This window comes from Astyanax mexicanus, chromosome 7 (genome assembly GCF_023375975.1).
Source record: "Astyanax mexicanus isolate ESR-SI-001 chromosome 7, AstMex3_surface, whole genome shotgun sequence".
NCBI lineage: Eukaryota > Metazoa > Chordata > Actinopteri > Characiformes > Acestrorhamphidae > Astyanax > Astyanax mexicanus.
This window is the reverse complement of record NC_064414.1, coordinates 12,079,673-12,201,568: the sequence shown is the minus strand read 5'-3', so window position 1 is coordinate 12,201,568 and position 121,896 is coordinate 12,079,673. Positions and strand designations below refer to the sequence as shown.

The 121,896-nt window shown below is 37.0% G+C and overlaps 1 protein-coding gene and 1 long non-coding RNA gene across 8 annotated transcripts; both read right to left on the bottom strand.

Moving 5' to 3' along the window:
• Positions 1 to 970: 970 nt before the first annotated feature.
• On the bottom strand, positions 971 to 64,809 carry tmem63ba (transmembrane protein 63Ba). 4 transcript variants are annotated; one of them, XM_049481749.1, is made up of 25 exons: positions 64,425 to 64,809; positions 43,942 to 44,177; positions 42,997 to 43,076; positions 39,442 to 39,480; positions 39,092 to 39,157; positions 36,830 to 36,920; positions 34,791 to 34,828; positions 34,452 to 34,594; positions 33,114 to 33,165; positions 32,057 to 32,165; positions 31,841 to 31,911; positions 28,661 to 28,741; positions 28,396 to 28,519; positions 23,190 to 23,323; positions 21,980 to 22,117; positions 20,814 to 20,967; positions 19,352 to 19,458; positions 16,957 to 17,043; positions 16,194 to 16,259; positions 15,030 to 15,192; positions 10,758 to 10,863; positions 8,720 to 8,887; positions 7,202 to 7,317; positions 7,022 to 7,093; positions 971 to 5,561 (listed from the first exon to the last, which is right to left on the bottom strand). In XM_049481749.1, exons 2-25 carry the CDS (start codon positions 44,128 to 44,130, stop codon positions 5,382 to 5,384), a joined length of 2,574 nt encoding a protein of 857 aa, XP_049337706.1. In that variant the 5' UTR covers positions 44,131 to 44,177; positions 64,425 to 64,809; the 3' UTR covers positions 971 to 5,381. The 4 variants fall into 4 exon arrangements, with proteins under 4 accessions (XP_049337706.1, XP_007228818.1, XP_049337707.1 ...); XM_007228756.4 differs by lacking the exon at positions 39,092 to 39,157; XM_049481750.1 differs by lacking the exon at positions 39,442 to 39,480.
• A 36,561-nt stretch (positions 64,810 to 101,370) lies between these two features.
• On the bottom strand, positions 101,371 to 104,907 carry LOC111188879 (uncharacterized). 4 transcript variants are annotated; one of them, XR_007440091.1, is made up of 6 exons: positions 104,607 to 104,907; positions 103,457 to 103,607; positions 102,919 to 102,985; positions 102,302 to 102,422; positions 102,081 to 102,191; positions 101,371 to 101,950 (listed from the first exon to the last, which is right to left on the bottom strand). It is a non-coding gene; the product is annotated as an uncharacterized LOC111188879 (long non-coding RNA). The 4 variants fall into 4 exon arrangements; XR_007440092.1 differs by lacking the exon at positions 104,607 to 104,907 and having other exon boundaries at positions 102,911 to 102,985; positions 103,457 to 103,907; XR_007440090.1 differs by lacking the exon at positions 104,607 to 104,907 and having other exon boundaries at positions 102,302 to 102,441; positions 103,457 to 103,905.
• Between the last annotated feature and the right edge of the window lie 16,989 nt (positions 104,908 to 121,896).

Sequence of the window (121,896 nt, the reverse complement as noted above, 5' to 3'; positions counted from 1 at the left end):
AACCTGTCTGACAACAAGAAGCAGCTAAAAGATTTCAAAAAGTAAGTCACTGATCATCTGTCAGTCTGGAAAAGGTTACAAAATTATTTCTAAGGCTTTGGGACTCCAGCGGACCACAGTGAGAACTGTTATTCACTAATGGAGAAAACATGGAACACTGGTGAACCTTCTAGGAGTGACCGTCTGACCAAAATGATTCCAAAAGGGCATGGACGGTGGGGATATGCAGCAACTGGGTTGAGAAACAGTCCTAACCTGACTTCTGTTCATTTGTAGTTCACAGTAAGACCACAGTAAGACCACATGTCCTGACGTCTAAAGTTTATATTAATTTTGCCAAAAATCTCTAAAAAAAGTAAAGTTACAATCTTTTTCATAAAAGGACACTAATTCCAAGAATTTCCCCCCGGGGATCAATAAAGTATCTATCTATCTATCTATCTATCTCTCTATCTATCTCTCTATCTATCTATCTATCTATCTATCTATCTATCTATCTATCTATCTCTCTATCTATCTATCTATCTATCTATCTATCTATCTATCTATCTATCTATCTATCTATCTATCTATCTATCTATCTATCTACTATCATAAGTGCTCTCAGTAGAAAAAAATACAAACTTATTTGTGTGCTTTGGATAATTGTCCTGCTGCAGAACCCAAGTACATCTAAGCTTGAGGTCACGAAGAGAGAAGTGAAAGACTAACTGGCAGTTATCAGTAAAACTTGATTGCAGTTGTTGCCGCAAAGGGTGTCACAACCAAGTTATTAGGTTTAGGGGCAAACACTGTTAGTATGATAAAAAAAAAGCAAAAAGACAAAAAATCTCTAGGGGTAAAATACTTTTTACAGGACTGTATATATATTATACCATTTATTTTAGTTTTCATGCAAATATAGGTTAAATAAAGTGTGACTGTACCTTTTACGCCCCTATACAAAGAATCCCAACAACGAACTCCAGCGTTTAGCAGTGAAGGCTAATTTTATTGTTCAAAGACATTGAAGATTCTGAGCATGACATTTTTACAAAAAGGTCTTTTTCAGAGGCGGGATGGACCGAGATACAAAACGCTCAACACAAAGTAGCACTGTTATCATTCCAGAGCTGTAAGAGAGAGACGGACAGAGAAGCTTAGTGCTGGAGAAAAAAGAGGAAAAAAAAAAAAAAAAAAAAAACTAAACAAAAAAACATACATCTTGGTGGACTGTACAGGTCATTTACTGTTTCAGCTTACATTTACTTAAATACCACAGTTTAGTGTTCATGAGAGCAGTGCAATGAGTCTATTTACACAAATATTAAACGCCTCCAACAGCTCCTTTCATAGGCAAAGGATTTCAGTGTGAGCAGCATCACCCCCATCCCATGAGAAAGTGTAGACAAATGAAATAAATAAAGACAGTAGAGAGTTTGTCCGAAACAATAAAAACGAGAGTACTGAGATGAGCTTTGAAAGCACTGCCTTCACATCATTACGTGTAAAATTACGCGTCTGTGCACTGATTTACAAAGCATTCCTACATTCAGCACATTACAGTGTCTAACTCACTTCACAGGTACAGTGATGCGGAAGTCCTACAGGGAAATGTGGGGGTAAGTGTTGTACACCATCCGAGAACTGAAACGTGATCATCAGCGCCATGACTGTTCACAAACGAGTAAAATTACAGTGTGTCGTTGCAGAAAGCTTTCAAACGCGATGCCTCCTATATTCTAATCATAGGCTCACACACACACACTACTGTCTACAGACCACTGCTTCAGGACTTTAGTGGCAGAAAGTAGCAGTCCAGACATTGCACTGGAATTACTGTAAACAATTAGAATTAAATCACAACTACAAAAAAATTAAAAATAAAAATAACACACTTCATTTCGTTTTGTCAGCAGGGATTACCAACCAGTTTCCTGGAAGCACCTTAGTGTTAAGATCATCTATCTCACTTAATAAAGTGAGTGTGTCTGTAAGTGTGTGTGTGTGCTGGAGTTGAAGATTGTTATTGTGTTTATGTGCTTTCAGGAAACCATCATTAAGAAAGCGAGTACAATCCTAGTATCTGTTATCAGAATTCTTACGATACATAGTGTTTTAATAAAGGTCGGTCATTAGACCTTTATTTATATCGGGTCAGTGTAACGTTTGTCAGTTCAATTTTCTTCGAGTTTTTGTCATCAGTCGTCACAGGTGTTATTCAGGTATTTGTTGGTCTTTCCTCTGTGTGCCTCAACAGAAATGAAAATTCATCAGTGTTGAACTGACCAGTGTTTGTGAGCTTGTGTGTAATGCAGCCTCAGCTTTCTGAGGAACCTGACATGATCTTTTACTGTTGAAGCCCATTTGCTTCAAGATTCAACAGGTTGTGCACTCTGAGGAATAATTATTGTAATAAATATAGGCTGGATGATGCAAAAATGGGGGGAAAAAATCTGATGAACCAAGAAAAGATCATTTTTTCATGTATTCCTAATTTTCCTGAAATTCTGTTCAAAAGGAAAAAATGAAACAAAAAATAAAATAAAACAAAAAATCAAATTTATCCTTAAACAGTCAGAAAACTGAACTGATAGGCGTTATTTACACTGATCCTGCAGCCCTTCTGCTGTTTTTCATTATTGCTCTCTCAGAGGTGTAACTGTTCTTCTGATAAATATAACTGTGTCTGGCTGCTTTGCCTCGGGCACAGTGTGTTCACAGCACACAGGGACGGCTGTGTCTTGCTCAGTGTCCTCTAACCGCCCTTAGTTCTGTAAGCTCGGGTGACTTTTTTTTTTTTTTTTTTTCAATTTTTCAGTTTCAGAAACTGACGCACAGCCAGACAGACATCTGGTGAATGTTCAGTAAATTGGGTTGATTCCAGCAGCGCTCTAAATGGGAATTCCATGCAGGTTTCAGCTTTTCTGCATAATTTAATGGGTGAAAATTTTCCACTGTAGTGGTTGTAACAAATACACTGAAAGTCTAAAAATTAAGCTGCATTTCAGCGCTATTTTCTCTAATCTCAGCCTTATTCTCCAAATCTTCAGATTTTTTTTCTTTGTTATTAACCCTTTCAGACCTTGCGTCCATTACAACAGACATCATGTATTTTCTTTTCTGTTTTAAATGATTTGTTTAGGAACGCACAACGTACAATCATATCAGCATTATATCGATGATGGCAACATTTTAAAAAGATATCTGATGTCAAATTTATTTTATGCCGGAAAAGTAACTACAGCCAACAATGGCGGTGCAACTTCAAAAATGATTAGTTTTAAAGTTATAGAGTTATAAAGTATTCTATCTTGTCTCTCTGCAAGTTATAAATGTGTATATTGGCATATACAGTGTATACATGTGTAATATCGGATATTGGAATTGGCCCAGAATGATGTGCAAACCGTGTGCAAAACTAGTGCAAAACTGTGCCAGTGTGCAAAACTAGGGTGCATCCCTAGGTTTTTTGCACATAACACTAATAGAGACCAGTCATCAATCATAATAGACTATAGACCAGCCAATAAACAACTCACAAGCTAAAGTAACAGTAGCTTAGCTTTGCCCACTGCACAGGAAACAAACTGCAAATCGTACATTAGGGGAAGGCAGCCCTATAGAGCCAAATAAAGCAAAATAATAACTACTGTTTACTAACTTACTGTGGTTAAGAACTCGTATTATCATGTTTAGGGAGGTTTGTGAAACAAAAAGCTCATATTACATCACTGGAACATGATTCAGGTCTGAAATAATTAAGAATTATTTTTTGAGCAGCTTTTATATTATGAATCACACCATCCTTCAAATCAGAATAAATCCCAAATTAGAAAATCTTTAGCACATTCAGAATCGATGTAAAATTGCATTTTAATGCTTGGTAAATGAGGCCCCATTGTCTCAAACAAAAAGTACTGAATATCAGTATTTAATGCAACAGTTTCTTCTTCTGATTACAGCAAGATTTCAGAACCTTTATAACCTTTTTTACCCTAAATATGGTTCCTTTCGCTACAACGGCTACAGAATGATGCTTTTTACAACTGAATGATTTAATTACGCAGAAATAACTCTGTGGAATTCTCCTTTAGCTTCATGGCAGAGCGGACATCAAATAGGCCTTGTGACCCCAGAACTTCATCAAGAATTTCATCATGATAAAACGATTTGACTTCTTTAACAGGACAGTGACACAAAGCAATAGTAACTAATTAAAAACAACTGAAAATACATTTTTTAAAAAGATTCCGATACCCGGCTCTCATGCTCGAACGTGCAAGCCACTTACAAACACACAGTCTGTCTTTAAGAACATCCACCAAATTCGAGAGATTAACACATACCATGTTACAATCAAGTATTAAAAGTACGCGAGGTGAGAAAACCCCACAGTGTGATGTACACTGTACGCAGTCCTTTCAGTAACGCATGATATATTGAGTATTCCTGTTGCAATAGTGTGTGACTCTGCAGCACTAGCCTTCTGTAAAATACAGAGATCAGCCTCCTGATTCACTGATTTATTGCTGAATGTGGTTCTGTACATTCCTTCAACCAATCCTCAGTGAAAGTGGTGAGTGGAGGAGAGCTGTGAGTGGTTTAGTCCATGTTCAGAAAGTACTTGATATCTGCTCATTAACGTTAGTGTTCAGTTACAACTGAAGCCAAACAGAACTGGGGCAACCGATTTCAGAAATAATACCAGTTTGCTGCGACTCACACACACACGTGTGCCCTGTGGAGACAGCGTTTGGTGGAGTGTTTCAGAGCGAACACTTTTTAGTGTTTGGCGTTAGTGTTAAAAGGGAAAACTCGAAGAAGAGGAGATATTTGTTTTTAGAGCCCATTATACTATAGTAACTGTTGATTAAAACGCCTCTGACAGGAGAACATTATTGAGTAGGACTAATGCATAACAGTTCAATGAATAAATATCACAATCAAAAAGGATTGCATAATTTCTTTGCCCCAAAGCAAAAAAAAAAAAAAATTAACCACGGTGTGTGCGTGTGTTAGTGATGCTGAACTGATGAACGTTTAACTCCATCATCCTGATGAGATGCACCGTGGTCTCTATCAGGGTAATTAGTGATCAGGGTGATCGTGACCCTGTAGAGCGGGATGTCAGTGGGCTGTCAAGCAGCAGCGTAGTTCCCTAGCGAAGGTTAGTCTCGTGTTTCTGAGTTAGTTCAAGTTAAATAGGAAAGGAAAGGGTCAGGGTCTGTTAGTGTTTTCTCGACGCTCCCGAGGCCCAGTGGAAGGAACGTATCCAGGTGTGAGAGGATAGTAAAAGGGTCATGGAGCAGAGATTCCTCCCAGCTTAGTAGGTATGGTCTGTTTGGTTTGCTATTTAGTCTCTCTAGCTTCATTCACGACGCGGCGTGCTCATCGAGGGGTCAATGGTGCACCTCGTTGTCGATGAGGCTGTCCTCCCCCGACTGAAAATCTGCCTCGTTGACCACCGAGCCGGTGCCGAGAATCTCCTCGTCCTGCGAGGACCCCTGACCGTCGTCGCCGTTCCCCGAGGCCGTCTCCTCCGAGGTCTGCTCCTGAAGGACTTGAGCAATGTACTTTTGCTAAAGATAAAGAAAAGTTATGTTATTAAAGTTTTTTTTATTGAAATGTGTGTTTTAATTATATATCAGCTATTTCAAATACACCTGCTTCTCTGAAATTACACACCAGCTCTCACACACATACACACACTAATATACAGTACCAGTCTGCATTGTCAATTAGTACTTAAGTCTTCAACTATGAATTATTTAATTAACAATATTAAACAGATTCTGGTTTGTTTAACACTTTTTGTGTTTACTTAATTCTTCAAAGTAGCACCTCGTGTTTAGATGACAGTTTTGGCATCTTGACTGGATTTTCTCAGTCAGCTTTATGAGTTAGAATCACCTGGAATTCAGGCTTTCAGTTAACAGCTGTGCCTTCTTTTTGCCCTCTTAATGTGTATGAGGGTTTAAGAGTTGGGTTGTGAAGAGGTAGAGTTTGTATACAGTGAATATTTGAGTAAGATTTAAATCCATATTATGTCAAGAACTACTCAACTAAGTAAAGAAAAAGATATTTTAAGAAATTAAGGTTAGTCAATCCAAAACATTTCAAAAACTTTAAAGGTATCCTCAAGTGCATTCGCAAAGACTATCAAAAACGTTATGATGAAACTGGCTCTCATCAGGACCGTCCCAGGAAAGGAAGTCCAAGACCAGCATCAGAACTCACCCACCTAAACGCTTCACAGAGTACTTTGGTTTGTTTAACACTTTCTTTTAAGTTACTACATGATTTTCTATGTGTTCCTTCATAGTTTGGATGATTGAAAAACATTAAATAAGAAGGTGTGTTCAAATTTTGGACTGGTACTGTATATTAATGCTGTCTTCAAACAAAACATCTGGCACAGAATACAAAAGCTTGTGTGAGCAACATGCTGACTAAAGAAAACATGGTGAGTTTATGTAGCCGATTTTGCTTCCTAATCTGTTCACATATCATATATATATCTTCTTTTACTAAAGATCTCTTGTGTGGAGGAGAGAAATTAAAAACAGCAGAAAGAGAGAGAGAGCACACAATGAGCCGAGAAACAGGAAGAGTGGACACTTATGAGATGAGATATATGGAGTTTCTAGCCCTGTTTACAAAGCACAGAAAGCAAAACATGTCAGAATCAGTGCGAAGGTTTCACTATTTTAAAATGTGTGTACTTTAGCATAACCTCAAACCATCATCAAGATAGTTGCAAAGTAATGCTGAGAGTGGAATAGATAAAGAAGACTAACACTAAACATTAACTGTCAAATTAATGTATAAAATATATGTTCAGGTAAAGTTCACAAAACCAAACTATATTTGAATAGAAGCTTGATGATGGTGTGCTGCGTGTGTAATTAAGATAGTATATGTATAACTCTGTATTATGTGGTGAAGTATTATGACAAATAAGGCAGTGCTTGATGGTGTGAAGAATATTTTTTACATAAATAAAAGGATGTACCCCTTTAACAACAGGATATAAACTTACTGCAGACTTAGCAGGTGGGGAGGTGCCTGGCGGCTGACCGTTCTCTACACCGTCCACTTCTTGCGTGTCGATCTATGAAACACAGAGTGAAGCGCAGGTTCTCACAGAGGAACAGGAAAACAACCAACATCATTTATTCAAGCCAAACAAAACACAACTATAGTCAGACTGTGGTCTTACCTTGTAATTGTGTGCACTTAAGTACTTAAAATGGCCAAACACAACATGAGAGAGGCAGATTATGATCGTGATGATCAGAATTACAAATGTGAACATTGAGGTGGCTGTATCAAATCCTGGGGAGAGAAAAGAACAAGAAAAATACAATAACAAAGGCAGAGTTTTCTTTCATTATATTGATACTTAATTCTAGGCCTGGGCGATGATGTAAATTCAGGCTAACGATTATAGTCATGTGTCTATTTTTATCGTCATATTTCTGTCTATTTTTTAAGGGCCCATCTCAAAATTTGGTCAGTCAACAAGGATTTTATCTCCCAGTGTTATTATTTGATTATCTAATAATCAGTAAATACATTTCCATTCTGATTTCCTCCTGATTAAGAAAGTAAGTGAAGTCACAGTAACATATTTTAGAGCATTTAAAAATCGGCAATTTATTTACCAACACATCATCGTATTTAATTACACCTATAATGTTTTTCAAGCACTTTTCTATTCCTCGCTGCACAACAGTACGCAGAATGTTTCAGTATCAAACTAAATTAAAACCAAACCACAAAAATCTATAATATCTATAATGACCCGTGACTTAAAAACAGCATGAAATGTCAGAAATCCAGTTTTTAAGAAAATGTTTCACTGGGAGTAGGTGTTTCACATTACATTGCAGAACAACAAAAATATTATTATATTTTGACCTGCAGTGACCTAATACTTATCGTGGTAGATTGTGGTTAATTAGGAAATAAGAATTTCTTAGCCATTTTAGACACTGTGTCCATCGTGTAGTTTCTTTTTTTATATTTTATTGTACCATTTTATAGAACACTGGCACTTATTTAAAAGCTTTGTTTTGCAATTCAAGCCCAATGGGGAAAAGTCTTACTTAACAGCATATTAAATTGTACTTGTTTTCTATTTTGTAAGTTTTATCAAAAAGGGCACCATTTTATTTCTTTCTAGTTGTTTTTTGAGAGTGGGTTTATTTATATATATATTTTTTATTTGAGGGTGCATTGTGTCAGTACCTAAACTATGTTGGAGAAAGCTTTCTAAAAGTTACTAGATGATCTCACTGTTTACAATTGTTTTTTGCTTGTTTCTGGTTGCACTTCAACCACTAAGGGGACATTTAAGTGAAAATTAAATAAATAAAAACTAGTTTTTAACCATTTATTTATCATCTTTAATTTGATTTTTAGTAGGGGAAAAAAATCGATTTACATCGAAAATCAGATTTTTTTTTTTTTTTTTATCGAATATTTTTTTTGGGCCATATCGCCCAGCTCTACATACTAGATCAATAACCAGCCAACAAAACAGTAGCTTAGCACTAGGGCCAACGAGTAACTAATTTAATGCGATTTAGAAGATTTTTTTTTATCATGATTAGGGATGTTATATTAAAGTCTTCTTTTGTGTGCACTACAGACAGATACTGCATTGTTAAATTCTTTATAATAAGGTTAACTAGGATGATTAATTAAGTGTAGTATTTGATGAAAGGCAGCTCACCTGTGCGAACAGTGGAGAAGAAAAGCAGCCAGAAGAGGCACAGGATGGGTGCTGCCACCACCTGGTTTACAGCCCCAGAGTGGATCTTTTTGTCCAGTTTAGATGGCAGGTAGGCATAGTACATGTTATATCTGTCCACCAAGTGCTTCAGCAACATGTACATCAGACCTAAATGATAAAGACAGCAGTTATGAGATAAATGGATATAATGCTGTGTTGGCTTTAAACAGCTCCTTAATAAACCCTTTTAAAAGAGTCCACTCCTTTAATCTATTTATGCCTGCCTCACAACTACAGGATCTTCAGGCCGATTAGCTCTTTCAGACAATCTCTAAAACTCTCCTTGATGATAAAGGATTATATTCTCAGATGATCCTGTAGAGGGCAGAATCAAGTTTGCCATTTGGGAGCTTGTCAGTAACAAGTGGTCAATAAACTGAAGCAGATAGTTAATATTGTAAACTGCTTACACTTCTGTTATTGCTTCAACACTAAAACACTTGCAGGTTGTTATTAGCTAACTAATAAAATCACTAGCAATACATGAAAAAACGTAAAAGTCTAGTATGATTAATGGTTCTAACGGAATAAAAACATCACATAACTAATGTGTAATGTTATTCGCTTCATTCTCTTGAAGTAGGGCAAAATAAACCTCCTGTTTTTTATTATAATAGAGCAAAAGTATAAACAAAAGGATTTTCCTAATGGTGTCCATTTCTGCCTGACCAATAAAAACACTCGAATGCATCTCAAGTCGTAATTACAACCTCCAACCTCGTAAGTAGAAATTTCAGAGGAGGACCTAAAGGCAACCTGAGCAGTCAATCATGAATCATAATTATGAAAAATAATAATAATAATAATTGGGGGGGGGGTTGGGGTGGAGCAGATTCTTTGACCTTGTGAGAGCAATTGAGATCAATAAGAGCGGAATTGCTATTCAAGGTGTATATTGCATAAATTTTAATTGTGTTCATGGTTACTATTTGTATATAGGCTCTGTTGACTCTTCTTTTCTGCCATGCTCTCATTAATATCACTTTATTTTTCTTGTAATTTCTTCTGAGCAAAAAGCTTAAGAACTTGCATAGCAACTGTTTTACTGTAACTTTCTGATTGTTCACATCCAGTTTGTGAAGTTTTGAGGATGAGATGTGTGAGTTTGTTTATTTGCCTTATTGAGAGTTTCCTCTCTGTTTGGTTGTTTTTTACACAGGCAAAAACCTAAACGTGCCCCAACAAACCACATAAGCATGTTGTCTCCTCTGACTGGTCAGAGCTGTCTGGTGTGGGATCAAGAAAGTAAATACAGCAAGAAGATTCCTTTCCAGTCCAGCGTGTATATCAGTGCAGTTTAACACTGCTTTAACACTGAAAGCAGAACATTTGAGCCGCACTTTCAAACTGCGTTTTTAACTGAATGTGCAGTATCCATGCAGTAGTGTCTGTAAGCAGAGTTGAGTGGACATGAGCGTGAAAAAAACAGCATAATATGGATAAGTAATCGGATTAAACTGCACCTGAACAGGTGTTTAGTACAAACATGAGGAGTATGTTTGATAGTTGAGTTGGATTTGAGTTCAGATCACGTTCTCACCACAAACTAACTGCTCGATTCTTTGGGACTGGACCAAAACCACGTTCTCTCGCGGGTCTTGGTGTGGTTGTTTTGATCCGCTCATGAGTGCCATTACTGATTTTGCGCAAATGAACCGCACCAAGGGTGCAATGAACCAGAGTCTGTTTTAACAGAACCAGTGCTGGTGTGAAAACACCCTTATTCAGGGTGTAGTGTTGTAGTGTGTTGTGTGGGAAGGGGGATGATAATTAACAACGATTAAAGACAGAAAAATCAGTGTGTGGGGTCTCCAACATTGTCAACATCACTTATGATTTTAAGAATCCTGTAGTGTGAGCCAGGCATTAGCTAAAACTCTGACTGTAGGAGAACCATTTTCTCTCAGAGGCAGCCAACAATATCAAACAAATCTCAGAGCATGCAGATGTAACATACTTATGAAATCAAGGAGCTTACCGAAAGGAACGATAATGGGGCAGGTGATGCTGTAGGTCATGACAACCGTGAAGACGTTCATCAACCAGGCGTACGCTGCTCCAAACTGGAACTCGTATGCTTGATGCTGCAGATCAGAACATCACATCCAACGATAACACATTACTATAAAGGTCACAAATAACAGAACTTAAGACAGTAGTTGAATAGTTTTGTAATAATTAATAATGTCTTTACTAGTGTCAAGTGTTAATGATTAGTTGAGACATACTGTAATAAATAATGTTAAATAAAGTACCCTTACTATAGTGTTACCAATCCAACTCTTACATCTTTACATCTGCATTATTGTAAGCTGATCTAGTTAAAGATTCTAGCCAAAAACGCCTTGACAAAAAACTCCTGTAGACTAGTGAGGCTATATTAAATACAAAAGTGTTTTAGAATCAGCCTAAATTGCTAAAAAAAACAAAGATTATTCACAACAGAATTTACTTTTTCTTCTCCTGAAGACTACACTTTTAATAATCAGTATTTAAATGTAAATAAAATAATTGGTGTTAGACTGGCAAAATTAAATAAAAATTATTTTAATGGTGTCAATTACGTATTAATTACAACGATATTCTGTGATTTATTTCTGATTAAAATCATAATTTTAATATTTTAAATGCTGGTATTTCCCTGTATTAGCGCATTTATATAGAGTAAAGGGTTGGACACTTCTTATTTTTTTATTTATGTTTTACATTGTAGATTAATATTAAAGACCTGAAAACAATTAAGAAACACATTCAGAATTATGTAGTAAACAGCAATAAAAGTGTTAGTCCTCCACATTAATTCCCTGATCTAAACCTGATGAACTGAGACGGTGATTTGAGGTGGTTTAGGATGAGCTGGAGCTTCACAGCGTGAAGAAAAATCAGCAACTATTATTCAGCACCTCCAGAAACTCCTTCAAGACGCTGAGAAAACTATTCCAGGTGACTCTCTCTCATGAAGACACTGAGATTAAAATACCAAGAGTGTGCAGATCTGTCCTCAAACATAAATGTGCTACTTAGAAGAATCAAAAGTTTTTCTAAAGTTTTTCTTTATGAAATAATTTAGCATGTGTTCCTGTATAGCTTTAATATCTTTGATATTATATTTACAATGTAAAAAAATAAAAAATAAAAAGAAAGAAAACAAATTGAATAAGAAAGGGTGTGTTTGGTACTGTATATATCACTTTTTTCTATATGTTTGAATGCATTGCTTCAGAATTGAAGATAATTTAATATCACGAATGTACCACAGGTACCTGCTGAACAGATTTGTAAGTTATATCTGTCTAGACTTGATTAAGTGGTTGGCTCCTTTTTATTTAAGGACAGGAAAGAGGGGGTGATCAAGTTTACAACAACAAAAGGCCATGTTAATAATATGGGTGTAACAAAATATTTATTTTATAATTATATAGTTTTCTTTTGCGATACATTGTCGATAAGTGGGGTCAAACACAGATATATTTTAAAATATAGCCGCAAGCGGCGATTTACGGGGTTCGAGCGTTACAGGCAAAGAGACCCCTGGAGGCCAGTTAGGCTTAAAACATGTTGCCGGTTGACCGGCATCGCCAAACTGGATGAGGATGACCAGCATGACCGTGAAGACCAAGCTAGATTACCAGCATGACTAATCTGGATGACAAACTTGTTGACCATATTGACCAAGCTGGATGACTAGCATGGCAAAGGTGGTTGGCCAGTATGACCAAGCTGGAAGACCACCATTACTATGAGGACAAAGCTGAATGACCAGCAGGACCATAATGACCAATGTGAATGGCCAGCATGACCAAGCTGGAGTTTTGACCTGATTAACATTCCGCCTGTTAAAAGCTTGCTGGAATGTGATTGGCTAATAGTGACCACAAAAGTGTCCATATCAAATTTTCATTTGGTGTACCATTAGTGCATGGGCCATAGATGATAATTGGCTAGGATGACCTTGATAGCTTGTATGGTTCTAGAGAAACAGCTATCGAGCATTGGCCCCGCCCCCTGGGGGTGTATGTCTACTTAAACTGACAGGGTATCTGAGAATCATGTAATGATCAAAGGACTGAAGTGGTATTAGTGTCAGGTTAAGCATTCAAAAGTTATAAGTGTTAAAGACATTTTACTGCACCATGGTAGAACTCATTTGCATATGGCGGCCATATTGTTCATAAGTGTAAAGATTTTTTTAATAATTATTGAGGAGTAAGCTCTGCTGAACTGTTTGACACCAAACATGTCATGATTGGTCAAGGATCCAAGGACAAGATCTCAAAAGTAGGTTTTGCATATTATGCAAATTATAAAAAAAATTAAGTGGGTGGAGCATAAACAAGAATGACCCAGGCGGCTGACCAGCATGAACAAGAAGGATAAATATGTTCAATTAAGCAAGACAAGCAAGAGTGAATAAGTTCAGCAGAGCTTTAATTTAGAATAATTCACCTGTAGCTGTTTCACCAAATGACCACCAGAGCGCAGCAAGAGACCACATATAACCTGCTGGATATCTATCACTCTATCAGAAAGACAGAACATTCCCTATCAGTGTGTTTCTATTTATTAAAAAGAGAAGAAAAGTCCGATTGGGCTCCAAATTGGTACTCATGATCAAGTGGTCTGTATATACATGTATGTAAATTTGTGTGTTGATCGGGTCAAAGGTTCCTGACTTCTGACCATTTAGGTTTTAAAAAAGTGATAATACAGGCTTATGGCCTACAAAATGGCTGTTGCTCTTTGGCCATATTAGAGGCAAAAAATATCTGATTTGGCTCAAAATTTGCAATCAGGATCACAATATCAGTCTATATATGTTTGTCAATTTCTGTGTCAATAGGGTCAAAGGTTCCTGACTTCTGTCCATTTAGATTTGAAAAAAGCGATAATACAGGCTTGAGGCCTACAAAATCGCTGTAGTTTTCCAGCCGTTGTAGAGGCAAAACATGTCCGATTTGGCTGAAAATTAGCAATTAAGATCAGATTATCAGTCTATATATGTGTATAAATTTGTGTGTTGATAGGGTGAAAGGTTCCTGTCTTCTGTCCATTTAGGTTGGAAAATAGCGATAAACAGAATAAATTGAAAATAGTTATTTTTTCACTGTAGAGCCTACTGAAGACTTATTTGGCTCATACTTGGCAAATGTACTTCAAATGTCATTGTTAATTAGTAGCTTCAACAGTTTTGGCATGTTTTAAACTTTGACAGAGTTTTGGCCAAATAACTCTGAAAAGGCTTTCACGTACATGTTTGATCAAGGTTTCTGGGCCTCAAATAGTTAAAATGTCAAGATTTTTTTGATAATTATTTACCTACAGGGTCTCAAGATTGCATCAAGACCAAATTTGTTTTGATTGATTAAGGACTTAAAGACAAGTTCGAAAAGAGCAATTTTTACTCTTTTGGCCACTGATGAAAATCTTTGCATTTTTGGTAAACATATGTAATTACAAAGTTGTAAAGGCTACAGCAAAGTATACAACTAAAAAAGAATAACAAGCCTAGGCCACTTATACCTTTAGATATAACTGATTTTCTGCTATAGCGCCCCCTTGAGGCCAATCAACGCCATATTTTAATGGATGATAGAAGGCCCTGAGATACATGTAGGGTATAAGTATCGTCCTGATTGGTCATTGTTTAGCCTGTCAAAAGCTTGCTGGAATCTGATTGGCTAATAACGATTGCAAAAATTTGCATATCAAATTTTCCTTCTGTAAAACATTAGGACATAGGCCATAGATGATACATGCCAAAGGTTTCTTCTGCCCAATCACTTCTATGGCAGAAAAAGAATAAGAACTATAATAATAATCAGAACAATTACAATAGGGTTTCTAGCACTACGTGCTCGAACCCCTAAGAAAACATAGGCTCACCCCCAATTAAACTTATTAAAATTACTTCTTCATTACTCCACATGGTGGCACTAATCAGATGAATAGAATAAACCTGTGGTGAAAAATACTGATTGTGAAATTCTGGGACACCAACAAAACCCATGATTTCTGGTATTTACTTATATAGGAGTATATTATTCTCTTCAGTAACACAGAGGCTGTAAAATTTTGTACAGAATTTTCTTGCTATAATATAATGTAATATAATAGCTCCCATCCCTATTCAGTTACTATATCTACAGCTATATACTGTACCTTGTAAGTGTAGGTAACCACATATACAGATGCAGCTCAGAGTGAATGTAAAAACAATTGGGAGTAAGTGGTCGTGAATTTAATCCTGTACCTTCTTTACGTTGCGTCTCTCAGCTGCAGAGCGGGCCAGCAGGAGGCGGATCATGTACATCAGCAGGCCTGGAATGCGTAACAGGTCCATGGCGTTACCGATGAAGGCTGAGGCGATGACGTAGTTAACAAAGAAAGCTCCATTGTCTGGGAGAAATACACATCTAAAAAAGAGAAGAAAACAATCATACAGACTGACACACACACTGTATACACACTGTATACACACACTACACAGCCATATTACATTCAGATTTATTGTTTTAAATAATAATTTGGTATAATATTAGAAACTGTTAAGTCTCTGTTAAGTTAATATGCAGATACTAAACGTATAGAGCCTTTTCACACTTCCATGTTCGTTAATACAGTTAAGTGATTTCCGGTTGTGTTGTAATCATGTAATTTTCAATGACAGACTACTGCATACTTCTAAATATACCATTTTAATTCAGTTAAATACATTCAGAGTAAACTGTTAAACTGATCAACTCCAGCCTATAAAAACCCATCATGTGTGAAATTGAAACCAATGTTCAGAAGGATTTTTTTTACCACTCTCTTTCAGTCTGAGCTTATTTGCGATGTTGTAAAAATGTGCTTTGACAAATTAAGATTATTTTCTTTGTGAAAGCATATATGTTGCCCTATTTTTGGGGCCCTGTTGACCAGTTCAGATGAGACTTTAAGGGGGAAAGAAGGGGCTGAGGGGGAGGGGGAAAAAAAAAAAAAAAAAGAGTGGTTGACGTGGTAAAGCAGGTCTAAGTTCTACTTTTTTGGATATATGAGCTCTTTTCCATCAAAGTGGATTAATGGAGGCTGGGCAGACTGCTGCATTCGTTTCGCAGCATTGAGAAGGGTTTGGTGAGAGGAAAGGGTTGGGTCTTTATTTTTTTATATGCTCCCTCGCTCTCTCTTCCTCGCTCCTGTCATCCTGTGCTGTGGATCTCTGGAATTGAATTTGTATGTATGGTTCTGGCAAAGTTTTTCAAAGGGGTTTCATAAATACATTAAAATGTGTGTCAATCAGATGTGGAGTAGGTATAGTAAGTCTTAATTTGAGGGATTGATCTCTGGAAAAGGTCTATTGGCATGTCTAAGATGGTACAATGAAATTATGTATATAGCTAATGAGTACTATCAAATGTTCAATATTGTAACTTACTCAAATCTCACTTTAGCCTGATCCAGGAACGTCTTGTCAAAAAGCCAGCGGAAGAACAAATCCAAACTGCAGTGAGAAAGAACAAAGACCGAATACATAACTGAAGTTACTAAAACATTCCATCATAGTTAAAATACCTCCATTCCTAAAAGAGAGACAAGTCCTGTAAACATGCATTCAAGCAATGCACTGATGTCACTTACAAATATTTCAGCCACACAACTCGCACTATTCTCAATTCCATGATATATCTACCATGATATAATGTATGTATACTATCACAATAAGTTGATGAACTATTGACTTTCTATTGAATCTAGCTGCTCCACCTTGTAGGTAAAGTAAAAGTCAGAGACAGAAGCTCTGAATCTGTTGTTGCATAGTTCGTGTTGGTCATTCTCTAGTCCATCTGGGCACAGGATGCTCTTGGTGGACTACTCTCTGTTCAGCAGTGACACTGACATGTTTAAAAACTCCAGCAGCACTGCTGTATCTGATCCATTCGTACCAGCACAACACACAATAACACAGCCGCTCTGTAATGGTCTCTCCTGTGGGGTCCTCAACATTAAAGAACAGGTTAAAAGGAGGATAATAACATATATACAGATAATACAGTATACAGAGAAACAGATACAGGACTACAATCTGTAATTCTAGATCTACATAGTGCCCTATTTGATGGATAATGTGTGTACCTCAGTGCTTTATTTTATCCCAGCAAAAAAGACAAACCATCTGGATCTGTATGAATCAGTCATACCTGCTGAGTCCCAGTGATGGCAGCAGCAGGACCATGAAGATGAGGAAAGTGTAGCACTTGTGCATGGTGGTTCTGTTCTCCCCAGAACTGTGTTCAAAGCAAGTTCAAAAGACAGTAGAGTAAGATGACAGTAGATTAGCAGTAATTCAAATTTAGACAAATACAAACTGACATTTCTTAAGTTTTTTAAAAATGGCAATGAAAAATGACAATTATAGCTCTTTTAATGCAGTTGTCCTCAACCTTTTTTTAGAAACATGGAATCATCTCCCACACCTGTGGCACTTCAGGTAAAAGAGAGAGGGGTGTGTGTACATACGCATGCAAAAAGTGTACAACCCCCCTCCCCCCTCCCCAGCATTGAGCTGTGGAGCAGTGAGCATATTCCCTGTAATGATGTAGAGTAGCTCTATTTGGAGGATATTTTATTGTTTGTGATCATTTGTTCTGCATATTGTGGAGATCAAAGCTTAAATAATGCTGACCAACTGCATGTTTCATTATAAAGAATGTAACTAGTCCTGATTAACTGGATAAATTATTGCATTTGCAATAATTTCTGCACCATGTGTTTTACATATTGGACATTACTGACACTATTTTGTGTCAAAATAACTTAAGTCACATGAATCATAAAAATAATGATAATACAATACTTTTCCCATATTCCCCACCCTTATTTTGCATATAACTATAAAGAGTAGCCCAGCTGATGACTTCACAAAACCTGCTCAGATCATTTTTATTTTATTTTTACTGTTTTTACTTAAGATAGCTAAAACTACTTTTAATTACTGTACATCAATCAGCTGGAACTAATTCAACATTTTATTTCGTAAATGAATTTAGTTCTGCTTGCAAGTGTTTTTTCTATACTTTATTTTTTTTTTATGCAACTTTTTTCATCATTTCTTTTAAATAGTATATCATCTGTTTTAATTTTGTAAACTATTTTATTGGTATTTTCCTTTTTATTACATTTAGACTCAGAGTGGCAAACATGGGCATAACTAGTACTATTCAGTGATGCACAACTTCAGTGGTCTATCTATAATGCCGCTTTATAATTTTTTCACAGCCATGTCCCAACATTTAGAGTAAAGCCTTTCTAAACCAACGATCAAACTCCTTATTACACTCCTTACCCACAGTAGATTTCAGAAGAAATGGTGAATATACAGTATCAGTCAAAAATTTGGCCACACCTCTTGCTCTTCCTTTCCTGGGGCGGTCCTGATGAGAGCCAATTTTATCAGAACATTTTTGATGGTCTTACAACTGCACTTGTGGATACTTTCAAAGTTGTGAAAAATGTTTCAGACTGACTGAATTATTTATATATTTATATTTTTAAAGTATTTTTTTACTTAGTTGAGTAGTTCTAGCCTAAAATGGATAAGAACATTCCTCAAATATAGTTGTTCACTGGACACCAACTCTACCCCCAGGTGAAATGCCAAGATGTGCAAAGCAAAACATGTTCTGGTTTGTTAAACACTTTTTTGTTTATTAAATAATTCAATTAATTCAAAGCTTAAATGATTTTAGTATTGATCTACAACCCAGAAACAAAAATAAAAAGGTGTCTCCAAACTTTTGTCTGGTATTGTACAATTGTGTGCAAACAGTGGACAAATGTAACAAAACATCCATGTAACGGCAACACTGGCTTAGTTCACAATGGCATCAACGCAGATTCTGATTTTCAGTTGTTTGTGAATATTTGTATTAATCTATATGATAAAACTCTAATTAGGCACCTGTTTTACTTTTTACTTGGTAGCTTTTATTACATAAAAGTACAATGTTAAGATTTTTTTGTACACTAGTTTACAGAGCCTGGTTTTTATTCTAAAATTTGGTTTAAATAAGGCACTAAACTGACAGGGCTAAACCACACTATACTTTTATTACTGTCTTCCTCCCAAAAACACAGGGATGAATACCAGCATATTTTTTATCATGATTAATTCCAGAAAATTGTAGTGATTAATACAAATATTTTTACAGACACCACTAATATCAATATAATTCCATTGTGCAAAACTTACATTCATTCTTCTAACTATATTTAAATATCCAAAAACTACCGCTTAAGTCTTAAGCAAAAGATCAATCGCAACCGATGGCGATTAATTACAGATTATTGTAATTAATCTGTGATTTATTAATAAGAAGACAAGAACTTTAAGCATGGCAATATAATACAAATGTAACTCATATGATAAATGCCAAAATTACTTTGTGTAAACCTTTTATGTTAAAAATGACTGTCTCTACTTAAAGTCCCTGAAGTTTCTAACTCATGACTTGGCCAAAAGGTTGAGGACCACTGCTGTAGTGTGTCTAAATCTGGTGTGTGTTAGTGAGAGAGAAGGTGGGGATGAGTGTGTACCGTGTCCAGTGGGCCTCGAAGAAAGCAGAGTAGTACACGATGGTGGGCAGCAGGGCCGAGAAACACCACAAGAGCAGGGTGGGGAAGAACTGGGTGATTATGGGATTCTGGAGGTCCACACCCAAGCAGGACGGTGGAGGGAAAGGGGACACAGTGAGGACAGGAGTGATAAGGGTCATCAGGACTATGAGCATATTTGGATCAATTCTGTTCATCACGTCTTATTTCATAATGAACATCTTTTACTAATACATGATCTCAACCAACCAATGAACACACTTTAGTACTCAAAGGTCTGGATCAGAGCTATTCAAACTGTGGGGCGATGGAATTGCAGGGGGCGCAGTTGAGAGGGGTGAAAGAAATATACATAATATACATACATATAAACACAATATATAATTTCGTTACTTAATAATTTAATTCCTTCCCAATCGAAATAAGCGAAGTTGCTTTATTTTATTTCATAATGATTGATGGTCAGAATTATTGTCTTGTGAGTAATTTAACATCATGTGTAATCAACTTGGGAGGAATTAAAACTTGGGTGCTTGTACACGAGCGCCATTTTACACCATCCAGGTGGATGAGGCTACAGACAAAAAGAGAGATAGAGTGTGTAAGAAAGTGTGTGTGTGTGTGTGAGAGAATGTGAGAGAATGTGTGAAAGAAAGTAAGAGTGTGTGTCTATATGAGAAAGCAAGAGAGTGTGTAAGAAAGTGTGTGTGTGTGGGGGAGAGAGAAGGATAGAGAGAATGTGTGTGTGTGAGAGAGAGAGAGAGAGAAAGAGAGAGTAAGTGTGTGTGAGAAGGGGAGAGAAAGAGAGCGCATGTGATAGTTTGAGTGAGTGTGTGTGTGTGTGTGTGTGAGAGAGAGAATGTGTGAAAGAAAGTGTGTGTGTGTATGTGAGAGAGAGAGAGAGAGAGAGAGAGAGTAAGAAAGTGTGTGTGTGAGTGAGTGAGAGAGAGAGAGAGAGAGAGAGAGAGAGAGAGTGTGTGTGTGTTTGTGAGAGTGTGTGTGTGTGTATGTATATATTGCTTTTCATTTCGTTTTATTAGCAGATAAAAGAAAAGTTCTGGACAAAAAGAATGACTGATATTTTAATACTACGCTGCAGTAGTTTTAGTTGAGGGGGCCTCAGGATGAAGCAGTTTGAATAGCTCTGGTCTAGGTAATGGGTGTTAAACTCAGTTCCCGGAGGAAACCCTGCAGAGATCCATGTTTTCTCTCCTCTAGTACAACCGTGAAGGTTTTGGTCAATGCTGCTGAGCTGAATTTAATCTGCTCACTGATGTAGAACTGAAACTCTCTGCAGTGCGGTCCCCCAGGACCAGAGTCCAACACTCCTCTTCTAGTTGGTTCTTAGACAGCCAACAAAGTTTAAAATCCGCATTCACAAGATACAGCATGCGTGCACTGAGGGTGGTGAGACTAATCCTGGTGTCCCTGCTGTCGTACTTACATTCAGGTACTCCACAGGCTTTGTGACGTTGAATTTGTCCATGGTGGAGATGATGATGGCAGGCGTAGTGAGGAAGAAGAGCAGGATGAAGAGAAAGCAGTTGATGATGAGGCAGCGAAGCCACCAGGTCAAGCCCCCCACAGACAAGTGCTCCCTGCAGAAGAATGTGTAGAGTGTTTGGATGAATAACACACTATATAACTTCTGAAATCTATCCAAGGTATGAGCATAATTTAAAAAATTGCTAATTGAACTGATTTTTTTAAATTTGGACTTTTTAATAAAACTCAGACAAAATTACAACCATTTTTGCAATAAATAAATTGGCAAAACACAAAGTACTAATGATATTCATAACCTTAATAAATCAGCAGTCTGGCCTATTCTTCATACACAGTGCAAAATTGAGTAGATCCAATTGGTTTTCAGTACATTTACATTTCCACACCTACAATCCTTTCCACAGTTAACAAATGAAGTTAAGACTTTTAACTCAAATGGCAGCCTTTTTTTTAGCTAAATTCATTTATTAAAGACCTTTTAAAACTTTTTTATGGATTCATGCACACCTGTCTATCATCTGATTCATCTGATATTACTGTGTTTAGACTGCAGGTATGTTGGATTTGTTTCTCAAATCACAACTGTTGAAATGACAGCGACTGCAACGTTATTTGCAAGTGATCAGATTGGATTTGTGTGTAGTTTGTAGTAAAAGGAATATTCACATTGTTCTCAGATCGTGTCTGTCCAGTATCATTTATTTGATATAACTCCTGAATATATGAAGTGCATTATTAGTACTGGTATTTAATGTTGGATCCTTGACTTGACTGTTATAATCTGATTAAATCACAATCAGAAATGTGCCATATCATATTATATGCAACATCATCAGCAAATAAAATGTAATATTAATTTTGTTGCAGTAGTGTATTTTTTCAATTATTTCTTTTAAATGTTATTTTTAAATTCACTTGCCTAAAATATTGTTATTGCAAAAATACCCAGAAATACTGTGATATTAATAGACTGTTAAAAATAAATCTGGATACAATCAGGTCTAGCAGTCTGAACATAGTGTAAGAATCCTGTATTCAGTAGGACTCTGAATGTATTGACTTTTGTTGAGAAGGGTTGGAAAATTCAGAAAAGCAGACGCTTACCAGTAGACATTTTGTGGGTCAGGAGCGTAGCTGACTGTCCAGTTGTACGTTTGGAGGATGCTGCTAAACGGTGAGGATTTGGGCTCCCGTCGACAGTGACAGCCGTGACACTGACACGCATTAAAGTCCTTCAGAATACTGAAGACACAGAGGAAATAGCAAATATTAAACAAAACAAATAAATAAATAAATAGTTTGTTACAATTTCAAAATAACACATAACATCTATGTGCACAAGGGCTAAGATTATTTTGATAGTGGACTAATCTGACAATTAATTTATTGGTCAATGACTATTTCTGTCATGCCCTCCATCTTTGCTTCCTGTGGGTGTGGCTCCTGTTCCAATGCATGTTTTACCTCTACTGCTCAAGTCTGCACTCACAGGTGTTCCCATAGCAAATGAAATAATGACACACGAAATGTAAATATAAGACAAAGGGCTCTATTCTAGCGATCTTTAGGCAAGTCATCAACCGTGATCCATGCATCTTGATTCATTGCGCGTCAGTGTTTTCGCTATCGTTACGTCAGGAAAAGTACTCATTCTTATAATTAATTATGAGTGTGTTTTGGAAGTAACATATCACCAATTAGCATGTCACTTGCTATTACCTTTAAGAGGCAGGTGTGCTCTGACTTTGGTGAATTGCTATTTCAATGGTGCAGCTAGCTGGATGTGTCCAACGCTTCCGTAACAAGCAGGAGTGTACTCACGTTGGTGTTGCGCACCTGTGTTGACAATTCACTGCCAAGATAGCCATGAATGTCTGACTGTTGGTGTCTGTCTAGGTTGTTTTCAGTCAGTGGAGCACCTGTGTTTTCCATTGCTAAGATAGCAATATGCCAGACATTTAACTAAACACACCTCACAGGGAGAAGGAGTGAAAATAGACTGTTGGCAGTGTGTAAGATAAGCAATAAGCATTGCGTCGTGGCTTGCACAGGGTGTAAGATGGGTACCATTAGGCTTAATAGATAAATTAAATGTTTATGTGTGAACACAGTCAGTGAGCAGCCCTTGCCCTTCTTCCCCATTGCATTTCTGTCCCCAGTACATTGCATAGAGTGGTGCAGTTACAAATTAACCATTAACTGACATTGAAATTATAGGCATTGTCTATTATATCAACTAATCATTGCAGGCATAATAAACACGCAATGTGAAACTAAAACAGCAGCATCAGTGGTTTTGTACTTTCAAACCTACAGTGCAGTCATGGCTTCATTTTGGAAGGTGACGAAGGCCATGTCCAGAGGTTTAGTGTTGACCTTCTCTCTCTCCTTCTTGTACTCCTCCCTCAGCTTGGCCTCCAGATTAGTGTAGTAGTTCACTGCATCCTCCTGCACAACACAATGATGGAACAGTTGACATTATACTATCCTTCACCCCTATTACTTATAGATACACAAACAAAACATATACAGCTTCAGGATTGTGAAAAAAATGACACTTTTCAGAGTTTCTTTTCCAGTATTTTTGCGTATTAATCACATTTGTGTTAATTTGTGATAACAATGTTTCAACAAATCCAATTTATTATATTTAATAAGATCAACACAAAACATGTTAATGCACCATGCAGCTTTTAAATAACCAATTTAATTCAATAAAGGTGTAGAATTTGAATACCGTAAACTTTTATCACCTATGTAAAAAAGCAAATTGCCCCTAAACCTAATACCTTCCAAGGTTTAGGTCTTTGTGTAATTCTTTCCCAGCAAGCCACCAACATAAATAGACATTAATTTCATGTTGAATGTTGGTCAAGGCGTCAGATGACCAAACTTTTACGTCAGGATTCGTCTAATACTGTTATGTTTACACTCAAATTACCAATAATCAACAACCAACACACATTAGTTAGAAACTCAGGTAACATCCTGCTGTGCCTACTCTGACTGGACATGTGATGCTGGTTGTCATGGTAACATGATATTCTACACAGCTTGTTATGTTGGATCAGATTACTTACAGTGCATGAGATTTTCACCAGACTGATGAGTAGTTTTCCATAAAATTTTTATTGTTATGTGCACAGCAGAAACAAGATGTACAATGAAACTCTTACTTTCCAGTTCCTCTTAATTAAATAGCCTTAATTAAATAACAACATAAGTAAAGAAATATAAAAATGGGTATTATAATAAAAAAATATCTGTAAGATTGAATGAATTAATTTGGATGTGAGAACATTTCTGCATGTAAAGAAAGCCAATGTGATTCACTGGCATCCTTTGCAGTAAGTCAAGTCAAGTCAAGTCAAGTAGTTTTATTGTCAATACTGCATATGTACAGGACATACAGAGAATTGAAATTACGTTACTCTCCTTCCCAATTTTACAGCAAGTACAGATAGACACAATAAACATACGTAGGTGCATTTCAGGACGTGAACGCACGACAAAGACGTACAAAAACACTGCGACTTACGAGACAAAAAACACGAAAACGTTGTTTCCTCGGGGGGGAGAGAAGCCGCAGCGTGTGCACGCGCCGCCATCTTGGTAAACAAGTCCTTTTCAGACTGGTAGATTTAAATAACACAGTTTCATATTTGTACCTAAACTGCGCCACACATGCTGCTTCTCATTGCCAGACAGGTTCTACTGAAGTGATGTTTAGATTCAACAGGTCTGTCAGTAATCAGGGCTGGGTGTGGCTTGTGAGACTGAACCTGGCTGTCCACAAACTATACCTGTTTATATGTGTATACTGCGTCTTTATTTGCATTGTCTTTTATTAAATTAGTTGGATGACCTAAAACATGTACATGTGACAAAGATTAACTGTCAAAAGTTTTATAACACCCCAATTTTTAAACCCTTTTTTTTTGCTATTTATCCTATTCAGCTCCTGTAAATAACTTAAAATGATACATAAACGTAAAACATTTTGCAGTTAACTGCCAGGGCTTTTAAGGGAAGAAAAAGAAAAAAGAAAAGAAAAAAGAAAAGAAAAAAAAAACAATTAGTATTGTAAAATAATAAAAAATAGTATATTGTAAAAGTCTATTGTAAAAAAGAAACTGAAAAAAAACAATCATTGTTTAAAAAAGAGGGAGTGATTTATAATACCTTGGTTTTTTAGCATACAGCTGGTAAGTAGTAGTGGAAATAAACTCAGCTTTGGAAATGGATTTTAAAAAGTGTCAGCTTACAAAGTCTTTTTTTTTGTTGTTGTTGTAAAGCAGTGCTGGAACAGATTGTGTTACTACAGTGTCTACTGCAGCATTTCCACACTTACACAGAGCACATTCACACTTTCATCACAATAACTAGAAAAAGACAGAACACAGAGGACTCTGTAACTCTTAAAAGTAAGAGTCTTGTCTTTAGAGAAATTATAGTTGAATCCAGAGAGCAGTGAGTACTGTTTCCTACACCTTCAAAAGACTGAGAAAAACTGGAGAAAACTGGTACAGGAAAAGTCAGGTCTGGCTGACCCACATGGCAACCATTTAGCTCTGCTTAACATTGGACTAAGGGTGTACTCACACTAGAAATGGTTTGGTTGAATGGTGCTGGAGCACGGTTCTGCCCCCTCCTCACTCCCCCGCTGGCCTGCACTTACACTGTGCTTAAACGATCCATGCCCGAGCATGCTCACATCACTCTCTGCTTAGGGGGCTAGTCGGTGTTGTGCCGAACTCAGCACCCCCACCATGAAAAACACCCTCTCTATCATCCTGTTCTGTGCTCGAGCATGGGTCTCGCTCACACTGCATGCGTACCATGCCCAAGTCTAAGTGAACCGTGCCCTTGCCCAACTCAGTGCAGTGCAGTTCAGTGTACCGTGTCTGGGCATGGTTTGGAGCGATCACACCAGGGGTGTGCCATATCGTAACGTCCGCAATAATATCGCCAACATTTTATCATAAACGACATTATACCCTAAAATATAGTACCACATCACCCACCTCTAATTATCACATCAGGGTACTACTTTTCTGCTGTTTTTAGCAAAAGAAAAAAATCACACTGTTCTGATTTTCCATTATATATCTACTAGAAACTATAAAGATAATATCTTTCAAGTATTACCCTTTATTTTACTTTAATCCTGGACATATGGAGATATTTGGAGTAAATTATTAGTATTACTAGTATCATGACATTCTGGATCATTGACTTCTGTTACAAATCTGATAAAATTCTTGCAATTTTCAATATCCCAGTTAGAGATGTGCTGCATCATATTGTATGCAATAATAAAAAATATATATTTTCATTTTGTTGCAGAAGTTTTCCTTTTTTTTTTTATTCAGTGTTTTGTCATGTCGCCAAGAGTATCGTTATCATGAAAATACCATAAAATATTGTGATCTTATTTTAGGGTCATATCGCCCACCCCTAGATCACACTAGTCAATTGGGCCGTGCTTTGGAAGGCAACAGATTTCATAGTGTGAGTACACCCTCAGTTTCAGCAGTGAAGAGAAGACTTCGAGGTCTGACGGGTGCAGTAATAGTCAGAGCCATTCAGCACTCCTACTGGGATACTAAACAACACAGATGTTTTAAAACTTTTTAACTGTAGTGTATATGCAAAAATATAACACTAAGAAGGGGGCAATTCTTTTCCACAGTACTTCAACATCATCACACATGATGTTAATCTGGGCTATTTAAAGTTAGATTTTCTTACAGGAATTAATCATTTTATTTTCTGCTCATACAGGCCTAATGTCATATATCAACTACAAACACTGATATGCCATCTCTAAATTTAAAACTACCAACATTTGCAGATCTAGAAGTGATCCAGAACCCTCAATAACAAAAATACATCCACTTTAATTTGCATGTTAGCATTCCGAAGCTACTCAAAGCAAATACAACTCTGTTAGAGTTAATGTGAATTTATCTCCACTGAGAGCTTCCACTCTATAACAATAGCACCATGTAAATTAACTATTCATCTCTAATTATTATCCAAGGTACACAACAGTTCACACACACACTCAGATACAAGCAACTGTTCAGCAGGGATGTGTGTCAAAGAGTGTGGAGCTAATGAGGTCACCAGGGAGCCTGCTGACTGAAGCGCTTTGCACTCTTTAACACAGTTGCAGCAGCTGAGAACATATCCTCCTCCAGCAAGACAAATAAATTCAGCAGAGCCTGTCCACCAGCAGTGCTGCACGAAGCACAAAACACTGACTGACAGTGTGCTGTTTCAGAGAGTGAAGGAGGAGGTGCTGTTTACAACTGTTTACAGCAACTGCAAAAATGTAGGGATACTGTGTAAAATCAAAATAAATTATTATTATTTTTTTTTACCGTTTTAAACTCTATTACAAAATAAAATACATTTTTTATGGGATGAGTAGCAGCATTTAAAAGAGAAAATAACAGGCTTTCCAGTGGATTTAAGATTTATTACCAAGAAGCATTGATACAACAAGGAAACTGTTTACCAAACACAAACTTCCACCACTAAACCACTAAGACCTGTCAAGCTAGGCTAAGCTAAGTAAACAAAACTGTAATTCTTAAAAATAAAACATTTTCTTTCAAAGTCGAATGAATGCTGGATGTTAATCTACACAGATTTCTCTCCTGTAAACTGTTTATTTGGGTGAGTAAAGTGCTTCCATTTATTTACAGTAAACTTAAGATTTCCAGATTTCTACTAAGGTTGGGTGCAGCAGCATTAGCATTAGCGGCTAATCACTAGCTCTAGCCATGGTTGGCACTAGTAAACAGCCCTATACTGAGGATGGTATAGGCGCACTGATGATTTTTGGGGAATTTAAAGGATTTTAAGTGCACCTTATGGTCCGTCAATAAAGGATTGTTATATTTATTGTCCGTCAATAAAGGTGTTATATTTTTCAAAATTAACTTTTATTTATATTAGTGATATCAATCATTTAAAATGATTGTATTAGTCAAATAAATATTTTGTAATTAATCATAATTAAATTCATGACTATTTTTTTTTATGTTGTTGCTTCCCCTTTTTCCATGTTTGGGGAGGAATAGCAATAATAGTGCAGTGCAGTTTAGGCCTGGCTGTATTAATGTATCTCAGGAATGTTTCAATGTTTTTATTTGTTTAATGTGCTGAGATACTGAGTTTAACTGATAGCTTTAAGGGAGGAAATAAACTCTAGTGTTTAGCTCCATATTTCACACTTAACAACCTGAAAAAAGGAAAGGTGTCAGCAGTGTGTGTGTGTGTGTGTGTGTGCAAGTAAAAGAGAAAATGAGAGAGCCGATACTTCAGTATAAATATATTGTAACACTGTTTACTCAGATAATGATAAATGGATGTAACTGAAAATTATATATAGAAAAGATACAACCAGTAATATTCTTCTGAGGCCCCCAGCGCTCCAATGCAGCCCCCAGTTTGCTAAACACTGGTGTAGATGTAAATTAATCATACCTGTGGCTCAAAGCTAGTCTTACCTGCTCACAGCCCTTTATTATGCAGCAGCAGAGATGGCCGCAGGGTTTGGGGTTGATCATAGTGGACACATGCTCCTTGGCCATCAGGTCAGTGTAAAACTTCTTGCTGCGCTCAGTCTTCCTCCTGCAGACCACAGCACAGCACATGACTTTCTGGTCAATAGTCCATGAAACTAACCTTGTTGGCGTTAGACCTTTGTTTAAAGGAAAATGCTTCACTTCACTGCTTTTGAAAAATAGAGGCTTTACACAGACCAGTGTTTACCTTTCAGACTCCAAGTACATCAGTTTGGCCACGTCAAAACAGATGCGAGCCTCCAACACAACACAGTTCTCATATGCTTGCCTGTGTGTGAAGAGAAGACAATAATACAAATCAAAACAACCCAGAAATCAGCGAAGGACTCTCTGACCACCGATAGAGTTTGAGAAACTGATATTAAAGGTCATGTTTACAAGTTAACTTTTACAGAGGGAAAGTGATTCTAATAATAAACACTGCTCACATGACGTCTTGCTCTATCTGTAACCTACACTATATGTGCAGCATTTCACAAGCCTGGCTAAGAGTCATCCTTCCTGCACACAGATGTAGATTAGGGGTGAGCGAAAGGATGATAATGTTCTCCTGATGGCATGCAAAAGTTTAGATACCGTGCATAGTCAGTACTTTAGGAACTAAACTTATAATTTAAAGCAAATATCACCGATTTAAATAATGTCATTTCCTGGAGCCAAATTTCTTGTTTTTTGTAATTTTGGTATCCACCTTAAAGACAGTTTATAATTTACGAGCCTGTGCCATAGCCTACGCATGTCCAGCGAGAGTGCGGTACGCAGCGGAGCGCGTTTATACTTCTGCGTGCGCGTATAAGCAGCTTTGTAAAAATTCAATCAGTTAGTTAGAGGGTGTCAAATTAATAAGGGGAAACAAACAAGAATTTTCAAGAGACTTTTGCTGAAGTGCTCCATATAACTCACACCTACTGCCTTCCACAGGAAGGGTAGCTGTGACTGTGATTGAAGGAGCTAAATTTAAAGCATCCACACAAACGTCTGATCTTACTAGGGGTGTGACGAGATCTTGTGGCACGAGATCACGCGAGATTAAAACGTGACTATATTTCTCGTCAAGCTTTAACCTGTCTCGCGGGGGAAAAAAAATAGTTTAGTGTGGACTTTTCAAGCGGGGGGGAGGGGGTGGAGGAGATACGTTCTGTCATTACTAGCCCACCGCGCTCCGCAAAACCAGCAAGCTGATTGGATGTTTCTCCTGAAAGAACATTTATTCGGGGCTTTCATTTGGCATCCCCTGTAGTGTAGCGCCCCTATGCACTTCAAGCATAGTCTTAATATGGCTGGTTATGGTTATGCATAGTTAAATTACGAGAGATTTAGGAGAAAAACACAAACCATAGGCCTAATATGTGGTTTGAACTTATTGTTTACACTATATAAGACCTAGAAAAGTTTTATTTTATTTTTTTATTTTTATTCTTATTTCTTTTTCTTATGTGATTGACAAAATGTGAGAGAAACCAGTCTGTTAAGTTTGTGTTTTATGATTTTGTCAAATAAAACTCTAGTTTTCAAGCCATTTTTCATTTTTGAAGTTTTCTTTAAAATTTTATTTTCAAATCTCGTCTCGCCTCGTTCTCGTGAACCCAGTATCGTGTCTCGTCTCGTCTCGTGATATTAGTGTCTCGTCACACCCCTAGCTCTTACTATTGTAAATCTTATCTGATCTATATACAGTTGGGCAGATGTTTTAAATTAAAGACAGATGCAGCTTGTTTTCTTTGTAAGGCAGTGGAAGTTAACCTAGCTAGCTATATGCTGTAAATAACATAAATTAGTCTGTTGAAATGTTGAGTTAGCATAGCTAGCTACTTCTGACTGCATTTACTTTAAACATGAAACTACCAAGTTTTAACACAAATGCGGATGTGTACCATTGTTTGGTAATCTACAGTGATAAGCAGATGCTTTAAAAAGGGCTTAATTATGCTGCTTTTGGGGACAAGGTGTGAGAACATTTATTAAGCATTGATTGATTGTGAAAATCATACTCCTTACAAGTAGGGGTGGGCAATATAATATTTCGTATACAATATATCGTGACACAGAAATATCATGATATTAAAAATCCATATCGTGATAATAGGGATGGTTTGTCTTAAAAGTCTATTATTTACTTTGAAGCTTTAAGTGCATTTATTGTATAATTGTTTTAGTTTATAGTTTTTGTTTGCAGTTTATATGCATGAAAATATTCTGCAATATTTTTTGCTATATTATTTATTTTGCCACACTATGATTATACTGTTATACTCTTATACTATATTCCTGAAATTATTGAATTATTTTTCTGTTTTCCTATATTTCCAAGTATATCGTTATTGCAAAAATACCCTAAAATATTGTGATATTATTTTAGAGCCATATCGCCCACCCATACTTACAAGTAAATTATTTTGTTTTTGTTATTTCAATGTTAATGTTAATGTTATTATAAAAATTAAGACATAATTAGGAAATAAAAATATATATTTTAACAACAACCTGTTCTAATACACCTAAAGAAGCACTAAACTCCCTAATGTTTGCTAACTCGAACCTCAGCTCAAATAAAAAAAGGGCTAAAAATGAGAGGGGTCATTTGGGAGGGGCACTGAGTGATGTATGTGTTTAGAGGCGGGGCAGGAGAGAAAGCTGATTGGCTAAGCTGCAGCAGTGTGCCTCTGATAACAGTAAGACACAGATTGTTGGACGTCAGCAGGGGGAGTTGCTATTGATTGACTGACCGGCATATTGCTGAGGCGGAAATTACAATTACATTAAAAGCTCTTTTTAAAGGTTGGAAAAGGTTTATACAAATTTGTAATCAGGACTGGTAAGTTTCATTACATCAGAGAAACACTTTTCAACTACTAATGGAAAAATATTTTTTAGGGTTTAGTTGCTCTTTAAACCAGATTAAACATGAAAAACATAAATAAATAAAATAGAACTGATTAATATAATATTTCTACTCAAAGATGTTTAGTATTTTAGTTGTTTAAATGTGGCACTGCTGGTGCATTTTGTCTAATTCTAACAGCACTTTTTTGATTAATGTAAAACACAAGCATTTTTGGTGACTGCAAGCTAATGCCCCTCCAGAAAAGCAAATTACACTAAATGCTATTAAGCAGCATCCACCACCATGTGTCTATAGACACATGACCTCTACCTTCCAGCTAATCTGGATCCCATCACAGCCAATTTCAGTAGATAAGAACATTCTTATATGTAACTAAAGAGCTTCTCAAGCCTTCTGAGTACACTCTGCGTGAAACAGTGTGTAAAAGAGGAAGGATCTCATCCATTAGTGTTTCATTTACTTCACTGCACTCAACAATAAGGCATTCTTAGATTAAAAACTGTAAAGGGAAAGGTAACTTACTCAAAATGCTGTTTTATCTGGCTTTCTTCAGCATATTTGTTGATACCATGAATAAATAAAGTGCGTTTTACCTGTTGAGGAAAAAAAATAATTTAACAAATAGCAGGCATTTTCAGCATTTGATCTTTCTGAAACAGCATATAAAAGAATAAAAGCTACGGCACTGAAATCTATTACTAAGTGTAAGAATGACTGTATAAGTATCAGGCCTCTCACCAAATCATCTTCCTTGTAATGCATCTTGGAGGTGTGGCGCCTCATGCTGTAGACGGTCAGTAACAGGTAAAGAAAAGCGAATGTAGTGTGCAGCCACAGCAGATTAGTCCTGTACAAAAGCAGAAGCAAAATTTTTATTTATAACAATGACAGTACGCACCATATCACTGCTAATATCTACCTGCTGCTAGTACAATACTAAATACTGTAAGGCGCACTATCAATGAATGTTTATTTTCTGGTCTATTTTCATACATAAGTCGCACCGGATGATAAGATGCATTTTAAGTGACAATAGTAAGGAACAAGGGTCGCACAGTAATCTACACAGATTTCTCTCATCAAATTTGTTTATTATGCGAGTTAAGCGCTTCCGTATATTTACAGTAAACTTAGATTTCCAAAATTTTTAACAGCGCGGTTAGCAGCACAATCACGGCTAGTGCTACACTGCCTGACAGACCAAAAGCGCTGCACTGAGGAACCCTGAGTGTTCCAGTAAGCCAGGGTGCTTTCAGCTAGCTTGTTTTAACACCATAAATTTGCAGAATACAGTCTGATAATACTCAGCTCTGAACGGTGAAAGAGCTAGCGCTGCAGTTAGCTTCTAAAGCTAATACTGCTTCAGCCTCGGTGCTGGAGAAACTTCACTAAAACTCCTGTTTAACGCTGCACTTTAGCGGAATGAGTTTACTGCTCCTTACAACCTGACTGATAAAATTCATACATAAGGTGCACTGGATTGTAAGGTGCACTGACGATTTTTTTTTGAAAATTAAAGGATTTTAAGTGTGCCTTACATAGAGAAAAATATAGTTTCTATATTATATATTACAAAAAATAATTTAACCGGTGCTAAATCTGGGAAAGGATTACAAAAATACATAACATGTATTTCTGTTGGGTTACACATAGAATGAAATTTCAGTTTAAAATATTGTCCAATGGCATGCTTGTAAATTAAACAGCTATCTTACAATATACATTTCATTCTACATAACCCTGTGCTATTCTTTAAAATAATGCATGCAATAAAGATGTGGGAATGAGACTTTACCCAGCCTTCAAGTTGGCTATTGTTGTTCGCCCAAAACTGTAGGCATTATTATCTGTAGAAAGAACAGAAATAGTAAACAGTTAGACTTGACAAAATCAATGCTCACATTAAAATAACTGAATTAAATTAAGAGCAAACTTAAATTCATATGGCTGCTTCAAAACATGATATATTAATGCAGTGTAGGCACAGGAACAGAGAGAGAGTTTCAGCTCAAGAAACATTAGCTTTTCCAGCAGTATGTCAAAAAACAACTTTTCCCCTTATTTAGTAAACAAATACTGTAGCCATTCAGGCTATGAAGGAACACATAAGGAATCATGTGGTAACTTAGTTTATTTTTAATGTTTTTATAGGACATTATATTAGGTTACAGTGCAAATAATAACAAAAACAATGTTAACATCCGTTTTTAGTAACTTAAGTGTTACAGTATTATTTTCTTTATTTAGTTGAGTAGTTCTTGCCATAATCTGAATCAATTCACAACACAGCTGATGCTCCCAAACACATTAAAAGAGGGTGATAGGTGACTACATCATGCTGAGATGTAAATGTCAATTAAGCAAGAGTTTTTTTCTTTACTAAATGATTCCATATGTTTTCTTCATGTTTCGGATGACTTCAGTTATAATATACAACGCAAAACATTTTAAAATAATGAAATAACACTCATTTTAAGGTGTGTCAAAACTTTTGACTGGTACTGTATGTAAATTTTTTTATATAAAGTTCTTCTACTCTCTTTAAAAAATAATAGTGCTGCAATGTGTTATTTGTGTGATGCAGAGCTGGTCTGGACTTCTCTGGGGCCATAAGCCTGATTCTGATAAGGGGGCTTCCTACCTGACCTCTGTAAAACATTCTTTAAGCTGATTAGAAGTTAAAATGTATTTAGAATTATTTGATGGGGGTGTACCGTAATTACCCATCACATTCAGATACCCTCTTTATACTGCTCCTCACAGCTTTTAAAGCACCAGAGTGTCATTTCCTGTTTGAGAATCTCGCAAATATGAACACATTTAAACTAGCAGGTATAGAATTTAGGGTGGAATAACTATAACGGAAATAAAAAAGTGGTAGCACTTATTCATTATTTAAAGTAGAGCAGTAAAAACACTTAAGCAGCTGGGCGAAGAGTAATAATAGCTGTAGCACTTAAGGTCTTAAGATCTAAGTGTGAATGTGTGAATAGTGGCAGAATTTAAGATGAAACCAACATGATTTAAGGTGGAATGAAGAATCGAAAGTAGCTAACTACTTCCTTCTTTTTTTTTTATCTCATCAGAATTAATTAAAATTTGCCATGCGACAGAGGTGTGGATCTGCACTCACCTAATAGGTCTCCTGAGAAGTTGACGGGCAGAATGATGCCCACAGAGAGCACGCCCACCACCACCAGCAGACCGATGATGTGCCGCTGGAAGGAGAGGTAGTGCACTGCGTCCTCGCCACATTTCTCCCTGATCTCGTCATCTCTGAGGAGTAAAAGAGAGATGTAGGTTTACAGCAGATCAGTACACACCTCACACACACACACTCAGACACGAACTGCATGTTAAAAAGCCCTGGAACACAACGCACTTAGCTCACACCCGAGCCTACATTCACAAACGCTTCATCAGCGGCCTTATAACATGCTTTATGAGCTCAGTAAAAGCACAGAGGACTCACTTTATCCTGAAGATGGCCGTCAGCCAGGAACAGAAACCCTGCAAGAGAGAAACAGTTCACACTAATGTCCATCTGCCAATCACGTACAAGCAATATCGACTTTAAAAAAGGATATTTAGCTCTTAATGCACTTTTATGAGTTTCTTTTTTTAGGCTGCAAACCTATGCTCTAGATTACAAGAGCGGCTTACATAACACGGCCTGCTCTCTGTGGACAGAGGGGAAAGAAAGTCAAACTGCTAAATTGCTGCTGTCAGAGACGCTGACTGACCCATTACAAAATGAGCAGGTGTGTTTGTTTGTGTTTAAGGCCAATCCAATGACTGACATGCTGATGTAAGCCTGACACTATGTTATTTTGTTTGGATGAGATCACAAGGCATATCATGATACGATATTCTAACAACACATTGTCCATGATAAGGATGATACCACAATACTGTGATTCTGCAGTACTCAATATATCACAATACAATTCTCTGTGATACTTCACGGCATCTGTGTTACTGAAGAGAATAAAATACTTTAGTCAAATGGGGGAAGGGGGGGCTGCATGGGGAGCAAGTCTTAAGGAGTTTGTTTATGCCTTCCATTTCTGCTTCCTGTGGCCGTGGCTCTGAGCACTGGTCCAGGTTTTGTGCTCTTTACCAGGGTTTGGTGGGCCGCCACTGTTGGGCCCTTGAGCAAGAACCTTAACCATCACTGCTCCCCAGGCACCACAACAGTGGCTGCACACTGCACCGGGTATATGTTCTCACAAAATCACTGTGTGTGTCTTCTGAGCGTACTCACTAGTGTGTGTCTGTGTTCACTGTCTTGATTAAAGCGAAATATGGGACTGCAATATATTAGAACATATATGTTACATGTTTAAGTCCTAAATAAATAAAGCATAAAATAAAACCCTTTTTTTATGTAGATATATGCTTATTGTGGTTTATGGTCTCTTCTTTCTTAGGTAAAACAATAGGCAGCACTGAGATCAGTTATATTTATGTACTGTTTGATAAATTGATTAATGTAATTATTGTGACAGGCCTACAAAGATTTAAAGGTCTCCTTCTACTAAAATCCACTTTTTCTTGTTTCTTGTCTGTCTGAAGGGGGGGGGGGGGGGTGGGGTGGCTGAAGAGGCTCTGCTACGCTGCTCTCAGCATTGCTCGGCCATGGGGCCCCTTACCACGTGGTGCGATATCTTTACAACTGAGGATGTATCTCTAAAAACATTTCGTTCTTTTGAGTTTTACAGCTTTAAAATTGACTGGATGTGAAAGGCAGGTAGCATTCTGTGCTGACCAATTAGAGGTGATATATTTTTGCATGTTTGAATATTCACGAGCAAGAGCCAAATCCTGTCTTTTTTCAGAGACCTCTAATTCAAATTCAACTAAAATAGGGCTAAATAGAAAGCATTTTTTTTCCAAAAAGGCCCACATGCCATTCATTCATACTAGAGACCACAGTTAGACATTTTAAAATGAATAAAAAATGCTGGAATGAGACCTTTAAAGCCTAAGAAACAGATGAATATCAGCTTTGGCTTCTGCAGCAGTAAGTAAGGTGGTTTTGTACATTTTATATTTTATTATATATTCTCAAAAATCTAAAAGAAAAACAATTTTTGCTGTACGTGGTTCATACACAACTTCCTAAAAAGTACCCTAAAATTAAAGATGCTTTAAAAGTTTATTTTTGTAATGCTAAAAAAGAACCACTTTTGTCTTTGTTTGTTAGAGAAGTGAGAATGTTAAGTGCGAGGATTAATAATTATCTGCTGCTAGTATAATACTAAGTATTGATAAAGTATAGAAATAGTAATATCAGTATAATTCTGGAAAAAGATAACATAAATACATACGATTCATTTCTGTAAGGAAATGCATGCAATAGTGAGTTTGAGGATTTTGTTTTTTTAATTATTATTTTTAATAAATATTCTTCCCAATTTCGGTAAAAAGTTTTACGCAAATTCATCACATTATTAACTGGACTACGTAAATCATTCTCTCCTAACCAGAAGCGCCGCACCAAGTACTCACGCTGTCTCTTTGGTCAAAGTCAACCGAGCTGCACACCGAGGTCAGGCGCTCGTAGCGGGCATCCACCGGCGTCTGCATGGCTGAGGCCACACTGTTATCAAATATACACATACACAGTTATTAAACTGCAATTATTTTGCTATTTTTTGCAGACTGGTGTGATTGGTGCATCTAGTGTGGACCAATAAGCCAAAACATTATGACCAATGAAGCCTAACACAATGTAGAAGCATGTCAGCAGCAAACCTCTTTAGTCCTGTAATTAGTTTTAGTCCATTCCAAAGTAGCAGTACCCTGGTCCCCTTCAGAATATTGAAGAAAACACATAAAACTAGACTTACAGTTTTGTTACTAAGTAGCTACTCGCTTCCACTAATAAGCCTTAACATTTCAGAAATCCAGCCGTTTGGTCATAATGAATTGGCCTGTACATCATCAGCTTGCATGATGCTAAATTATGTCATACGCATCTTTTGGACTTGAAGTAGCCTGTAGTGCAAAAGTAGCAATGCAAAGTTTCAACAACAAATTTGTCTTGGCATGTAATAACATTAGTCAAAAAAACTTGTGACGATTTTACTAAATGACACACAAACACACACTTAGGGTCCACATTACAGAGGAAATATTTGAGTCTTCTCTAAGCCTAGACAGAAAAGGAACATGCAACAAAGAGAGGAATACGAAGATTTAAAGATTAGAGTCAGACTGAGGGAACAGAAACTACTGTCCAGAAGACATGGAGTCCAACTGCAGCTTCACCAGAGCAATGCTGTGCTGGACAGTGAGGAGTCTATGTTGATAAAGTACTGAGAAACCACAGGGAATACAGTAAGCACATTTCCACACACTCACACTTTCCCCTGCATTCTCAGCACAGTGAGGCCTAAACCAATCACAGAAATAAATGCACCACTACAGCCAAGCTCAAATACAACTGTATGCAAAAGTTTGAGGAAAAAACAACAAAAACAAAAACAGCTTAAATTTCAATTTTATAGCGCAGTTGAACTGAACATGGCCTAAGTAAGTACAAAAAATCCATACAGTACCAGTCAAAAGTCTGGACACACCTTCTCATACATTATAAATGAATACTGAGGTCATCCAGACTAGGAAGGAACACACAGGGAATCATGTAGTGACTTAACAGTGTTAAACAAACCAAAACACACCGTGAAGCATTTAGGTGGATCTTATCTGGGGTGCTACTACCTGTGCTTTCTGAAGTTATCCTGGGGCAGTCCTGATGAGAGCCAGTTTCATCATAATGTTTTCGATGTTCTTAGCGAGTGCACTCGAGAATTCTTAAAATTCATGATATTTTTCGGATTGATTAACCTTCATTTCTTAAAGTTTTCTTTGCTTTACTTAGTTGAGTAGTTATTGCCATAACATGGATTAGAACATTACTAAAATAGAGCTAAACCTTTTTCAGAAAAATGTTTAAACCCTGTACTAGCTCAGCTAAGAATGATCCACCACTCATGTTATACATAGAGTTTAGATTCTATGTCATATTCAGTACTAGGGCTGGACAATATGGTCGGTAAATATGATACAATTCCATTATTATCCAGTATTATAAAATATTATATTACTATATTTAAAGAAATTTTCACAATACATAGTATTTATCATATTTTGACAGGCAGACAAAATGAGAAAATGAAAAAATCACAATAGCACAAAATCTAGCACAAACGTATTGTCCAGCTCTATTCAGCACAATAAATGTGATTAACTTCTATACATGTCCAAACTCCTTTTATATCTTTTTAACACATTATTTCATGCCTAGAATTACCATAACTGTGCAAAACAAATGGTGGTACCAGCTGGAAAACTTGTACATTAGATTCCTAAATGGTTTATCTGGAAGAGAAAAACTGTGCAGAAATGTGTTCTCTGCAGAACAGATTAAGTTTAATGCTCAAGTTTTTGCATACAGCTGTATTTGATGGCCTGTTGTATAAACTACTTAGAATCTCTAAGGTTTGTCCAAACCTATCAGAAGGTTTCTTTAATTGCATAAACAATATAAATAAATAAAATCTCTCCATTCACACAAAATACAAAAGTGAAGAGTAGAATTTTAAAAGAACATTACAAGCATGTGATTTGAACAAAATTTGGATGGCAAAACCTTGTTCTGGCAGTTTGTCGCAAACTATTACATATTAAGTGTGAATGAAAGAAGAATTATGTATATCCATCTACTATCTACATGTGGACAGGGTCTTCACCAACACAGATTGTTACCTCTCCCTGTAATCATCCTGCCTCTGAGAGGCACATGGTGCTGGAGCCAAGGCCAGAAAACGCATGCTAGGCAATCAAGTGAACACACTGGTTAAAAAAAGACATGCTGAAGAGATCAGTCTAGAACTACAAGACATATTAAAGGCAGAGAAGAAACCCTTCACCAACTGCAACAGGAGACGTGTGATTAGGAGATGTATACGCAGACAGGGAAAGGTTAAAACGATTCACACCATCCCAGAAAAAGGAGTGAGAGAGAGAGAGAGAGAGAGAGAGAGAGAAAAGAGAGGGTTAATTTAAAAAGGTGGAAATGGAGCAAGAATTCCAACAAAATCGACGACAAGACATACTATTCCCGCTCATCCAGACGCCGGTATCGCTGATCCTGCCTTTAAATAGAAAGAGAAAAAAAAACAACAAAGAAAAAAAATAAAAAAGAGAAAAGCGAGGGGTCATGATGAGATCACTGTCCAGTTTCAGTTGAAACTCCTGAGGTCAGGAGAAAACCCTACAGGTCAGAATTCATGACTGGAAACAGGTTCAGCTATTTCTTTACTTGATTTCTTAAGCAATATATTTTGAATGACTAATGTTCAATGTTTTCAACAGCACTGCAATTTGGTTGACTCATACCTGCTCTCTGTTTTGGGGACTGTGCTTTAAGTTTTTTCTTTTTTTTTTTTTCTTTTCTTAATTTTATATTTTTCTCTGCACCCACTCCTTAGTTGGCGTCCCATCACTAGTAATGCTCCAGACACCAGGAGGGTGAAGATCAGCACACACTGAGCACACTGACTAGAACTGCTAACAGCTAAATCAGCATTACCGGGTAGCCAGCACACTCAGAGACCTGCAAAAACTGATATCTTAGCAAGAGAAATCCTCTTAAATGTGGCTTATTTATCATTTTGAGATTATTAAAATAATATTATAAGAATCAACAACTTATTTCTAACTTCATTGTATTTGTTTTAAGCAATTTAATCTACTAAATCAGATGGATATTTTTGCTCCATTCAGGAAATGTATTTTTTGTTCAGAAATAATGCATAAACCAAGCAAAAAAAAAAAAACTTCAATAGATAAAATTACTTAAAAATTTGGCCGATATTTCAAACAGATACTTGCAGACATATTTATTGAATGCTAAAAAGCTTTTTTTATTGTTTGTACTCAATTAGTTGAAAGCTAAAATGTAAGGTGTATAAATGTTACATTGTTTGTTACACCGGGGTGTTTAGTCTCTGTAAGTTATAAATGTGTATATTTATAATTATATATTGGCAGGTATATACATGTGTAATATTGGATATTTGCATTGGCCCACATAGGTGAATAGAAATATGTTTAATATTCTTATAACAGAAAATATCACATATGTAATCTAGACTTAAGAGGATTACACTTGCTAAGATTTACATTTTTGCAGGAGTGAGGAAAGTGCCGGATCTCCAGCTCTAATATATCAGAACAGGTGCCTGTGCTGACCAACATTACACTAGGAGTGATGAGGGGAGACAGTGCCATCTACCCACCCAGAGAGAGCATTGCCAAATGTGCTCTGTGTCTCTCTTTCTGACTTCGGCTGCTGATGGCGAGCAAGCATGATCTGTTATTCAAACCAGCGATCCTCAGAAGAAACAATGACTATAGAAATACAGTACTAATATTGAAACTTTAGTTATTTCCCCCTAAATAAGTTTATTATCTAAATTGCATTTAAAATACTAGATTTGTTTGTTTTTAAATCATCACCACTCTCGTTGAACCTTGGGGATCACAGTGGACCGCGTAGAAGCTTCAGTTAAAACATTATCAATGCACCTGTTTGCTATTAAGGCAGTTTCTAAAGCTATGTTCACATTACCAGGCTGAAGTGACTTAAATCAGATTTTTTGCTCAATGTTGAAATCAGATTTTTTCATGGCTGTGTGAATGTGCCAAATCAGATTTGAGTCACTTTCATATGTAGTCCTAAATCGGATGCATGTCCGATCTCTGGACATGTGACATGAATGTGAACGGTCAAATCTGAATTAAAGTCTTTTTGCTTTTACGCATGAGATACAAGCTATCTTCTCGTACCCACACATCTCTTGGTGCAGCTGTGCAGCTATAGCAGCAAAAACAGCAAAAGCAAACAGCCTGGCCTTTTTTCACCTCCTCGACCTGAGCATGAACAGCAGACCAGCTGTTTACTGTTTCTCCACTTCAGGAAAAGCTGCTCCACATATGAGCTGCTAACGCATTCATTTCACCTTTATAAAGCTACGAGTCGTCTCTCTCAGTTTTTTTTGTTGTTGGTGAAGAAGGCGACATTTATACACGTATCAATGTGAGCATGTGAGGTGTTTCAGGGACAGATTTACATTACACACAGATACAGCTTACTTACATTTGTGAATGTAAAATGTCAAGATTTGCCAAATCCGATCTGAGCAAAAAAAAACAAATTTGAGCAATGTGGCTTGTAATGTGAACGTAGCCTTTATGTGCTGTGGGGAGTGTTGAATCTGCTAAAATTCATATATCTATCTTATCATATATCATATTTTTTGTGAAATTTACAAAATCACATTTTCCTCAAGGCATAAATTATTTATACATGAAATGGAGCATTACAGATACATAACATATTGTAAATATTCGCATAGATTGTATTTATGGGTACACTGTCTTGCACTAGGCATCAGACAATAGATGCCTTAGTGCAGGGGTGTCCAAACTAAGCCCCGCGGGCCATTTGCGGCCGTTTCCTTTTTTGGAGCGGCCCGCGAGGTATTTTAGAAATAGAATGAAAGTTGGCCCGCTGTTAAGCAAGTTTTTATAATGTGAGATTCAAAGTTTGAACGCTGAAAAACGGGGCAAAGAGTCTAAAAGCACAGAGAGTGCGCACTTCTAGCGCAGAAAAACGGGCCAAAGAGTCTAAAAGCGGAGAGAGTGCGCATTTCTAGCGCAGAAATACGGGGTAAAAGAGTCTAAAAGTTGCCGTAATTAAAGAGTTTAATATTAAGAGACATCATGAAATTAATTTTTGAATTTGAAAAATCTTAGTTTACACAACACTGTCAAAGATAAAGATAGTAAGTCAAGTAAAATGGTGTGTAAATGAAATAATCAGGAAAGTATTAAAGTGGTATATTTCATTATTTGTTTTATTACAGAGTCTGTGGCCCGTGACTTCAAATATATTTCTCCTCCTGGCCCCCAACAAAAAAAGTTTGGACACCCCTGCCTTAGTGTAATCTAAGCTTCTGGCCAACTGGGGGAGGAATTGCGAAACAGATCAATGTTAGCCAGGCAAGTAAACAAGATATAAAACACGGCTTAGTCAGTAGTAATAGCAGACATGACGTACAAGTCAGATGATGGATCTGAGTGTGAGTGGGAGCTTTGTCATGCTGCAGCCAGAACGAAAGTCAGTGTCAGAGTTTCGGATAGCAAATCAACCAGCAATGACCTACGAATGCGGTGTGCTGGGAATACCCCCACACTCATGTAACCTACTGGGCTTTCATTAAATAAATAAGTAAATGAAAGTAAATTAAATGTTATTTTCTCTAACAAAGTATATCATACAGGAGATAAAAATGAACCTTTATCGCTCCTGTCTTCATAAACACAACAACACCACAACAACTGCTCCATGTTTTATCAACACAGCAGCTGATAGAGTGAGGGTCCAGCTGAACAAACTTAACATCAGGGTCTGTACAGAGTGTCCACTGGAAGAGTATGACTCAGCAGCACAGGGCTGAGTTTCTGACTGGGGGCTGAAGTAGACTGAGAGCAGAAGGCAGACACTCAATACTGGACACTTCTGAAGCACATTGGACATATCTGATCTGATCTTGGCACTGACGCCACAACACTGATTTAGATTCAGAGAGGTTTGTGCTTTTTACCTGTCTGCGTCGGAGACCAGTGCCAGACGCCCATAATCCCATGCTACTTTCCTCAGGATAGAGAACACAAAGAGCAGACCCTAAAAAAGATAAGGATTGTTAGCATATAATAATAAAGTACATAAAATATCAAATTAATGCAATATATAAATAAAAAGGCTAGCCCTAGGCTGCACAACACATTGAAGGCTATAAAATAGGTATGTAGTCGAATAAAGAAGCACAGAGGTCAACTAAAATCCATGACAGTTAGAGGACAATACCAATTTTCCCGCCCCCAGATAGGATATTGTAATTAATTGTGTTCTATTCAAATTTTAGAAATGAAAAGCCATCCTACAGACATGGACAAAATTGTGGGTACGCTGTTGTTAAAGACAGAGAAACAGTCACTGAAATAACTCGAACCTGACAAAAGAAAAGACTGAGAGACAACATAAGTTATTTCAGTGACCACTGTGTGGTCTTTTACTTTCTTTAATGAAAGGATATATTTTATCTATTATTATTATTTATTTTTTAAGGATTTATTTCTAAATTGTTTTCCGATTTTCTCCCAATTTAGCTAGGCCAATTGTACCACCCACTCAATTGCTACTCAGTTGTATATCTTCAATCATTAGTGATGCCACAACACAACAAGGAGGGTGAAGACTAGCACATGTGCTCTGAGGGCTCCAGCAGCTGATGGCAAGCTGCATGACCGGGATTCAAACTAAGATTCTCCCTATCATGTGGCAGTACTTTAAACCACTGGACCACTTGGCACTGAGATCAACAATTATGTCCAAATGTGTACCATGAGTAATAATGTACACAGAAAATTTTAAAGCACACAATTATTAAGCCTGTAAGAACATGAATGTATAAGAATCTTATTTTTTAAACATTTTAAAGCCCCTACTTGATTTTAGGTTAAAAGATGTTCAAGACCCAGTAACATACCAAGAAACACATGAAGTCCAGAGCGAGGACTGTAGGCACTCCCCCGAAAGGCAGGCCCTGCAGCACAGTGCTGCGAATGCGGGCCGCAAAGCACCAGTTCTTTGAGCTGTTGGAGACGGAGCAGTTTTCGTGAAGGCATGAATGACCCTCGACAACCACCCCCATCATCAGCACGAGCACCACCAACATCACGCCCTGTGCCCTCACCACTGCTGCATTCTGCTGTCACACACCACCTAACAGAGAGAGAGAGAGAGAGAGAGAGAGAGAGAGAGATACGATAAGCATCACGATGTAATATGCTGTGATTCATTGCAATAATATAAGCAAGGGGCTATACTGTGTTAGCGACTAATGCTATTGTTGCTCCAGCAGTGCTAGCCAGGATTAGCAGCTAGCTACAGGTCAATTATACTCATCTCTGAACAGGGAAAGAGCTAGTGCTTAGTGGCTAATGCTAATACTGCTCCAGCCTGGAGACACTTCACTGAAACTCTTTTAAAACACTGCACTGCACTAGAGTGGCTTCACTGCTCCTTACAACCTGACTGGTAAAATTCATACATAAGTCGCACTGACGGCTTTTGGGACAATTAAAGGTTTTTAAGTACGGCTTATAGTGCAAAAAATATGGTACTGTCTGTATGTGTATCAGCTAATTATTGTTACAGAATGGTAGAAGATATACTCCTGACATGTCCTGTGTGTGAATGACCAGCCAATCAGTCATGGATTTTGGATTGTTTTAAAAAGAAAGAACAGGGTTTTTAGATGTCCTGAAAAATTTGTACTGAGTATTGAGTAGCTTCTCGCTTTGAGCTATTTAAATTAGAACAGATGACACAAAATACAGTAGTATTGTAGTGCACCAACAATTGTATCTTTTTATCTGCTGAAAAGATGTTTAACATGAACTTAACATGAACTGCCCCCCCTACACAATTATTTTGTGTCTCACCCATCCTGGGAAATTGTTACAGTATTGCAAAACAAAATATCGAGATGTGATATATCAATGGTTTTTACATTCCAAAAATTGTTTTTTTTCTTGTTCAGTGTTCTTTAATCTATAATTTGTAACAGGACTGCACTACTCACAGTGCAGGGGAGAGAAACACAGAGGGATTTCACATTTAAACATAATCTTGTAATTTAAATACCACTTTCAGACTAGTCGACTACCAAAATAATCATTAGTTGCAGAATCATGAAATAAGGTTTAAATTGTATTTCAGACAAAAAAATAATCACCAAAAAAAATAGACATAGATTGGGTATTATATTTGATTACTCCAAACTTTGATACATAGAGGGTAATATTAATCTAATGACATAACTGAGATCAGGAGAAATATGGCAGAAAATAATATCACAATTTATACTGCAGAACAATAAAATATCACAGTATCAGTATCATACAGCCCTTCACCCCAACTCACCCCAAGAATACTGTAAAGAGCAACATGATTCCAGAGAACACAGTTCTATTGCTTCACAGCTCAATGCTGAGGGGCTTTTTATACCCCTCAAGTCCAAGTGTGGCATTAGGCATGGTGCCAACACTTTCATGTTTATCTCCAGAGTCCCCTGTGACACCTGGAGAGCAGTGAGCATTAAACAGCCTTGCTCAAGAGTCTAATAGCTTGTCAAAGCTTGCTAAAGCCGCATATAGAACCCACAACCCTGTCATCATTAACCACAGAGCCACCACTGCAGTTACAAACAACAAGCTAATTACTTTTATTCATACAACATTTTTTATCAGATAATTAGACGCAGTGATTTTTATGGAAAATATAATGATCTTAAAACTGTTCTGTATCAGACAGAATTAGCGATTGGTGATGTGCATCAAAAGGAAGGCACACTGTACATCATCAAAACTAGGTAAATAAAGTGATCATGTAAAGCAGTGTACATGCAGTTCTATTGACAGAACAAACAAAGCAGCCATGTGGATTCTCTTTAGGGGAAAATATAAGAACCACCCAGCTAAACAAAAGACAGGAAAGACTGGTTCTGGGAACACATGACAGACTAAAGCAGTGGGATGAGAGAACTGCACAGGAAGGCTAAAACCTGAGTGAGGAGAACAGAGTATACCAACTGGGTGAAAGAGCAGAGGGGCAGCTCACAGCCAAGACATGCACAGCTCACCCACTCCATCCAAATCAGAAAGGGAGGGTTTCACACTTGTCCTCTGCATGCATTTGTGTGTGTGTGTGTGTGCGTGGTTCACCCCCCCTCGCACAAATATACACACACCCAAACTCAAACAAACACGCTCATTTCCCAACGGGGAAAGCAGTGCCTCTCAGGTGTGACTCAGGCATTATGTAACAGTGTGGAAAAACAATGTAAATAGACGGCGACAGAAAACTGTCCCGGCAGAGAACGCAAAGATCCGTACGACTCTTAAAGAAGAAGGGCCACGCTGTCTCCGGCTGCTCACAAACACAGACACATCTATACTCCTCCAACCACTCTGTGATATCAGCCAGCAAGCAGGCGCAACAATAGACAAATGGAGGTCAGTCAGTTCAGCTGGTCTTTCCCTGGGTGGCGGCGTGATTACTGACCAATCACATAAACTGGACCCATCACTGGGCTGGTTCTGATACATTCCATCAAAAATGAGAAACATTTCGGGTATGCTAAAAACAATGCTGCCAATGTGTCAAATCTTAAAATTCAGCTGATACTTGAACTAAGTTCCACAAGGATATGTGGAATGTGTGAGAATATTAGAATATGTGTTCAAAGTTAAACACACATCTGAATAGAAAGACTTTTTTTATTTCATATTTTACATAAAATTACAATATAAAAATGTATCTGTGTAGGTCAGAGTAATCTGTGTGGGTTTTGGCCTCCAAATCTGCCCTCCATCATTTCCCCAATCCCATTGGCACACTCCAGGTTGGAAGGTATAGAACATAACAGCACACAAACAATGAGCTTCATTAAGGTTCTCTTACCATAGCTGGGTAATTTACTCATAGCTACCGCTAGCGTAGTAGAGACGGGAATTTTACATTGTCAGTTCTAAACTACTTAATACAATACTATAATTTCAGATGGACAGAACATTTAAATTCAGTAATTTTGTGTCTCATTTATTATTATCATTATTCATCTAATTATTGTTACTATTATTATATTATTATTCATAAAAAACAAATGAGACAAAAACAACTTTTGCCATTTTTCCTCTTCTGCCTGATTAATTTTAATTTATCTCCTTCAAGCTGGTAATAACATACATTCACAATAGACAAGCTGTTGAAAAGTTGAAAAGATTCAATTAGATACAGTTAACAAACATATTTGAACAAAAATATAAAGTGATCTTACATTTCTTTATGTTGTTTTAAAAACCCATTGCAAAAAAGTATCAGTGCTTTAGATTGCTTGAAAATTAACAAATTAACCATAGAATTTGTTATGATTTCTCAATGTACACTGTCAGACTCATGTGTGTTTGGACTAGGGGTGGGCAATATTATATCGTATACAATATATTGTAACACAGAAATATTATGATATTAAAAATCCATATCGTGATAATAGGGATGTTCTGTCTTAAAAGTAGTCTATTATTCACTGTGAAGCTTTAAGTGAATGTATTGTTTAATGGTTTTAGTTTGCATTTTATGTGCATGCACTAAATATTCTGCAATATTTTTTGCTGCATTATATTTTTTTTATGCTATATTATTTATTTTGCTACATTATGATTATACTGCTAAACTATTATACTATATTCCTGAAATTAACAAATAATTTCTGTTTTCCTATATCGCCAAGTATATCGTTATCCCAAAAATTCTATTTTAGTGCCATATTGCCCACCCCTAGTTTGGACAGTGATTGTTGCCATTTTTTACTGTGTGAAAATCTCTCTCCTACCTGATCTGCTTGGCCAGACCTTAACTACAACCTCTTCCAGCTGCTGCTGGTTTATGATTTTGCTGTTTGAAGTGAAAAGCTTCACTGTCTGCAGCACACCTAAAGCAGACATTTCTTCAGGATTATCAGAGAATGCACAACTAAATCACAACAGTGCTCAACAGCAACAGCTAGCAACAACCTGATGCTCCAGTTCTGCTGTTTGTTTTGTACCCATCATCCCAAAAAACAACACCCACACAGGGCCAGGAGAAGATGCGGGAGTACACAAGCTGTCTGCTCTCTAGTAATACCTGAGATTAGAACTATTTAATAAATTTACATACATCTCTGGAAAAAATAAGAGATCACTTCAGTTTCTGAATCAGTTTCTCAGATGTATCTATCTATAGATATATTTTTTGGTAAAATTAACATTGTTGTTTTATTCTATGAACTATGGACAACATTTCTTCCACATTCCAAAAAAATATATAGAAACATTGTAGTTTACACCATTTATTTGCAGAAAATAAAAATGGCTTAAAAGACAAAAAAGATGCAGAGCTTTCAGATCTCAAATAATGCAAATAAAACAAGCTCATATTCAAAGTTTTTCACAGTATGTTAGAGCACTGTTACTGAGTGTGAACATCCCTTTTACAACCACAACCTCATTCTGTAATGGTATCTTTCAGTATGAAGTCCTAAAGTTAATGATATGAATCTCGGTTAGCTTTTACATGGTCTGTGCTGTGCTTTAGCCTGTTCACCAACTTATCTAAGCCTTGCTAGCTGGCCTTGAGTCCAAACATAACATTACATTTAATTGAATTAATTGCATTTGGCCTTTCTGTCACTAACACCAGTCACTCAAATTCACTCAGTCAGACTTTATCACCACTACTCGGGTCAGTTTTTCAACAGCAGCTGCTCTGAGATGTCTGATACTCTGAGGATTTGTAATAAAGCTAGCTAAGCAAAGGCAAACAGTAATCAAACAGCAGCCCCTTGATCAGAATCATGAATTGATGAACTGAATAGCCTTGTGTTGTTAACTATGCTAATACTAATCAGCTTCTCTCTTTTGTTTGGCAGCAGTTAAATATTTGTAACTATCGAACTGGTGATGTTGAACGACTGATGTAAGAGTGTGCAGTGTGATCCTCTGTGAACCTGTAAAAAAACAGAACTTAATACTGTATTTTTCGCACAATAAGGCACACTTAAATACTGTAATTTTCCCAAAAATCATCAGCGCCTTATAATCATATGCACCTTATGTATGAATTTTACTAGTCAGGTTGTAAGGAGCAGTAAAGACACTCATTATACAGGAGTTTCAGTGAAGTTTGTCCAGCACAGCGGCTTGAGCAATATTAGCATTAGCTGTTAATCGCAATGCTAGCTCTTCCTCTGTTCAGAGGTGAGTATATTGAATTGTAGCTTGCATTTATCGTGTTAAAAACAGCTAGAGGATGAACCGCTAGCTGATAGTGGCCTGGTTTAGTGCTGTCGAGTGGCATTTACTAGCACTAAGCCCTGCTAACTGTGGCTAGCGCTGCTGCTAACCACACTAAAATACTGGAAATCTAAGCTTATTGTAAGTAAACGGAAGCACTTTACTCACCCAAATAAACAGTTTTCAGGAATTTAAGAATTAATTTAAGAATTACAGTTTTGGCCTGCTGAATTAGAAAAACGAAAAACATGGTGACACCCTTGTTCCTTACTAGTGTTGCTTGAAATGTGCCTTATAATCTGGTGTACCTTATGTATGAAAATAGACCAGAAAATAGATGTTTATTGATGGTGGGTTATTGTCCGCAAAATACGGTACTTGATCTCTTTTCGGTTTTAAACAATGATAATTTTCAGTGAGCGACGTCAAATTTGTCACAGAATGCCCCTAACCTGTGGCCATCTTACATGTACTTAAATAATTGTGCTTTCTTTTTCTTAATCTGTCTGAATGACTTAATATAAACACAATATTTGCTGATATTCTGTCCTTTTCCCATCCTATTATGAATTTTAAAATCAAGGTGGTTTAGATGAGAACTGTGCATTAAAACCAAATACCATGAAACATAATTAATATTTACATGCTACAAGCCATATCAGCTACCACTGTTGAAATTTACCCATTTAAACATACTGTGTGTGAAAAGTCTAACTGCGTCAAAAATAACACTTTTACCATTTTAGTTTAACATAGAAAGAGATACTTAAATATGCAGAACTGCCAATTGCTCGCATTATATTGTGAGCGAATCTAAATAAAATGATTATATATATTTTTTGCAGATACAGAACACATATAAAATATTACACACTACAATGACAAAACAATACTGCCACTAGACAGCTTGTGACTTTTCTAGTAAACTAATAATGTTAGGTTGGCTTCAGTACAGCATAAAACCATGAGTGGCAGCACATATGTCTTAAAAATGCACGCCTGTTCTTTCTGCCTCCCCCAACACCCACACAGCTGTCCTTTTGTCCGTTTACGTCTCCTGCCGAGTCATGAACACACAGATCTGAGTCAGCAGTGGGAACGCTGAAGATGATTCAGGAGAAACAGGCCACGAGAAGAGGAATCAGGACATGATTGAGAAAGCAGCCACAGATCAATAACAAAAAGAGCCTGCAACACTGTTCTGAGACTGAAAATCTGACACTGCAAATCTCTAACCAGTGATTGGACACTACTTCAAAATAAGAGCACATTTTCTCTACCCTTCATCAAACTCACTGCAGCTTAGGGCTGTACAATATATCGTTTTTATATAGTCACTGCAATAACATAATAATCAGGGTTATTTTTAAATATTAAACTACACACAAATATTACTGCACACAAGTTAAGTCAGTCATACAGTAAATGTTCAGCCATCAGTCAGATGATTAAAAAATGTTTGGCACAGGAAATCAGAGGACTGATTTCTGTAGTGTTGAGTTTTTAATAGGGCTGCACGATATTGGACAAATTTTACATTGTAAGTGTTTTTTTTTTTTTTTCGACTATATATGTCGCAATATTAAACAATGCAGGGCCCATGATGTCATCTGCCCCTCCCGTGAGCTGTCTCGCGCCCAGACCGATCAAGAGCCGAGTCAGCGCCAAGCTCTCAAAACCGGAGGAAAACAGCAAAACAACAGTAATCGGTCCTTTAATTAGGCATTTAAATGGCTTTTTAAAAGGTAAATAAGAGGGTTTTCTGGGTTTTAAAAGTGTGAATTCAGCTGTAACTGGAATTATCTAAACAAAACTGTGCTGGACCGAGGTGCACAACTTTCGACACATGCGTTTAGGAGCACGTGCCCAACCTGCACCCCCCAGAGACACAGAGACAACACTGTGTATCTACTTGTGTCAAGAATAAAAACATTGCAACGACATGTTTGATTTAATTGCCTTAAGTGACAATGCACGTTCTGCAATGTGACTATTGCACATATACACATTGCAATGATGATGCTTAAACGGTAGAGATGGGATGATCGATCAGCAGTGTATCGATATCGGACGATTTTCAGCCAAAACACGGTATCGGCGATCGGCCGATATTCCTCTGATTTTAGCCGATCCGATTCAGGAGTTTAGGATTAAGCAGTAAAGCAGTTCTCTGAGTGGATGGCCGGTGAAACTGCTCACTTACAAGAAGCTGCAGTTTCTCATCCAACCACTAGCCGGAGCTGCAGCAGCAGCACAAGCCCCGCTCTCTTCACTCAGTCAGAGCTACAGCCCAGCCACGGGCTACAGAGCTCAGCTGAGCCAGTCTGGAACGTTTTTCAGTTTTCTCAAGTTCATCTGTATAGGAAATAAAGGTTTTAACCCCACTAACCAGATAATACAGCTCTCTACAGTTCATCTTTCTGCCCAACCAGTGAGCTCACAAGCTAACAGCAGCAGTTTAGAGCAGCCGTCACTGAGTCACTGCTCAGATTATATTATAAACAGGTCAGTTAGCGCACTGCTCACCTCAGGATGTTTATAACTACAGAGTTTAGTGGACACGGCCGACAGGTTAGACTGTTGAAGGCTACTGAAGACTATTAAAGGTTATTGGAGGTTATTGAAGGGGTTATTGGGGGCAGAAATCAGTAAAGGCAGGTTAGATAAGTGATTCACTTCCTCGTCCCTCGCTGCGGTGAAACTGTGACTAGCGCTGTCACAGTGATGTTTATTAACAACATTAAAACAGATTTCGTTCTTTCCAACTATTTGTGAATTTAGTTAAAAGCTCTGTTTTATTGCTGTAACGTTACTTACTAAAAATATGGAGTTTATATCAGGTCCGTGCTCTTAATTACAGTTTATGAGGGCAGGCAGGGTCAGGCTGGATTTTTTTCCAATCTAAGCTCTAGCTAGAGCGATGGATTACTGTTGTTCTTATTAAAATATTGTATTATTATCTATATATTAACAGTAAGTGAGATATTTTAAGCAGTAAGCTGACAAAACAGGCTGGAGCGGCTGATGTTGGGATACACATTCCTGTGGTATTGACATATAAATATAAAACTTCTGGTGTCTTATAAATATTTACGCATTATTTATATCTCTCCTATAAAGCTTTTATTTTGGTCAGTAACACTCTTGTGTTTATTTACTATCAGTGTAAATGACCAGTGTTTGCTTAGGCGTGAATGTAATTAGGGGAATCTGTACCAGGTTTGCCTGGCACCTGTGTGGCATTAATGTGGCTTTTGGCCGCGCCCAATATCGGTATCGCCGATCGGCCGATCGAGGTGAAAGACGATCGGAATCGGCCCCAAAAACACTGATTGGTCCATCTCTATTAAACGGTATATCGGGCAGCCCTAGTTCGGAAGCTCACTTGCTTAGATAGCCTCTGGTACAGATACACAGTGTATCAAACAGCTCAGTACAGCCGTTTCTGACTAACTTACCTGAGTACTGGTGATAAAAACCAGTTTCTGAGAGAGCAAAATCTTAATGCAGACTCCATTGCTTAAAACTCCACACACATTTTCAGAGAGGGACTTAGATTTAGCGAAAGCCCCCATCCTGTGGCCATCTTAAATGCACAAGGATTAATGAGCTATTTTGACTTAACACAAATCAGAAATTTGACACATAATACAAGTCATTTTTATGTAATACCGTCCTTGTTTGAAGATATTGGTAAAATATTTTCAATGCAATAAAAAAGGATTTTTTTGTATGCAACCAAAACTGAACGTTTGCCTGAAGGCTGAATACCAAACAGGAATTCCAATTTTCATTAATTTAGACTTTTTTCACCCCTGATTGAATTCAACAGCATAAATGTAGTCTATGTGTCTTTTTCAGGGTTTGTAGGACCTTTTCAGAGCATTCTCAGTAAAACTTTACCAGTGATGTCAGTAACGCGTTACTTAGTAACGCGTTACTCTAATCTGACCCTTTTTTTCAGTAACGAGTAATCTAACGCGTTACTATTTCCAATCCAGTAATCAGATTAAAGTTACTTATTTAAGTCACTGTGCGTTACTCTCTCTCTCTCTCTCTCTCTCTCCACCTCATCTCCTCCACACACACACACACACACACACACACACACACACACACACACACACACACCGCTCCCTTACCCATTCCCCCTCCGCTCTTCCCCAATCACACGCGTCTCGCTTTCTCGCGCTCGGCGTGTCTTTAGTTTCCGCCCGTTTTCGTTTTTCGCCAGTTCTCTTTATTAAAGCGGTTTTTTTTGCGGCCGAGTCCCAATTCACTAGCCAGGGCAGCGGTCTACCACAAATTTGATTGGCAGAGGAGAGCATTTAAAGATTTTACACCACACGTGATTGGAAGTTCACTGCGCGTATACCGTAAAGACAAGAAAATTTTCGGTGCTTCAAATGAACACTGTCAGAATTATATCCTTCTCAGTAGTTGGGTCCGGTATGGGTCCGTATTGGACAACGTCTGGGTCCGGACCCGGACCGCAGTCTGCAAATATGTGATCCCTGGTCTAGACCATATACACGGTTCTGTTTTATAAAACCACTCCTTGCTGCCCTGCAGAGAACAACAAGTTCAATGTTCAGTTTTACAGTGTTAAATATGTCAGGTCAAGAAAGACTTTCTTTATTTTATATATTTGTTATAAAAACAAGTATTTATGTTTAGTAAAATCAAGAAAGACCATATTTTATTTCTTATTAAAAAAAATTATGTTAATTTTTTTATTTTTATAAAAAAAAAACGTTTTTTTTTAGGAAATCGTTCAACTTAATAGAGATAAATTGTTGCTGTTAAAAATGCATTTTCCAATAAAGGGAATAATGGCAAAACTGGTTATAATGTTTATGTTAAGGCGGCGGGAGGTGGTGTCTGCAGCTGCTGAAAGTAACTAATAAAGTAACTTGTAAAGTAACTTAGTTACTTTTAAAATCAAGTAATCCATAAAGTAACTAAGTTACTTTTTAAAGGAGTAATCAGTAATCAGTAATCGGATTACTTTTTCAAAGTAACTATACCATCACTGAACTTTACACCAGAGATTTTTTTCTTTTTAGCACCAATCTCAGCTTGTGTGAAATTGCGTGATGGTTTGAGCCTATTGAGGCTTTTCGTGGCAAGTTGGTGTTTCTCACACCCAAGGTCTCTAACTGGATGATCTTCTTGCATAGTTTGTAGCAGGATTTATATAAATTACAGGGAAAATCTTGCAGCCAAGTGTGAAAACTGCTGTTATCAATCATTAAAAACACACTTTCAAATGTTTTTCACTAAAAGCAGCTGAACTCCAGAAGCGTTACTCTGGTGACTGAGGCAGGAGATATTTACGGATGTATTTGGAGTGCAGGTAATGGGCAAACATGGCCGTTTCCTGCATGCAGTCATCATGGGATTTGTAGTTCAATCAAACGATACCAACACAGCCACCAGAAATACAGAGAACACAGAAGTAACTTCCCATTAGACTACGCTTCTCATGAATTAACACACAAAAGGAGAGAGCTAACATTTAACATCTGACAAAATTACATTTAAAGACCTTTTTTTTCTTCTTAAAACGCTAAAGATATCTTAGGTTTTTTTTTAAAACCCTGCAGAAACACTGTTTTTTTGCTTAAAAAAACAGCAATTTCAAACTACAGTTCAAAAATATTTATTGAACATTCAACATATCTTTGAGTAATTATGGTTTGTAGAGTATGTAGAGTAATTTTTTTTTTTTTTTTTTTACCAAAATTGTTCAGCCCTACTGCAGCTGAAGTTAATACATCATTCTGTGCACTTTTTTCTCAAGGACACTGTAAAGTATTGGACTTGCTAAAAACCTTAAAAGGCCTTTCAAGGCAGTAGTGGTGTGTTGTCAAGGACGTGCAGCCTCCCCCTCCCAGTTCAGACAAACAGTTCAATAAATCTCTGTCATGATGAGCAACTTTCAGGGAACAACAAAACAGATCTGAGAAAAACAGATTTACACATCTCTACATCATTACTACCATGAAGCAACTGTTTAAAGGTTTAACTGAATCATGAGCACAGCAGTTATGTGCACTCGGTGCTCAAGCACTTATTTATTCATGATAAGAAAATATTTAAACTATTCAAGAGTCAATCTTAATAGACATAAAATGCAAATGACCACCTCATCTGCATGTTTCCAACAGAGGCTTTTAAAGAAGCACATCATCGTTGATACCAGGTGCAGTAACCGTATTAGTCTGTCTCTCAAATGTGCCAATCCTGCCTTAAAGTAAATAAGAATGACCATAAGTACCAACCATTAATACAAACATTTATTTCATCATATAAAAAACACCCCAATGTAATTTAGTGGAAGACTGAAACTACCTGTAATGCCGCTGAATCACTTGTCAGTATTTGCAAGTTGGACCGGCCAAAGAAAACGGAATATTTGAGATAAGACTGTCAACTGATAATCTATTCTGAGGTAGAGTGCAAGTTGTTGGCCTCAAAGTTGAAGACATCTGTGGATTATTAACTACAGCTAAAAGTATTTGTGTTAAACTCATTCGTCTGACTCTCTATGGGGTTACAGCAACCAACGTCCTTCCACCTTCATAGAAAACATTATTTTAGAAAAAATGGATTAAAATAAAGCAAGTCCATAATAGTACACCACAAAACAGGATCTGCACAATACTGGTGTCAATCAATTAAAAAACTAAACTAAGCTTTTAATAATAAGTATTTAAATGTAAACTAAAGATTCAGAATTAAATTATACTAATATACATAGAAATAACTGTCTAAAAATGCATTAAATCACAACAATATTCTGTGATTAATCATGTCTAAAATCAAAACTTAACTTTTTAAAATTACATTTACTTGCATCCGCGTATATAAATTGTGTTTTGGGCCGTCTGTGTATTCCTGCTGCTCTGACACTTAACAGCCTTCTTTTCATCTGTACCAATTAAATCTGTAGTAGTGTATTTTACACACTATAAGGCACGCCATCAACAAACAAGGAACACTGGATTTTAAGGTGTGCCGAATTTTAAGGTGCACCAGATTTTAAGGTGCATTAAGCAAAACAAAACAGTCAGATAAGTAAAACTTTATTCAACTTATTAACAATAAAATACAAAACAATACACTCACTTTCTTAGTTCAATAATTTCCACAAATTCTTCACATTTACTGTCTGAGTTTAACGTTTGTGTAACTAAAGCATCAATAATGCTTGGAAGCCAAATAGTGGCATAACTTTCCCGGCAGTGCCTTCCTGTCCCAAAATACGCAAGCTCCCACCTTAAACGAACACTTAATTTTTTTTTTTTTCTGTTTTTCTCATCAAAATGGCCTTACACATTTAATCCAGGGAAAGCACATCACATCCCATTCTTATTACCTGAACACACTGCTGCATCCCAAAACATATAAAAGACAAAAACCTATGAATGTTCAGATCCAATTAATGCTAACAAGATCTTTCTGTTTGTATATGTAATGCAGGGTAAGGTAGAGCAAGGAATGATGTAGAGTGAGACAGAGAAAGATAGCGTGAGGAACTGACGTAGAGTAATGTAAAGAATGGCAGAGTGAGGTAGAGTAATGTAAAGAATGGCAGAGTGACGTAGAGTAATGTAAAGCGAGGCAGAGTGAGGTAGAGCGAGAGAGTGACGTAGAGTAATGTAATGCGAGGCAGAGTGACGTAGAGTAATGTAATGCGAGGCAGAGTGACGTAGAGTAATGTAATGCGAGGCAGAGTGACGTAGAGTAATGTAATGCGAGGCAGAGTGACGTAGAGTAATGTAATGCGAGGCAGAGTGACGTAGAGTAATGTAAAGCGAGGCAGAGTGACGTAGAGTAATGTAAAGAATGGCAGAGTGACGTAGGGTAATGTAAAGAATAGCAGAGTGACGTAGAGTAATGTAAAACGAGGCAGAGTGACGTAGAGTAATGTAAAGAATGGCAGAGTGACGTAGAGTAATGTAAAGCGAGGCAGAGTGACGTAGAGTGATGTAAAGCGAGGCAGAGTGAGGTAAAGCGAGAGAGTGACGTAGAGTAATGTAAAGCATGGCAGAGTGATGTAGAGTAATGTAAAGCGAGGCAAAGTAAGGTAAAGTGAGAGAGTGAGGTAGAGTAATGTAAAGCGATGCAGAGCGAGGTAGAGTAAGGCAGAATGAGGCAGAGTGACGCAGAGCATAGGAGAGTGAGGCAGAATAAGGTAGAGTAAGGTAGAGTAATGTAGAACAAGACTGGATAAAAGTAAATTGAAGTAGAATTCACATTGAACACAAAACAACTACTTAGTCTGAGAAATACAAGAGGTTTCTACACCTGTGAAAAAGTGTTTTACACAATATATATTTTTATCAGTTTTATATACCTTTAGATAATATGTTATGTAAAATCTTTAAAATACCATCTGAGAACTCTCCTCAGTGCTGCAGACTGGGAAATAATGTCTATTAATAGAACTGTTACTTGATCCCATTACAATATGCTCAGACTGATCCTGATTCACTGGATCTTAAACAAAGAAACTTAAACAAACCCGATTATTAAGTGTAATCTTGATTCACAGAGAGTCTCCTCATCTTACACACAGTGTTCTGACCACAACTACTGCAGAAATACACTTCACTTTAAACAAATATTAGGAATAGCACATCCAGCAAAATAGAATCGTAACAAAGTTAAACAATGAAAAGAAGAAATGGCAGAAATGTACCATTGTGTTGGTGATAAAAAGAAAATACATTAAACAAGAGTGAAGGGAACTTCCATTTACAGTCTAAAATGTCAATGATAATGTGTTAAGCACCAATGCCAATATTATAAATGTATTTATCTGCCAATGTTGATGTACACATTATTTATAGAACAATTAGACACCCCAGTTTAACTTTAGAAACAAATGTTAATGTCTTTGCCTCAACCTTTAACTTTTAGCTTTCCACCAACTGCATAAATTTAGTTTTCAATTTTTTTAGATTCAAATATTTTTTGCTAACTGGTCATAGACTTACATAGACTGCTTACAATATATCTATTAAAACTAATACAAATAAATAAAAATGAGCTCAAATCAATGGATATTAAAGTATCACGGCCAGTGTGCACCAATTGTAGTAGCGTAGTCATCTGTGCTTGTTTCTTTTTCAGCATATAAAAAAATAAGTATCATTTCAAAAAAGCCAAATCATCAAAAAAAAAAAAAAAAAAAAAAAAAAAAAAAACTATTATCAGGCGATAACAATATAATTCCGAAATCAATGTGCATCCCTGATTCATAGTGTGAGCTGCTCATATACACTCTAAAAGTGGTTTGTCTGTTCAAAAAATAGCTTGTTATTGCTTGCAATTTTTTATTTATTTTTTTTAACTCAAATAAATACTTTGAATTACAGATGGGGAATTTTTTAACCAATATCGGTACTCTACCGACCAGGATTCCAGTTCAGAGTGTAATACCAGCAGCAGCTTTAGACTCCAGATATTTTAGTGTAGAAACACAGTGTAGCACAGTTAGTAGTAATGTGAGTAAAGCCTGTGTGGTGAAGGATGGGGGTACAGTTGCATGGTCAAATTTAATCAGTTTAATCAGTTTAATTTAGCACATGCAGAAAATTCACCAGCCAGCAAGCTATCCTGCAGCAGCTAGCTGTGTAAACTAGTAAGATTTAGCTGTTGGTTTGTTTGGAGATATTTCAGTCTGTAAAAGCTGAAAGTTAAGCTGCAAGATGGAGATACGCTTACTTTACACAATTAACTTTTAATTAAGCACCTGAATTGGCTCCAGGTGTGAGCAGTAAGGGTTTTATGACATGTAGAGCAGGCTGCAAACTCTCACTCCTGCTTTACAGAAACACAGAGCCAAGCAGCATATGACATAAAGTCTAAGGGATCACAGAGAAGCTGCTTAACTTATATTAATATATATTAATTAATATATAATAATTATATTTTATTCACAAGCGGCAGACTGTTTCTTTCGACATCATGATAAAACCTTAAGCACAACACCAACGGTAATACTTCTTACATGCAAAAGCATTGGTATCGCAATATGTATTGGTATCGGCACTTGCATATCGGAATCAGTACATGGAATCAAATAAATAGAAAGCCGTGTGGAGAAACCACTTTTTAAATGTAAAAGGTTTTTAAACATGGTGCCTGAATGCAGTTTTGAAGGTCAGCTATGTACTTCTAGAAAACATACAACACAAACAGCCTGGACTTCAGCTCTGGACCTCAGTGTACAGCTGTGGCTACAAACGGCACAGCGAACTGAGACCGTCAGGAGTATTAGGAATGTGCATTTCTTACTCTCCTAGAAGCTCTAACCTGAATAAATACACCCTACATATAATACACTCACAACACCTTTGTGTCTGCCTGGCAACTCTGTTGACTTACTTTAGAAGCAAACATCAAGACAATCTCTTATCAAAGATAGATGATAATGATTATTTCATTTCATAAGTAGGTAGTCATAATTTTACGTTTTTTCATTCTTAGTTCTGTGAATCCAGATTCTGACGGTTTCAGCTTTTCTTCCTCTTGTTTGAATGGCGTCTGTTCTGTGTGTAATGCTCTTGTGTGTGCGTGAGACATACCAGCCTTTTCTTTTTTGATTGGATGGGCAAAGCGCAGTGGCCGTTACTGAGTTGAGCTTTAATGACCTTTTTTTTTTTGCTGTAGACTGAGTTCAACACAGCACAACCCATCATGGCAGCTTTCAGTACTGAAAGGAATAGGATGTGGTAAGGCTAAAGCCCTGTCATTTATTCTCATTTGTACCCGTTTAGATTTGCTAGCTGACATTTACTTCAGAGTTCACTTTTTTACTTCCTTGCTTATTTATTCCATTGTTTAAACACACACACAGCCTCACTGTTAATCTGCTGTATCAACTTTTCCGTCTTGAGATTATTAGTTACTCAAATCAGGATTGACATTTATTTATGATGCAGTTTTTTTGTGAAGACATACTCAACTCACAAAAAAAGACGAGACTATAACATGATTTTAACAATATTATTTTTTTATTTCAAAGTTAAATATATTATTCAAAATATTTTATTTGACTGAAAAACAGAAAATGCAAAAATGCAGGTGATTTAAAAAAAAAAAAACGATTTTGTAAGTAATGATCTTGTAATGATCTTGTAGGTGTGTGTGGCTCACCTGGGCAGAGAGGTGCTGCTGTTTGTTGCTCAAAATAATCCAACATTTGTTTTTGGTGCAAAAGTCTTGTGATCTTTTGATTTTTTGAGATATCGTAGCACGACACCTCATCACACCCTCATTTTCTGCAATTTAAAGTTTTGTCAGCTTCACAAGTAGCACAAAAAGCTGCATGCCAATGTACATTTTGACCAGTAACTGCCTTTTAAAGTCACTTTAAAAACCCAATTCACTACATCGGGTGCAACTTTGGGTTTATGCCATAGCACCACATCACCGCTTTTTCAACCTCACAATGCACCGTACTAGACATTGAACACCTACAATTAGGGCTGCATGATATTCTGTGTATAGTATACTGCGATACTAAAAATACATTAATGTTTCAGAGGTCAGTAATCTATCATGTCTCATAACATGATACAACAATGCAGGCTGTATATCAAAGAAGCTGTAAAATAAATGATATAGTGTAGACATAATCTTTCTTTGGTATTTTTTTTTCCCTTAGGGTTAGGGTTTAGGGTTTTCTCAGCAGAATGTTTATTTATGATTTGTTTGTCTTTGAATATTTTTAAGTGTTGTATTTTGATTAAAAAAAGTGAATATTTAAAGTTTTAAATTAAACTTGTATTATTATGTTTTCAAATGATCATATCTTCAGGCAAATAAAAAGGTCTTAAATTGACAATAATATCGTTTACCTCAATTATTTTTGGGACAATATATCGTCAACACAAAAATAGTTATTGTGACAGGCCTACCTACAATCTCTCGAACTCTTCAGTTTAAAGATTTCCATTCAGTGTCTCCTAAGATTCATTTTTTTTGTGCGACACATTCTGCTATCATACACACAACAATATGTAATCACTACCTTGTGGAATCATGTTCCCTATAAACAGGCTACACACAGATTTCTGTGAAACATCCTCACAGAGATGTGGGTGCAACCAGTGCACAAAAGTTAACAGAAAGCACTGGAGAGCAACCATGGCAAATGACAGATATGCCATAAAAAAAACTGGATCCTCCACAGAGAAGATAAAAAAAAATGTTTAATCTCATTTTTCTATTATAGAGATAACTGCATATATCACTGGTGGCCAATCTGAGAGACATGGTAAAGACTGATCATTTCTTACCATTACTTAATTAAATTAGTGAATCTGAGGAAATCCAAGCAGTCATCAAGACTTCCAGTGTAATCTACCTAATCAAAGCATTTCACTGCCCACAACACTCATAAATTAGCATAAAAAAATTTAACTTAGTTGCCAGCCACTTCCTCATTGTCTACGCCGTAATGTTATGTACAGGAGTTTGAAAACACATCAAAAACAGATTAATTGGGAAAAATCAATTACTTTACAGGCTAGTCAGTTCAGTTGGTGGTCATCTTTGCAACGCCACAGAACCGTTATATTCAATCATAAAAGACCAGCCTTGCATCTCTTTTAATGGGGAGAGACCAAATATACAAACCAAATGTCAAATTACAATTTCAAGTTGTACAAATGCCTGATTAAATCTGACAAATATCTCCTGACCTCATTCGTTTTGACTCACGCACAAAAAAAAAATATTTTTGCTTGGGCTACTGCGCTTACACAGATCTCATCGAGGAGAGGTGTCCACACTAGCACAGTGAAGCACATTGCAAGCAGAAAACTCATTATAATTCAATCAGCGTTTGGTCTCCTGATTGTTAACGTCTATGGTTAAATGTATATCTAGGATTGGGTCGATGTGGCCCTAAAATCATTTCACAATATTTTTCGTTAATTTGTTAAAAATAATTAACAAATTACTACTTATATAAATATACTACTTCAACAAAATAAATATTAAAATTTTATTGTTTGATCCTTTTCTGGCACACAATAAATACAACAGCAAGTATTAGTTTGAAATATCAAGACATACTGATGCAGATAAAAAAAAAAAAGATCAGTCAATACCAAAATAATTAGGATATCATTGTACATCCCTAACTCTAACCCAAACACAGAAGCACAAGCACTAAAAAAGTAAGTTTTACAATACATATTCATAATCTTACAGACATACCTGGAGAACACAACACAGTAGCTAACAAGTGGTAGCATTAAAACATAAAACACAGACCTTAATAACACAAGCTCTGTGATTCTGACTAAATATAAAAAGCTGTAAATGTTACCTACACTTACACATTGTATAAAACCCCTTATTAAAACACTGGAATACACACTGATTATTACACAGCCTGCAATTCTGGATAACTATGAATAATGTTTATCTTAAAAATAGATATTTGTAAAAAGGACTTGCGAGTGAACCCTAGCTAACTCCTTTAAAGCATAGGAGATGTGTGGTACAGTTCTGTATGCGTGTCAGTGGAGTAAGGCACAGTAATCTCATAGGATTCTCTAGAAGATGACTTCAGCCAAGGACAGAGACTAATCTGCAGATTAGTCAGCACATCAGTAGTAGGTACTGTCTGTCACATTCACTAGCTGTACCAATCAGGTAACACTGATTATTTTGTACATTCTGTTTAACACTTCTGACGTTGATTATGATAGCACCTACTGAACTAATCACTGCCAGTTCTAACTGCATGTTAGAAAGTCTAGGAGAGTAGTTCACAAACTTGTAAACGTCATTTTATAGGAACTCATAGCTGACAGCTTTCTCAGAAAGCTTAAGACAAAGAAAAAATGACAGACATGCAGTTTAGTGTAGAACCTCAATTCACTGTGCTGTAAAATCTACTCAACAGAAGCTACTGTGTATTACTTAGTAACTGGTTGGTTAAGCATATCTTATTTCCTGAGTTCCACGTAAATGATATTAGTCATTATCTGGGCTGCAACTAATGAGTATTTTGGTAGTTGGCTAATCTTTCCATAATTCTTTTTTAACTAGCCGATTACTCAACGGATATCGGATAACGGATAGTTGCTGTTTTTCCTGATGTGAGGCTCCAGTTTATCCCAAATCACTATCTCAGTTGGGTTTAGTTTAGTTTTTTTTTTTAACTATGCAATTCATTGTGTGCCTTTTAATTATTTTGAGGTATTTGACATTACTCTACAATGAAGAAAAAGTGAAAAGAAATAAAGAAAAACTGTGAATGAGAGGGTGTGTCCAAACTTTTGACTGGTACTATATGTATGTATATATCCATATATCTATCTAATCTACCTAAATTTTACAATTAAATCAGAGGTCATCTGGTTTATCACTATGGGATGCTTGGGATACACACACGGTCCCACAGTCTGCCAGCCAGACACCGCAGATAAAGTGCTGCATAAGCTCTTCCAGGCTAAATTAGCTAAAGAGCTTACCATTATCTTAAATGGATAGCACCCTATTAACTAAATACTGTATTTTTCATTAGTTAAGACAAGAAAACAGAGATTATGAGTTCATAGCCAACTATATGATGGAAGACAGCTGTGGGACAGTCGTTATTATTATTCAGATAACAGATAGCTTTAAAATAGCAAGCTACCACCCCCAGTTCATAAGAATGAATGTAGCTAGTTTTATTTAACAGTAAAAAAAGGGTGTCTTTATCTAGCTTTTTGGCAAAATTACAGTATATTTACATCCTCAGATTACTAAATTAAAAAATTAAACACATCTAACGTTGGTTAATTAACTAAAGAGTAATAAGATGACTGACAGGCTAACAGCAAGTGTGATAACTGGCTAAGTTAAATAGGTTATCTAGCTAGTTACCAAGCTAGCAAGCTACTAGCCTAGCATGCAAGCTAGTTAGCTATGTTTTATGAAAAGAAATCACAATTAACGTTAGCCAGGCCTTGAGGTAGTTCAAGAACGTTAGCTAGCTAGGTTAGGTTAGTTGTCACCAAGACGCTGGTAAAAACACAACCCTACCCAATATAATAGAGAAAATCCCAGCAAGCTAACAGCTAAACCGGCTAGCTAGCCTAGCGTTAGCCTCTCCTACCTGGCTGCTGCTGTAGTGTCCAAGGCGTTAGCTAGCTCCCAACCAGGCAGCTGAGAGCCGGACCGCCCAGCAGAACGAATCAGGGATCCGGTAATCCGCCGCTGAGCTCCTGCCTGCGACCCGTCCCTCTAGCGGCGCCTGGAAGCGGGGAGCTGCTCAGTGCTGAAACTCACGGGGACAAAGGCCTGGCCTGACACCGCTCTCTGCCTCCAGTCCCGCTCCTGACATTAATACGAGCAGGAGATAAAGAATTAATAAGGCGCTCCGGGGGGGAAGTAGTTACGCGGGTCCGGCGGAGAGCCGGAGTTTTGACGGATTGGGCTGGAGCTGCTGGCTGGTGGTGCTGAGGAGATGTTGACGCAGTCAGCCGGTGGGGGCGTCGAGTACAGACAGTTACCACCCGACCCGCGCTGCCCTCTGCTGGTTCACCACATTAATCCACACATAAACATTACCACCTTCATAATGAGGCAGCGAGGGCTGTCTGTCTCTCCTGATCAGGCATGTACAGTATAAACTACTGGAGTACTGGAATACTTTATACATGTAAAACGTTGTAGTCGTAGGTTCGAATAAGAATCTGTAAATAAATGAATTACCATATTTTTCACTCCATAAGGCGCATTATCAATAAACGTCTGTTTTCTGGTCTATTTTTATACATCGGGCACACCGGATTAAAAGGCGCATTAAGCGACACTAGTAAGGATGCCTACATCAGTGTGAGCAAGGGTGTCTCCATGTTTCCTTTTTAATAGGGGAAGTGCCTAAGTAAACAAAATAAGTATTTTAAAGTCAAACGAGCACTGGATGTTAATTCACGCAGATTTCACTCTCAAAAAAACTGTTTATTTGGGTGAGTAAAGCACTTCTGTATTTACAGTAATCTACCCAGATAGCAACAGTACGTTGGCCCAACGTTGGCAAATGTCGCCTATGTCGCACGTCGAAATTGGTTGACAGTATTTTTAGAACGTTGGATTAAGGTCGTTAAGGAGCGGAGGTCGGCGTCAAAATGCCAACGTTTTTCCAACGTCAGCTCCACGTTGGTCTTTAGCTTATTCCCAACCAGCCAAGTCTCACACACGAATATTGGAGCACAGCGTGCGTGTGTGTGTGCGTGCGCGCGTGCGTGCGTTCACGGGAAACACACAAAAACCCACAGGGCACAGAATACAAACACACTCACATTTCTATTAGAGCAGCGAACACACACACACACACAGGAGATCGGTGTCAAAATGCCAACGTTTTCCCAACGTCAGCTCCACGTTGGTCTGTAGGTTATGCCCAAACTCGGGTTCAAGTAGCTACCCGAGAAAGGTGCAGCGTTCTGTACGACCGCGCACACACACCTACCCAAAAAAATGCCACACCAGTTTTGGAGCAGGACTGGACCACGGCAGGCTGCTGCGTGTGTGTGTGTTTATGTGTGTATATACAAGGAGCACTTCAGCTGTCACAGGGCAGGGTAGCAAGTTATAATAAAGTTTCAGAATAAGCTAACTTACAGACCAACGAACTTAAATAGTTTATATACATTATCTAAAAAGTATTGCATATATTAATATCAACCATTTTTTTATTTATTTTTTTAGATGTATGGCTTATTATAGCTCACTACACAAATCCAACCCTTTATCCAGTTGTTAAATGCAGTTTTACTTTATAATAGCCATGTTGCTAGCATATTTATTGTTAAAACAGTTTAACTGTTTAACAGTTTGCTGTATAAATGGAAATTACAAGTAACTTTTACTTGTTTTTTTTAACAAAATACTTAATTGTACTTTCTGAAATTAAAGGAATGTTATAGAAGAATGTTGGCCGTCGAAATTCGACGTCAGACCAACGTTGGTCTGTGGTTATTTTTAGAACGTTGGATAAAGGTTGTTAAGGAGCGGAGGTCGGCGTCAAAATGCCAACGTTTTTCCAACGTCAGCTCCACGTTGGTCACTTAATTATATCTGGTAAAACTGTGAGAAACCTTGGGGTCATCTTTGACTCAATTCTTTCGTTTGATGCTCACATATGTTCATAGGCGTAGGAACCGGGGGGATGGGTGGGACATGTCAGGTGGATTTGTCCCCCCAAAAAATGATATCAGTTCGCTCAGGTCAGCTGTACTATTAATGAGGAGACAGACCGGACCAATCACGGAGCCGGTTCAGGTATTAAGTCACGCCTCTCAGTAGAAACAGCCAATCAGCTTGCTGGTTTTGCGGCGCACGGAGCAGAGGCAGTTTGCTGTTGGGGAAGCCCCGCCCCCTCGCTGTGAGATTTAGCAGCGGGATCGGGACGCAGCAGCTTCAGCTGATTTTAAAACAGATATGGATATACGGAGATTTTTCTAAAAGAAAGGTAACAATAGGCTAACCACTTCAACTGTGATGATATGTTTCTGATAGCTGGTTAAAAATACACGTCTCTGAATCAGCACACAGTTTAAACCCACTGTGATTAATAAACTGCAGCTGTGTTAGTGTGTAAGCTTATCTTTGGAATTAGCTAGATTGGGAGTCAGGGTTAAAGGAAAAAAATAAAATATATATGTAATGTTTCCCTGTACCTGATCAGCTAATCACTTTAATTTTCAAACTGTTTATTCATTTAGGATTACAGGACTTACTGTGAGCTATAATGAACGCAAATTGATTTAACTAACTAGTTATACACTAGTTATACACACCACTCATCAGACGCTCCAGACCAGTTCAGAAGCAGGTGAAAACCTGGCCGGCAGGCTCCATCTCTGCCCTTCAGGACTGTTTTGAGTGCACTGCATGGGACATGTTTAGGGAGGCTGCTACTGAAGGCGATTCTGTTGATTTGGAGGAGTATGCAGCATCAGTCACTGGCTACATCAGCAAGTGTATTGATGATGTCACTGTCTCCAAGACCATCACCACACGCCCAAACCAGAAGCCTTGGATGACTGCTGAGGTACGTGCGCTGCTGAGGACCCGCGACTCCGCCTTCAGAGTGGGTGACAAGGTGGCCCTGAGGAAAGCGAGAGCCGACCTGTCAAGAGCTATCAGAGTGGCAAAGCGCGCACATGCCCAGAGAATCCACAGCCACTTCAAGGACACGGGTGACGCGCGTCGCATGTGGCAGGGCATCCAGGCAATCACCAACTACAGGACAATGCCACCGTCCTGTGAACGGGATGCCTCCCTCCCTGATGCCCTAAACAACTTTTATGCACGGTTTGAGGCACAAAACAACACGATGGCGAGAAAGACCATGCCCAAGCCGGACGAGCAGGTGTTGTGCCTAACTGCAGTGGATGTGAGGAACACTCTGCGCAGAGTCAACCCACAAAAAGCTGCAGGACCAGACAACATCCCCGGCAGAGTGCTCAGGGAGTGCGCAGACCAGCTGACAGATGTTCTCACGGACATCTTCAACATCTCCCTGTGCAGCGCCACTGTCCCAACGTGCCTCAAGTCCACCACCATCGTCCCCGTGCCGAAGAAGTCCACAGTGTCCTGCCTCAATGACTACCGTCCCGTTGCACTTACACCCATCATCATGAAGTGCTTCGAGAGGCTAGTCATGAGGAACATCAAGACACAACTGCCCTCTTCACTGGACCCCCTGCAGTTTGCATATCGTCCCAATCGCTCCACGGACGATGCCATCACCACCACCCTTCATCTCTCCCTCACCCACCTGGAGAAGAAGGACACTTACGTCAGAATGCTGTTTATAGACTTCAGTTCAGCATTCAACACCATCATCCCACAGAACCTCACCAGGAAGCTAAGCTCGCTCGGCCTCAACACCCCCCTCTGCAACTGGATCCTGGACTTTCTGACGGGGAGACCCCAGTCAGTCCGGTTCGGGGGCAGCACCTCCAGCACCATCACACTGAACACGGGGGCCCCCCAGGGCAGTGTCCTGAGTCCTCTGCTGTTCACCCTGCTGACTCATGACTGTGCTGCAAAACACAGTTCTAACAGCTTTATCAAGTTCGCCGATGATACAACCGTGCTGGGTCTCATCACCAAAGGCGACGAGTCAGCATACAGAGAGGAGGTGCAGCGGCTGACAGACTGGTGTACAGTCAACAACCTTCACCTGAATGTGGACAAGACAAAGGAAATGGTTGTTGACTTCAGGAGAGCACAACACACCCACTTTCCACTCAACATCGACGGGTCCTCTGTGGAGATTGTTAAGAGCACCAAGTTCCTTGGTGTCCACTTAGCAGATAACCTCACCTGGACCCTGAACACCAGCTCTACAGCCAAGAAAGACCAGCAGCGTCTCTACTTCCTCCGGAAGCTGAGAAAGGCCCGTCTCCCTCCACCCATCCTCACACTCTTCTATAGAGGGACCATTGAGAGCATCTTGAGCAGCTGCATCACTGCCTGGTTTGGGACCTGCACCGTCTCTGACCGCAAGACCCTCCAGCGTATTGTGAGGACAGCTGAGAGGATCATCGGCGTCTCTCTCCCCTCCATCACGGACATTTACACCACCCGCAGCATCCGCAAAGCAACCAGCATTGTGAATGACCCCACTCATCCCTCACACGAACTATTCTCCCTCCTGCCTTCGGGAAGAAGGTACCGCAGCATCCGGTCCAGCACGACCAGATTCTGCAACAGCTTCTACCCCCAAGCCATCAGACTCCTTAACTGCAGAGACTGAACTGATGGTTTTTCTGTACATGCACACACACTCTTACCCCACTTACCCCAGAAAATGGAAAGCACTAAAAACCCTACTACCTCACTGGACTCTATTGCACACTGTGTAATAGAGTAATTACTACCTCACCTGGTCTTTTTTGCACACTGCAAAATTTGCACACTGTCTTGTTATTTATTATTCTTTGTCTGTATTGTGTTGTATTGTCTGTCTGCACTTTTGTACTGTTGCACTATTGTTCTGTCTACACTGTGTTTATGTGCACCATGGTCCTTGGAGGAACGTTGTTTCGTTTCACTGTGTACTCTGTATATAGCTGAAATGACAATAAAAACCACTTTGACTTTGACTTTGACACTTTGAGTTATAGAAGCTGGATGTAGATGATCGCCAGAATTTCGTACAGTACTTTAAGTTGGTAGTTTAAAGCAGTTACTTAACCCCGATCACTGCCCTAAACTAGTGTTTTCCACCTGATCAGCTAATAAACAGTCATTTACTGAGTTTACCTGTTAAAATCCTTTAGCCCCCTATGGAGCCTAAATTAATCATGTATATCCACCAGAGGAAGCTCTAGAATATGCAGAACAGTTTTAATATGCAGTAGAATATATAAGAACTGGGTTGAGAAACACTGCTGTAACGTGACTTCTGTTCATTTGTATTTCACAGTAAGACCACATATCCTGACGTTTATAAAAGGCTCTATGAAACGTAAAGTTACATTCTTTTACATAAAAGGACACCATCTTAAGAAGAGCTCTCAGTAGAAAAAAATAAAAGTGCAGGAGAAAATGTAAATATACAACAGAATTGACATGCCAATACATAATAATAATAATAATAATAATAATAATAACAATAATAATCTGTTATATTATTTTAAATATTAGGTGATAACTCAGACATTGCTTGCATAATTTTTCTAACAACAGTAGCTGTAATGTGGAGTAACATGTTTAGGTTGTAAAATCACCTTATAATAATAATTTACTTTTAATTAAAAGTAATTTCCACAAATGTTGTTCTAGGAAACTATTGGGTGGGCTTGGGTTCATATTGGCAAATGTGTCCCCCCCAATATCAAGCCCGCTCCTACGCCCTTGTGTAGCATAGTCAAAATTGCATTCTTCCACTTAAGAAATATAGCTAAAATCCGCAGTATACTCTCTCTGGAAGATGCTGAGAAGCTGGTACATGCATTCATAACCTCCAGGCTGGACTACTGCAACGTGTTGTTGGCTGGAAGTCCACATAAATTACTCCATAAACTCCAGCTAGTTCAGAATGCAGCCGCAAGAGTGCTTACCAGAGCTAGAAAGTTCGATCACATTACACCTATTCTTTCATCCCTACATTGGCTACCTGTTAGATTTCGTATAGATTATAAAATACTTCTCCTGACGTATAAATCCCTCAATGGTCTGGCCCCGCATTATCTACAGGAACTCCTTACTCCTTACTAGGGTTGCAGCGGTAACCGGTTTCACGGTATACCATGGTATTAAAATGCACGGTTATCATACCGTGTGTGTTTGCTTATTACCGGTAAAACGCAAGCCAGCGGACAAACTCACCCGCGCATGCGCAACTCTGCTCCGCTTCAGCTTCTCAGCACACAGCGGTGAGAACAGCAGAAAGTGCATCAGACTAAACAAATCTCTGTCCGCCTAAAAAAGGCTAAACTAAAATCAGCAGTGTGGGAATATTTCGGATACCCGCCGAATGCACCCGAGGATGGTAAATCCCCTCTTTCTGCAGTATCTGGTTATATACCAAGTTGGCAGTAAAACGGACGTTTAAAACAGTTGTTGATCAGACACTGACCCAGGCTCAGTTTATCAGATAATAAATAATTTAAACTTAAATAATTGTACTGAATATTTTAAATACAGAATCTTTACTTATTACAGTACATGTAATGTGTATAACGTGTGTGTATGTGTGTATATATATTATATATATTTACATATATATATATATTTTATATACACTCTTAATGCCCTTAAGAGTAGTGCAAAAACCTGGTTTCCTTCACCTGATGGTGTACACCTTATTTTTTTTTTAAGGAGACATTAAAATTATAATTGTTCCAGGTTTCTACAATAAATAGTTAATTGAACAAAAAACCTTTGTTGTAATTTCTTTAAGGGTGATACCGTGATAACCGTGATACCGCGGTATTTTCTGAGACGGTTATCATACCGTGAAAATCTCATACCGTTGCAACCCTACTCCTTACAATCCGCCGCATTCACTCCGCTCCCAAGACGCTGGCCTGTTATTAGTCCCGCGTATTAGAAAAAACTATGCAGGAGGAAGAGCGTTCTTTTATAAAGCTTTGGAATAGCCTCCCTATTAATATACTGGACTCAGACACACTCTCAATCTTTAAATCTAGACTCAAAACATTTCTATTTGCTCAAGCTTTTGAGTAATGTCTCATTACAATTTTCTTCCTCTTACAGCTTATCCAGCAAATATAAACCCTGTCCTAATCATCTGCTTTCTCTTTCTCTCCCCATGTCCTGAGCTGCTGCTACCAGTGCCCATCCCACTCCAGCAGAGTTTTATAAAACCATTCTAACCCCTTTTTCTTCCCTCCCCTCTCTGTTCTCTCTCTCTGTCTTTCTCACATGTGCTGAGACGCCTGGCCAGCCGGTCTTCCTGGATGTGTCCGTCTGTGGTTCCAGCTTTCAGGAATCAGCCCTGTCCTTCTACTCATCAGAATTATTTCACAACCCTTCTAACTTCTGCTTTTTTTTCTCTTCCTTTCCTTTCTGTTTTCTCTATCTATCTCTTTTACATGTATGGAGATGCCCTGTTCCTGATGTTCCCAGCCTGGCTCTCCACTGCCCGCTGTGTCGTTCTCCGGCTCTGCAACCCTGCACTGATTACCATTAACACACTCAGTATCTGTTTCTGTATTAGCCATAGCTCTATAGTTTGTGCCCATCACATTCTTATATTCATAAATTAGTACCTGTTATATTAGCCATAGTTCACATTAATTCTCTGTACTGTTTTTGTTCTGTTATTTGTTTGTTGTTTGTTTGTACTGAGCGGGTCAACCCGAGTAGGATGGGTTCCTCGGACTGAGTCTTGGTTCCTTCCAAGGTTTCTTCTTCTCAAAGGGAGTTTTTCCTTGCCACTGTGTCACCATAAAATTGGCATCTCTGTGGTGCTGCTCATAAGAGGCGTGGACCTGTTTTTCCTGTAAAGCGGCTTTGTGACAACTTTTGTTGTAAAAATCGCTATATAAATAAAATTTAATTGAATTGAATTGAATGAATTTAGCTTATTCCCAAACAGCCCAAGTCTCACACGAATATTGGAGCATGGCTGGAACATGGCAAGTTACTGTGTGCGCACAGACAGACACATAGGGCACAGAACGCAAACACACTCACTCATACATTTTTTAATAGAGCAGCGAACACACACACAGACACATGCTCCTGGTGCGGGCATTTGTTTGGGTAGATGTGTGCAGTGGCGGACTTAGCAATTTGGGGGCTCAAGGCGAATTTAGCTAGGGGGCCCATCAATATTAATATGCGAGAAATAGGGTTGTGCCGATGGATGATATCATCGTCCATCCTCATTTATGACCCAACATCGCGATGGATGGTTACCATTGCGATGCAACACCCACTGTTTTTTTTTTTCTCCAGAAACATGCACTGACCTTCTTTAGGTCTCCTTCACCTAACACTTTAGCAGGGATTGTACAGAAAAAGATCAAATACAACTTAAATGAATTAGAGTCAGGGATGAAAATTAAAATACCCTACTGCTACAAATATGCCTAATTAACATATTATTCTATTATTTATTATTATTCTATTATTATTCTATTATTATTATCCTATTATTATTTATATCTAGGTTACAGCTTGTCTTCGTCTTCGTTTTTCTACATGTCTGTATTCATTTTAAACATTTCATGTCATTCATGCTGGTTGTGCCAGGAAACTTGCTCATTGTCAGCCAGTGTTGGGCACGGTACTTTGAAAATAAATTATGTAAATTCTATTATTATTTGAAAAATAACAAACGAAAATAAACCCAAAATGTTAACAAAAATATAATCTAACGAATTTCAAAACATAGAAACGAAAAACGTTAAAATGGTATAATATAATATAACAACTGGATCAAACAGTTTAGCGTCAGTCATAAGGAACGCGTGCGTCAGTCAAAAGGAAAGCGCATGCAGCATTGCGATAAAAAAAAAGTTTTAATAAATAAGGTCCTATCAAGTGAATTAAAATATATGGTATTAAAAGGTATTAAATTCACATGTTTATTGATATTTAATCAAGAGGAATCAGGCAAAATGAGCCGCGCTGCACTCTCTCTCTCCCCCTCCCTCCCGCAGCATGGAGCTACATTCAGCGCGAGGCTAAAAATAATATAACAACTAAAATTAAGATGGGTGAGGACCTGTAAAGTAAGCAAATATTGTCAAATATAAAGTACAGGTTGAGGGTTTGGGGAGCTGGTTCAATTATTTGAAACTGAAATTAACTGAAACTTATATTATTCTGTGCACTATTAGATAGCTTTTGATTGTGTTTTAAATGAGTTTTTATTTTATATTAATTACTTTTTATTAATTTTAAATATTTTTAGTATTTTATTGATAAAAAAAGCTTATCAGTTTTGGAAGAGAATCTGTTTTTAGTTTAGCCTCTTCCTTCTTTTTTTCTTTTTGTAGCAAGTGGTGCTTCATGGCTTCACTCAAAACCCACTTGTACACTTAATTTCACCTTAATTCCGCTCGTTCGTGGTTCAGGCATGGCCACATGGCATGGATGGAATATTCAATTTTAGCACAAAAGAGAGGGGGTGTGGACTGAACTGTATTTCTTTGTAATTTATTGTGTTGTCTTTGTTTCCATTTTAAACATACAAGAATCACAATTTCTGAACGCACTATCTATGAATTACTGTCCAAAGGGCCTCAATTACCAGCTGTAGGCCTATGGAAAGTTTGCAGCTAGTCAGGGGGCCCCTACAGTGGGCTGCAGTGGGAGGGGCCCAAGGCAGTTGCCTAGCAATGCCTCTATGCAAAGACCGCCTCTGGGTGTGTGTGCGTGCGTACAGAACGCTACACCTTTCTCGGTTAGCGACTACCCTAGTTTGGGCATAACCTACAGACCAAGGTGAAGCTGACGTTCGAAAAACGTTGGCATTAACGGCGATCTCCTGTGTGTGTGTGTGTGTGTGTGTGTCTGTGTGTGTGTGTACACGAAGCACTTCAGCTAACACAGGTGAAGTTTAATCCTTACCATACTCGTTTGCATATGTTAATGCACACACTGTACACGAGAAATTATGAAGACTACTGAGGTTCTAAAGCGTGTGATCATTTCACTCAGGGAAAAACGACCGTTAATTCAGGCTCCTGTGTGTTTATATTTAAATTAGTTGAAGCTGAATTAGCCTAAACGCAGTCGGATAAACGCAGCAGAATAAGATTAAATTAAGATAATATATAATAATGTATAATATAATGCTGTTATTTAAAATATCATTTAAAGCATTGTAAATTCACTGTCTTGTGTTTTATTGTTTCATACAAAGAGTATGGTTAGCAGTGCTACACAGCCCTGGTTAACAGCATTACCCAGCTGCGGTCAGCAGTGCTACCCAGTCGCATTTAGCAGCGATACCCAGCTGCAGTTAACAACGTTACCCAGTCATGGTTAGCAGTGCTACCCAGTTGCGGTTAGCAGCGCTAACTCCCTTATACTTTGTAATTTATCGAAGTAGCTTTACTGCTTATTAACCCTACAACCTGATTGGTAGAGGTCATACATAAGGCGCACTGAATTATAAGGCACACTGATGTTTTTGGGGACAATAAAAGGATTCTAAGTGTGCCTTACAGTCCGAAAAATATGGTAAATAATAATTAAATATATAATTTATATTATTTTTTGTTAATTGCAGTTGACTCCCTTGTTTAACATTATTTTTTAGTATATAATGGGTAATACTATTATGATATTAATTAATATTATGGGGAAAAAGTGTTTACCCTGCCTCTTTAGCTGGGACGCTGCCATGCTTTAACAGTGCTATAATATGCAAGAAAGAAGTAAACACATCATGTTCATTGCAATGGACGCAGGGTTTGAAAGGGAGAAATCAGTGTGAAATGGACTTGGGGTATAGTGGAATGTGATAATAAGTACAAACGTTTGTCGAATAACCTTCCAGCATTCCAAAATCCAGTGTTTTTAGCCATTGCTCCCAACAGGCTTAAAGTGCTAGCAATATGGACATAACTTTTCCCATGCAAACAAATCTTAGGTAGGATAGGGCAAAATTTATAGCAAACTTTATTTAATGGGTTTGGAGATATTTCCACAGAATTAATTTTGCAATCTGTACCTTATCCTATGTATTTGTTTATGCTTGTGAAATGAATTATCAAGGAACTGTGTGTATATACAGTGTTTTTAATAATCTACATGTGCACTTTTGAAGTTCTCAGTGTCTTGTTTTAAATGTCAAGGTGCGATACAGTGCTCCTCACGAATATTAAAAAGATATTCGAAAAAACACAATCTATGTGTAGTGTTGGGCGCTTAATAATGTATTGTACCCCTTCATATCACCATCTGCTTAATTTGTAATAATACTTACCTGTAAGGTTCTAGAAGAGTACCAGTGGGTTAGCTCTTGACTCATACTTACCTGGGTGAGTTCATCCTCTGTGGAAGGGAAACGGTCTAAATAACTTGAAATTATGTGTATTATTAATTGTACCTATGTTAATAATGCTCTAATGAGGTTTTGTAGAACATTTAGAATTTGTTTGATTTTACCTTTGCCCATGTTCATTGTTGATTTTATTTTTTTGTGTGAATTCTAATTGTAACTTACCTGTTATCAGACATGGAAGATTCAGGGGAGGGGCTAAGAGTATTAATACTTTCTGAAAATAGATGTTGAAAGCTCAGGTGGGAAAGATAGTTTGCGCTAGTCCCTAGAAGGTGGCTGATGCTGAGCTTTACCTTTGTGTGCAGGAGATTGTTTTGGCATTGTGACTTTATAGTAATTTACAGTCTATTCCTCTGATGAGAGGTTCTTTGTTTTCTTTTGTTTGTTTCTTTATTTTTGTTTTGCATGCTTGTAAATATCTCCACTGCTGGTGAAAAAATAAATTTAAAACCCAAAAGGATTTCCTTGCCTATACGCATTTTTCTATTATTACCCAATACCCAGTGTCCAAGGTCATTCGCCCAACACTACATGAGTGTTTTTTCGAATATCTTTTTGATACTCATGAGGGGCACTTTATCGCAAATGATGGCAGTGAACTTTTTTTTTTTAAAACCAGGGGTACCATACATCATTAAACAGGGCCCTCGCAATTCTACCAACGAAGTGTGGAGCTGAGCCTTATTAACCTAATGGTGTAAAATATGGAACTCAAAGGTCTAATCCCAACCTTACACCTAACGATTTTCAAGCAATTTTACTGCGCAGACAACATTTCAGAGTCTTGATCAAATCACAACAGTCGAGTCGAGCTACAGTCGAGTTGTGGTCACGTTATCTCGATGGTTCAGTGTAAGGTGGTTAAGATTGAAAATTATAGTCAGTCTTTTTCTCGTCCTGGCATTCAGATAAATCAATCGTGTTTAATATTATTGTAAGTCTTGAGACTTGGCTCACGCAAATAACAATGTGAACAATGTCAACAACCAATAGGAGAGCTACAGGAAGCCACAAGGAAAGAATATTTTACATGTCTGTTTGCAAACGAAAAAGAACATATTTTGCAGTTAATAGGCATTATATGGTTCTTACTCTAATATGTACAATATTTTAAACACAGGTAGCACAAGTAATTTTATTTAAAGTTATTTTATTTTGTCTTATTGTGCAGGGGTTCTTTTTGATACAATGTTAATAAATACACATTTAGCAAAATTTATATTCTTTATTGCATTAATTTTATCTAAAACAAAGACAAATATATAGCAGTGAAACTGTGATTCTTTGCTATACAAGGTTGTAGCAAAGATAAAAAAGAGGAAAAGAGTTCAACAAAATGTATTCTATTAAAAATATCAAGAACTAACAGAGTGGCATAAAAATAAACTGTTGATTGAGACAGAAGCTGTGAGTCTCTGATAACATTATTGATATACACATTATTTGTAACTTAATATGTATTGTATGTAAACTGTACCAGAAGCATGATGGAAAATAATCTCAAAGAATTTTGTTGCAGTCTTGCAGTTAGTGACCGCCCCAGTCTTTGCAAAATCTTAGCCTGTGACTAAACAATCTGTGACTTGTGTTTAGATGTGAGAGGGTGTCAGACTTGAATCTGTTAAAAGTCTTTCCAGAGTTTTTTTTTTCCTTTTTTTCGTGTAGTGTATGGACAGGATAAGACTTTTCCTATGTACACAAAAGGCCCTTTTTCTAACATTTTGTTAACATTTGGGTCTATATTTGTGTATGTAAGCACTTCTCATTTGCTAAGTTAAACCACCAGTCACAGGTGTGGAACACCAAGATGCTGATTAGACACATTTATTATTACACAGGTGTGCCTTGAGCTGGCCACAATGAAAGGCCACTCTCAAATGTGCAGTTTTACAATATTGAGAGATTCTGAAGGGTTCAGAAAACCAGTCATTATCTGGTGTCAAGACCATTTGCCTCTCAGTGCAACACATCTGCACATAGAGTTGATCAGGCTGTTGATTGTGTCCTGTGGAATGTTGGCCCACTCCTCTTCAATAGCTGTGTGATACAATACCACATGAATAGATATGTTAAAGTTAAATACCTGATGATGTATTTTAGGCTAAGCTAAACCTGTTGTAGAAACAGTTTTAGAACTAGCGGTACAGAATGTAAAACAAAATACACCTTTTAAAAGATTTAGTTTTTATCTCCAGCACTAACCCAGCACACCAAGTATTATGTAAAAAAGGTCAGATGATCAAACATTCACACAGTGTCCTGTGATGCTCTCAAGATGTTCAGTATGTCACTTAGGAAGTTCTTAAAAAAAAAGCAGATAAATTTGTGTCCACGAGGTTCTATTTCTTGCTATAAGAGATCAGTACATGTTGGCAGGTTACTACTTTTTAAATGTAAATGTATGAACAGTTCAGGTAGATTTTTTAGGCTCAACAACTTGGGGCTTGAGAGTGCATTTCCGGGGCTTGCCAGTGCACTCACTGTGAAGCTCCTGTTGCACACAGGCCCTTCTCAACATTTCTGTGACCTTAATATTAAGTAATGAGAGTTTAACATGTGTAGTAAAAAAGACCAAAAAAGCATTGTGGGTTACATTAGCACTAGCCTCATAACACCAGTGTAATCGTGAAGAGTAAGTTTCCATTAATTGTTTGCTACATTAGCCTTGCAGTTGTGCTAATTTCTGAGGTACATGCTCCACTGCTTGTTTGTTAGTTGACCTAGCTACATTAGCCTCATAACTTGTGCTAAAAAGCTTCCACTAATTGTTAGTTAGGTTAGCTACATTAGTTTCATATGTTAATAATTGGTTCAAGGCTAATGTAGCTCCAACATTCATGTTGTCTAGCTAGCTAACTACATTAGCCTCATAACATCAATGTAAGTACGAGACCATTAACTTACTTGTTAACCATCTACATAAGCAATAAGCCTCATTGGTGTTTATTTGTGGCATGAGCTTACACTACCTGTTAGTTAGTTAGCTACATTAGCTTTAAAGCATCAGTGCTATTTGGTTAGGTATAGCTGTGCGTTTTTATTTGTATAGCCATTGGCTTATTTCATGTGCTGTAGCTTTAGTCTCATTAAACACAAAAGCAGCTATGCTTATTGTGAAGAAAAGGGCCATAATACACTAAACTAAAGATAACGCAATGGTTATCAACAAAGAAAATGTGGGATAAGTTGAAGTTCTAATGGAAGTGGGTATTCCTCCGTTGAACTTTGTCACGTATTAATGAGACACAAGGAGCTAAGTGCTAATGGCGCCCCCGAGTGGAGAATTGAGATTGCAGATGCTGATGAAGCAGAGTACAATCCAAACTGCATGTAAACAAAAAGAGCTTCATTTTAAAAAAAATAAATAAATATTTTAAAGTATCAATCCTAATCTAAAAAATTATATGCCATATTTATTGTTATATACATCACTAATATTTACAGATGAGCTAACACTGCTAGTGATTTGATAAGCTGCTTGATGGACACTGTTTAAACCTTTCTGTTAAACAAGTGCGCTGGTGTTACTCTGCATAATATTTTCTTCATGTTGACAACACATTATTTGATACTCCATTTTGAAATATTCTTAAAAAAAAAAAACGATTGCAGCTCTTTACACTGACCTGCTCAAAAGTGGATAGTTGGTTATATTATTCTTTGCATTTATTCAAAGTTATTAGTTTGATTTTGCCAGTCTTTGCTTAAATTTCTGTATTTTTTGTTGCTAAAGTCTTTTGCCTCTTAAATGTCCCTATTTTTCTATAAAACATTTTGCACAATGAACTCCATAAAACTCTTAATTCTTCATACATTTTTACTGTACAGCGACGAAATACTCTCAAAACACACAGCATGTGAGAAAATCCAGCATTTTATTAATTTATTAAACCTTCTTAAATTGAGTTAACATGGAGATGCACAAGGTAAAATATTACTGCTGCAAAATTAAACCACTTGAGTATAACAGTATTTGCCTTCAAATGTACTTAAGCATAGGCATTGCCAAAAAAAAAAAAAAAAAAAAAAACTTAGACAATTTAGTTCGGAAAACCACCAGGATTCAGTAAAATACATAATCCTATTGTGTACAAATCGTGTTACACAAGATAAGTATTAACTGGTATAAAACAGATTCCTTTCAGTGGTTTCATGAGTAATCAATATAATGTAGACTAATTATTTATTAATAAACTGGCTTATTGTTTGATTTCTCCAGGTTGCCCTTTTACCCCGTTAAATGCCCTCCCTGTTTACAAGGCCTTTGTTTGTTTGGTGTTTCCTAGGTTTCTTTACAAAAAACTGCTTTAAATCCTTACCATTATAAGCATTTCTTCCTATTCTGGTAAATAAAAAAACACATTACCTCACCAGAAGTTACTTAATCTTACTTTTTATTCAGCTCTACCTTTAAAACAAAGCATTGAAACACTTACTGCACTCTCAGGACACTCTCAAACAGAGGCTAACAAACCACTTAGCTCAGTTATAAAGGAGTTTCCCGCCTTTAGGAGTGGGATATGCCATTCCTAAAGTTGGGGCAGGGGGGGTGTTTATAGCCTTATTATAGCCTTATGTTTCTGCCATGAGTTTGATAGGAACATTCATTTGTTTATGCTTCAGTGTTTTATGCTACACTATAAACGCTGTTTATAGCCTTCTAGTTCATTTATATCTTTAATAATATATATTATATATATTATATATATAATTATATTATATATATTATACTATATAGTTAATTGAAACTTCCTAAGTTGGACTGTCCTGGAGGGAGGGGCTAAGACTTTATAAAGAGGAGGCAGCAAGCACAGGTATCATTGGGGATGGAAGCTATGAAGCTATGAAGCTATGAAGCTATGAAGCTATGAAGCTATGAAGCTATGAAGCTATGAAGCTATGAAGCTATGAAGCTCTCCATCCAAGTGATTTTGTTGTTTTTAGATTTTAGGCAACAAGCTGAAAGACAAATGGCTCATTTGCCCAGGGTAGCTCGCTAGTCAACTCCAAGCCTGGTCGGTGGCATTGTTAATGTCGCTAACTTGGTGCTCCAAGCCAGATGCCAGTTGATTTAAAATAATCTAACACTTATTTGTGTTTATCAATGTATATAATGAACTACAACTGGCTGTAGAATGTTTTATGCCAGTAGTACTCAGTTGTAGCTGTAAATTCTTACTTATTCATCTTACAAGAGAAACAACTTAATTTTACTCACTGGAGAAACGTAGTGGAATTTTAAAATCTTTAGTAAAATTACCATATTTTTGTGGGTTATATTTAAAAATATAGTGAACAGAAATGCAGAGCCACGGATATAAGCCAGCAGTTTCAGGCCAGTGGTATTCTGTGCATGCGTTGACCCTTGCTTTGTTTTTCTTAGCGATTTTTATACTGATGACACTAATAGTTTTAGAAAGTATTCCGGTCATTAAGGACAAAATGGAAATGCACTCTCAAGCGCCAAACCTTAAGTAGCCAATGAAATTAGGTGTGGGTTTGGCCATGCAAGGATGTGTGTGACAGTGTTTCTATGCGAAGATTAGATTTTACCTTTCTGAAGACTTATAAAGAGTTTTTAAATCCATAGTGTGTTGTGCGATTTTATAAATGGTAACAGCCCTGGCATTAGCGAGCAAGTGTAAATGATGACTTATGTGCATTGTGTCTATTAATTAGCCAATACAATAATATACAATATCCATATAATATAATGTGGATAAACAGCTTATCTCTAAAGTGTGTTGTAATTTTGATTGTCTTGTAGGTAATCGCAGATAATTTAAGTATGTTAAATTAATACTCATTTTCTCATCGTCTTAATCAGAGTTTATCTCTGAAATAAAAAATATTTGTCACAAATATCACTTTTAAGTTTATTAAACATTATGGTTTTATATGTATTGTTTGTGTTTAACCGTATATGTATGAAATATGTACATTTTCATATTTTATTGTACCTTGTACTTATATTTTAATGTATAAAGTCCATTTAAATAAATATCAATTAAATATTATTTGAGGGGAGCACATTTTGTCTAAAAGTATTGTGAGTGTAGAAGAGTCCCAATTATTCAAAGCCTTTAATGAACTTTGATTTAATGTCAAAATTTTACCCCTAACCAATGCCTGTAATTAGTATATTAAATAAAAGGTTGTTTTTCCATTAACATTAAAATATGTAATGCAACCATAATTCAATGTTAAATAAAATGTTCTTTGCTATCTTTGAGTTGATAAGTAACCAACAAAAACTCAGTGTAATGCTTTACAGTGTGGCTATTAACCAGTGATCCAAATACATTTTGTTTAAAGGGTTTCTTTTTTTTTATAGACTCTGAATCTGGCTATAGATACAGCTCTGTGATACAACCTGATGGTCAAGAGAGAAAGCAGACAGAGAAAAAAAACCTCTATAAAACATGAGTTTTTTACATTTTTAAATTTTTATTTTATTTTAAACATCCCACAGGGCACAATATATGTTTAGATTCTGGCAACGATCTAAGAACAACTGCATGCCATTCCTATTTTTTCAAACCAAAAAATGAAGGGGGACAGTACTTGTTATTTCTCCTCCTCTGTGAGAATCTGGTCGATAAAAGTATTAAACTGCTGAAGTGCCTCTGCCACTTCCTCCTCCTCCATGGCTACAGTCTATGAAGCACTACAGTGGACTAAAGCATGTGAAGATTGAGCTTTTAAATACGCAGGTTCAGGTTTTGAAGAAGGTGGGTGAGCAGGCTCGGCTTTTTGACCTGGAAGGTGGGCTTCTGATGAAGAGAGGAGGGTCTGGCCTGCTGCAGCTGTGGAGATTGAAGCATTTCAGCCCACAGTGATATTTTAGGGAAAAACTGCAAAAAAAAAGTTTTGTTGAATCCACCCATAATTTGTAAATGATTTGAGGATGGAGTTTACGGAGGGCGAAACTCACCTGATAAGGTGTCCTATGGGGATATTAGAAATATACAGGGCTTGTTGTTTGTGCCCAAGCAGAAGTTCAGGGATTAAGTTTTGCAGTTAGTTACACCCCTCCATGTCTTCACCAAGAGTCTCCTTTGCCTCATGAGATTTCTTCCTAAAGGAGCATGGTGTTGCTTGTTGCCTCAGAAAACAGGGTTTGTTTGAGGCTGCAGGACAACAAGGTTGTGGTCTGATTTTCCAAGAGGGGACAGAGAGATGGCAGTGTATGCATCAATCATGTTAGCATAAAGGAGGACAGCTGTCCTTAATTTACTGATATGACAGTCCACATCCTAGGTTAGTTACTTATTTTTATATAAAAATAAAATGTTTAAATGCACCTTTTTCTAATTTGTATTTAGGTTTCTGAACTGTGCAATGCTTGAAATATTTTCTGCTTTGGTCTGAAGGAAATTCAGAACAAAGCTCACTTTGAAATAACGCAAAGATCAATGCATGTTGTAAAAACCAAAGGCACCACTGGGATTCAAACCCAGGATTTCTTGTTTACTAGACAGGCACTTTAACCAACTAAGCCACGGTGCCACATGCAACCTGGTAAAGGTGTAGATCATTACAATGTTGTTTATGGGAAACTGGTCCTGCTTTTTCTCATTGGATTAAAATCTTGTAACAACAGCAAACAGAAGTTTTCTGAATTAGACCCACAGTTTCCTCAACAAAAGTCAAACATCAGCTCATACATTACATAGCATTTTTACATTTTGCAAAATGTTTAAATAGCTTCAGCCCTTTACCTACAAGCCTAATGTACTCTCCATGGCACCACACTGCCTGGCTTTTTACTGTACTGTTGCTGCAGCTTGGGGGCACTATTACTCTTCCAATTGCAATCTGACTGCATTTAGACTTTTCAGAAGTGTGTCTGGTGGAAGAAAAAAATCAATTACCTCTGTCTCTCCTGTCCAAACTGCTAGCCACAATCTAGCATGTTCTGTATATTTATGAAAATATATATTAAATATATATAATGTTAAGAGTAGTACATAGGCGGAACTGATTCTGCTGTATCTAAAATAATAAATCACTGTATTGGCTTAGAACAACATTTGTGGAATTACAGTAAACCACAAATCTGTACTGTATAAAACATCTATTTAAGGTCAATGTATAATCTAAACATGTTACCTTATATTACATGGTACCGATTTCTGTTTTTAGAAAACTTTAAGGAAAGTAAATTATAAAAAAATTAAGTAAATTATCAGCGCAATTTCTGATTTATATTTATATATGATATAATTTACTCCCAACCACTTTCAAAATTGATTTTTTTAATCTTCTGTGGTCTTGGGTGTTTTATAGTTTTTGCATGTCATCATAATACACTTGCATATATACGCTTAGTTATAGATTAATTTTTTTCCTGTGCAGACTGTGCATGTATAGTTAGAGGAGTAACCAACATGAAAACCAGAGAGCTGTCTAAGGGGGGAAACAAACAATTGACCCAAAAAAAACACAGCAGTTGATGACAGAAACATTACAGTGCTGTAAATAAAGACACTCTTATAAAAGTATATACGATATACACATATAAGGGAAGAAAGAAGAGAAAAAGGAAAAAAAATAAATATTTATAGTTCCTCTGGAATTTTCTATTTAAATTGTACCAGGGTTATGTAAAGATATAGAAAGTCGTTATTCTAGTGGCCGTTACAAATTCTCAGTCAGTGAAAGAGGAAAAATATTTTCACACTCTGTCCAGGACTTTGTCATTTTTTCCACTGGGTCCTGGTTGGGTATTGCCAGGGCTGGGGTTCGTCACTGTGGCTAAACTTGGAAGAGGAGGTGTTGGGTCTCTCGTGTTCTGATCCAAGGGAGTGGTACCGTGCTCACCCATGCATGTAAATGTGTTTATAATCATTGGTCATTTACACACCCACAGTAATGAGCCAACAATAAAAGATAGACCTGCAATAAACCACAAGTAACCAAACTGAAAACAAATGGTGGACCAAAGTGTGAGACTTGAAGGAACTTCTAAAATCATTTCTAAAATATAAATTTCTACTAGTGATTCCAACTTCTTATTCTACATTTGACATTTGAAATAATTTAAAATGTGCATCCATTAATACAATTACAGACCGTAATTAGCCAGCCTAATGAATAGCCTTAACGCACAGACATATTGCCAAAATAGCTTTGACTAAAATGTCATTATTTTAGTCTGGAAAGGCAGAAAATCAACACAGTTATAGGGTGAGTAAAGCCAGCATGCTGAGGAGTAGGAATTTGACTGTTTTAGCTGTTTAATCACTTGCAGAGACTTTTCATGAGAGTACCATTCATTCATTGTGTTTCAGAAACGTTTTTCAAAGAAAAAGAAGACTACACAAAAATAAAGGGATTACTGAGAAGTAGTTTCCTTTATATAATACTTTTTCATTATACCAGTTACTTCCTGTAGTGGAAAATGGTTTATTTACAGTCCCAGTATAATATGATATTATAAAATATTTGGAATTGCATTTAAATTCAGACTATTTTTCAATATTTCGAATGCTTTGTGGACTATTTCAGCCTCATGATGATTTAACCTTAAGTAGAACACCAACAATAACAGTGAATTAAAAAAAATAATATTAAAGTTAAGTAAAATAAACATTAAACAATATTCATATGAAAAGAGCTTTTGAATGGGAATATGTATCATTATCTGCACTTGTGTATCAGAATCAGATCAGAACTGAAAAAAATGTGAATCGGCTCATCACTAGTGGAGCTCAAGAGGTGTGTCAAATGGTGCAATGTGATTGGATTATTCTGATAAAAAAAACATTGCTGACTTAACCACCAAATACCCCACCACTACTTGGCAACCCATGATGCTAATCATTATTTTTGCTGCACAAACAATATATACTGTATAGTCTTGGCTCCCAATTGCCCTCCTTGTTTTGGTAAAGGGCCATGGGTGTGTAAATATGCCTAGAACTCTTCTGGCAAGTAGACGTTAATGGCTTCCAGAAGGCAACAGACAGAGCTGGGAATGTTAACAGAACAAATAACCCCATTTAGCAACACAAATACATGGCCTGCAAAAAAACGCATGATCAATAATCAATATGATGACTAAATTGATTTATGTTGTGGTATCCTCTTCTCCTTCATATGTGCTTGTATTGTTTGACTAGTAATGGTAAATGAGTAACTGACTCTAAGGGAGCTGAGGATAGATGTGGGAAAAGTTTGTGGAAGGTACACACAAAAGAAAATCATTGCAATCTGTGGAACAAATATAATGTTTCCTACATACTGCACCACTTAAACTCTGTGTCTGTGCTTCCTCAAAAGCTTCTTCAGTAATGTAGGCCAGTATTAAAAAGGCTACATGACATAAACAAACATTAGGAGTGCAACTAATGATTGTTTTAGTAGTCAACTAATCTGCCAATTATTTTCTTTTAGTCGATTAATTACAGTTATTTTTGTCATGCTCTCTATTTGTTCTTACTATTGGTAAGTGTCTCTTAGTCAATGCATGTTTTTCTACACCCTGACAGTTTACCTTTTGGGGACATTTTGATAGTTTGATGTAACTAAACTGTACCTAAATATTTAGCTAAACATTACAAATGTTATTATAGGAGACATTCACACAGACAGGATGTTATTTTAATGGAATTCTAGGATAGGTAATATGTCTTCATTGAGATGTTAATATTAAAAACATGGTCGCAAAGACCACCAAATGTCATGATGGAACTGGCTCTCATTAGGGCCGCACCAGGAAAGGAAGAGTTACCTCTGTTGCGCAGGATAAGTTCATCAGGATAAGATTCCAGCCTCAGAAAGTTAACAGCAACCCAGATAAGAGCACCTATGTGCTTCACAGAGTATTTTTGTTTGTTTAAGAGTTTTAAGTTACTACATGATTCAAACAGCTGCTCTGGAGTTCATGCTTAGGTCGAGGAGGTGAAAAAAGGTCAGGTGGCTTAATTTTGCTGTTTTTGCAGCTATAGCTGCACAGCTGCACCAAGAGATGTGTGGGTGGAGTCAACAAAAATCAGGTGGTTTAGTTACCCTTTAATATTGGCCTGCAGTGTTACTGCTTTTTCTCAAAGACCATGTCAGTGATAATTAGTGTTTTATATTTATGACAGTAAAGTTACTGTTAATCCTGTATATGACAGCAGTGTTTTTAGTATATTTGTGGAACATTAGCAGTGTGTGCTAAATCTTAAGCCCCGACCCACTGCTCTGTTTCCAAACAGCGTTTGACTGGGATGTGGCATGTTAATGAGGGGCAGCTTAACTGAGGTCTGTAGTCTAATGATGAGGGAGCTCTCTGACCTGTTTGATCTCACAGGGCTCTTGGACAGAGAAAGCCGAGTGCTATATTGTTAAAGCTACCTAATCTTTTTAGGTCTCTGCTCCACATTCCACTGTAAGTTTTTTCTCTCTTTTCTTTTTAAAAGTGGGGGTGCATAATGAAAAACAGCTTCCCTTGCAGAGCTTTTGTCCACATCCGCTTCTGTTTGGGTTTCTGAATGGCCAAGAGGACTCAAACCACTGGGCTCCAGGCTGTCTTAGTTACTGAGAGTGAGATTTGCTGAGGGACGATGAATATCCAAGGCCTTTAATGGCAGAGCAGTGGAGTATCTCATATAGTTTAAGGAAAACCATATGCAGTAAAGTTTCACACCAATAGTCAACATTGTTGCTACAAACAATTAAAAATAAAAAATACCAACGTCTCAGAGGTTAACTGGCTCACAGCCATAATTTGCAAACCTCATTCCCATCAGTAGCCATGCACTTCTTGTTTGAGTTGATGTTTGACTTTTGTTTTTAGGAAACTGTGGAACTGTGGACTGTTGATACAAGTTTTCAATCCATTAAGACCATTTTTAACTTTTTTTCTGAAATCAAAAAAAGCTTTTTTTTCTGAATCAAAGCAAATAAATAGCACAAGCTTTAACTTGGGTGGGACTTGAACCCACATCCTTTGAACTGAGTCTATCTAGAAGTCCAATGTGCTAGCCATTATGCCACAGAGCCTGTAAGACAATGTTTGACCAACACTGATGAAATGAAGTGCAAAGATCAACGCATGTTGAACAAACCAAAGGCACCACTGGGATTTGAACCCAGGATCTCCTGTTTACTAGACAAGCACTTTAACCAACTAAGCCACGGCACCACACGTCTTCTATTCAAGGTGTAGATCATTACAATGTTCAAGGGAAAGTGGTCCTGATTTTTCTCACTGGAGTAAAATCTTGTACCAACAACAAACGGAACTTTTCTAAATAAGACCCACAGTTTTCTCCAAAAAAAGTCAGAAATCAACTCAAACAAGATGTTGCAATTGCTTCAGTCTTTCAACTACAAGTCAATGCACTCTCTGTGGCACCACAAAGTCATTCCAATTCTATGAAGACAAGTGGAATAATTCTGAAATGTTGAGTTTTTTCTGCAACAAAGCAAATAAATAGCACTTTCTACTCTGGTGGGACTCAAACCCACAACCTTTATATATATATATGTACATACATGTTTTTACTTTATCTCATATACAGCAACAGTCAAAAGTATCTCATTCAATATTTTTTTATTTTTGTATTACTTTGTATTTGTATTATTGTATTTTACGCATAATGTATTATTTTATAATTAAAATTACTATTAAAGTCATCCAGACTATAAAGGAACACAAGGAATCATGAAGTCACTTAAAAATGTAAAACAAACAAAAATACTCTGTGAAGCATAACTCATATGATCTTATCCTGTGCAACAGAGGTTAGTCTTGCTCTTCCTTTCCTGGGGTGGTCCTGATAAGAGCCAGTTTCATCATAATGGTTTTGATTGTCTTTGCGACTGCACTTGTGGATACTTTCAAAGTTCTTGATTTTTTGCAGATTGACTGATTTTCATTTTTTAAATATTTTCTTTACTTAGTTGAGTAGTTCTTTTCATAATATGGATTAGAACATTACTCAAATAGGGCTATTCACTGTACAGCAACTTTATTTACAGTATAACACATCTACAATGCAAAAATTTTAAAACAATGGAAAAAACACTAAATTCAATGCAAATCCAAACTCTTGACATATTTTTAGATTTAGGTCTGTCCAGTATCCAATACGTTAGTTGATGGCAATATTGGTCCTGATACCGATATTGGGTTGGATCGGTCCCATCTCTAGAAAACTCTTGTGTTTGTGAAGGGCCGTGTTTGTGTAATCAGCACTTTCATCCACACGGTGGAGCAGTGCAGCTACAGACCGGCTGGTCGTGGCCCTGGTCAGTGGGGCCCCTGATAAAGCAGGCATTAGCCAGCTGTGGGGTCTCATAGAACTCAAACATGACGCCACTGAGTAAACTCAGCACAGGGCCTCTCAGAGCGCTGCATTGTTATGCTGACTCCAGCCGTGCAGGGTTCATATTTGTAGAAGGGGGTGGCCTGCGTTCACACGGACAAGCTTATCTATCACAAGATCCTGAACACAACCCCGGTTCTGCGTTAGAGCTGAGGTCATGGCTATGACTTTATCTTAAGAAACTGATTGGAACTACTTCTATTAAAAGTTGGGGAGTCATAATACCCCCCTCCCAACACACACACACATAAAAATACTGTATTTAACGGCTTTCTTGGAATAAGATTTATCTACTCTCCCCTAAAAAGTTAATCTGCCCTTTGGCACCATCTAGTGGTGACAGTTAGTAACATGTTTTGTTTATATGGCAGGAGTGACAAATGATGGTACGTGTGTCTGATAAAGTGGCCAGTAAGTCTACACATTGTTTAAAATCCTCAGAAACATTACAGTGCTTCATGAAAAAGGAAAAAAAAAGTGAAGCACGAGTTTTTTGGTTGGTCACAATTGAAATCAGTGTGATGATGGGTTGCGTATTGTTTTATTCTATACAGTCATCAAAATCAAAATCAAAATCAATGAGGTTAAGGTCTGGACTCTGTGGTGAACAATCCATTTTTTCAGCACATACTGTTGATGAACCTAAACCTGCAGACCAACTGCAGCAACAACCACACATCATTTACTTAGTTGTGGCAACTCTTTTTTGGCCACATTTATTACTTCTGAGCATTGTCTCTAGAGTAATATTTATAATCTTTATTTGCTTATCAAAAACTCTTATACACTGACTATAAACCAATAATTTAAATTAAATTTAATTAATGTAGTGCTACTTACAACAAATGTTCTCACAAAGCCGCTTTACACAGATACGGGTCCAGGCTTCTTATGAGTAAACACCTAAGTAATAGTGCCAACAGTTACAATGTAGTATGAGAAAAAAACTCATACTAAAAGGAAGAAACCTTCAGAGGAAACAAGACTAAACAAAATGGACCCCATCCTCCTCTGGTGGACCCGCAGAGCACAAACAACAACAGAACAAAAACAAGTGTATATAGAGATAAAGAAGAGCTACAGCTAATGTCCAATCAGGTTCTGAGTTATGTGTGTGAGTAGGTGATGGTCACATGCTTAGTGTTACTTTTAAAATTCAAGATATTTTAAGCATCTGTATGTACAGCTATAAAGTGTGGCAGGAATAGATCAGCGCAGTGTTGTAAAGCAGGACTGAATCATAGTGGGCGCTGGAGAGCCAGGCTGGGCAACATCAGGAACAGGGCATCGCTGTACATGTGAAATAGGTAGATCGAGAGAAAACAGAGAGAAAATTTGAAAAAAAAAAAAAGGTTTTAGAATAGTTGTGTAAAACTCTGCTGAGGAGTAGGACAGGCCTGTTACAAGAGCACAGGGACTGGAACCATGAATGGAGACCTGGAGGCAGCAGCTCAGGACGTGGGCGAGAAAGAGAAAGATAATGATTAGGACAGGGTTTATGTTTGGTGTGTGAACTATAAGAGAAAATAGAGGGACAAAAACAATAATGATGAAAAAAACCTGTAAATAAAATCTGGTATGTATTTATGTACAGCTCTCAAAAAAATAAGAAACCACCTAAAAATGATAAGTTTTTTAGATTTCACCACATCGAAAACCTCTGGAATATAATCAAGAGGAAGATGGAGATGGATGATCACAAGCCACCAAACCAAACTGAACTGCTTAAATTTTATCACCAGGAGTAACATAAAGTTACCCAAAAGCAGTGTGTAAGACTGGCGGAGGAAAACATGCCAAGATGCATGAAATCCAGGGTTGTTCCAGCACATATTGATTTCTGAACTCTTTAAACTTTCTTTGCATTATTTGCGGTCTGAAAGCTCTGCATCTTTTCTGTTATTTCAGCCATTTCTCATTTTCTGCAAATAAATGCTCTAAATGACAATATTTTTATTTGGAATTTGGGAGAAATTATGTCCGTAGTTTATAAAATAAAACAAAAATGTTCATTTTACTCAAACATATACCTAGAAGTAGCAAAATCAGAGAAACTGATTCAGAAAGTGAAGTGCTCTCTTAATTTTTTGGAAAGCTGTATATGATATTTCCAAACATTACTCAACTTCTTTGAGTTAGGTGAACATCTGCGGCCACGTATACACTGAAACATAATATTTGAGTTAAATCGCCATCATACTTTAGTTTATTCTCTTGCAATTGACCTCTTCTTTTCTTTATACATCTGTCACCAGTTATTTTCATATTGGTTTTGTCCCCCATTTTCTGACACTCACCATCAGTTTGAAGTCATTCCCTCCAGGCTACCTTAAGTAAATTTGTAACTCATATATTATGATTAATTATCTGTCCTTGATGTTGTAGGCTGTAGGAGCGAGAATCATTGTCTCAGCTGCTAACTCTTAGCTTGAGCTGTCTGCAATCAAATAAAAGTCAAACCAATTTTATTATACACAATGCAAACAATACAACAAAACTGCACTAACAACACTTTAGCAGTACCTCACAACATTTTTCAAAAGAAGCAGCAGAAATGCTTAGATTACAAAGTGTAAAAAGTAACATAAAATCTACTCAATATATTTAAAGCAAAAATGTTTAATCCATATTTTAAGTAAATATTACTAAAATTGAACAGCTCATACATTTTACATCATCTATTTGCATAATGGACATATCCCTTCTAACTTTTTTCCACCAGGGCTACCATTGCTTAGGTATTGAATTATAGTCTATGTAACATTTGACTGCCTGCCTACAGTGTTGTAGGTCATAAGAGCAAATCACCACCTTCTTTACTGCAAAGCATTATTTTGCACTTGCTTCGATGCAGTAATTTTGCAGTGTTTTTGCTGCCAGTCATTTTTTTGTTTATTTACAATTAAAATCTTTAGAGCATATGATTAGCTATTATTTTATAATACCTCATTAATAATTAAAGACCTTAAACATGTAAAGTACATATTGTTTTTATAAATAATAATAACAGTAGTATAATGTATTTATTAATGCCAAAACTCACAATGAAAAAAGATGTAATAGTCTGTTATTCATTTATAGTAAATAGCTTTTATTATTATAAGTATATAGTAATATGCTGTAATCTTTCTCTCCTATGACTTACTGAAATTTTACAATACTTTATCGGCAACTTTTTGCTGTTAACTTACTGTAAAACTTACTGTAAAACTTTTTTTACATTGTGGGTTAGGTGTAGGGTTATATTTAACAGAGAATTATTTACACTCCACCAAGAATTTTGTTACATTAAGTTGAATGTTAGTTGAACATTTATGTGCCGTCACAATGGACCATCCACGTAAAGTGTTAGCAAGTTAATTATTAAATATGTAAGTGTATTAAGTGTATTCTAATGAACTTTGTTCAGCTTTGTTCTTTTCCACACAGCTCTTTCCTCAGTATAGCGAGAGCTGGACGGAGAGGCTCTCTGGGCTGGATGAGTTACAGTGGGAAGCGTGGACGGTAAACACATCTAAACAACTGTCAGCCGGTTCCTGTGCTTTACCATAGACCTGCTGGCGGGACACACTATTGTACACATGGCAGCGTTACCACAGCGATGACAGCGTGCTCTGGGTTCTGTCGCAATAGACCCAGCTCGGTCTCCGCAGCAACTGCGAGCCAATGGAGAGTAATGGGGCGTTGGGGGACATGGAACGGATGGTATCCGGCACTGCAGCCCTCTTGCATGGTTAATTAAAGTCCTGCAGCAGCCAGAAAACAAAGAGTAGAGAGAGCTTTTGGAAATGCAAAAGTTTCAAGACAGCTTTCACCATGAGCAGTGTGGCAGTAGACATGATGAATGGAAAAGTGTAAATGATTTTAATATTTCATTTTTTGTTATTTTGTGTTATTGTGCCCAGTTGCATAAAACACTTTGGGACAGTTTCCCAGACCTAGACTATGTTTTTCCTGTGGCGCCCAGGAATCAGTGAGGGTTAAGGGCCTTGCTTATTGGACCCACAGTGGCGGCCCACCAAACCGCATTATTGAACCAACAATACACAATTTTAACCGCTGACCCACCGCCAGAGGTGGAAAGTAATTAATTACATTTACTCATGTTACTGTAATTTTATGATTTTATGATTTTATGAGGAATTTGTAATTTTTAGAGTAGTTTTTAAGATTTAAAATTTTTACTTTTACTCAAGTACATTTTGACACAAGTAATTTACTTTGCTACATTGGAAAATTCCCAATTACTGAGTAAAAAATTAAATGCTGGGGGAAAAAAACAATTGTCTGAATAAAAAAAAAAATTGGCACAGATGCTCGTGCGTGGAATAAAAAGGCAATAACGTCCTCATGCCATACAATATGTGCCCCGCCAGACAGAGCTGTCAGCTTAAAAAACTTCCACATCAAACCTGCTAAAGCATGTGGTGGTAAGTATTTTTTATCATTAAACTATCTGCTTAAATGTAAAAAAAAAACAAACAAACATGTAAATAGCAGTTAAAGCATAGCAATGGCAAATAAAAAAAAATAATGACCTGTAAAACTATAAAATTACAATTTACAGTCACCTATATGACCATAACTTTTTAATAGTAAAAAAAAATGGATGATAGAAACCAATGCCACTTGTTCTTGAAAATGTTTTATGGGGTAATCTGAACAAAAACTGCATGAAAGGTCCAAATTATTATGTGGAATAATAGTTCATTAAAAACAATTTAGTTTATTATTTGTTTTTACTTTTTTTACATCAAATAATTAAAAGTAACTATGTAAATTTTACTCAAAGTACATTTTAAATTGAGTACTTTTTTACTTTTACTCGTAGAATTTTAGCAAAGTAAAGGTATTTTTACTCATTTACAATTTTTCAGTACTTTTTCCACCTCTGCCCACCATTCACCCACCTTTAGTGTGTTGCATGAAATCTCTCAGATGTTTTACTTAAGTAAGAGGGAAATAGTAAGGGAATCACTGCAGTGACTGAGGGTTTGCCACTATAATCATGAGAAAGACTCATCAATGTAAGTAAAAGTTCACTGAACTTCAAAACTATCATTTGTTTTGCTAGATTTAGAGACTTTAAGACCTTTTTAATGAATTACTTTGTAGTGAAAAGGTGAGTACCTCTCACTGAACAAAGAATTGCACAAACCCCTCTTACTCACTTACAAACTCACTCAGACATGATTGTGCATGTGTTTATTCCCATATCATATTTTTGGTGTTAAAGGAAGGATCTTTGCCTGATAAAGTTTTTCCTTTAAGTACGAGCATAGGCATAGCAATCCAGTGTGAAATAGACCTAAAAACAGTCATTTCTTTGCATGAGCAAATCTACGCCCCCATCACTTATATTGTAAGCCGGTTGGGAGCATCGGCTAAAAGTGCTGTATTTTGGAATGCTGGAGGTGATTTCTCTTTTAAGTGTGTTACCAAAAAAAAAACCCTAGATGTTACAGTTTCCCTGTAATCATGACAACTACTTATTGAAAACAGCTGTTTAAATTTTAGCTAGAAAAAAATGCCTGATGGTTAATGATTGGGAAAATGTATTTTTTAATAGCTAAACTAATCAACTATCAGAAGAAATGATCACAAATTATTTTTTTTCATTAAAAATATGATCCAAAAGACATGTGTATACTTTCTTTGTATGTGTTTATGTGTTAATTTTCTCATCGGCATTATGAGGTAGAGTCACCTGGAATAGTTTTTACAGGGTAGAAAATAAATTAAATTAAGAAATAAAGAAAAACACCGAATGAGAAGGTCTGTCCAAACGTTTCACTGGTACTATACACTCTAAAAAACAGAGGTACGATATGAGTACTTTTTTGTACTCAAAGGTACACTCTTCATAATTGTACCATCAAAGGTACAATACTGGTCTTTACAGGGTCAGATTTGTTCCCTCTGAAGTACAAAGTCATTTCTAACAGCAATAAGTACAAATTTGTACCATTTAACCAGCCAAAAGGTACATTCAGTATTCTGTATCACTGCACTGATAAACAATATATATTTTATTTGCACATTTTTTATTTGAAAGCCAGACAATTTTGGATCATCAAGTTTTTGAGTCATATTTAGTTGATGATAATGTTTATAATCTTTATAATCTTTACTGGCACAAAAACATGGGTACAAAAAAGGACTTTCACCGAAAGGTACTTTTTTGTACCTCAATATAAGGTACAGCCCCAGCGACAAGCTTTGTACCCTTTTAGGTACAAATCTGTACTTATATTTCTTAGAGTGTATATACACATATTTTATTTTTTTCCCAACACAAGTGACAGAGAGAAAGCGGCCCCACGCTGCACCAGGACTGATTATTTATTTAGCTTCCAAAAAGACTTGAGCAACAGCCTTGAAAAATAGGAGCTCTTGTACAATACACTCGACACACACACATTCCTCTGACAAGCACCTCCGCTTTCACACTGCACAACACCAGCTCTGCTCTTAGGAAATGTGCTGCAGATCTGTTAGATATGTCAACACTACTGAGATAACTGTGTCCTGCGGAGTCCAGATTGCAGTATTTTCTCCTCCCGAGGAGAATATCAGAACGATAAGCAAATAAACGCTGATTGTGCACGCAGACGAATCCAAACACACCAGGGTCACATGATCTACGATAGACTTAAGGTTAAGGTCAAGAACACGTTTATGAAAACCAACAAGGAGGGTTTTTAGATTAGAGATGGAACAGTTACTGGTTTTATGGTAAACCACGGTAAAATTATTTTTAGATTTTAATTATTACTAAAACCACAGCTGATTATCTCATAAACTTATATAACTTCAAATATTAGGTCTTACCAAATAAAAAAAAAAATACTATATGTTTTTAGTTGGCCTAATTTAAGTTTTATGAAATGTGTATCATTCAGCTGACTATACCGCAGTGGAAGCAACACTAAATTATTTTGTTAATTTAAGTTAGCAACTAAGAATTTATGACATTACATATATGTTTTATCTATCCAACATTTTTCCTGGTGCCATGGTCTGTTTATGTTACAGTGCCTCCACCCTACTAATGCCACCAGTGCAATTAGAAATGACAAATCTATAGCAATTAATGAAAAAAAAAATATATATATATATATATATATTCCTATTCAGACAGCAAGCATGGTCCAGATAATCAGCAGTCCCACCTGAACAGCTGTTTGGTGGAAAAACGGCCCAGGTGACTGTTAATAGCACTAATAACCATATCAGTCAGTGGATTCAGAATGAATATGTGCCATGTTCTTCCTCTGGTAAATTATTTAACTTAAATGCTGATTCACACTGTTTAGTTACTGTATCTTTAGTAACTACTGTATCAGTAGTTTTAACTAAAATAATATTAATATAATATTAATAATATTAATATAATATTAACACCATATTATCCCTGCATCTTTCCTATTTGTCCCTGGCATTATTTATTTGCATTAATGGGTGTGTCCCCACCATTAATTCATCAGTGTGTAGTCTTTTCCACCAGGGTGAAATTCCCTTTAGTATTTACTTGTATTTTATGTAATGGTTGGTTGCTTGGTTGCAGTTTTGTAAACCATAAGAGGAAGTTACCACTTTCTTTATTGTGTAAATGATGCCAAAACCAATAGCTAAATTAACTTCACATTTGGTTTCCCAAATTCTAAGAAGTAAAACCAGCTCATCACATTTTACAGTGTACACTGTACCAGATTAGGTCCAGTTTTAGCACTGGCTCTGATACGGACTCTCAGCTGACCCAAATTTAATGATGATTTTTTGCAAATATGGACCAGTTATAAATAAACTTAGGTGCAGATCCATAAAACAGATCAGTTCAGATATTGGTCCGTTCTGCAGAAAGACACTGGGTCATGTCTGCTGCACAGATCCATACCTAAACCTGTGCTATATCTGACCCTAATCTGGTTCAGTGTACATTTGCTATCTGGGTATAGAGGCCTTCATTCAGAGCATATCCTCCTGCAGACCTGCTTGAGTTGTATTTAACTGTAAGAGGAATGCAAAAAATCTCAGCCACCTGATCCCCCACAAACACACTCCCTATAAGATAGTGATGATAATTTGGCATGAACCTTTTTTCCCAAGCTGTCAAAACAGGTTTACATCACTGCTTTGGTATGGCAGCAATCTTCTGCAAAGCAGGAGATAGATTCTACTCCTTGCCTTGTTTATCTTTACAAATTAACATTTTCTGCATTTAACCCTTTCATGCATAGAGGTCACTACAGTGTACAGCTGTTTAAAAATGTTTTTTCTTTAAATATGCTTGCAATTTTGGGCACTGCTGCATATAGTCCACTGTAGTGGAAGCTATTGCATCATCCTATACAAAAAAATCCCATTGGTTGGTCATTGTAATGGGAAAAAGAAGTCAATGAAATCAAGATGGCCGGCAGACAGGGAAAACCACCAAACACCTTGGCTATTTTTGTTTCTACCTTTTATAAAATTATATCACTGCAGGTAAAAAATATATAATTACATCAAGTAACATCTAAGGTGACATATTATGTAAAGATTTTTGAAATTTTGATTTTATATTTGAGGGAATTGTAGATTAATCATCTGTCCACTTAATTGTACATCATGCATCATTAGCTATTTTTCAACTTTAATGCAATGTCAATTACTTCCAGTGTTGTTTTTAAAATAATTCATATTGTTTAATGTTTTGGCTGTAAATCAACTTCTTTAATTGAGGAATGTCTGCCAGTACAGACAGTTGCAAGCAGAGAAGTAGGGTCAAGCAGTGATAGTGAAGGTGAGTCTGGAAATGTTACTGAGGGAGTTGAGGCTGAGGAATGGAGATGAAGGAGATGAGGCTGTTGAAACTAAGGGCACCCCAATATCCAGTATGCCCCTGGAAACCACTGGCCCCAGCTCAAGAGAGTATAAAATGCCAGCACACGAAGAACCAAGTACATCTGCATGCAGTGTCTTGTAGCTTTGTGCCCTGTATGCTTTGGCAACCATCATAGAAAATAGTCTCAGAAATTAGCAACAAGCATGATTTGACAGGAAATATGATACATGCTATAAAATACTATAAGAGAATATGCTCACTTAACAGTTCAGAGACTTGACAAGAATACAGTATGATAATACCAGTCACAATCAAGATTCTATAAGGTTCTACGGTTCAGAGACATTTTCTTGTGTCACAATATCCTCCTCAGTTCCACTATTCCAACAGAATACCATATTACAACTGTATAACTGAATTACATTTGTGTTTTTTTTACAACAAAAAATGCATGAAGTACACTTGAGTGGACAGATAAATATTTCTTTATCGAATAAAGATAGAATATATATTTTTTTCAAACCTTGTTTTACATCCCTAAGGATGTATAAAAACACTTAGAAAAAAAATCCTGACTGAGTTTATTATAATTCATGCATGAGAGGGTTAACTGCATTATATTCTAACTGTCCTGTACACTGTATTTATATTACTATAAGGAGATCTCAAAATCCTATAATTTTCCCCAAAATCATCAGTACATATTATAATCCAGTGCGCCTTATGTATGAATTTTACCAGTCAGGTTGTAAGGAGCAGTAAAGACGCTCCGCTGAAGTGCAGCATTATACAGGAGTTTCAGTTTAGTTCTCCACCACTGAAACTTGAGACTGGAGTTGTATTATCTGTATGTTTTCCTCTGCTGACATTTTTTATGGAGATGGGGATTTCATTTTTCAGCAGGACTTGGCACACTGCCCACATTGCCAAATATACCAATTGGTCTTATAAAATATAAACAATTTCTAAGGCACAGATTTTTTGGGTTTCATTGGCTGTAATCCATAATCATCAACAATAAAAGAAATAAACACTTACAATAGATCACTCTGAGTCTAATACATCTATATAATATATAAGTTTCATATATTAAACTGAATTTCTGAAATAAAGTAACTTTTCAATGATATTCTAATTTTTCGAGATGCACTTGTATGTGTGTGTCTTTGTTTGTGTGCGTCTCTGTTTTGAGTGTGCCTCTGAAAAATCTCTGTTTGAAGGGCTACCTAGCCCTAACACTCCCCCCTACCCCTCCAGCCTAACAAAAATCTGCACATCCTACCCCTAGACTTAAACATCAAAACAGAGGGGCAGGTATAAGTGGTAGGGCCAAAGGGTGCATAGAATAGAATTGGGCCGTGGTGTCCCATATCAATCAGAGGATTAACACTAACTAACCTTCAGGGTATTTGAAAAGTGGTGAACTTGCGAGTTTTTGTTTAAAAGCTGCCTTGTAGCACTGCAATAAACATACCTCTGCCAAATTTAAAGCATAAAACTAAACTCATACTTTTTTTTATCTGAGATTCATACTGTCTTGTACTCATTTATATCCACCCAAATACGCAGACCGACGTTCCTATTGCTTTCCACCATAACAAGTGAAGTATTTGTTAAATTCCACCTAAATGTTGCAGCTTTGTTCATTTAAACACACCCTCAGCAGCTTATTTGACTTTTTCATTTCACATTAAACAGTAAAGCAGTTACAGGTGCCTGAATGAAGCTCCTGCCAAGTACGTCTCGCTGCAGCCTGTAGGAAGGCGGAGTTGGACATCCAACTCCGCCCACATCCAACCCCGCCCACATGTGCTCTTGTACGCCAACCCCCCTACTTTTTTGTTCAAGAAGCACTGTGTGCCACGTGAAATACGCATATAACGCCGATGTTGCGCTAAATTTACGCATATCTTGTGAGTAGTTCCACCACGTAGCCTTGGCTACAGCACTACACATGCTGTAGTGTAATGCACAGATATCACAAAAAATAGGCTATATATACAGTACCAGCCAAAAGTTTGGAAACACTTTCTCATTCATTTTTGGTTTAACATTGTAAATAAAGTAATACATAAGGAATCATGTGAACTTAAAAGTGTATGATTTTATTGTTTTTCTTATATGGCATGCTGCTAACTTGTGGTTTATGAGGCTGGTAACTCATTCTGTGTAACAGAGGGAACTCTTGCTCTTCTTTTTCATCACGTGTGCCATTTCTCCTTTATTTTATACAATAAGCAAATAATTGCATACAACGATTTGCTGTTTCCAAAAGATCAATTGCCTCTGTCCTGTATATCACAATACATTATACATTAATCTGTACCACTCACCAGCAGAGTAAGCCATTATTTCACTGCATTAATCCTTACATTTAAATTTGTTAAACTAGTTGCCAGAGTGTGTAGATTTTATAAATTTATTTTAGACTGGTAAATATCTCCAGAATTATTGATTAGCTATCATAGGAATCATTATTTACTTATTATATAAAGTTAAAACTTACGATATACAGTTTTTGGTTATGTTCCATATGAAATAAAGAGCACATTATCAATCATGGCTTTGCACTGGTAGAGGCTGGTCAAAGGGTGCATCTGATTATTAAAGTGTTTGATTGTTAGATCACACCTGTTCTCTGTACTGTAATGCTCTATACTTCATATTACAGATAGACAGAGTGCTTCTTATCACCACTCAGCAGGGGGAAGGCTATTTGTGTCATAGGCATAGCTAATATATAATAATGATATTAGAAGTAATTCTGCATCTTCACTGTCAACAGGGTGCTGAAAATATTACAGATGAGAATGACACAGCTGCACTGTATAGCATACAATTTAGGACCACCACAGAGCAGCTATTATGTGGCTTGTTGGTTATTCACAACACTACAGTGACACTGACATAGTGGTGTTAAGAGCTGTGTTGGTATGAGTGGATCCGACAAAGTAGTGCCTCTGGAGAATTGTCACTACTGGACAGGAAATGCTCCATCAACCAGCATCATGTGGGCAGCGTCCTGTATTCAGCATCAAGTAGGCACCATCCCATGGGCACTGATGAAGAATTTGCAGATTTGCAACAAACTGTGCAGCAACAGATTTAAAGATTCTGTCTCTGACTTTTCACTCACAATGTAAAGCAGCTGTTGGTAGAAGTGTCTAATAGAGTGAACAGTGTTTTATACCTATTGTATATTATACACCAGTAAACCATTATGCAACTAAAGTGTCCTAGATGCTAATTGGAGCTAAAAAAAAGAATAATAGAAGCAGAAACAAGCAGGTGGTAATAATGGTATGCTGGATAGTGTATAACGATAGAGTACAATATATCAAATGCTGTGGATTCAGAAATTAAAATATCATATGTATGCATAGCTATTTTGTCAATAATAATAATAATAATAATAATAATAATAATAATAATAATAATAATAATATCCCTTTCCTGCTTCTCCTCTCCCAATTTTGTATGGCTGACAGTAGTTCCCAGGGAAATTAACTCCATTTACAAACACTTTGTCCAAGCTAATACAATATCTTTATTGGCATTTATTGGCACATTAGCCTTTAAAATGTTTGGTTACATGCTTTGGTCAAACAAATACAGAAGTCTTTATTTAAAAATGCAACACCCAGCCACTCACACACCCAGCCACTCACACACCCAGCCACTCACACACCCAGCCACTCACACACCCAGCCACTCACACACCCAGCCACTCACACACCCTGCCACTCACACACCCTGCCACTCACACACCCTGCCACTCACACACCCTGCCACTCACACACCCTGCCACTCACACACCCTGCCACTCACACACCCAGCCACTCACACACCCAGCCACTCACACACCCAGCCACTCACACACCCAGCCACTCACACACCCAGCCACTCATGAAGCTGGCTGCAGAATCCAGGGTGCTCGTTTTCGCTGTAAAATGCCACAAGCTCCCCTCGTCTCCCATGCCCAACGTAGCCTGTAATATAAGTAAAAGCACACACTTTCACAAAGTAACAATCTCTCAAGCCCCAATACCTTAAATATATTGACTTACCAATTTCTGACCTCAGGAAAAAATTATCAAAATTTATTTAGAACAAACATACCCAGTATGTAGTCTTTATAAGTTTCTTGACAGTTCTGGCAGCACTGCAGTTCGTACATCCTGCGAAACTCGTCTTTACATGCAGCACTGTGATGTTTTCATGGCACTACACCTGTAGGTTTAAAAAAATCAAGAATTTTAAAATGATTTCAAAATCAGTGAGTGTAATTCCTTTTCTAAGGGAAAACAAACATCTTAACTGTACTGAAATATCATGCTTACTGTCAAGCCACTCGAAATGTGCCCGGGCCCGGAATGATTGTTGTCCAAACAATGTCCCGGAAGAGACGACAAACCAGTGACAGCTTTAAAAAAGCTTTGTCACCCTCTTCCAGAACTGTATCTATGAGAATAAGGGGCATCTGTGAAAAACATTATAGAAGCATGTAGATTTTGATTCATGAAAATTATAGTAATTGAAAAAAATGACCAGATAACATTCTAAGGCTGCAACCAATTACTATTTTGGTATTCTATTAATCTGAGTTGGCACTTATTATTTCAATCATATCCCCAATCTCTGATTACTGTAGGAATGGCTAGCATTTTTGCCTGAAGACTGTAGTCAGCGTCATTCTGTTGACTAATCTCTGCCTTAACGTAACAAAACAGCTCTCTGCTTTTCTATCCCTTTAAAATGATAGCTCTCCAATAGCTTATGGGCTTCAAATGCCCTTGAAATGACTAGTCAACACTAGGTCAAGTTGAAATTTCAAATAATGTCAACTTATCTTTTCAGCCCAATTCAGACTTTTGAAAACAAACCACAACAGTAAAACATTTTAAATGGCCCAGTTAAATTAACCCGAAATAAAAAACACACATCCACACCCTTACACCTGTTCAAAGGAGACGTTGCCCATTCTATCTCCTTCATCAGTCACACGTTCAACACGCTGAACTTTCCTGAGAGAAAATATAATAATTAATATAACTAATACCATGCACAGAGGAAGCAAGACCAGAACTGGGAGAAGGTGTATCAGGAGTAGCTGGCAGAGGGGGAGCTGGACGTGCATCAGAAGTAGCAACAGTCTGTGGATTAAACACTTCTGCTATAATGGTCTTGGTTGCACTGCTGCACAGAGATACATGATGTCTGAACTGGTCTTTGCATAGTATTGTATGGCTGCAATAGACACAATAAAAGTGTGCTGTAGGTGTGCAGTTTAGAGATGAAGGAAACTGTAAGACCAAAATGCACACAACATGCAATTAAGCCTATAAATATTAATATTCTTCAACTCATTATGCCCATCAATTGAGTGTAAGATGTAAGTGCATTTGTTGATTCAAGATATTACATTTACATGTTTATTTGTTATAGCCAATAAAATCAATATCTCTCTCTCTGTTTAAAGAAATACTTCCCCATACCGTTATTCTCGACTGCTTGTTTGATATGGTTTTGTAGATGTAGGCTGTTATTAAATCGCTGGTCAGTGTCAAAACTGAAGCAGGGGCATTTGAAAACACCACACTGGCCAAACCGTGAAGGGTCAGGAGTGGCCTGGACATGTGTTGGATGCTGTAAAACAGAAAGCAACAAAACACAACATGAGCTTACAATTACTATATCGGTGCACATTAATTGTAACTACATTCAGTACAAAGGTAATAAATGTGCATCGACTTAACCCTCCTGTTACGTTACGGGTCAAATTGATCCATTTAGTAAGATAGTAAAAGTATTTTTTCTGTATGAAACGTCTTCAGCTTGCCTTTATTTGTATAATTAACATATAACATGAAAATGGTTAATTTCATATTTGCAACAACCCCCTGCAAAAACTAAAACTAAAACGAAATTGTAATGTTATGTTTCATTTATATGTAAAAATATTGTGTTGGTTGTTTAAAAGTAACAAAGTAGTAAAACAAAAAAAAAAGTAAGATTTTTTAAAATGTAAAAACAAGTGAATTATCCTAATTGAACTATTACCTCTATTGTACACTATTGTACTAAATGTTGATACAACAATCAGCAATGGAGTTAGTTATTAAATATTTACTCTTCTGGTTAGGATTATTTTGGTTTCAGAAATATTTTGGATAATTAAAAATGAACCAGGTCAAATTAACCCGGGAATACCATTGCTATTCCTGACAAATTAAATAGGAGGATTAAGCATTGATATCTTCAAATATTTATTTGTATGACTAAGACTTTGAACCAATTTGAGTTAGTTAGATTATCTTGCTATCTTGTTAGCCAATTAACTTCTTGTATAGACAGTTTAAACAGTTTTTTAGGTTAGCTGACTATAACCCCTAGCTATGCCTTAAAAACAAAACTGATGCCTAGCTCACTACTAGCTATGAGAGTTTATCTGTGATACCATTAATTGGTAGCATTTTAGCCCATAAAACAGAAGGTAAGATAACTAAAGTTTGAATTAGACAAGACTGGGTGCAATTCTGCATTAGAATCCATCAAAAAAAAACGGCAATATGACTAGCTAGAAGCAAACAAACCACATGGTACACGCGCCGATGTAGAACCTTCATGTGCGTATCAACGACTCACCGTTTATTCATAAAATATAATATAGAAAAACAAGAGGACATTATAAAAATAGCTCTGTTAACTTAAAAAATAACTCAATATTTGTACTTATCGCCATAACCGGAGATATAAATCAGATAGATGCTTTAGCTGCTTTCTCGGCTACAATTCCTGTTTACCGGGAGTAAATGTAGGCGTTCGTGACGGACGTAAGGTGGGTGTTGCTTTAGACGTAAGGCGGAGTTGGACATGGGCGGAGTTGGATGTGGGCGGGGTTGGATGTCCAACTCCGCCTTCCTACAGGCTGCAGCGAGCGGCTCCTCGCTCCTGCACTATTTAAGGTGACACAAAGCTGCAAGCTACAAAATAAAGAGTTACATAGGCTTTTTTTCCTATTCCACCCTAAATGGCAATTATAGAAAGAGTGTTCACCAGCTGCATTTTTTATTTCTCTGTTCCACCTTAAATAGGTTCTCTTTAACTCTTTGAAACACTTGCATGGTTGGTGTGGTGCTGTGGATTACACCTCTACCTGCTAGTGAGTTACCATATCTTGTGGGAGATTGGGGTTCAATTCCTGGTCTGGGTGACTGAATGCTGCGCTACACCAATAAGAGTCCTTGGGCGAGACTCCTAATTCTACATTGGTCCAACTCTGTAATAGGAATATCCTTATAAGTCAAGTTGGATAATAGTTTTAGCTAAATGCTGTAATTGTAATACTTTAAAGAAGTAACTCTGTGAGAAACAGCAAGGCTAACAATTTCTGGTTAGTGGAATGTTTTATGAATCTTATAATTAACATTCTTTTAATGTTCAATCTTTCCTTTTTCTGGATGTTCTCAGAATGTTTTTATTAATTGTTTTTAACACTGTAATGCAAATCATTTTTATGGCCTATATTTTTTTAGAAGGTTACTGGAACATTATTTGTGTTACGTTACAGATTAACTTTACTGGGACCTTTTTAAAACCTTACTAAATGTTTTTATGTTAGCTGGGTAAATGCAGATGTTGAGAAGAGTTATACAACAGGAGAAAATGCAATGGTGGGTGGATACCTATGTGCTTAATTGTTGGAAACTGTGGTACAGATAGAATGTGATTTATACAAATAACAAACTGCAATTTTGCCATTTAATTTCCAGACATAAAGTCAATCTACCCATTTCCTACACACACACACACACACACACATATACACCCAGTCTGCTGGACTTTCTCTAAATGTTATGCAACCTTTGTCTTTTCTCTTCCCGTTTTTCCCTCTCTGGTTTGGCACACCTGGTCTCTTATTTACGTCTCAGCAGTGGAACTGTTTGCTTGCCTGGGGCAGCTAGTGTTCCAGCTAAAGCTGTGGCTGTGGAGGCGGGTTAAGTGTGGCTTCAGGCCAATGCACAGGAGCTTAAGTGACTGAGGTGCGATTGACAGCTCTGTAAGACACTTGGCCCTGGAGCTCAACCAGGTGCACGAGGCTCAAGGTCAGTGGAGTTCCTAGATTTAGAAATACTGGAGCTTCACAGTGTTTACTGCCTTTCATTGCAGACAATCTGTTAGATGCAAATTGAAATATGCATATAAAGTATTGCTGTCAAAATTAATGCCATCGTCAATCATTTTACCTACATTGGCCCCATTGTCCTGAAATATTTGGGGCTTTAACAGTGTTTAGCAAAACACAATGTCTACATCACAGTTTGCCAAATGCTGCTGGAAAATGAAATCTGTAGACCAGGGCTTGTCCAATTTTTTTTGTTTGGGGCCAGAAGGAGAAATATATTTGAAGTCACGGGCCACACTCTGTAATAAAACAAATAATGAAATATACCACTTTAAATAATACATTTTCCTGATTACTTTCAGCGCACCCTCTCTGGCACGTTTTTCTGCACTAGAAATGCGCACCCTCACCGCTTTTAGACTCTTTGGCCTGTTTTTCTGCGCTATAACGGCGCACTCTCTCAGCTTTTAGACTCTTTGGCCCGTTTCTGACACCTAGCGTTCAAACTGTGAATCTCACATTATAAAAACCTGCTTAACAGTGGGCCAACTTTCACTCTATTTCTAAAATACCTCGCGGGCCGCTCCAAAAAAGGAAACGGGCCGCAAATGGCCCGCAGCCCGACACCCCTGCTGTAGACGTTTTTCATTCTTTTACAGATCAGGGGTGGGTTTCCCGAAAACGATCAACCTTAGCGAATAACGAACGAACTAACGAATGACGTGAGTAAAGAACGAGCCAGTTCTGCGAGTGTTTCCCAAAGAGCTTCGCAAAGTGAAAATTAACGAAGGAGGTTAAAGAACGTCTTTGTTGACTCCTCCTCCGACACAGCGCGCTCAATCGATCCACAAATATCGATTCAACACTGCATATATGCAGTATTTATTCACTATTACACCCTAAAAACGTAGAAATGTGTTGTAATCAACAACATTATACAAATTATAATATTTAAATTACAAAAGGATGTACTTTGGCATTAATAAAATACTCCTAAAGATACATATGACTAAATAAATACTCGAAAATCTAATCTATTTTAAAACATTAAACTTTTTTTTACTTTTTTAAAAATATTATTGTTAATATATATTATATTAATAGATGTTATACTAATATTATTAATAGTAATATTGATAGTAATATTAATTTATTATTATAATTATTAATAATATAAAAATAATATAATAATACATATATATATATATATATATATATATATATATATATATATATATATATATATATATATATATATATATATATTAAAACCAAAAGGAGTATGTTTTATTATACTTTATACACTCTGTAAAGCTCCAGCTCATCCTAAATCACCATCTCAGTTGGGTTTAGGTCAGGGGATTGTGAAGGCCATGCACCTTTTTGGTTACTAGATAATTCCATATGCGTCAATTAATAGTTTTCATTGTTTTAATATTAATCAACCATAAAAAAATTAAATAAAAACATTGAATGTGTCCAACTTTTGATTGGTATTTATGAGCTGACACACCCCAGAGTTTGCCCAGATGAACGGCCACAATGTTGGATAGAAGCACCTGATTAAGGAATAATATTAAATATTACCTGCACATTCACCGATACCCTTTACTATACGTGTAGGTGTGATTAAAGACACCGCAGGCGTCCCCTGCACCGGACCTACAGTACCAGGAATTTTACCAATATCATGGAAATATATTGTGTTGTGCTGTAATTCCCTGGTGGGAATTGTACATAAGTGTGTGTATGGCACAGTAACAGCCTGATTACAGAATCCACGGACTTGGTGACTTTGCAGCTTTGCTTAGACCGGCCGCCAATCCGTCGCAGGGCAGACATACACACAGGCACTTCCACTCACACACTCACACCTAAGGGGCAATTTTTAAGTCTTTGGACTGTGGGAGGAAACCGGAGCACCCGCAGACACGGGAAATAATATAATATAATATAATATAATATAATGTAATATAATATAATATAATATAATATAATATAATATAATATAATATAATATAATATAATATAATATAATATAATATAATATAATATAATATAATATAATAATTATAGAATTATAGAATTATAGAATTAATTGTAACATAATATAATTGCTTCAACCACGGAAATTATATTTTTTCTCCCTCAATATTGGCGGTCCCTGGTGTTTAAGGTGCTGAACTGCAAGTCGAGGTCCCCTAAAGAAGCTCTTAAGAATAACGATTGGGTCAGGGCACTCGTTAATCTGCGAGTGAGTTTACGTAGTACTTTAGTTACGCACCGGTTTGGGAAACACTCTTTAATTAACGATCAATCTTAAGTACGAGTTAACGAAGTTCTTAGCGTTACGAAGCTTACTGTATATTTGTTTCCTTAGGTTTAACTCTACACTGACCGTGAAATCAATTTAAGCCTTTACAAAGGAAAGAAACACATTTCAGTGATTAGGATATGGTTAGAATGCAGTTATTAATTATTAACTTCAAACAAACAGCCATTTATTATCCATTTTTTATTCATTAATTAACATCATTCTACACATATTTTGCTCATTCAAACATTTTCCCACAATCATTGCCCATATTTTCTTTTAAAAAGCTCAGTTTTAAAGCTAGCTTTACTAGAAAATGTTGGGTTTAAATTGGGTTTGGGCTCATAATGACAGTTTATGGGGCAGGATCGCGCAGAATGTGCAAACAGAGGGGTATATATACAGGGGAGGACAGGTGAAAACAATTGGAAATCACTCATTTTCATGGTAGCACTTTACAATAGGGATACATTACAGTAATTAATAGTACTTATGACAGAATTACTAATTATTATTGGAATTAGTTATGGCATTATTAATTAATACTACATTTTCAGCTAATGTCTCAATTCATTATTGTTGTATACATTCTTAAGCATTAAATTTAAGTAATGTTTAATAATTGTACTGTTATTTGATGTAATTATTTTAAAGTGTTATTATTTTCAAGTATTATGAAATGGTGTGTGGGTCTAAATAAAGCACGTTTTCATTTTTTTATATAAAAAAAAGTTGTCCAATTAATTTTTTTTAAATAAAAGAACAATTTATAGCCCCTATACTCTACACTCTTATTCTGTACATGTTATTATATTCTATGTTCTGTCTTTAACAGAAAATTTGCGAAAACACACTAATAAAAACAAAGCTTGGCAAACTGAAATAATTTTCAAATAGAATAATAAAGTAACCAAGTATATTTAAAAATATATATTTGCTTTATATTTCATCTTTTAAATTTGCAGCATACAATTTTTCCTTTTGATTTTTTAAATTTTGATTGCAGATTTTTTTTTTTATGTAAAACTTTTGGCACAAAATTCACTCCGTACATAACATCTGCCATTTGTTTCTATACCAAAAGCTACCAAATGTCAAAGCATACTTTTTGTTTTTGTTTTTATTCACTTAAAATGAAAAGATAATTTGTGGTTTAGTTTCCATACATGAGCTGCACACATGGAGTGAACATTATATACTGAAATGGAAATAGTGTTTAGGTAGTAACTATATCAAAGCTTCTTATTTAAAACATGAAATGGCTTTGGTAAATGTGAGGAATTGGTAATGAAAGCTCCCAGAGACTGGATGCTTTTGAACACCTTCAGCAGCGTCAGTATAGAGGTCATCTCACCGTCGATGCCACTTTAAATAATGTGATGCATGAGTCACTGAACTGCTCTCTGAAATGCGTAATGCAGCTGTGGTTGAGTTCATCACGCTCTTGTCAGGTTCTGTTACTGAATTTCAGCTCTTTGGTGTTTTAGTATAGAAGACCCGCCTCAAACGGTGGCACATGTGAGCAACACAGCTGGCAGTAAGAGCGAGAGTTTACTGCCACAAGCTTCAGGTGTCACTCCAGTCTAGAGTTTAGACTCTCTGGCGATTTTAATGCTATTTTTATTTCATATAAACCTATGGTGTGATAATCACAATATAGCAAAGTAACAAATGCAACTGTGTTTAAAAAAAAAGGCTGCACATGTTAGAATGTTATAATCATGCAGCACTGGCATGTGCAGTGTGTGTTTTTGCACTTAGGCTATTTGCTTAAAATAATATATATATATATATATATATATATATATATATATATATATATATATATATATATATATATATATATATATATATATATATATATATACAGTTGTGGTCAAAAGTTTACATACACTTAAAACATAATGTTATGGCTGTCTTGAGTTTTTTGAGATCGGAACACATACATGTTTGTCACAAAAAACAGTCATAAAATTTGGTTCTTTCATAAATTTATTATGGGTCTGCTGAAAATGTCACCAAATCTGCTGGGTCAAAAATATACATACAGCAACAAAATTTGTCAATTTTGGTGATGTAGCGAGTTGTGTCAATCAAATTAGCTTCATGTCATGGCCTCTTCACTTCTTGTAAGTGATTCTGATTGACTACAGCTGTTGACTTCTCATGAGCCCATTTAAATAGGGCTCATTTGACCCAGTGATTAGACTCAGCTACAAAAGCTACAATGGGAAAGTCAAAGGAACTCAGTGTGGATCTGAAAAAGCGAATTATTGACTTGAACAAGTCAGGGAAGTCACTTGGAGCCATTTCAAAGCAGCTACAGGTCCCAAGAGCAACTGTGCAGACAATTATACGCAAGTATAAAGTGCATGGAACAGTTGTGTCACTGCCACGATCAGGAAGAAAACGCAAGCTATCACATGCTGCCGAGAGGAGATTGGTCAGGATGGTCAAGAGTCAACCAAGAATCACCAAGAAGCAGGTCTGCAAGGATTTGGAAGCTGATGGAACACAGGTGTCAGTCTCCACAGTCAAGCGTGTTTTACATCGCCATGGACTGAGAGGCTGCCGTGCAAGAAAGAAGCCCTTGCTCCAGAAAAGGCACCTTAAGACTCGGCTGAAGTTTGCTGCTGATCACATGGACAAAGATAAAACCTTCTGGAGGAAAGTTCTCTGGTCAGACGAAACAAAAATTGAGCTGTTTGGCCACAACACCCAGCAATATGTTTGGAGGAGAAAAGGTGAGGCCTTTAATCCCAGGAACACCATGCCTACTGTCAAGCATGGTGGTGGTAGTATTATGCTCTGGGGATGTTTTGCTGCCAGTGGAACTGGTTCTTTGCAGAAAGTAAATGGGATAATGAAGAAGGAGGATTACCTCCAAATTCTGCAGGAAAACTTAAAACCATCAGCCCGAAGGTTGGGTCTTGGGCGCAGTTGGGTGTTCCAACAAGACAATGACCCAAAACACACATCAAAAGTGGTAAAGGAATGGCTAAACCAGGCTAGAATTAAGGTTTTAGAATGGCCTTCCCAAAGTCCTGACTTAAACCCCATTGAGAACATGTGGACAGTGCTAAAGAAACGGGTTCATGCAAGAAAACCATCACATTTAGCTGAACTGCACCAATTCTGTCAAGAAGAGTGGTCAAACATTCGACCTGAAGCTTGCCAGGAGCTTGTGGATGGCTACCAAAAGCGCCTAGTTGCCGTGAAAATGGCCAAGGGACATGTAACCAAATACTAATGTTGCTGTATGTATATTTTTGACCCAGCAGATTTGGTGACATTTTCAGCAGACCCATAATAAATTTATGAAAGAACCAAATTTTATGTGTTCAGATCACTCTATCACAGAAAAATAAGAGTTGTAGAACTTATTGAAAACTCAAGACAGCCATAACATTATGTTTTTTACAAGTGTATGTAAACTTTTGACCACAACTGTATATATGTTTTAAATTCTTAACATTGTTAAAAAATATTAGAATAGAGGAAAGTAAATTAATTGTATTTTATATTATTGCTGTTGGTCTATATCAGTTTAATGAACGTGCAGTGCATAGCCTGCATAGTGCTTTTTTTTGTGTTTTTGTAAAAGTATAAAAATTTGGTGGGTTTAGAAAGTATTTTATATTCTTAAACCATGTTAAATTATATTAGATTAGAGAAAAGTCACTCATACATCATTCTTGTAGCCTAATTTACCAATGTTTAGGCATGTGGATAATTGATTGCATTGTTTGTGTTTTAATCTTTCAGAGATCTGTTCTTAATAAACATTTTTCTTAAATAATAGGTCTATGCTTCTTCAGTGTTGCAATGTAAATTAACATCATTCTGAACAGATTTCGCTCATTTAAACAACACAAATATGCTTTTAAAAATCTTAAAATCTCTCCTCTTCTCACCAAAAAAAGCAGGTTTATGCTTATAGTGACAGTTTATAGGGTGGGTTGGGTCAGGCTCAGGTAGACAGTAGACATGCAAACAGAGGGGTATATATACAGGGGAGGACAGGTGGAAACAATTAGAAGTTTGGGGAGCAGGAAAGCAAATTTAGTTAGCTCTAGTCCACACCTCAAACAATGAACAAATGAATGATTGTCATTGTTTGCAGAAAACCATGAAATTCCAAAGGGTTCACCCCTTTCTTTTCTTACCACTGTATGTTTGATGCACCTTGAGTCCAATGTCCTGTAAAAGCCCACTGCACTAAAAACACACACTTTGGAGTTATTGCTAAGAAAAGTAAATATAGAAAGTATCTTTAGGTTTCTGTCGTATATTTCTATACCAATATTACATGATAGTTAGCTAACTACTGAATTAAGCCAGCATGCTTTCCGTTTTCATGACTAAGCAACGTGTACCCCTTCAGCACAGCACTGAGAAGGGGTTAGACAGTCATGGCCCCGCCCCCGTAGTGAAAATCATGAATCTGATTGGTTAGACTGTCCTTCGACTTTGCTAACAGACTTATTACTATACCCTTCTCAAAATCAGGAGAAGGGTCCATGCAGACACACGGGGGCAGAAGCCATTTTAAAAAGCTTTGATTGGTTAGTACCGCTGTCAGTCAGATAAGAGTCCCATAGCAACTAAAAAACGCAGAATAATGCTTTGAATTAGTTGCTGTTTTTAATTTTATTTAATTAATAAAATTAATGCTTACACTTACAATAACTATAATATATATTTCCTGATTTCATTAGCATTTGTGTTAAATTACTTAGACATGGTTAATGAACCTTAGCTGAAGCTGAGTGCTTACTTGTTAAAGAGAAATTTACCCAGCTCTACATTTTTCTACTGGGCTACTGGGCTCAAAGCTGTCTTTATCTGTCAAACTCATTGCCAATGTTTATTTTTATTTTCTGTTTCTGGTCGTAGAGCTATTTAGATGGACGTAGAGTCTTTTTAGGCTGTGTAGAACCCAATGCTGAAAAAAACTAACAGAGATTTTTGTGCCAGACTGTTCAAATAAGAACATACGTAATGAATGAAGCTTTTCTTTCAAGCGAAAATATAATTCTTATTGTTCATTTAACCACTGAAAGACAGAATGACACTGGGTATGAAACAATTAGGTCTGTTTAAGATGCTATTATTAAAACGAAATAGAAAAAAAGTACAGGTAAATCTTTTGAACTCTGTAGGAACATGTCAGAGGAAGGTGAAGAGGTTGTCTGTTGGGTTATGCTTTAATTATGTCGTTGATCTCAGCAAGATAACAAGTGTTGACAGATCATTAGTCTGTCAATATCTCACCTCTTGGACTCGTTTTAATCAAATCCGAGCTGGAATGAGGAACCTGCCTCAGGCTCATCAGATACACAAATACTGTATCTTCACTGAACCTCAAAGACATGATTCATTTCACAATTACTGTAATAGAGAAGTGAAAAAGTCGTTACTCTGTTAACTCAGCTGATGTGATGTTGATAAATTACTGAATATTTATCATTATTCAGGTATTTCTTACATTTAATCACAGGAATATGGAGAACACATACAGGTCAAATGATGATTAAATGTTTTACTGAAATGATAATAAAGTCATTCAGACTATGAAGGAACACATGAGTCATGTAGAAACTTAAGTGTTAAACAAACCAAAATACTCTGTGAAGCATTTAGATTCTAATGAACTTATCCTGTGCAAACGAGGGAACTCTTGCTCTTCCTTTCCTGGGGCAGTCCTCGTCTTTGTGACAGCATTTGAGGATAATTTCAAAGTTCATTACTCAAATAGAGCTTCACTGTATACCTGTAACTCTACCTCTTCACAACTTTACAACTGATGCTCTCAAACACATTAAGACACAAGAAATTCAAGTAATTAACTCTTGATAAGTTCAGCACAGCTGTTAACTGAAAGCCTGAGTTCCAGGTGACTCTACCTCATAAAAGCTGACTGAGAAAATCCAGCAGAGATGTGCAAAGCTGACATCTAAACAAGAGGTGATACTTTGAAGAATCTAAAATATAAAACATATTCTAAATTGTTTAACACTATTTCCTTTAATAAATAACTCCATATGTTTTTCTTCATAATTTGGATGATTTTAGAATTAATCTACAATGCAGAACATTTAAAAAAAATAATGAAAAAACACTGAATTTAAAGTGTATTCTTATCTTTTGACTGGTACTTTTATACTGGTATATACACAGGTATATAACAGGTATATATACTTTCAGACAGTAAGCATGTTGCACTTAAACTGCTGATTTGTGCCAAACGAGGACCAAGTAGCTGTAAATAATAAAAATTAGCGCTCTAGTCAGTGGATTCAGAGCGTGTATAAAATGGACATGCCTAATTTTCAATGATATCTACATCTGGGCCAGCTGAGGGCCATAAGTTATAATATTTGCAAATATTGACAGGTTTGAACAAGTTTTGGTGCAAATCATTAAAAGAAGACCAGACAGTGTTGTGCCAGCTCACAGCTTTTCTGAACTAGTTCAACTTCAGTTCATACATGCTCAAAGTGAACGGTTCAGGTTCAAAGTTCCCAATTTTAATTCTGAACTAGTTCAAAGTTCAGTTCATTTGACTTTTTTCGTGAGATATTCAAATAAATACTTTTTTTCACACTACAAGCTAGAAATCACTATACGTTCTTTGAAACTGCTCATTGTAGACATTTGCTCATGACACTGTAATTGTGGGTTTCATACCAGGTGATGAAAATGTTCATAAGGAGAATCGGTGTCTGTCTCCGTGCATCACTTCCACTAGCCATTTTTTTTTTATTGCAGCGTTTTCTCTCACTCCCGTCATTGGTCTCTCTCTCTCTCTCTCTCTCTCTCTCTCTCTATATCTCTCTCTCTCTCTCTCTCTCTCTCTCTCTGTATCTGTCTCTCTCTCTCTCTCTCTCTCTCTCTCGCCCTCGTGCTCCGCGCTCTCCGTGTCGTAGCTCCTCTCTCTCTCTCTCTCTCTCTCTCTCTCTCTCTCCGCGTCGTTGCTCCGCGCTCTCCGTGTCGTAGCTCCTCTCTCTCTCTCTCTCTCTCTCTCTCCGCGTCGTTGCTCCGCGCTCTCGCCTTCATTGCCAGTATGTTATTAACTAGCCATCGTTTATTTACAGGGATGTCTGCCATTCATGACACGTACTGTGAACGTAATTCAAGTTCTTTATTAAAAAATGTGTTGCGTTCAGTTCAACGTTCACGAAAAAATGAGCGTGTTCAATGAACTTGTTCTTTTGAACTCGTTCACGCACAACACTGGATTCAGATTTTTTTTTATTATTTAAGTTATTAACTTGTACATTCTCAAAGCTATAAAACAAGCTGAATGGTGGCAAAGTCATAATTTCCTGCACACACACAGGCAAAATTAATTATTAAATATACAAATATTAAATATTAAATCTTTATAGCATGAGTATGGTCACTGGTTCAAGGGCGACTTAACATTAGCAGCTTGCTGAACTTGGGTATTGATGTCACAACCTTTCATCAATGGACCACTTTAACAGTATCAACTTCTAAAAATGATAATTATGTCCATATTATTTATTTCTTGACAGATAAGTGTTATGACTAACTTGTGTCTCTAGTCCAGAGTCCAGATAACCCTTTATCAGTTATTGATATACAGATGTTTATGAAACGGACGGTGGAGCAGATATTTATTTTCAGTATCAGCTCATGCAGTTGATGATCGTCATTTCTGTCATCACACAAAACAGTAAAACATTTCCAGACAGACGTATTTGTACATAACCTGTCATGCTGCCCATGCAAAATCTTACTCAGCTAAAACTGAATACGCACAAACTGTAGATAGTGTACAAACTGAGACATTTTCCCACAATTTATGCTCTAATGTAGAATAAATAGTTATAACTTGGTGGGTCCTGCCAGGCCCATTTAGCCACTCTTGACACAAGTAGATATAGGTTGTTTTTTCAATATTTTTCAGCACCATGTGGTTATTTTCACTGTTACACCAACTTAAGGGTCATTTTAGAACTTATGTTTACTCATCCTTCAAATCTGAGTGCTGTGCATGGAGAGAGCTCAGGAAGCTCTTGAGGATTCCCTCAAGGAAGGTCAGGACGAATCTTTGCACAATAAAATAGATGTAATCAGCCATTCTTAAAGAGCTTAAATGTTGGGGCTTTTGTGGTCCAGAGAATTAAGTTGCTGCCAGTATGATCCAAAAATAGCCTATTATATATTATAAATTATATATACAGTACCAGTCAAAAGTTATATACCTCTAACCATGAAAACACACACATATTAAACCATTTATAAAGAAGTTATTTTTTTCTGAAAAAAAAAAAAACAGAATCTTTTTAAAACTTATTTGTGTGATTGACTTGATTGTGTGATTGGACTGTGATTTATAGACTGTGCTAAGAATTTTGACTTTGACAAGTGCTTATATGTAGATTAAGGTATACAGTACCAGTTTGGACACACCTTAAATAGTTTTTTCATTATTTTAAACTGTAAATTAATCCAAACTATGAAGAAAAACACATGGAATTATGTAGTAAATAAAAATTGTAAAAAAAAAAGAATATGTTTAATATTTTAGATAATTCGAAGTAGCATCCAAAACTTGCTTAGATAACAGATTTGGGTCAGATCTTGGCTGGATTTTCTCAGTCAGTTTTATGAAGTAGAGTCAAATCAGCCTCGCTGAATTTTTTAAAGAGATAATTACTTGTATTTCTTGTCTCTTAATGTGTTTGAGAGCATCAGTTGTAAAGTTGTGAAGAGGTAGAGTTCGTATACAGTGAAAAGCCATAATAATCCATATAATGGCAAGAACTACTCAACTAAGAAAAGAAAACCCAAATATTTAAATAATAAATTAATTCATAAAAAAGATAAAAAAAATAGGGAGTTATTCAAATGCGTTAATAACTAGATAAATAAATGAGCTATTTATTTTGATATGTGTTAATTTAACTGCAATGAGAGTGGGGGCTACCTAAAGAATTTACTTGCTTAAAAAAACTATAAACTATATATAATTACTATATATATATATATATATATATATATATATATATATATATATATATATATATATATATATATATATATATATATGCACACAGATGTATTTCACTTTGTTAACCTGCAGGCTATGCAAAGTGAACCTACTTCCTACACTTCTGTTTTGTCCAGCCATTGTGTTTAACAAAGAAAACCTATTGTTTATTCAGTGCAGTCTGAAATCTGACTGACGCAGGAAACAGGTAAAGATTATAAGAATGAATTGCTTTTTGAAAGAAGGTGTAATGGAGAAATAAAAGCTTCACTTTCTCACATTTCTCTTCCTTGCTCTGCAGTATTATAGCCTCACTACTGTAGGCTGTGTCTCCATTCTCACAGTCCTGAACTAAACAATGTGTTCAAATAATATCTACATTATCTGGGGTGTATTCAGTGAATTAGTGCATGATTTCCTTTAAATAATTTAATATCTTTAAAACAGGGGTGTGCAAACTTTTTCAAATGGAGTCAGACTGGACAATATAAAAATAACTTAAGGCAAATATATCTATCTAAACATATTATACATAAATTCCACAAAATACTTTGACATCAGCACACCAGAGCAGCACTGTGTCACATCTTGGCCTCGTCTCGTGTCTCTATGTCTTCCCCACGTGACCTGTGCTCCCCTGTGTCTCCTGTCTCAGTACTTTTCCATGTGTGTCTCATTTGTAGCTCCGCCCCTTCCCCAGGTGTTTCTAATTTTAGTGTTTCCTGTTACTATAAATAGCCCTCCTCTGCCACCTTGTCCTCTGTCCGTCTTTGCACCTTCCTCTGTTGTTTTGTCATTCTCGTGTTTTCTAGCCTAGCCCTCGTTTTCTTAGCTTTAGCCCTTGTCCTTTGTTTATCTCTTGTTTAATGTTTCTAGTTTCTTGTTTATTTCCGTGTTCCCTAGTTCCTTGTATATACCCCTGCTTTGTGTTTATTAGTTTATTCCCTTGTTTATATTTCCCTGCCCTGTTTGGTTTGTTTATTATTATCGCTCGTTTGTTTTGGTTATTGGTTATTTGTGTTTCTTTGTTTAGTGTTACTCGTTCCTTGTTTCTTTGCTTATTTGTTATTTATTTATTAAATTATTATTTATTTAGTCCTTACCTGCACTTGTGTCCGCTTTCCTCGTCTCCCTGCCTGGGTCACTTCGTGACACACTGCAAGCATACTGAAGCATTTCTAATAAATGTAATAAGATTTTATACAGTGTATATGCAACTATTAGAATTATGAGAATCAATAAAATGCAGTTCTTGAAAACAAAAATCATATATATAGAGCTGTGGAAAAAATTAAGAGACCACTTCAGTTTCTGAATCAGTTTCTCTGATTTTGCTATTTATAGGTATGTTTGAGTAAAATTAACATTGTTGTTTTATTCTTAAAAACTACAGACAACATTTCTCCCAAATTCCAAAAAAAATATTGTCATTTAGAGCATTTATTTGCAGAAAATGAAAAATGGCTAAAATGACAAAACAGATGCAGAGCTTTCAGACCTCAAATAAAGCAAATAAAACAAGTTCATATTCATAAAGTTCAGAGAGATCAGAAATCAATATTTAATGGAATAACCCTGGTTTTTAATTACAGTTTTCATTCATCTTGGCATCATGTTCTCCTCCACCAGTCTTACACACTGCTTTTGGATAGCTTTATGCTGCTTTACTCCTGGTGCAAAAATTCAAGCAGTTCAGTTTGGTTTGATGGCTTGTGATCATCCATCTTCCTATTGATTATATTCCAGAGGTTTTCAATTTGGTAAAATCAAAGAAACTCATAATTTTTAGTTGGTCCCTTACTTTTTTCCAGAACTGTATATACATATGAACAGTCTGTTATAAGATCCATTGTTTGGTGATTCAGTATTTGCAGTGATGCACTTACCCATTACCATTGTGCTAATTGCTAGTCAGTGACTGAGAAACTTTAGCTATTTAACTGACCTTACATCTACACTGGATTTATGAGTATTACCAAAAATGAGAACTACACTATTAACATTTCACCTCATGCCTCTCTGGTCAGAGAACAATGAGGCATTGTGAAAGAGTCCATTATTCTTCAGCTCTTTCAGTATCGTCTTTTTCTTTAGTGTACCTCACACTTTCCTCACACTCCACACATCTTCTTTGAGGAGAACTTATTCAGAAACTGTGCTTTCGCAAGCAGGAGGTTCAACGTCCTCATCCCGAACAAGCGTGCGTATGTGTGTGTGTGTGACCTGCAGGCTACCCCTGCACAGTGAGTCCTTTGTGTATGGCCTGGGCTTATAACACCTCCACACACACCCACACATGGACACAATTCCTAGCCTGCACCCCCAACCACCCTTTTACAGTATCCCCTTTCTGTGTCGAGCTCGCAGAATACCGCCCTCCATCACTCTCAAACGCAAACATCAAAACTGGAGCCTGGTTTTTATTGTGTGCTAGGATCGCTCACATTTTCCAGCGAGATGAAAATGTCATGCCTCTGAGCGCTGGCTGCACGGCAACGCTTCGCAGAGCCGCAGATCATTTACATGCCTTATTTCGTGATTTTCTTTACTGCTGAGTTTCTTGACGTTTATGAGGAAGGTGTGTTTAAAACTCCGCTGCCAGTTGCTGAAAGGTCACTCCATGCATTCCACACTGTGGCTCATGTATTAGTGTTCTGTACTTCAAGCTTCAGCATCCTCCTTTTTACAGTGATCAAATCTGAAACCTCAAATAATTCTATTTAGTTTAAGATCCATGTTTTACACTGGATCATTTTCATCATTTTCACTGCTTTATCGTTTTTTTCTGCTTTGTTTTTCATATACTGTATCACTGCTGTCTGCTTATACAGGAAAAAAACATGGCTTTTGACCTTGAAATGCTATCATTGCTACCATTCGTTTCTATGCAGGCCTGAGACCAGGCCAGAGAACCTTTAGAGAGGAGAATGTTTTCCAAGTTTGTTTGACACCAGAGGGCACCAGAGTCCAAAATAAATGGGTTTATATGTATAAATATGTAATAAGTTTTATGAGCTGAAATATGTTCTAATTTACTCAACACAGAACAATATCATATATATTTTACTACTGGAGACACAATTTTGAAAGAATTTCAACTTTCAAAAAATATAATAAGCCTTTTAAAAGTGCTCTGACTGTAATTCCAGCATCAGCTCATCAACCAATCAGCTTACAGTAGCAGTAATGCAGCGCTGCTAGGGCTTTTTAAGCAAAGGAATATTCTGGACATATAGTAAAAAATAGAGAATATTTTAAGGTCTCATTAGCCATTTATTATTTCCATTCACCCCACATCACTTGTGTGCTCCTTTTAGTGGTTTACAGCCATTTAACTTTACACTGCCTGGCCAAAACAATGTCTCCATTTTTAAGATTTAAGTAAGTAAATGATGTGGGGTTGATGGTGCAGTTGGTCTGCAGGTCTGGGTTCAGCAACAGTATGTGCTGAAAGAATGAGGTCAGCTGACTGCCTGAATATTGTATATAGACCAGGTTATTTTTTTCTTCCCTGATGAACACGACCATATTCCAACCTGACAATGTCAGGATTCATGGAGCTGGAATTGTGAAAGAGTGATTCAGGGAGCATGAGATCATCATTTTCACACATGGATTGTTCACCACAGAGTCCAGACCTTAACCTCATTGAGAATCTTTGGGATGTGCTAGATGGAGAAGGCTCCATCTTAAGACATTTCAGAAGCTTATTAAAACAATGCCACAGTAAATGTGTGCTGCAGTCAAAGCAAAAGGTGGCCCAAAATAAAATATTAGAGTGTGATCTTTGCAAATATAAATCTGCAAAACGGATCAGTAACCCTGATCCACAAGATAACACAATGATGGAAATGAGGGCTGGAGACACACGCCTATTATGCAAATAATGATGCCAGGCAACAATAAGGTAGGTACTTGATGAACCATATTTGTACCTGTGACTATACAAGGTACAACTGTGTTTTACTGTCATGGTCAGAACAGAATAGCAGACAAGCGCAGATACTGATAAAAACAATGTATGTTTATTATAAGAATAAACAGATGTAATCAGGGTCGATACAGAAACAAGGGTGATCACCAGTAGACAGAGCAATGAAGACAAAACCATACCATAAACGAGAGACAGTCCAGAGTTCATACGCAAGTAATCCAGTATCAGAGATAATCCAAGAGGCAGTGGTGAAAGCACAGTCCAGGTCATACACAAACAATCCAATATCAAAGGCAGAGGCAAGAATCGGCGTCGAGAAAACAGAAGCAAGGTCATACACAAGGTAAACTGAGACAATAGATAAGTAACGCTTTGTACGAGGATAACCTACAATACGCGGCGTGGTAGTCTGTTTGGCGTGCACCTTTATAGTGCCAGTAATCAGTATTCGGGACTTCCTGGAGGAAGCAGGTGAGGTGTCACGTGATCAGGTGAGTGCGTGATGTCAGCGGGTGGTGCATTCTGGGTAGTGTAGTTGTT

Excerpts from the sequence above, each read along its gene's own strand:
- tmem63ba (XM_049481749.1), bottom strand. The coding sequence starts at position 44,130 with ATGTTGGTGGTGCTCGTGCTGATGATGGGGGTGGTTGTCGAGGGTCAT. Across the intron at positions 20,968-21,979 it reads GACCCACAAAATGTCTACTG|GGAGCACTTGTCTGTGGGGG; the intron begins GTAAGCGTCTGC and ends ATTCTTCTGCAG. Across the intron at positions 10,864-15,029 it reads AGAGACGCAACGTAAAGAAG|CATCAAGCATACGAGTTCCA; the intron begins GTACAGGATTAA and ends TCTGATCTGCAG.